The sequence below is a fragment of the Bufo gargarizans genome, chromosome 1 (assembly GCF_014858855.1).
Source record: "Bufo gargarizans isolate SCDJY-AF-19 chromosome 1, ASM1485885v1, whole genome shotgun sequence".
Lineage (NCBI taxonomy): Eukaryota > Metazoa > Chordata > Amphibia > Anura > Bufonidae > Bufo > Bufo gargarizans.
In genome coordinates, this window is record NC_058080.1 from 611,678,762 (window position 1) to 611,822,940 (window position 144,179).

The following is a 144,179-nucleotide window of genomic DNA, read 5'->3' on the forward strand; positions in this document are numbered from 1 at the left end:
CACCTTGTAGTTTTAATTTGTATCATTTTAGGGTACATAAAACTGTTTGGTCGCTTTTTTTGTTTTTTGGTAGCTAATAAGCAAAAAGCAGCATTTCTGCCATTTTTTTACTGTGTTCATTGTAATGGATAAATTAATTAATAACTGCATAATGTGGGTCTTTACAGCAATACCAAACATGTAGAGATTTTGTTTTTGCAACTGTTGCATACCGTATTTTTCGCCCTATAAGACACACTTCCCCCCCCCAAAAAAGTGGGGGGGAAATAGCACTGCGTCTTATGGGGTGAATGCTGCAATTTTACAGTGATGAAGCAGGCGGCGCAGACGCGTGATGTAGTGAGTTACGCTCCCGGCTCCCGCCCACTCGCCCGGCCTCCTGCCTGCTATGCAAGTTAGTAGTAAGTACCGTACTAAAGCCTGGATAGTATTTGAATTAACATTGCCTATGTGATTACTACAGTGAGTGGGGCTCAGTGTAGTAGAATATAGTGACTGCACCGGGCCCCGCTGCCATTACAAAACAAGATGCCGACCCACAGGGACACTATTATGGGGGGATCTGTGGATGACACATAGCATAAGCATCCCCAGATGCCCCCATAATAGTGCCATCCCCAGATGCCCCCATGATAGTGCCATCCTCAGATGCCCCCATAACAGTGCCATCCCCAGATGCTCCCATAACAGTGCATCATCCACAGATCCCCCATAATAGTGTCATCCACAGACCACCATTAGTTAAAAACCCACCAAAAGCACACCTTTTGGTTAAAAATATATATTTTTTTATTTTCCTCCTCAAAAACCTAGGTGCATCTTATTGGCCGGTGCGTCTTATAGGGCGAAAAATACGGGTATTTTCTTATTGGGCTCTAATTTTTAATACATTTTTGAACTATTTAAGCCTTCTAGCCCTGTCACCAAATATCATCCAGCCTCAGCTGGTGTTGGACTAGTCTTATTGTCATCCCTGGTTAGTTCAAGTACCTCAGTTTTTCCTTTGTTCTTATGTATTCTACTTCTCAAGTGATGGATTTTAAAATGTTATGTGCAATTAGTTAGAAAATGATTTCAGTTTAGAAAATAGAAAAAAATTATAATATGACAGTAATTGTAAGTGTAAGCAGAAGCATATGATTATGGAGGCACAGTTGTTCCAAGGATTTGTTTTACAACTGTCATTGCCCTACATGGGAGAATGTTGTTAGGTTGTGGTTGTGCAACTTGTCCTCACAGAGTGGACAGACCCACAGTGGTGATCATACAGTACTTTTCTGATCTGATGGAGTCAGAACCCAGTGGCGTGTACTCCACTAGATTGCTGAAACGTGTTGTATTAATTTATTGGGTGAGTATCCAGTTGATAACTGAACATTTTTGGCCAAATGCCTTCTTCAGAGTACTGGATGAGCTGAGTAGACAGCATAGATAGGGGCACACATAGGCCCAAAGCAAGGTACAGTGCTGAATGGTATAGGGCAACAGCCCTGTAGGTATGTGCACACATACAGTCTTTTTTTATTTATTATGACCGACCTGGGAACCATCTCCTGCGATCAACGACACTAGAAAGGAGTACTACTAACCTTTTACAGTTAACGCCAGATTACAACACACATTCTATTTTACTAATCTGTTTTCATGTTCTGATGTTTTATTCTGTTTCCTGAGCATGATTATAGGGGCTGCCATATTACTTGAGTTGTTTTCAACAACATTTAGAGATATGCTTTACGGCAGCCACCATGGACCATAGACACAATGGATAGGAGGAGACTTGTTAAATTCTATGGGAAAGTTTTCTAGGCATGCTTTGTTATGTGTGCAGAGATCAGGAGGCAGCAAAAAAGCATCATGTGTTATCTAAATATAGAGGTGACATGTGTCATTCTAATCCTGCCTGTAAATATAAGCTGATAACTACAGTAAAGTGATCTTTACCGACCATGATATAACACCTATTAAGGTTTAGTGGTCAATAGGAAAACTGCAGGATTGTATGCTGTTTTTAATGTATATATTGGCATGAAAAATTGAAAACATCACTAAAAAATCTTTAAAAATATATTTAACATAAAAACATAATTTAAACAATATCACATTTTCTGATGATTCATTCCTCTTAAAGGGGTTGTCCGGGTTCAGAGCAGACATACCATTCTTTTCACCCAACAGCCCCCCAGATGTTGGCATTGGAGCATCTGCGCTCCCTTGCTCTAAATTGCGCAGGGCAAGGTCTCTTTTGTTTTCAATAACACACTGCCGGACGGAAACTTCCACCCGGCAGTGTGTTCGGTTACGTCACCGGATCTGATGGGCGGGCTTAAGCACCGTTTTACTGGCTAGAGCAGCGCTAAATCCCGCCCATCAGTGCCGATGACATCACCAGGGTTCCTTGCAGCCCCATGGAGAGCCCCGGTACGTCACTGGATCTCCAAAAAATGCCTTTGCCCTGCGCGAACTGCATGAACTGCTCCAATGCTCCTGTCAGGGGGGCTGCAGGGGGGAAAATGGAGAAATGTCCGTGTTCAGGTCTGAACCCAGACAACCCCTTTAAGTTGTCTTGTGGCAAACTGTAAAAATAGTCAGGGCTGAGAGATGCTGTCTTTGCTACTTGGGCCACACGAAAAAGACTGCTTTGTCACTTGTGATTCATTTAATATAGGTATATAAATTATATAGGTCTTTTATATAGGTATACTATGGGTATAATTTTGTTTCAGCAAGGCTGAACTTTATTTGAGCAACCTTTATTCGAGTACTTTTTCATAGCATTACTTATATAATTAATATAGGCTCTACATGGTGACATTATTTATGCATTGGATTGCAACATCATTTACTATTATTTATGGCATTTTTATTTATAAACTTATTATATGGACATTATTGGGGGCAAATTTATGCCTCTATTTGGCCAACAGATTTGCAACGGCACGTGGCGGTACTCAGCCGAATACCATGTGTGCTTGTCGCATTGCTTGCGTCTCCGCCCCGCACGTTTGGCGCCTCCTGAAGGATCCAATCAGCGTTCAGGTAAGTAATTCCCTCCAGTGTAATGCCATAGCCATGTTAGCTATAAGACTTACACTGGTTGGCTGGCCGGAACATGTGATACCAGTTTATATAGGAGTCGACGTCCCGCGCTCTGATCATTCAGCGTCAGGGAGAGCCGACAGTAGACAGGGACATATAGCGGTTTGCTGAAATTACAACGATTGAACTCCCAAAAAGCTCTTGAAAGAGAAAAACATTTCTCTTCAGGACTAAAGTGTGTGTCTGACAGCAGTGCAGCATTTATTATTTTTTTTTTAACAAGGGTTAAATTCAACAGTATTAGGGACTGGCGTCTGCAGGAATGGACAGATAGTGCAGGGCTGGAAAATCGCTGTGTTCAGTACCAAAAAGCTTTCAAAAGAAAGAAATATTACATATCAGTGAGATCTACAGTACACCATCAGAAATCAGTGTGTTTAGTAGAAATTCTAAAAAGGAGCTTATTCACTAGAGTGTGCCTGCTAGTGAGATATACAATGCGCCATCATAGAAATTTATTTTTCTGGGGAAATTAACCCACATCTGTGTGCGCGCTCAATACACAAACGTTATATATACAGTATTTTAGCCTAGAATAATTTCTATTTGGGACAAATTTCACTAGTTTGGGTCACATCTGTGTCTGCATTTAGGCCGCAACCATATATACAGTAATTCAGCAGAGAATTATTTCTATTTAAGACAAATATCCCTAGTTTGGGTCACAACTGTGCGTGAATTTAGACTGCAACCATATATATAGTAATTCAGCAGAGAATTCTTTCTATTTGGGACAAAAATCCATAGTGTGGGTTTCATCTGTGTGTAAATTTAGGTTTTTTGTGCAACGCAGAACCAGATTACACAGAGCCATTGAAATGAATGGGTCAGGATTCAGTGCGGGTGCTATGCTTGTGTAAAAGGGGCCTAAGTCATGTACTCCACAAATCTGACCTTCATGGAAGAGTGACAAGAAGAAAGCCATTTTTGAAGTCATGTAGGGGATACAGAAAACATGTAGAAGAAAGTGCTCTGGTCAGATGAGACCAAGTTAAACATTTATGTCTAAATGCAAAACATTATGTGTGAAAGAAAACTAACACTGCACATCACCCAGAACACACCTTCCCCATCGTGAAACATGGTGGTGGCATCATCATGTTGTGGGAATGCTTTTCTTCAGCAGGGACAGGGAATCTGGTCAGAGTTGATGGGAAGATGGATAGAGCTAAATACAGGGCGGTCCTGGAGGAAAATCTGGTAGAGGCTACAAAAGACTTGAGACTGGGGCAGAGGTTTTCCTTCCAGCAGGACAACAACCCTAAACATACAGCCAGAGCTACAATGGTTTAACTCAAAGCATATTCATGTGTTAGAATGGCCCAGTCAAAGTCCAGACCTAAATCCCATTAAGAATCTGTGGCAAGACTTGAAAGTTCCTGTTAACAGACGCTTTCCATCAAATCGGACTTAGCTTGAGTTATTTTGCAAAAAAGAATGGGCAAAATTTTCAGCCTCTAGAAGTTTAAAGCTGTTAGAGACATAGCCCAAAAGACAGCTGTAATTGCAGTGAAAGGCAGTCCTATAAAGTATTGACTCAGGGTGGCTGAATACAAATGGATGCCACACTTTCCAGATTTTTATTTATTACAAATTTTGGAAAGATGTATAATTTTCTTTTAACTTCACACACACTTGCTACTTTGTGTTGGATTATCACTATAGATGAGCAAACTTATGTTTTCAAGTTCGGCGTACATGGTCTGTGGTTGCGGAATCCATAATGGAATTATTAGATAACCCGAACCTTGTACGCCGAACTTGAAAACACAAGTTCACTCATCCCTATTTATCACATAAAATCCCAGTATAGTTTTGTTTTGCATGTGGACCTATTCATATATACAGCTGTATGGCTAACATCAAGGCACATCTCAGGCCTTTGTGTTTATCACATACACAGAGAGATTTCTGTGGTATATACGTAAAACATGGCACTTATATCTGTAATATAAATTATTCGACTACATAGCATTTTATAGGAAACGTTCAACAACAAGGCATCAGAAAGCTAGAATGGAACCTATGGGGAGTTTTTTATCACTCAGATGGATTATAAATATATCTATGGAATACATCATTTTCTACAATTCCTAGCTTTGAGAGCTTCATATTATCTGGATTATATTTTCCCAACTTTTTCTCTTCAAGAGTTGTTTTATTGCCTGTAGGGCTAGATAAGTAGATGTTTAATATAAAAGCTTTTGTCAAGAAAATTAGGTGTAATCAGACACACTTCTCTGTGCCCCACAGAAATTATGGCTGGCTGCAAAATGACAGGGCTCTAAATATGCAGGTAACTTAAATATGAAATTATCACTGATGCAAGGAAAATGAGAAGTTGGAAATTGAAAATGTTGTGTTTTGCATTATAGCTAGCCTATATGTTACTTTTATTTTTAAACTACAACCAAAAATCCTTCAGTTTTTGCACTGTCCACTATGTCTAATAATTGTTGCCACTTCTTAGTTCGTACAGATCACTCTACTGCAGTGAACGCATTGTAATCCTGCCTGTAAAGATAAGGAGATATCACCTCTGTGTATAGATAAGACAGGATCCTCCATTCTCAATAGGAAATTGTCAAATCTATTTTTTCCTTGTATAATGACCTCTGCACAGCATGTCTAGAAAACTTTCCTATGTGAGCCAATGATGTCCCCTCCTATCCATTGTGTCTATGGCCAATGGGACTGCTGTAAAGCAAATTTTTAATTGCTTTGTAAATGCCGTGCAGATCAGCTCATACAAGATGGCATCCCCCATAATCAAGTTCAGGAAATAAAATAAATCAATCAGAAAATAAAAAGAGATAAAAAAAGGAGATCTGCTACTATCTGAATTTAACAAATAACCTTTCTGGTGACACATTTCCTTTAAAAATGAAAAATATAGGGGAGGATTTATCAAAACTGGTGTAAAGGAAAACTGGCCTAGTTGTCCACAGCAACCAATCAGATTCCACCTATTATTTTCCAAAGGAGCTCTGAAAAATGAAAAGTGGAATCTGATGAAAGCAAGTTTTACTTAACAATAGTTTTAATAAATCTCTCTCATAGTTTCTAATAGGAAAACAAATTTTATTGTCCACGCATTAGTACAGTGAAAGGATCTTTGTTACAGTCACATAGAGATGGCGGAAGAGATTACAGAAATCTCATAGACATGCTTCTTTGTGATGTCATCTAAGCTGACTGAATGCTGCACAAGTTTATTCTTAGCTAGTAGCAATTCACCAGAGGAATCAATTTGTCTCAGCCATGCTAGCAAGCTTAATGGATAACATAACAAACTCTTTAGTATGGCTGCATTAGTGTTGGAAGTACGCAGTAAATTCAATCGAGACTCAAAATTATTTAAAGTTTAAAGGTTGTTTTACTTAATTAACTTTATCAAGATTTATTTTGGTTTATACACTTTAGTTTGTCTTAAAAACTAAATAGTTTTCTTACAAGATTAATTAGTCTTATATACCTATATAAAGTTTTCCTGAGACTTTAATTTAAAAAATAAATAGATTTTTAGCTGCAGTAACCATAGAAAGAGGGGAACTTCACCTGAACCTTATTCTTTCCAGTTTTGGTAGCATGGGGTTATACTGTATATCCTTGACTACAACAAGTTATTCATTGGTGACAACAACTGTAAGTAACCATTAGGAATAATTTTACATGACAGGAAATCCACCTCAAATTGGCATGCCTTCTTGCAGAGTAGTCACAGTTTTTCTAGGGTTTTTGCCCTTTGCAATGCAAAGGTTGAAATCTGTAACAATTTTGCTGCAGCTCCGCAGAAAAATCGACATGTAAGACATATGCCACATGTGAACCCACCATTACAATCAGGGGCACGACAGACTGTCATGGTGCCCATAGTTTTAAGAATGAGCTAACTAACCCTCGATGTTGGACATGTGTTGGCAAACAGATGTTAGAGAGACAGTCACTGATTTAAATAAAAGGGTTGTCCGAGATAACAAAAAATTTGGAAACCCCTACAATAGGTTTAAAAAAACAAAACATAATTACTCCTGCACCGTTGTCAGCATTACAGTTACTTCTGATTGTTTTAAAGTAGTAGCACTGATGAGCCTGGATTCTTCACCTCACTTTTGCAGCCAATCACTGCTGGGAACTAGCTGCGGTGCACATACGGCATTCATCACATTAACACAACTTTTTGAAAACATACATCAGTGCGAGTACCAGATGAGCACCACTCAGAACGGAGATGGAGTAGGTGAATATCTTTATTCATTTTTTTAACTCATCGTAGGGGTTGTTCAAGATTATTAATTTTCTCAGACAACCCCTTAAGTTGTCCCCACTTCTTTACCAATTGCAAATCTTCTCAATAATTTTAATAAGCTCTACATTTACCATCCATTTCACGCATATGCAGTTCTCAATGAAGGGGTCCTAGCCACTAAGTGTCAGTAGTAGGGTCTGCCAATTCCTGAAGCTTCTCTCCTGGTGCTATTTACCACATATCTTTTATTTTTATAAATACATAAAATGTAGCCCCCAACGGTGCCCTAGTAAGTTGCCTTCTTCAACTGTCACTCACAACATCCTTGATTACAGCTGCCTATGGTTCTCAAGTATGAAAATAGTCCACTTTTTGTGTTTGCCAGGCAGTAGAAAACTTCCCTTTCAACATTCTCCTATATCAGAGGTCTCAAGCTTTTCTTGTATTCTAGCCACTTTTAAACATGACTGGTGGTACTGAGCCACATTGAGTATTAAAATGGAAAATAACAGTATATTAAAGATATGGCTTATTCACAGACATAACTAAGTGTTTACTGACAATGAGAAACTGTAGTTTGCCAAGTGCCAAGTACTACAAATACTGGGATTTCCTTGGTGCCACTAGTGTATCCTATTATTTAGAGCTGCTACCAGCTGAATACACACATGCAAGGGCACAATGGCCACTTGTGGCTTCTGAGACACTGGTTGGGGAATACAGTCATATGGAATGCTATTATATCAGAATGATGAGTAGACTTTGCATACCATGTCTCAGTTTTTTTTCTATAATTGAAAAAATTTATAGAAACGTATTTTAAAAAATCATGATTTAGCATATTGAGCTAAGCACAGTGCCTGGTATGGTCATGCCTAAAGTATTATAATCCATTGCTGCTTTTGCCAGAACAACCACTTGTTCAAATATGCAAACGAGCTGTTTGGTGCACCAGACATCTCTCATGCTCTCACTTGGCCATGTAAGTTTGCACTTATGCCATGCACCAAAAATTAAGTGCATGCACAGTAAAACAGCTCCCTCTATTTTCAATAGGAAATAACTTTACTGTGTGTGAGCTAAATTTATGGTACACAGACCAGGCACAAGCTTACAAAACCAGGTGAAAGGAGAATTTAGATGCAGGGCTTTGTCAAACAAGCAAGGGAAGGACCACCAAAGGACTAGTGCCCACCCTAGTGCATATTTAAACAAAGTGTTTCTCTGGTAAAATCAGGAGCATATTACATTAATAAAAGTTACATTAATAATCTGTGGAAGCCCTATCTGGCACTGTACTTGGTCCAATATGCTAAATCATGTTAAGTCCTTTAGAGGGAACTACAATAACTTGCAAGAACTTGTTATTTCGAGGCCAAATCAATTGCTACAATGAGGGGCTCTTGTTGCTCTTCATAGTGCATGCCCCTTTCTATTATGTACAAAACCTACAAATTTAAGTATAATGTAGGTTTTTATCTTCTACAGCATTCTGGAAAACCAAAAAAAGAAATCCCGTAGGGACTCACATACACAAAATATATAAAGCTTTATTAAATAATTAAATACAAATAATTATACAAACACATAATAAAGGACAGTAGTCTAAAAAGTAGAGCAGCAAGACAGGTAGTGTTGCAAGTGGTAGCTCACATGCTGGCCGGCATGGTATAAGATCCCAACATCATCATGATGTCAGCACTAAGGCGACAATGAAGTGCCTGAATGAATATGTCTATATACCCATAATGCCCTGGAAGCCTGTCTGATTTCCCTAAGTGCCCTGTATATGGACAATCCACACACGGTACCATAGGCAACCAGGAGTGGGTGTACAAACAACAGGTAAACAAGGACACAACAGAGCAGAAAATACCTGGACAGTGGTATAATGCAGGGATCCGACCTCCTCTCAGCAGTGAGCTCACCCTGACGTACGTTTCCCTCTGCTTTCTCAAGGGGCGTATCTGGTTAAACACTCAGCCACATTATATATATCCTGAAACTAATTCTAAATCTAGGGCACCTGTAGGTGGACCAATGGATAAGCTCCACTTATCTCCGGCGGAATCCCGCAGGGCGGAAAGTAGTGATGTCATGTCTCATCATAGCCGCGGATGGCCCGCCCCAATGTCGCGTCACTGGTCAAATCGCAGCCGCTCTCACGATATTATACATGGGACAGTCCAACAAAACCGCGGTCACGTGACCGCTACGTCAGCCAACAACACATCCCCCTCCAGGCCTCATTCAGATACCCAGATCACGCGAGACCACGCACAAAGGAATGTTACTCAGCCGCGGTCACATGACCAAAACATCAGCCGGCAGGCCACATGATCGTGCCCAAATCATATCTCCCGAAGGGGACGGGATCTCAACCCCATAGGTATGGCACATTAACATATCATAGAGAAACATTTAACACAATTGGCATGTAATATAGTGATGACGTGTCATAATAAATATAATAATAGATCAGACTGGATATACGGCATACTAGCAAGTACGTTTGCCTAAATACCCAATCAAAAAAGGACAGAAATATTTATATATATTAAATATCATTAAGTGCATAATTCATATAGAGTGCACAAGTGTAAGACATACTGATAAATAAACAGGTATTAGTTCATGAATAGTACATATCATAAAAATCTAAATCTAAAATCTTCATATTATAGCGTGACAATAAATACTGCTTAAAAAAGTGAGAAACTGGGGCGGAGCTAGCGCCGGACTGAGATGGCAGCTTAGTTCCCTGCTCTGTGACAGTGACCGTCTCTAGCACTAGCAATCATCGGCTCTCTTGAGCGAAAATGGTGAAAATCGGGAACCCCAGGTCTGCTGAGTACGCTGGGACCCCTAAAAGCCAAGTTTCTAGCGGTGACATGGACAAGTTCCTGAAAAAAGCGGCCGCCACGGTCGCGGCTCGAGACTCTAAGATGGCGCCGGCCTCGTCGCCCAAGCCTGTGAAGCGCACCTCCACACAACCGAAAGGGGACAGCGACTCGGAGGACTGCCAACCCCGCTCTGACCTACCGCTCATCAGAAGTTACCTGGATCAAGCGCTGAGCAGGGTCATGGAGCCCGTCCTCACCGAAATTGCGGCCTGCAGACAGGAGGTGAGACAGATCGGAGATCAAGTGGATCTACTCGAGACGCACCAGGCAGCTTCTATTAATCACCACACTGCGGTCGCCAGCTCCCTCCATCGCTGCACGAAATATCTAAATGAATTACACAATTCCCTGGAGGACCAGGAAAACAGGGGGCGCCGCAACAATTTAAGATTTCGGGGCTTGCCGGAATCGATCCTGCCGGGAGATATCTCCTCCGCTGTCATCGAGATCTGCAGCTCACTTTTGGGCCCTGACTTACCAGCAGGAGATTGCTATCGAACGTGCGCATAGGGCATTACGCCCTAAACCCAAGCCGACCGAACCTCCACGTGACGTAATATGCAGGTTCCTCAATTTTCCAGTCAAAGCAGCCATTTTAGAGGCAGCACGGAACAGGCCCGACTTGTCGTATGAAGCGGCCAAGCTGGAAGTTTACCAAGATCTTGCTCCTTCCACCCTCAAGAAACGGAGAGCCCTGAAGCCCTTGACGGATTGGATGAGGTCTAACAAAATCCTTTATCGCTGGTCCTTCCCATTTGGACTGTCGTTCTCAATGTCGGGCAAGCGCTTTAATATTTCATCATTTGCAGACGTGGCGCCTATCCTGGAGGAATTGGACGTTCCTAACATGCAAATCGAAAATTGGGAGCTTTATCAAGACCTTGGGGACCTGCCTGATCTCCCCAAAATCATACCGTTTGAAATTCAGCGTACGCCAAAATCTTCCAGGACCAAGAGAAGAGGACACCATCTTACGCCCAGGAGCCTATCCCGCGACACATGAAGGACTTAAAGTATTTTCTCCTGTCTATCTTTCATGTTTGTCGCCTTTACTTAACATGCTCTTATCTCCCCCTTTTTACCCGCACTGTTGTAATACACCATTGCTCATCGTTCCCTAGCTTCACTTATGGTGCTATGCGGTCATTATACAGGTCTTATGACCTACTACCCCCCTCGTGCACATAGTGTACCTATGTATGTTTGTTTTTCAATTTTTGTTGTTCCAAATGTTTATGGTTTTGTTACCCTTCCCCCCCTCTTTCAAGGTACTCGCCACACATGTCAAACTTACCACCGGTCCTTTGTCTTCCTATCTCGCTTCCGGAACCTGCTTGCGGTCTCTTGGGGCTGGGTTGTGCTCTCCTGGAGGAATCTTCATGGCTTTAGAGGTACTTTACAACAAATAGACCACCATGGTTGACCTTCACATTGCCTCGTATAATGTAAAAGGCTTTCAATCACCATCAAAACGCAGTCAAATTTTTTCTATACTCAGGAAAGCGGGGGCTAATGTAGTATTCCTCCAGGAGACGCACTTCCGCTTTAATTGCTACCCCAACATGCAATATTCCCACTACTCCCAATGGTACCACTGCGGAGGGGGCTCCTCTGCTTCCTGTGGTGTTAGCATTAGCTTCCAAGGGAAGACCCCCTTCTCATATTCATGCCACCTGCAGGACCCGGATGGGAGATATATCCTGGTTAAGGGCACCATTTGTCAGCACACTTACACTTTTATAAATCTATATGCTCCTAACACCAACCAACTTAGCTGGTTCTTAAGCATTCTCCCCATAATTGACTCCTTCAGAGAGGGAATTGTGGTCTTGGGAGGGGACCTGAACTTAGCTTTACAGCCAGCACTAGACACTTCTGCAGGGCAGTCCCACCACTCCTCTAGTTCTCTCAAGAAATTCCGAGATAGCCTCTGGAATCTCCACCTAATTGATGTTTGGAGATTACTCCATCCAGACACTCGTGATTACTCTTTTTTCTCCCCGTTACATGGTTCTTATCACCGCCTGGACTATCTCTTTATATCTAAGGAGCACATCCAGTCATGCAGTCAGGCGTCCATAGGCTCAATGCACCTCTCTGACAATGCCCCGATCTTCCTTTCCATCCTAGCCCCCAATAGTACACCCCCACGTTTTAATTGGAGATTGAATGAATCGTTATTGGGACATCATTCCACGATTGATCTGGTTTCCAATCACTTGAAGGAGTACTTCACAATTAACAAAAGCCCTGATATCTCTGCTAATTTGCTATGGGATGCGCATAAACCTTATATTAGGGGCCATTTCATCAGCATTAGCTCTCATCAGAAAAAGATAAAAGAAAAAGCCATAGAAGATGCCTTAAAAAACATTCATAAACTTGAATCTTGCCACAAAAGCAACCCCTCAGATGCCCTTCTCCAAGAACTCTCAAAAACTAGAGCCAAGCTTAAGATTCTTCTCCAGGCTAAGTCAGCCAAATATTATTTGAATTCCCAACACAAATTTTTTGCCCATGGCGACAAGGCCACTAAATTTTTAATGTCTAGGATCAAGAATAGGAGAGCAGCAAACTATATACACCAACTCACTTCCCGAGAGGGCAGGCCCACTTTCTCGACTACCCAGATTGCTGACCAATTTCGATCTTTTTATGAGAATCTCTATAATCTCCCCCCAAAGACCACCTCTGAAACTCAAACCACCCTTATATCCTCTTTCCTTGATTCCTCTAAGGTCCCCACTATAACATCGGAACAAAAAACACTCCTAGAGGCTCCTTTTACCCTAGTAGAACTTAATGCGGCCCTAAATCAAATGCCAAAAGGTAAGAGCCCTGGTCCGGACGGCCTGCCAGTCCAATACTATAAGACCTTCAGAGAGACTCTTTTACCTTACCTTCTTGAGGTATGTAACTCGGCCCTTAAAGGGATCCCTTTGTCTAGAGATATGACAACAGCGCATATTTCACTTATACCTAAAGAGGGGAAGGACTCCAAACAGTGCTCTAATTACAGGCCTATCTCCCTCCTAAACATAGACCTCAAACTCCTGGCCAAAATGCTGGCAAACAGATTAGCTGTTCTTCTCCCCTCTATTGTTCATAGGGATCAGGTGGGCTTTATCCGCAACAGGGAGGGAAAGGACAATACTTCCAGAGTAATCAATGTTCTTTGCCATGCTAACCGCTATTCCTCTCCCCTGCTTCTTCTCAGCACAGATGCCGAGAAGGCATTTGACAGGGTGAACTGGTTATACTTAAAACAGACCTTGTCCAGATTTGGCCTCCCTGATCCCTTTGTTCAAGCTACCTTCGCCATGTATGATCAAGCATCTGCTCGAGTTATGGTTAATGGGAACCTCTCCTCTTCCTTTGCTATAAAGAACGGGACAAGGCAAGGATGTCCACTGTCCCCACTCTTGTTTGTACTGGCCTTAGAACCGTTGTTGTCCACCATTAGGCTGGACAGGAGAATTGGGGGTCTGTGTTTGGGAGGCAGAGAACAAAAACTCGCAGCATTTGCGGATGACGTTTTAGTGATGACAGTGAATCCCTCAATTGCTCTCCCTTGTATCCAATCTCACCTCAACCTTTATAGCGAAGTCTCTGACTTCAAGATCAACGCTAGTAAGTCCCTGGTTCTATGTTCAGGTGTCAGTTCTGCTACCAAACGATGCCTTGAGGAAAACTCGCCCTTTAATTGGTCCTCTCCCACCATATCCTACCTAGGGGTTACACTCAGTCCCAATGTAAAAGACTTATTTTCCCTCAATTATGTCCCTCTTAAAGCTTCAATCTTTAAATCCATTGATAGTCTAGCCCAATCCAACCCTACTCTGTCTTGGTTTGGCCGAAAAAACTTGCTTTCCTCTTTGTTCCTTCCACGTCTAACTTATCTGCAGCAAGTACTTCCTATACCTGTACCCAAACAATATTATGCGGCCTTTCATAAAAAGTTTAGAGCCTTTGTATGGAATGGGAAGAGGGCCAGACTTTCTCTCTCCCTTCTCACTAGGCCTAAGGTAGAGGGGGGTATCGGTTTGCCTAACCCCGAGCTTTACGGCAAAGCTATTCTTTTAGCTCGTGCAGTAGCGTGGTTACACCCAAACACGCACTCTTCAGTTGTAGATATGGAATTAGAGATTTTGGGGAAACCACCTAGAGCCCTTCTGTTAGGACATCAAAACCTAATTATTGAACCGCTTTCCTACTATCCCATTGTCAGAGCCACCCTGGAGGCTTGGAAGTGGCTCTCTACTTCCCATTGTTCGATACCCTTCCCCTCACCACTTCTCACAACTGGCGATGTTCTCGGCACAGCTCCCCCAGCGTTGAGATCTTCTACCTCTGGAAGACTATCATCCTCAGCTGTTGCCATCTCATCATTACTAGACCCCACTGGCAAACCCCTTAACATCAAAGATATAAAAAGTCTCCTTGACCCTAGCCCATGTGATATGTTTTCAATACTCTACCTTAGAGCCTACCTAAACCAGCACGTCCACTTGGGTTCCCTCCAACGCCCCATTGTCTGGCTTGAGTCGGTGATCTCCCTTCCCTTTCCCCCCAAGAAACCAGTATCCCAAATTTACAGCAGACTACGCTCGGCGCCTATGTTGGCTAAACCTGCCTTTGTGAAACAATGGGAAACAGATCTTAACATGACTATACCTTTCACATCCCTTCCTGGACTCCTCAGATCTCCCCACAAAACTTCCCGTTGTGTCCGTATCCAAGAAAATGGGTACTAGATCCTCACAAGATGGTACCGTACTCCTGATAAGACGGCTCTTTACTCTCCTACTGCCACAAACGTTTGTTGGAGGTGCTCACAGGACAAGGGAGACTTCCTTCATATTTGGTGGTCGTGCCCATCCATATCCAAATGGTGGACCGACGTATTCTCTCTAGCAAACGACATTTGCGGCACTAATATCCAACCCTCACCCCAACTGGCTTTATTATCCATATATTTAGGAACGAACCCTCCACGCCTTCCTTTTATTTTTTCCCAATTGCTACTGGCCGCCCGTCTCATACTCCCCTGTTACTGGCTACAAACCCAGATTCCTTCCTCGGAGAAATTGGTACTTAAAGTAGATCAACTGCACAGGTTTGAAGAAATGTCCTCATGGGAAACTCGTGCACATGATACATTTCTCAAAAAATGGCTTCCATGGTCGGTCTATAGATCCCCCAGTAGAGCCATCCCCTTGAGCCCAACACCCCCGACCTCTGGGCAAAACCCTCCAGGCCATTGACTTATTCGTCCGGTCTCTTTTTACGGGGACTGTTACCGCAGTTTCTTGCTACCCCCTCTGATTCCAATAAGGACCTCACGCACATATCCTCTCACACCCAATGCCCAGTACATAGTGACTTGCTACTCCTAACCTATGTGGGACATATCCCTGTCACCTCCTCTTACTTAATTTGCTCTCAATCTATGGGCCATCTTTCCCAACTAGGAATACCGGTTTTTATAGCTAGCTCGAATTTCCATGCCTAATAATGTCTCATACATATTTGTATTTGAATTATTTGTATGTACTTGTGTGGCCTGCGTGCCAGTACCAGTAACCCTGTTACTCCTTGTTCTATAATGAAAACTAATAAAAAGTTTATAAAAAAAAAAAAAAAAGTGAGAAACTAAAAAAGTGCAGGGGAAGTGCAGAAGTGCTGGTGAAGTGCCATGCAGTGAAAGAAAATATCTTTGTGTAAAATGAACAGTACCAAAAGTAGCAATATTATATATCCCGAATGGCGAATGCCATACATCCCCAATAGTAAATGGCTCCACATTCAGGATTATATGAATCATATATAGGCATAGCATGGACACAAGAGGCAGGGCATCACAGTCCCATCATCCCGCGAAGGTCCCGCATCTCAGGTTGAAATAAGGATGCTCTTTCTTCCATATCAGACATCCCCATCCAACAATTATCCCCTAATCTGGAATATATATATAAAAAGGATCATGAGTAGATAGCAAATGTATATAAACTGTTGAAAATATATGATAACCAACAAAATAACTAAATAAAAATTACACAGTTAAAAGAAACACAGCTACGTATCAGTTTTGGGCAACCGAGCCGCAGGGCACCATGATGTAAATAAAATTAAATAGAGTAGAAGGCACAGAAAGAAATCCAATATCCCGACCCCGAGACCCCTATCTAAATAAATGGGGCATAACTGATACTCTCATTAAGGCCATAAGGTGAAACCGTATTGAGAAGAAAAATCAATTTGGTCTCACGCTGGGCCAACATCTTATTCCAATTCCCTCCTCTTTTTGGGATGAGTACTCGATCGATTCCTCTAATCCGTAATAGGGTTCCGTCTGAGTCATGTTTATCTTTGAAGTGCCTGGCCAAGGTCTTCAACTGTGTTATATCCTCCTCCTCACATGCCACATTGATAGACAAAACATGCTCCCTAACCCTTCTTTTGAGCGGGCGTGAGGTCAGCCCCACATAAATAAGGTTACACGGGCAAATTGCCCAGTACACCACTCCAAAGGTGGTATAATTAATGGTGTGTGTGATCCTGTAGGTCCTGTCATCACTTGAATTGTGGAAGTGGGTCACCCTCTCCATATTGGAGCAGGCGACACATCTCCCACATTCCTTGCATCCCCATGGGGACCCCTTTGTCCTAAATGGGTTCACCTCTCTACGGGCATAGTCGCTGCAGACCAAATGGTCACGTAGGTTTCTAGCCCTCTGAAATGTCATAGAAGGATGCGATGAAATAGCCCCACATAGTTGGGGGTCCTGCGATAATATTCCCCAATATTTGGTTAGAGCTGTATTTACCTCTTTCCATTTCTTGCTGTAGCCAGTGATGAATCTGATGGGTTGTATCTCTTGACCTTTGTACACATCTTTTTTCTTATAGAGCAGATCCTGTCTCTTAGATGTCCTCGCTCTTTTGTAGGATCGCTCAATGCATCGTCTGCCATAGCCCCTCTGTTCGAATCTCTCTCTGAGATCATCCGCCTGCAATTCAAAGGTCTCATCAGACGAGCAAATCCGACGGGCACTGCAGACAAGGGCGGAAACATTGTTTTGTGGCCATCTGCCATGTATGAGAGAGAAGCCTGTAGACAATTACAGGATGGCGAAAAAACTTACATTCAACCCACTTGAAAAATTCAAACAGAAGTTAGGGTTTATTCTGTAAACAGGGGTGGAGGATGGTGTAATCTCAGCAAAACAATGCGCTTATTTACTATCAGAATGTCCTGTTATACCTACTCTTTATCTTTTACCGAAGGTGCATAAAAATCCCTCAAATCCACCTGGAAGACCGATCATCGCAGGAATCGACAGCTTGAATGATGCAATCTGCCAATATTTTGATTACTTCTTACAGCCACTGGTGGAAGAACTTCCGTCCCATTTGAAAGAACGACAGATCTCCTAAAAAAATTGGAGAACATCCATCTGGAATCGGATATGCTTATTGCCACGTGTGATGTTGAATCACTGTATACTTCCATCCGCCATCAGGCTGGTCTGGAGGCAGTGGCAGTTCCAACATGGGTAAGAGAAAGGGTTGTTTTATTCTGACCCTTTTGGAGTATATCCTGACACATAATTTCTTCATGTTTGGGGGGTCCTTCTACATACAGCTCCGGGGCACGGCAATGAGGGCGTCATGTGCGCCCTCATATGCTAACTTGTTCCTGGGGCTGTGGGAGAGGAGGATCCTCCAGACTGACCCATTGCCAGAGGCCAGACGCGTCCAATATTGGGGACGCTATATTGACAACATTCTGGTCATCTGCAGGGTACTATGGAAGGATTTGGCCGATTCATAGGCCTGCTGAACAATAACACCAATAACATCAAACTTACGTTTAAAGTGGCCTGCACGAACGTGGAGTTCTTGGATGTGGTATTTCAGGTGGATTCGAGTGGACAGATAACAACTGGTCTATATAGAAAAAAAACCTCGGTGAATGCTGTGTTACATGCGAACTCCTCACACCCCGGTAACTTAATTAAAAACATACCAGTGGGTCAATTCCTGCGTGCCCGTCAGATTTGCTCATCTGATGAGACCTTTGAATTGCAGGCGGATGATCTCAGAGAGAGATTCGAACAGAGGGGCTATGGCAGACGATGTATTGAGCGAGCCTACAAAAGAGCGAGGACATCTAAGAGACAGGATCTGCTCTATAAGAAAAAAGATGTAAACAAAGGTCAAGAGATACAACCCATCAGATTCATCACTGGCTACAGCAAGAAATGGAAAGAGGTAAATATAGCTCTAACCAAATATTGGGGAATATTATCGCAGGACCCCCAACTATGTGGGGCTATTTCATTGCATCCTTCTATGACATTTCGGAGGGCTAGAAACCTACGTGACCATTTGGTCTGCAGCGACTATGCCCGTAGAGAGGTGAACCCATTTGGGACAAAGGGGTCCCCATGGGGGAGCAAGGAATGTGGGAGATGTGTCGCCTGCTCCAATATGGAGAGGGTGACCCACTTCCACAATTCAAGCGGTGACAGGACCTACAGGATTACACACATAATTAATTGTACCACCTTTGGAGTGGTGTACTGGGCGATTTGCCCGTGTAACCTTATTTATGTGGGGCTGACCTCACGCCCGCTCAAAAGAAGGGTTAGGGAGCATGTTTTGTCTATCAATGCGGCACGTGAGGAGGAGGATATAACACAGTTGAAGACCTTGACCAGGCACTTCAAAGATAAACATGACTCAGACGGAAGCATATTACGGATTAGAGGAATCGATCGAGTACTCATCCCAAAAAGAGGAGGGAATTGGAATAAGATGTTGGCCCAGCGTGAGACCAAATTGATTTTTCTTCTCAATACGGTTTCACCTTATGGCCTTAATGAGAGTATCAGTTATGCCCCATTTATTTAGATAGGGGCCTCAGGGTCGGGATATTGGATTTCTTTCTGTGCCTTCTACTCTATTTCATTTTATTTACATCTTGGTGCCCTGCGGCTCGGTTGCCCAAACTGATACGTAGCTGTGTTTCTTTTAACGGTGTAATTTTTATTTAGTTATTTTGTTGGTTATCATATATTGTTAACAGTTTATATACATTTGCTATCTATTCATAATCCTTTTTATATATATTCCAGATTAGGGAATAGTTGTTGGATGGGGATGTCTGATATGGAAGATAGAGCATCCTTATTTCTGCCTGAGATGCGGGACCTTCGCGGGATGATGGGACTGTGATTCCCTGCCTCTTGTGTCCATGCTATGCCTATATATGATTCATATAATCATGAATGTGGAGCCATTTACTATTGGGGATGTATGGCATTCGCCATTGGGGATATATAATATTGCTACTTTTGGTACTGTTTATTTTCCACAAAGATATTTTCTTTCACTGCATGGCACTTCACCAGCACTTCTGCACTTCCCCTGCACTTTTTTAGTTTCTCACTTTTTTAAGCTGTATTTATTATCACGTTATAATATGAAGTTTTTATATTTATATTTTTATGATATGTACTATTCATGAACTAATACCTGTTTATTTATCAGTATGTCTTACACTTGTGTACTCTATATGAATTATGCCGTTAATGGTATTTAATATATATAAATATTTCTGTCCTTTTTTGATTGGGTATTTAGGCAAACGTACTTGCTAGTATGCCATATATCCAGTCTGATCTATTATTATATTTATTATGACACGTCATCACTATATTACATGCCAATTGTGTTAAATGTTTCTCTATGATATGTTAATGTGCCATACCTATGGGGTTGAGATCCGGTCCCCTTCGGGAGATATGATTTGGGCACGATCATGTGGCCTGCCAGATGATGTTTTGGTCATGTGACCGCGGCTGAGTAACATTGCTCCGTGAGTGGTCTCGCATGATCTGGGTATCTGAATGAGGCCTGGAGTGAGATGTGTTCTTGGCTGACGTAGCGGTCACGTGACCGCGGTTTTGTTGGACTGTCCCATGTATAATATCGTGAGAGTGGCTGCGATTTGACTAGTGACCGACATTGGGGGCGGGCCATCCACGGCTATGATGAGACATGACATCACTACCTTCCGCCCTGCGGGATTCCGCCGGAGATAAGTGGAGCTTATCCATTGGTCCACCTACAGGTGCCCTAGATTTAGAATTAGGTTCGGGATATATATAATGTGTCTGAGTGTTTAACCAGATACGCCCCTTGAGAAAACGGAGCGAAACGTACGTCGGGGTGAGCTCACTGCTGACCGGAGGTCGGATCCCTGCATTATACTACTGCCCAGGTATTTTCTGCTCTGTTGTGTCCTTGTTTACCTGTTGTTTGTACACCCACTTCTGGTTGCCTATGGTAGAGTATGTGGATTGTCCATATACAGGGCACTTAGGGAAATCAGACAGGCCTCCAGGGCATTTTGGGTATATAGACATATTCATTCAGGCACTTCATTGTCGCCTTAGTGCTGACTTCATGATGATGTTGGGATCTTATACCATGCCGGCCAGCATGTGAGCTACCACTTGCAACACTACCTGTCTTGCTGCTTTACTTTTTAGACTACTGTCCTTTATTATGTGTTTGTATAATTATTTGTATTTAATTATTTAATAAAGCTTTATATATTTTGTGTATGTGAGTCCCTATGGGATTTCTTTTTTGGGGTTTCTATATGATGTCATGCATCTTGCCAGCATCTTGTTGGTTCAATTGGTTGTACTAGCATTCTGGAAAAGTAACATGGAGCCTGTTGGTGACAGTTTATGTAGGAAAGTTTTATCTCCCGTCTCACACATTTCCGAAGGTTATACTCACGGTTGACCCCATATTAGAGATATCTATCTGATGAGAGCTTCCTTATGTTTTTTTTTTCTTCTCATGAAGCATTCATAGGCAGCAGATTTGTTGCAGAAAATTGTATGAGCATTTAATTCATCAGAATGGAGCTAACCTATTCAGATGAATAGAACCGATTTACCGTTGCACAAATTTCTACAAAATATCCTTTCCCTGTGAAAATCCCCTTTACAAGGATCAGGTTGAGCCTCACATTGTACCTTCTTTTCACATATTTTCTTAATTTGTAGGGTCCATTACCTAGACAAATTCCAGCAAATGAAAGGGATTATCCAGTGTGTTACATTTGTTTTATATGGCAATTCCTGATCATAGCTTGACACGCAAGACAAGTCAGGAACGATGCACAGCCAGTGTGGCCAGTGACTGCTTGAGAAGGCAACTCCTGCAAGTTATGCCAGAACCCAGAAATGGAGACAAGCAAGGGCAGGTAAGTATCGGAATGTCAATGGTGGAGATTCTTAAAGTGTACCTGTCATTTCAGTTTACTTTTCAGAATAAGATGCCTTTATGTCTGTCCACAACAACAATAAGACTGCATTTGATCATATATGACTTGTATCTGGAATGTTTTCCACCAGTTACTCCTCTTCAGGCTCCATCTGTAATTGTCAGTGTTTGTAGCACTCCTCCTCTTCTCTAAGATGGATTTTTAGCAGTGAATTAAGAGTAAGAGATCAGTTCAGGAGGCTAGGGGTGTAGCAGAACAGTCTGATGTATGGGGAAAAAATGACTTTCTGTAATAAGATACATTATTAAAGAACGTTTCTTATCTTTGTTTGGACTACAGATTTATTTTAAACAAAAACAAAAAAACTAAGCAACAGTTAATTTATGCCATATTGTTTCCATCAAAATTATTTTGCATTTTCAGGTTTATAATGATCGCTTACTGTAGCCTGTCACCTAGAATTATGGAAAGACTTTAACAGTAATACTTACTAAGTAATAATTACTTTGCCCTCTACTTAGATTTGTTCATGATGAGAGTAATTAGCATAAAAGGAGAACATTCATACAAACATTTTTAAGCGCAATGGTTTTATTTAATCATTAACTTTAATTAACACTTGTGGTTTAGCACCTATTGAACATGTTCAGCATCAATAGACATAGCCAGACTATTCAAATATGTTCTGTACTTCCTGGAACCTGCCCTAGTAATTATATCAAATACAGTATAATTCCTCTAATCTAACACTCAATATTTCGAGTTTTCCAGTGATTATACTATATATATATATGTCACAAAAGCCGTGTTAATAAAGCATGTCATGGATGGGCATTTTACAGCAAACATGTGAATCGAAATGTACTTTCACAAGCACATTTTATTTTTTTAACCGCCTGTAAAATACTCTACACAGTTTTTTTGTGCTCAGTTGTTTGAAATTTCTAGTGTTTTTTTAGGCGTTTTTAGGATGTTTTTCAAGTTCTATAAAGAAGCCTATAGGAAAGGCACTGGAAAAATCCCATACCTTGAGCAGTCTGCCACCAAACACCATAAAAAAAGGCACAAATTTCAGAATAGGAAAAGGGGGTATGGTAAACCAAGATCTCGTGAATGAGGAGTCCTGAGCTTATTCAGTGCTTGGCTCACCCTGGAGTTGCTCAGTGCTGATTTCAGCTGGTCAAATCAAGTAAGTGATGGAGTGTTAGGCCTCTTTCAGACGGACGTTGCGGGAAAAGGTGCGGGTGCGTTGCAGGAACATGCATGATTTTTCCGCACGAGTGCAAAACATTGTAATGCGTTTTGCACACGCGTGAGAAAAATCTGCATGTTTGGCACCCAAACCCGAACTTCTTCACAGAAGTTCGGGCTTGGGATCGGTGTTCTATAGATTGTATTATTTTCCCTTATAACATGGTTATAAGGGAAAATAATAGCATTCTGAATACAGAATGCATAGTACAATAGCGCTGAAGGGGTTAAAAATAATAATAATAATTTAACTTACCTTAATCCACTTGCTCGCGCAGCCCGGCATCTCTTCTGTCTGTCTTTTGTGCTGTGTGCAGGAAAAGGACCTGTGGTGACTAGAGTTGAGCGAACACCTGGATGTTCGGGTTCGAGAAGTTCGGCCGAATATCCCGGAAATGTTCGGGTTCGGGATCCGAACCCGATCCGAACTTCGTCCCGAACCCGAACCCCATTGAAGTCAATGGGGACCCGAACTTTTCGGCACTAAAACGGCTGTAAAACAGCCCAGGAAAGGGCTAGAGGGCTGCAAAAGGCAGCAACATGTAGGTAAATCCCCTGCAAACAAATGTGGATAGGGAAATTAATTAAAATTAAAATTAAATAAATAAAAATTAACCAAAATCAATTGGAGAGAGGTTCCATAGCAGAGAATCTGGCTTCCCGTCACCCACCACTGGAACAGTCCATTCTCAGATATTTAGGCCCCGGCACCCAGGCAGAGGAGAGAGGTCCCGTAACAGACAATCTGGCTTCATGTCAGCAGAGAATCAGTCTTCATGTCATAGCAGAGAATCAGGCTTCACGTCAGCCACCACTGCAACAGTCCATTGTCATAAATTTAGGCCCAGCACCCAGGCAGAGGAGAGAGGTCCCGTAACAGAGGATCTGGCTTCATGTCAGCAGAGAATCAGTCTGCATGTCATAGCAGAGAATCAGGCTTCACGTCAGCCACCACTGCAACAGTCCATTGTCATAAATTTAGGCCCAGCACCCAGGCAGAGGAGAGAGGTCCCGTAACAGACAATCTGGCTTCATGTCAGCAGAGAATTAGTCTGCATGTCATAGCAGAGAATGAGGCTTCACGTCAGCCACCACTGCAACAGTCCATTGGCATATATTTAGGCCTAGCACACAGGCAGAGCAGAGAGGTCCCGTAACAGACAATCTGGCTTCATGTCAGCAGAGAATCAGTCTGCATGTCATAGCAGAGAATGAGGCTTCACGTCACCCACCACTGCAACAGTCCATTGGCATATATTTAGGCCTAGCACACAGGCAGAGCAGAGAGGTCCCGTAACAGACAATCTGGCTTCATGACAGCAGAGAATCAGTCTGCATGTCATAGCAGAGAATGAGGCTTCACGTCACCCACCACTGCAACAGTCCATTGGCATATATTTAGGCCTAGCACACAGGCAGATCAGAGAGGTCCCGTAACAGACAATCTGGCTTCATGTCAGCAGAGAATCAGTCTGCATGTCATAGCAGAGAATGAGGCTTCACGTCACCCACCACTGCAACAGTCCATTGGCATATATTTAGGCCAAGCACACAGGCAGAGCAGAGAGGTCCCGTAACAGACAATCTGGCTTCATGTCAGCAGAGAATCAGTCTGCATGTCATAGCAGAGAATGAGGCTTCACGTCACCCACCACTGCAACAGTCCATTGGCATATATTTAGGCCTAGCACACAGGCAGAGCAGAGAGGTCCCGTAACAGACAATCTGGCTTCATGTCAGCAGAGAATCAGTCTGCATGTCATAGCAGAGAATGAGGCTTCACGTCACCCACCACTGCAACAGTCCATTGGCATATATTTAGGCCTAGCACACAGGCAGAGCAGAGAGGTCCCGTAACAGACGATCTGGCTTCATGTCAGCAGAGAATCAGTCTGCATGTCATAGCAGAGAATGAGGCTTCACGTCACCCACCACTGCAACAGTCCATTGGCATATATTTAGGCCTAGCACACAGGCAGAGCAGAGAGGTCCCGTAACAGACAATCTGGCTTCATGTCAGCAGAGAATCAGTCTGCATGTCATAGCAGAGAATGAGGCTTCACGTCACCCACCACTGCAACAGTCCATTGGCATATATTTAGGCCTAGCACACAGGCAGAGCAGAGAGGTCCCGTAACAGACAATCTGGCTTCATGTCAGCAGAGAATCAGTCTGCATGTCATAGCAGAGAATGAGGCTTCACGTCACCCACCACTGCAACAGTCCATTGGCATATATTTAGGCCTAGCACACAGGCAGAGCAGAGAGGTCCCGTAACAGACGATCTGGCTTCATGTCAGCAGAGAATCAGTCTGCATGTCATAGCAGAGAATGAGGCTTCACGTCACCCACCACTGCAACAGTCCATTGGCATATATTTAGGCCTAGCACACAGGCAGAGCAGAGAGGTCCCGTAACAGACAATCTGGCTTCATGTCAGCAGAGAATCAGTCTGCATGTCATAGCAGAGAATGAGGCTTCACGTCACCCACCACTGCAACAGTCCATTGGCATATATTTAGGCCTAGCACACAGGCAGAGCAGAGAGGTCCCGTAACAGACGATCTGGCTTCATGTCAGCAGAGAATCAGTCTGCATGTCATAGCAGAGAATGAGGCTTCACGTCACCCACCACTGCAACAGTCCATTGGCATATATTTAGGCCTAGCACACAGGCAGAGCAGAGAGGTCCCGTAACAGACAATCTGGCTTCATGTCAGCAGAGAATCAGTCTGCATGTCATAGCAGAGAATGAGGCTTCACGTCACCCACCACTGCAACAGTCCATTGGCATATATTTAGGCCTAGCACACAGGCAGAGCAGAGAGGTCCCGTAACAGACAATCTGGCTTCATGTCAGCAGAGAATCAGTCTGCATGTCATAGCAGAGAATGAGGCTTCACGTCACCCACCACTGCAACAGTCCATTGGCATATATTTAGGCCTAGCACACAGGCAGAGCAGAGAGGTCCCGTAACAGACGATCTGGCTTCATGTCAGCAGAGAATCAGTCTGCATGTCATAGCAGAGAATGAGGCTTCACGTCACCCACCACTGCAACAGTCCATTGGCATATATTTAGGCCTAGCACACAGGCAGAGCAGAGAGGTCCCGTAACAGACAATCTGGCTTCATGTCAGCAGAGAATCAGTCTGCATGTCATAGCAGAGAATCAGGCTTCACGTCAGCCACCACTGCAACAGTCCATTGTCATAAATTTAGGCCCAGCACCCAGGCAGAGGAGAGAGGTCCCGTAACAGACAATCTGGCTTCATGTCAGCAGAGAATTAGTCTGCATGTCATAGCAGAGAATCAGGCTTCATGTCAGCCACCACTGCAACAGTCCATTGGCATATATTTAGGCCTAGCACACAGGCAGAGGAGAGGTTCATTCAACTTTGGGTAGCCTCGCAATATAATGGTAAAATGAAAATAAAAATAGGATTGAATGAGGAAGTGCCCTGGAGTCCAATAATATATGGTTATGGGGAGGTAGTTAATGTCTAATCTGGACAAGGGACGGACAGGTCCTGTGGGATCCATGCCTGGTTCATTTTTATGAACGTCAGCTTGTCCACATTGGCTGTAGACAGGCGGCTGCGTTTGTCTGTAATGACGCCCCCTGCCGTGCTGAATACACGTTCAGACAAAACGCTGGCTGCCGGGCAGGCCAGCACCTCCAAGGCATAAAAGGCTAGCTCTGGCCACGTGGACAATTTAGAGACCCAGAAGTTGAATGGGGCCGAACCATCAGTCAGTACGTGGAGGGGTGTGCACACGTACTGTTCCACCATGTTAGTGAAATGTTGCCTCCTGCTAACACGTTGCGTATCAGGTGGTGGTGCAGTTAGCTGTGGCGTGTTGACAAAAGTTTTCCACATCTCTGCCATGCTAACCCTGCCCTCAGAGGAGCTGGCCGTGACACAGCTGCCTTGGCGACCTCTTGCTCCTCCTCTGCCTTGGCCTTGGGCTTCCACTTGTTCCCCTGTGACATTTGGGAATGCTCTCAGTAGCGCGTCTACCAACGTGCGCTTGTACTCGCGCATCTTCCTATCACGCTCCAGTGCAGGAAGTAAGGTGGGCACATTGTCTTTGTAGCGTGGATCCAGCAGGGTGGCAACCCAGTAGTCCGCACAGGTTAAAATGTGGGCAACTCTGCTGTCGTTGCGCAGGCACTGCAGCATGTAGTCGCTCATGTGTGCCAGGCTGCCCAGGGGTAAGGACAAGCTGTCCTCTGTGGGAGGCGTATCGTCATCGTCCTGCCTTTCCCCCCAGCCACGCACCAGTGATGGACCCGAGCTGCGTTGGGTGCCACCCCGCTGTGACCATGCTTCATCCTCATCCTCCTCCACCTCCTCCTCATCCTCGTCCTCCTCGTCCTCCAGTAGTGGGCCCTGGCTGGCCACATTTGTACCTGGCCTCTGCTGTTGCCAAAAACCTCCCTCTGAGTCACTTCGAAGAGACTGGCCTGAAAGTGCTAAAAATGACCCCTCTTCCTCCTCCTCCTCCTCCTCCTCCTGGGCCACCTCCTCTTCCATCATCGCCCTAAGTGTTTTCTCAAGGAGACATAGAAGTGGTATTGTAACGCTGATAACGGTGTCATCGCCACTGGCCATGTTGGTGGAGTACTCGAAACAGCGCAACAGGGCACACAGGTCTCGCATGGAGGCCCAGTCATTGGTGGTGAAGTGGTGCTGTTCTGTAGTGCGACTGACCCGTGCGTGCTGCAGCTGAAACTCCACTATGGCCTGCTGCTGCTCGCACAGTCTGTCCAGCATGTGCAAGGTGGAGTTCCACCTGGTGGGCACGTCGCATATGAGGCGGTGAGCGGGAAGGCCGAAGTTACGCTGTAGCGCAGACAGGCGAGCAGCAGCAGGATGTGAACGCCGGAAGCGCGAACAGACGGCCCGCACTTTATGCAGCAGCTCTGACATGTCGGGGTAGTTGTGAATGAACTTCTGCACCACCAAATTCAGCACATGCGCCAAGCAAGGGATGTGCGTCAAATTGGCTAGTCCCAGAGCTGCAACGAGATTTCGCCCATTATCACACACCACCAGGTCGGGCTTGAGGCTCACCGGCAGCAACCACTCGTCGGTCTGTTGTTCAATACCCCGCCACAACTCCTGTGCGGTGTGGGGCCTGTCCCCCAAACATATGAGTTTCAGAATGGCCTGCTGACGTTTACCCCGGGCTGTGCTGAAGTTGGTGGTGAAGGTGTGTGGCTGACTGGATGAGCAGGTGGAAGAAGAGGAGGAGGAAGCCGAGAAGGAGGAGGTGGCAACAGGAGGCAAAGAATGTTGCCCTGCGATCCTTGGCGGCGGAAGGACGTGCCCCAAACAGCTCTCCGCCTGGGGCCCAGCTGCCACTACATTTACCCAGTGTGCAGTTAGGGAGATATAGCGTCCCTGGCCGTGCTTACTGGTCCACATATCTGTGGTTAGGTGGACCTTGCTACAGATGGCGTTGCGCAGTGCACACTTGATTTTATCGGATACTTGGTTGTGCAGGGAAGGCACGGCTCTCTTGGAGAAGTAGTGCCGGCTGGGAACAACATACTGTGGGACAGCAAGCGACATGAGCTGTTTGAAGCTGTCTGTGTCCACCAGCCTAAATGACAGCATTTCATAGGCCAGTAGTTTAGAAATGCTGGCATTCAGGGCCAGGGATCGAGGGTGGCTAGGTGGGAATTTACGCTTTCTATCAAATGTTTGTGAGATGGAGAGCTGAACGCTGGCGTGTGACATGGTTGAGACGCTTGGTGACGGAGGTGGTGGTGGTGGTGTTGGTGGTACATCCCCTGTTTGCTGGGCGGCAGGTGCCAACGTTCATCCAGAGGCGGAGGAAGAGGCCGAGGCGGCAGCAGCAGAATAGGCCGAGGCGGCAGCAGAAGAAGAGGTAGCAGGGGGAGCCTGAGTGACTTCCTTGGTTTTAAGGTGTTTACTCCACTGCAGTTCATGCTTTGCATGCAGGTGCCTGGTCATGCAGGTTGTGCTCAGGTTCAGAACGTTAATGCCTCGCTTCAGGCTCTGATGGCACAGCGTGCAAACCACTCGGGTCTTGTCGTCAGCACATTGTTTGAAGAAGTGCCATGCCAGGGAACTCCTTGAAGCTGCCTTTGGGGTGCTCGGTCCCAGATGGCGGCGGTCAGTAGCAGGCGGAGTCTCTTGGCGGCGGGTGTTCTGCTTTTGCCCACTGCTCCCTCTTTTGCTACGCTGTTGGCTCGGTCTCACCACTGCCTCTTCCTCCGAACTGTGAAAGTCAGTGGCACGACCTTCATTCCATGTGGGGTCTAGGACCTCATCGTCCCCTGCATCGTCTTCCACCCAGTCTTGATCCCTGACCTCCTGTTCAGTCTGCACGCTGCAGAAAGACGCAGCAGTTGGCACCTGTGTTTCGTCATCATCAGAGACATGCTGAGGTGGTATTCCCATGTCCTCATCATCAGGAAACATAAGTGGTTGTGCGTCAGTGCATTCTATGTCTTTCACCGCTGGGGAAGGGCTAGGTGGATGCCCTTGGGAAACCCTGCCAGCGGAGTCTTCAAACAGCATAAGAGACTGCTGCATAACTTGAGGCTGAGACAGTTTCCCTGGTATGCATGGGGGTGATGTGACAGACTGATGGGGTTGGTTTTCAGGCGCCATCTGTGCGCTTTCTGCAGAAGACTGGGTGGGAGATAATGTGAACGTGCTGGATCCACTGTCGGCCACCCAATTGACTAATGCCTGTACCTGCTCAGGCCTTACCATCCTTAGAACGGCATTGGGCCCCACCATATATCGCTGTAAATTCTGGCGGCTACTGGGACCTGAGGTAGTTGGTACACTAGGACGTGTGGATGTGGCAGAACGGCCACGTCCTCTCCCAGCACCAGAGGGTCCACTAACACCACCACGACCATGTCCACGTCCGCGTCCCTTACTAGATGTTTTTCTCATTGTTATGGTTCACCACAACAACAAATATATTATTTGGCCCAATGTATTGTATTCAAATTCAGCGGGATATAAATTTGAGGCCTAGTATTTAGGCGCTGGGTGACCGGTATGGATTTAGTGACAGAATTAGACTTGGAAATGCACAGAAGCGTGTGTGTGTGAAGTTATTCTGAATGACCCAATGTGCACCTTGAATATTATATACCCTTTTAGGGATAGATTTCAAATAGCTCTGATATAGCAGAAACCACTAAATTATGAAATTGCTAAATTGGGAATTGTATTTCAACCCAGAACAAAAAATGTGCTTTGACGGACACTAAATAACTTTCCCAGCCACAACAGGACAGCGTTAACGAGAGATTTAGCAGGATATAAATTTGAGGCCTAGTATTTAGGCGCTGGGTGACAGGTATGGGTTTAGTGACAGAATTAGACTTAGAAATACACAGTAGCGGGTGTGTGTGAAGTTATTCTGAATGACCCAATGTGCACCTTGAATATTATATACCCTTTTAGGGATAGATTTCAAATAGCTCTGATATAGCAGAAACCACTAAATTATGAAATTGCTAAATTGGGAATTGTATTTCAACCCAGAACAAAAAATGTGCTTTGACGGACACTAAATAACTTTCCCAGCCACAACAGGACAGCGGTAACGAGAGATTTAGCAGGATATAAATTTGAGGCCTAGTATTTAGGCGCTGGGTGACAGGTATGGGTTTAGTGACAGAATTAGACTTGGAAATACACAGTAGCGGGTGTGTGTGAAGTTATTCTGAATGACCCAATGTGCACCTTGAATATTATATACCCTTTTAGGGATAGATTTCAAATAGCTCTGATATAGCAGAAACCACTAAATTATGAAATTGTTAAATTGGGAATTGTATTTAAACCCAGAACAAAAAATGTGCTTTGACGGACACTAAATAACTTTCCCAGCCACAACAGGACAGCGTTAACGAGAGATTTAGCAGGATATAAATTTGAGGCCTAGTATTTAGGCGCTGGGTGACAGGTATGGGTTTAGTGACAGAATTAGACTTGGAAATACACAGTAGCGGGTGTGTGTGAAGTTATTCTGAATGACCCAATGTGCACCTTGAATATTATATACCCTTTTAGGGATAGATTTCAAATAGCTCTGATATAGCAGAAACCACTAAATTATGAAATTGCTAAATTGGGAATTGTATTTAAACCCAGAACAAAAAATGTGCTTTGACGGACACTAAATAACTTTCCCAGCCACAACAGGACAGCGGTAACGAGAGATTTAGCAGGATATAAATTTGAGGCCTAGTATTTAGGCGCTGGGTGACAGGTATGGGTTTAGTGACAGAATTAGACTTGGAAATACACAGTAGCGGGTGTGTGTGAAGTTATTCTGAATGACCCAATGTGCACCTTGAATATTATATACCCTTTTAGGGATAGATTTCAAATAGCTCTGATATAGCAGGAACCACTAAATTATGAAATTGCTAAATTGGGAATTGTATTTCAACCCAGAACAAAAAATGTGCTTTGACGGACACTAAATAACTTTCCCAGCCACAACAGGACAGCGGTAACGAGAGATTTAGCAGGATATAAATTTGAGGCCTAGTATTTAGGCGCTGGGTGACAGGTATGGGTTTAGTGACAGAATTAGACTTGGAAATACACAGTAGCGGGTGTGTGTGAAGTTATTCTGAATGACCCAATGTGCACCTTGAATATTATATACCCTTTTAGGGATAGATTTCAAATAGCTCTGATATAGCAGGAACCACTAAATTATGAAATTGCTAAATTGGGAATTGTACTTCAACCCAGAACAAAAAATGTGCTTTGACGGACACTAAATAACTTTCCCAGCCACAACAGGACAGCGGTAACGAGAGATTTAGCGGGATATAAATTTGAGGCCTAGTATTTAGGCGCTGGGTGACCGGTATGGATTTAGTGACAGAATTAGACTGGGATATGGCCAAAAAATAACCACACTATTGCTGGTTAAATGCACTTGGTGACGGGCGCAGCTTGCCCCTGATTTAGTATATGGCCAAAAAATGAACAGACTATTGCTGGTTAAATGCACTTGGTGTCACAGCTTGACGCACCACACTACTGAGGGTTAAATGCACTTGGTGACGGGCGCAGCTTGCCCCTGATGTAGTATATGGCCAAAAAATGAACAGACTATTGCTGGTTAAATGCACTTGGTGTGACAGCTTCACCCTGATGTAGGCTTTAGCCAAAAAACAACCACACCATTGAGGGTTAAATGCACTTGGTGACAGGCGCAGCTTGCCCCTGATTTAGTATATGGCCAAAAAAATGAACAGACTATTGCTGGTTAAATGCACTTGGTGTGACAGCTTCACCCTGATGTAGGCTTTAGCCAAAAAACAACCACACCATTGAGGGTTAAATGCACTTGGTCGCAGCTTGGATGCACTTGGTCGCAGCACCGCACAAGACACAAAATGGCCGCCGATCACCCCAGAAAAAAGTGACTGACAAACGGTCTGGGCAGCCTAAAAACAGTGAGTGAGCATTTGAATTTCAGCAGCTCAATGATGCACAGCTGCAGATCGATCGATTAATCAAGTGAAGTCCTTTGGAGGAGTTAATCTGCCTAATCTCGCCCTACTGTCGCAGCCGCAACCTCTCCCTACGCTAATCAGAGCAGAGTGACGGGCGGCGCTATGTGACTCCAGCTTAAATAGAGGCTGGGTCACATGGTGCTCTGGCCAATCACAGCCATGCCAATAGTAGGCATGGCTGTGACGGCCTCTTGGGGCAAGTAGTATGACGCTTGTTGATTGGCTGCTTTGCAGCCTTTCAAAAAGCGCCAAGAAAGCGTCACAAAAGCGCCAAGAAAGCGACGAACACCGAACCCGAACCCGGACTTTTACGAAAATGTCCGGGTTCGGGTCCGTGTCACGGACACCCCAAAATTCGGTACGAACCCGAACTATACAGTTCGAGTTCGCTCATCCCTAGTGGTGACGTCACTCCGGTCATTAATTTCTTTTTTTTTAACACAGTACACATCAGGTTATCTTCCCTCCCTTCTTTTAGCTTGTTGGCCAATAAGAAGGCTTTGTCACAGCTTAGCAACATCCCTGGCAACCAATAGAAAAGTTGCCTATCCCTTACTATTGCCGAAAATTTGCAAGCACAAATATATTAGAGCACTCTATCTGCATATAAAGCTATTCTAATGTTCTGCCGTGCCAACCATTTTCTCCAGTCTCAACTTATACCAGCTTGAAAAATGTAGCATAAGTGACCCACGCTTGTATTTTGCTCGCATTAAGTGAATATTACATTGCCGATTTTCGCAATCAAGAATATAATCTCGAATTCTTGAATTCGCAAATATATGATGAATATTCTACAAAATATTCGCGAAATATCGCAAATTCAAATATTGCCCCCGTCACTCATCATTAATTTTGGTCTGTGTTTGTTGATTGGTGACAATATTGGATGACGGTCTAGTGTTACATGTCATATCACAAAAGGAATATGATCACTCTACTTATACTCATTTTTTAATCATTGCCCAAGATCCATATGGGCCAACTCCTGCCACCTATAAGACTTATTTTTGGTGGGGACGAACGTTTAGGCGAATGGGTGGACAACCACATTCAACTATTAGTTGTCAGAAATGTGGGATATTTAAAATGGTTATCCCATGACTAATGTAAAAAATGAAAAATCATTCATCATCTAATACATGACAATCTATTTCTAACAAAGCTAAAACCACTGGACCTCACATGGATCCAGAGATCTCCACATTCATTGCTTTGCTTGATGTATATTAAGTTGACATCTCAAGGGGAGTTTCTTTTCTGCTGCAGCTAAGGGTGTATGTACATGCTCTCCCTATCACAACTTAGGAGGAAGTTGAAGGATGAAACTGAGCATGTGCAGCCATCTCAGTGAGCTGGACAAAGAAATAAGAAAAAGAACAAATAGCAGGTGGTGCTATACATATACATTGTATTGGATAACTCAGTAGCTATGCTAAATTTTTAATTACATGCAATTACCAAATAATTCTGATCCAGGTGCTGTTTGAAAACTGTAAAATATTTTTTGTGGCACAACCCCTTTAAAAGAAACCAAGCATGTCTTGAATTTATGCGTAGTGTCAAGAGGGGTATTGACTCTTGTTGGCTGATATTAAGGGGGTAATTTATTAATCTGAAATATTCCTATATAGTAGTAATCTGCGACTTCTTCCCGCTCACGCCAGGTCTAAAAAAGTAGGTGAGGTGTGGGAGGGGAAGGGGATGGGCCACCAGATGGGCCACCAGGCCCGTCTAATTTACTATTTTCTACGGCTGCTCCTTAACTAAATTGAACCCCCCAAAAAAACTTAAATTGCAACCATGTTAAAACTGAAAATATGTAAGCAAACGACTGAGGCTTGATACTCACTGGCAGATTGCTGCCACACAGTGGGTATTGCTGCAATAGTCATGTATCATGGTTAGGGATGAGCGAACTCGAACTGTATAGTTCGGGTTCGTACCGAATTTTGGGGTGTCCAGGACACGGACCCGAACCCGGACATTTTCGTGAAAGTCCGGGTTCGGGTTCGGTGTTCGTCGCTTTCTTGGCGCTTTTGTGACGCTTTCCTGGCGCTTTTTGAAAGGCTGCAAAGCAGCCAAACAACAAGCGTCATACTACTTGCCCCAAGAGGCCATCACAGCCAAGCCTACTATTGGCATGGCTGTGATTGGCCAGAGCACCATGTGACCCAGCCTCTATTTAAGCTGGAGTCACATAGCGCCGCCCGTCACTCTGCTCTGATTAGCGTAGGGAGAGGTTGCGGCTGCGACAGTAGGGCGAGATTAGGCAGATTAACTCCTCCAAAGGACTTGATTAACTGATCGATCTGCAGCTGTGGATCATTGAGCTGCTGATCCTCAATTGCTCACTGTTTTTAGGCTGCCCAGACCGTTTGTCAGTCACATTTTTCTGGGGTGATCGGCGGCCATTTTGTGTCTTGTGGTGCGCCAGCACAAGCTGCGACCAAGTGCATTTAACCCTCAATGGTGTGGTTGTTTTTTGGCTAAAGCCTACATCAGGGTGAAGCTGTCACACCAAGTGCATTTAACCAGCAATAGTCTGTTTATTTTTTGGCCATATACTACATCAGGGGCAAGCTGCGCCTGTCACCAAGTGCATTTAACCCTCAATGGTGTGGTTTTTTTTTTTTGCTAAAGCCTACATCAGGGTGAAGCTGTCACACCAAGTGCATTTAACCAGCAATAGTCTGTTTATTTTTTGGCCATATACTACATCAGGGGCAAGCTGCGCCTGTCACCAAGTGCATTTAACCCTCAATGGTGTGGTTGTTTTTTGGCTAAAGCCTACATCAGGGTGAAGCTGTCACACCAAGTGCATTTAACCAGCAATAGTCTGTTCATTTTTTGGCTATATACTACATCAGGGGCAAGCTGCGCCTGTCACCAAGTGCATTTAACCCTCAATGGTGTGGTTTTTTTTTTTGCTAAAGCCTACATCAGGGTGAAGCTGTCACACCAAGTGCATTTAACCAGCAATAGTCTGTTTATTTTTTGGCCATATACTACATCAGGGGCAAGCTGCGCCTGTCACCAAGTGCATTTAACCCTCAATGGTGTGGTTGTTTTTTGGCTAAAGCCTACATCAGGGTGAAGCTGTCACACCAAGTGCATTTAACCAGCAATAGTCTGTTCATTTTTTGGCTATATACTACATCAGGGGCAAGCTGCGCCCGTCACCAAGTGCATTTAACCCTCAGTAGTGTGGTTGGTCAAGCTATCACACCAAGTGCATTTAACCAGCAATAGTCTGTTAATTTTTTGGCCATATACTAAATCAGGGGCAAGCTGCGCCCGTCACCAAGTGCATTTAACCAGCAATAGTCTGTTCATTTTTTGGCCATATACTACATCAGGGGCAGGCTGCGCCCGTCACCAAGTGCATTTAACCCTCAGTAGTGTGGTTGGTCTAGCTGTGACACCAAGTGCATTTAACCAGCAATAGTCTGTTCATTTTTTGGCCATATACTACATCAGGGGCAAGCTGCGCCCGTCACCAAGTGCATTTAACCTTCAGTAGTGTGGTTGGTCAAGCTATCACACCAAGTGCATTTAACCAGCAATAGTCTGTTCATTTTTTGGCCATATACTAAATCAGGGGCAAGCTGCGCCCGTCACCAAGTGCATTTAACCAGCAATAGTCTGTTCATTTTTTGGCCATATACTACATCAGGGGCAAGCTGCGCCCGTCACCAAGTGCATTTAACCCTCAGTAGTGTGGTTGGTCAACCTGTGACACCAAGTGCATTTAACCAGCAATAGTCTGTTCATTTTTTGGCCATATACTACATCAGGGGCAAGCTGCGCCCGTCACCAAGTGCATTTAACCCTCAGTAGTGTGGTTGGTCAAGCTATCACACCAAGTGCATTTAACCAGCAATAGTCTGTTCATTTTTTGGCCATATACTAAATCAGGGGCAAGCTGCGCCCGTCACCAAGTGCATTTAACCAGCAATAGTCTGTTCATTTTTTGGCCATATACTACATCAGGGGCAAGCTGCGCCAGTCACCAAGTGCATTTAACCCTCAGTAGTGTGGTTGGTCAAGCTGTGACACCAAGTGCATTTAACCAGCAATAGTCTTTTCATTTTTTGGCCATATACTACATCAGGGGCAAGCTGCGCCCGTCACCAAGTGCATTTAACCCTCAGTAGTGTGGTTGGTCAAGCTATCACACCAAGTGCATTTAACCAGCAATAGTCTGTTCATTTTTTGGCCATATACTAAATCAGGGGCAAGCTGCGCCCGTCACCAAGTGCATTTAACCAGCAATAGTCTGTTCATTTTTTGGCCATATACTACATCAGGGGCAAGCTGCGCCCGTCACCAAGTGCATTTAACCCTCAGTAGTGTGGTTGGTCAAGCTGTCACACCAAGTGCATTTAACCAGCAATAGTGTGGTTATTTTTTGGCCATATCCCAGTCTAATTCTGTCACTAAATCCATACCGGTCACCCAGCACCTAAATACTAGGCCTCAAATTTATATCCTGCTAAATCTCTCGTTACCGCTGTCCTGTTGTGGCTGGGAAAGTTATTTAGTGTCCGTCAAAGCACATTTTTTGTTCTGGGTTGAAATACAATTCCCAATTTAGCAATTTCATAATTTAGTGGTTTCTGCTATATCAGAGCTATTTGAAATCTATCCCTAAAAGGGTATATAATATTCAAGGTGCACATAGGGTCATTCAGAATAACTTCACACACACGCTACTGTGCATTTCCAAGTCCAATTCTGTTAGTAAATCCATACCGGTCACCCAGCGCTTAAATACTAGGCCTCAAATTTATATCCCGATAAATCTCTCGTTACCGCTGTCCTGTTGTGGCTGGGAAAGTTATTTAGTGTCCGTCAAAGCACATTTTTTGTTCTGGGTTGAAATACAATTCCCAATTTAGCAATTTCATAATTTAGTGGTTTCTGCTATATCAGAGCTATTTGAAATCTATCCCTAAAAGGGTATATAATATTCAAGGTGCACATAGGGTCATTCAGAATAACTTCACACACACCCGCTACTGTGTATTTCCAAGTCTAATTCTGTCACTAAACCCATACCTGTCACCCAGCGCCTAAATACTAGGCCTCAAATTTATATCCCGCTAAATCTCTCGTTACCGCTGTCCTGTTGTGGCTGGGAAAGTTATTTAGTGTCCGTCAAAGCACATTTTTTGTTCTGGGTTGAAATACAATTCCCAATTTAGCAATTTCATAATTTAGTGGTTTCTGCTATATCAGAGCTATTTGAAATCTATCCCTAAAAGGGTATATAATATTCAAGGTGCACATAGGGTCATTCAGAATAACTTCACACACACGCTACTGTGCATTTCCAAGTCCAATTCTGTTAGTAAATACATACCGGTCACCCAGCGCCTAAATACTAGGCCTCAAATTTATATCCCGCTAAATCTCTCGTTACCGCTGTCCTGTTGTGGCTGGGAAAGTTATTTAGTGTCCGTCAAAGCACATTTTTTGTTCTGGGTTGAAATACAATTCCCAATTTAGCAATTTCATAATTTAGTGGTTTCTGCTATATCAGAGCTATTTGAAATCTATCCCTAAAAGGGTATATAATATTCAAGGTGCACATAGGGTCATTCAGAATAACTTCACACACACGCTACTGTGCATTTCCAAGTCTAATTCTGTCAGTAAATCCATACCGGTCACCCAGCGCCTAAATACTAGGCCTCAAATTTATATCCCGCTGAATTTGAATACAATACATTGGGCCAAATAATATTTTTGTTGTTGTGGTGAACCATAACAATGAGGAAAACATCTAGTAAGGGACGCGGACGTGGACATGGTCGTGGTGGTGTTAGTGGACCCTCTGGTGCTGGGAGAGGACGTGGCCGTTCTGCCACATCCACACGTCCTAGTGTACCAACTAACTCAGGTCCCAGTAGATGCCAGAATTTACAGCGATATATGGTGGGGCCCAATGCCGTTCTAAGGATGGTAAGGCCTGAGCAGGTACAGGCATTAGTCAATTGGGTGGCCGACAGTGGATCCAGCACGTTCACATTATCTCCCACCCAGTCTTCTGCAGAAAGCGCACAGATGGCGCCTGAAAACCAACCCCATCAGTCTGTCACATCACCCCCATGCATACCAGGGAAACTGTCTCAGCCTCAAGTTATGCAGCAGTCTCTTATGCTGTTTGAAGACTCCGCTGGCAGGGTTTCCCAAGGGCATCCACCTAGCCCTTCCCCAGCGGTGAAAGACATAGAATGCACTGACGCACAACCACTTATGTTTCCTGATGATGAGGACATGGGAATACCACCTCAGCATGTCTCTGATGATGACGAAACACAGGTGCCAACTGCTGCGTCTTTCTGCAGTGTGCAGACTGAACAGGAGGTCAGGGATCAAGACTGGGTGGAAGACGATGCAGGGGACGATGAGGTCCTAGACCCCACAAGGAATGAAGGTCATGCCACTGACTTTCACAGTTCGGAGGAAGAGGCAGTGGTGAGACCGAGCCAACAGCGTAGCAAAAGAGGGAGCAGTGGGCAAAAGCAGAACACACGCCGCCAAGAGACTCCGCCTGCTACTGACCGCCGCCATCTGGGACCGAGCACCCCAAAGGCAGCTTCAAGGAGTTCCCTGGCATGGCACTTCTTCAAACAATGTGCTGACGACAAGACCCGAGTGGTTTGCACGCTGTGCCATCAGAGCCTGAAGCGAGGCATTAACGTTCTGAACCTGAGCACAACCTGCATGACCAGGCACCTGCATGCAAAGCATGAACTGCAGTGGAGTAAACACCTTAAAACCAAGGAAGTCACTCAGGCTCCCCCTGCTACCTCTTCTGCTGCTGCCGCCTCGGCCTCTTCTGCTGCTGCCGCCTCGGCCTCTTCCTCCGCCTCTGGAGGAACGTTGGCACCTGCCGCCCAGCAAACAGGGGATGTACCACCAACACCACCACCACCACCTCCGTCACCAAGCGTCTCAACCATGTCACACGCCAGCGTTCAGCTCTCCATCTCACAAACATTTGAGAGAAACGTAAATTCCCACCTAGCCACCCTCGATCCCTGGCCCTGAATGCCAGCATTTCTAAACTACTGGCCTATGAAATGCTGTCTTTTAGGCTGGTGGACACAGACAGCTTCAAACAGCTCATGTCGCTTGCTGGCCCACAGTATGTTGTTCCCAGCCGCCACTACTTCTCCAAGAGAGCCGTGCCTTCCCTGCACAACCAAGTATCCGATAAAATCAAGTGTGCACTGCGCAACGCCATCTGTAGCAAGGTCCACCTAACCACAGATACGTGGACCAGTAAGCACGGCCAGGGACGCTATATCTCCCTAACTGCACACTGGGTAAATGTAGTGGCAGCTGGGCCCCAGGCGGAGAGCTGTTTGGCGCACGTCCTTCCGCCGCCAAGGATCGCAGGGCAACATTCTTTGCCTCCTGTTGCCACCTCCTCCTTCTCGGCTTCCTCCTCCTCTTCTTCCACCTGCTCATCCAGTCAGCCACACACCTTCACCACCAACTTCAGCACAGCCCGGGGTAAACGTCAGCAGGCCATTCTGAAACTCATATGTTTGGGGGACAGGCCCCACACCGCACAGGAGTTGTGGCGGGGTATAGAACAACAGACCGACGAGTGGTTGCTGCCGGTGAGCCTCAAGCTGGTGGTGTGTGATAATGGGCGAAATCTCGTTGCAGCTCTGGGACTAGCCAATTTGACGCACATCCCTTGCTTGGCGCATGTGCTGAATTTGGTGGTGCAGAAGTTCATACACAACTACCCCGACATGTCAGAGCTGCTGCATAAAGTGCGGGCCGTCTGTTCGCGCTTCCGGCGTTCACATCCTGCTGCTGCTCGCCTGTCTGCGCTACAGCGTAACTTCGGCCTTCCCGCTCACCGCCTCATATGCGACGTGCCCACCAGGTGGAACTCCACCTTGCACATGCTGGACAGACTGTGCGAGCAGCAGCAGGCCATAGTGGAGTTTCAGCTGCAGCACGCACGGGTCAGTCGCACTACAGAACAGCACCACTTCACCACCAATGACTGGGCCTCCATGCGAGACCTGTGTGCCCTGTTGCGCTGTTTCGAATACTCCACCAACATGGCCAGTGGCGATGACGCCGTTATCAGCGTTACAATACCACTTCTATGTCTCCTTGAGAAAACACTTAGGGCGATGATGGAAGAGGAGGTGGCCCAGGAGGAGGAGGAGGAGGAGGAAGAGGGGTAATTTTTAGCACTTTCAGGCCAGTCTCTTCGAAGTGACTCAGAGGGAGGTTTTTGGCAACAGCAGAGGCCAGGTACAAATGTGGCCAGCCAGGGCCCACTACTGGAGGACGAGGAGGACGAGGATGAGGAGGAGGTGGAGGAGGATGAGGATGAAGCATGGTCACAGCGGGGTGGCACCCAACGCAGCTCGGGTCCATCACTGGTGCGTGGCTGGGGGGAAAGGCAGGACGATACGCCTCCCACAGAGGACAGCTTGTCCTTACCCCTGGGCAGCCTGGCACACATGAACGACTACATGCTGCAGTGCCTGCGCAACGACAGCAGAGTTGCCCACATTTTAACCTGTGCGGACTACTGGGTTGCCACCCTGCTGGATCCACGCTACAAAGACAATGTGCCCACCTTACTTCCTGCACTGGAGCGTGATAGGAAGATGCGCGAGTACAAGCGCACGTTGGTAGACGCGCTACTGAGAGCATTCCCAAATGTCACAGGGGAACAAGTGGAAGCCCAAGGCCAAGGCAGAGGAGGAGCAAGAGGTCGCCAAGGCAGCTGTGTCAATGCCAGCTCCTTTGAGGGCAGGGTTAGCATGGCAGAGATGTGGAAAACTTTTGTCAACACGCCACAGCTAACTGCACCACCTCCTGATACGCAACGTGTTAGCAGGAGGCAACATTTCACTAACATGGTGGAACAGTACATGTGCACACCCCTCCACGTACTGACTGATGGTTCGGCCCCATTCAACTTCTGGGTCTCTAAATTGTCCACGTGGCCAGAGCTAGCCTTTTATGCCTTGGAGGTGCTGGCCTGCCCGGCGGCCAGCGTTTTGTCTGAACGTGTATTCAGCACGGCAGGGGGCGTCATTACAGACAAACGCAGCCGCCTGTCTACAGCCAATGTGGACAAGCTGACGTTCATAAAAATGAACCAGGCATGGATCCCACAGGATCTGTCCGTCCCTTGTCCAGATTAGACATTAACTACCTCCCCTTAACCATATATTATTGGACTCCAGGGCACTTCCTCATTCAATCCTATTTTTATTTTCATTTTACCATTATATTGCGAGGCTACCCAAAGTTGAATGAACCTCTCCTCTGTCTGGGTGCCGGGGCCTAAATATATGCCAATGGACTGTTCCAATGTTGGGTGACGTGAAGCCTGATTCTCTGCTATGACATGCAGAATGATTCTCTGCTGACATGAAGCCAGATCCTCTGTTACGGGACCTCTCTCCTCTGCCTGGGTGCTGGGCCTAAATTTATGAAAATGGACTCTTACAGTGGTGGGTGACGTGAAGCCTGATTCTCTGCTATGATATGAAGACTGATTCTCTGCTGACATGAAGCCAGATTGTCTGTTACGGGACCTCTCTCCTCTGCCTGGGTGCTGGGCCTAAACTTATGAAAATGGACTCTTACAGTGGTGGGTGACGTGAAGCCTCATTCTCTGCTATGACATGCAGACTAATTCTCTGCTGACATGAAGCCAGATTGTCTGTTACGGGACCTCTCTCCTCTGCCTGGGTGCTGGGCCGAAATTTATGACAATGGACTGTTGCAGTGGTGGGTGACGTGAAGCCTGATTCTCTGCTATGACATGCAGACTGATTCTCTGCTGACATGAAGCCAGATTGTCTGTTACGGGACCTCTCTCCTCTGCCTGGGTGCTGGGCCTAAATTTATGACAATGGACTGTTGAAGTGGTGGGTGACGTGAAGCCTGATTCTCTGCTATGACATGCAGACTGATTCTCTACTGACATGAAGCCAGATTGTCTGTTACGGGACCTCTCTCCTCTGCCTGTGTGCTGGGCTTAAATATATGCCAATGGACTGTTGCAGTGGTGGCTGACGTGAAGCCTCATTCTCTGCTATGACATGCAGACTAATTCTCTGCTGACATGAAGCCAGATTGTCTGTTACGGGACCTCTCTCCTCTGCCTGTGTGCTGGGCCTAAATATATGCCAATGGACTGTTGCAGTGGTGGCTGATGTGAAGCCTCATTCTCTGCTATGACATGCAGACTAATTCTCTGCTGACATGAAGCCAGATTGTCTGTTACGGGACCTCTCTCCTCTGCCTGTGTGCTGGGCCTAAATATATGCCAATGGACTGTTGCAGTGGTGGCTGACGTGAAGCCTGATTCTCTGCTATGACATGAAGACTGATTCTCTGCTGACATGAAGCCAGATCCTCTGTTACGGGACCTCTCTCCTCTGCCTGGGTGCTGGGCCTAAACTTATGAAAATGGACTCTTACAGTGGTGGGTGACGTGAAGCCTCATTCTCTGCTATGACATGCAGACTAATTCTCTGCTGACATGAAGCCAGATTGTCTGTTACGGGACCTCTCTCCTCTGCCTGGGTGCTGGGCCTAAATTTATGACAATGGACTGTTGCAGTGGTGGGTGACGTGAAGCCTGATTCTCTGCTATGACATGCAGACTGATTCTCTGCTGACATGAAGCCAGATTGTCTGTTACGGGACCTCTCTCCTCTGCCTGTGTGCTGGGCCTAAATTTATGACAATGGACTGTTGCAGTGGTGGGTGACGTGAAGCCTGATTCTCTGCTATGACATGAAGACTGATTCTCTGCTGACATGAAGCCAGATCCTCTGTTACGGGACCTCTCTCCTCTGCCTGGGTGCTGGGACTAAACTTATGAAAATGGACTCTTACAGTGGTGGGTGACGTGAAGCCTCATTCTCTTCTATGACATGCAGACTGATTCTCTACTGACATGAAGCCAGATTGTCTGTTACGGGACCTCTCTCCTCTGCCTGTGTGCTGGGACTAAATATATGCCAATGGACTGTTGCAGTGGTGGCTGACGTGAAGCCTCATTCTCTGCTATGACATGCAGACTAATTCTCTGCTGACATGAAGCCAGATTGTCTGTTACGGGACCTCTCTCCTCTGCCTGTGTGCTGGGCCTAAATATATGCCAATGGACTGTTGCAGTGGTGGCTGACGTGAAGCCTCATTCTCTGCTATGACATGCAGACTAATTCTCTGCTGACATGAAGCCAGATTGTCTGTTATGGGACCTCTCTCCTCTGCCTGGGTGCTGGGCCTAAATATATGCCAATGGACTGTTGCAGTGGTGGGTGACGTGAAGCCTGATTCTCTGCTATGACATGAAGACTGATTCTCTGCTGACATGAAGCCAGATTGTCTGTTACGGGACCTCTCTCCTCTGCCTGTGTGCTGGGCCTAAATATATGCCAATGGACTGTTGCAGTGGTGGCTGACGTGAAGACTCATTCTCTGCTATGACATGCAGACTAATTCTCTGCTGACATGAAGCCAGATTCTCTGTTACGGGACCTCTCTCCTCTGCCTGGGTTCCGGGGCCTAAATATCTGAGAATGGACTGTTCCAGTGGTGGGTGACGGGAAGCCAGATTCTCTGCTATGGGACCTCTCTCCAATTGATTTTGGTTAATTTTTATTTATTTAATTTTAATTCATTTCCCTATCCACATCTGTTTGCAGGGGATTTACCTACATGTTGCTGCCTTTTGCAGCCCTCTAGCCCTTTCCTGGGCTGTTTTACAGCCGTTTTAGTGCCAAAAAGTTCGGGTCCCCATTGACTTCAATGGGGTTCGGGTTCGGGACGAAGTTCGGATCGGGTTCGGATCCCGAACCCGAACATTTCCGGGAAGTTCGGCCGAACTTCTCGAACCCGAACATCCAGGTGTTCGCTCAACTCTAATCATGGTCTTTTTTTCTGGCGGAACGCTGTGGAACGGCGTTCCGCCACCTTTTGACATTGCAGCCTGCCATGCTCCAGCATCGCAGGCTGCGATGTATCAGCGGGAAGGGACTGGGAGGAGGAGCTGGGGGCCGTTGCGTTCACTGTGCTCCGGCCCCCAGCTCCAGTACAGTTATAAAATGTGTAAAATGAATAATGATTCTATTCATGCTGCCCCCTCTGTAGTACTGTATAACATTCAATATATCCATCCTACTCACAGGGCCAGGGCCGGCCTTAGGTGTTCAGGCGCCCTGTGCGAGATAACCTTGTGGCGCCCCCCCCCCCCCCCAAAAAAAAAAAAAAAAACACTGCTTGTTGCTGGCATCATGGCATAGGCTGGCTGACTATCCAACCAAGTAGTTACCAGCCCTCACACCCCAAAGGCCGGTGTAATGTTATACTTCCCTAGTTCGTGAGATTTCCCTACCCTCGTCACTTCCGGTCGCACCGGACATGACGTGAGGAGGTGTGCAGCGCCGCGCAGGCGCACAACGACAGGTTAGGGAAATTTCACAGCAGAGTGCGCATGCGCCAGGAGCCTCGCCGGCGGTTAGGGTAGGGAAAAACTATGGGCCAATGTGCAGGCGCAGGGATCGGATGGATGTTCTCAGCTGAACACCGGCCGACACTGCGCATGCATCGGGAGCCTCACCAGCGGTTAGGGAAGGGAAAAATTACGTACGGGCCAGTGCTTTTTCCCTACCCTAACCGCTGGTGAGGCTCCCAGCGCATGCGCAGTGTCGGCCGGTGTCCAGCTGAGAAAATTCGTTTCCAATGTAGTATTAATAACTAAACAATTAAATAATAAACATATTGCATTGTCTACTTACCGCCAGGACAATTAGATGATCTGGACTCTGGCTGCAGTCTGGCTCTGGGGACTCCATTGTCACTCTCTCCCCCCCCCTCCCTCTCTTGTCACTCTTCCCCCCCCCCCTTCCCTTGTCACTCTCATTATCCCCCCTCTCCCTTGTCACTCTCATTATTCCACCCGCCCTCCCTTGTCACGCTCATTATTTCCCCCCCATCACTCTCATTATTTCCCCCCCATCACTCTCATTATTTCCCCCCCATCACTCTCATTATTTCCCCCCCCCACTCTCATTATTTCCCCCCCCCACTCTCATTATTTCCCCCCCCCACTCTCATTATTTCCCCCCCCCCACTCTCATTATTTCCCCCCCCCCACTCTCATTATTTCCCCCCCCCCCACTCTCATTATTTCCCCCCCTCTCATTATTTCCCCCCTCTCATTATTTCCCCCCCCCCACTCTCATTATTTCCCCCCCCCACTCTCATTATTTCCCCCCCCCACTCTCATTATTTCCCCCCCACTCTCATTATTTCCCCCCCCACTCTCATTATTTCCCCCCCACTCTCATTATTTCCCCCCCCCACTCTCATTATTTCCCCCCCCCCACTCTCATTATTTCCCCCCCCACTCTCATTATTTCCCCCCCCCCACTCTCATTATTTCCCCCCCCCCACTCTCATTATTTCCCCCCCCCACTCTCATTATTTCCCCCCCTCTCATTATTTCCCCCCCCCCACTCTCATTATTTCCCCCCCCCACTCTCATTATTTCCCCCCCCCCACTCTCATTATTTCCCCCCCCCACTCTCATTATTTCCCCCCCCACTCTCATTATTTCCCCCCCCCCACTCTCATTATTTCCCCCCCACTCTCATTATTTCCCCCCCCCACTCTCATTATTTCCCCCCCCCCACTCTCATTATTTCCCCCCCCCCACTCTCATTATTTCCCCCCCCCCACTCTCATTATTCCCCCCCCCACTCTCATTATTCTCCCCCCCCCCACTCTCATTATTCCCCCCCCCCCCATGTCACTCTCTTTCGTTCCTCCCCCCTTCCCCCTTGTCACTCTCTTTCTACTCCCACGTCCCACCTCCACCTCTAGTGTAGCGTGGCCGAGCTCTGTTAGGTCCGCGGTACAGGAGCATTTGTTTCCTGTACCCGGCCGGACTGACAGGAAGTGCACACTAAGTGAGCACTTCCTGTCAGTCCGGCCGGGTACAGGAAACAAAAGCTCCTGTACCGCGGACCTAACAGAGCTCGGCCACGCTACATTAACAGGCGCAGGATTCTTTAGAGCGGCAAGCGCTCAGCCTCAGCCACTCAGGCGGCGCAGAGTGAGGGGCGACGCCAGCCGCCCCCAACTTATATAAGCAACTTTTTTTTTTTTAAACCGCAACGGGCGCTGGGCGCCCCCTGCTGAATATAGGAGGGGGGGGGGGGCCCGCCCCGTGGGAAAACATAAGTGTCGCCTCGCCTGCCCATATTACATTGCGGGCTGTCGGCCGCCCGGCGCCCCTGTTGCTATGGCGCCCTGTGCGGCCGCACAGCCCGCACACCCCAAAGGCCGGCCCTGCACAGGGCTACTGTTATCGTAATGCAGGCCGGCCGGGCAGACGAGCGGCAGCGTCACTGACTGACGTCACGTGCCTGCCTGGCCTACTTTATGAATGAAGCAGGCGGCGTAGGCACGTGACGTCAGTCAGTGACGCTGCCGCTCGTCTGCCCGGCCGGCCTGCATTACGATAACAGTAGCCCTGTGAGTAGGATGGATATATTGAATGTTATACTACAGAGGGGGCAGCATGAATCATTATTAATTGATACACATTTTATAACTGTACTGGAGCGGCAATGGGGGGTCTGTGGATGGCACTGTTATGGGGTGGGGGGGGTCTGTGGATGGCACTGTTATGGGGTGCGGGGGTTTTGGATGGCACTGTTATGGGGTGGGGGGTCTGTGGATGGCACTGTTAAGGGGGGGTCTGTGGATGGCACTGTTATGGGTGGGGGGTCTGTGGATGGCACTGTTATGGGGTGGGGGGGTCTGTGGATGGCACTGTTAAGGGGGAATCTGTGGGTGGCACTGTTATGGGGTGGGGGGTCTGTGGATGGCACTGTTAAGGGGGGGTCTTTGGATGGCACTGTTATGGGGTGGGGGGGGTCTGTGGATGGCACTGTTATGGGGTGGGGGGTCTGTGGATGGCACTGTTATGGGGTGGGGGGTCTGTGGATGGCACTGTTATAGGATGGGGGGGTCTGTGGATGGCACTGTTATAGGATGGGGGATCTGTGGATGCCATCCACAGATCCCCCATAACAGTGCCATCCCCAGATCCCCCATTAACAGTGCCATCCCCATCTGGGGGGTTTCTTTGCTGGGCTGGACTTTTATAGCCCCCCCAAATTTTACTTGCATCCCTGTTCTCTAAAGGCGCGGTTTTAGGGGGCGGTCCTAGGGGTGGGTAGGGGCGGGGCCAGGGGAGGGGGGGTGAGTTCCACCACCTTTTCTCTGAGATAAAAAGCCCTGCATGTATGTATATATTATATACTGTATATATAATATATATATATATATATATATATATATATATATAACAAAGAAAGTCCGCAGCACTCCTTGAAGTATAAAAAATGTGTAGTTTATTCACACATGTCGAAAATTTACAACGTTTCGGTTCTCTCACTGAACCGAAACGTCTCTTCAGAAGTATTTGAACACCCTGCGATTTTTCAAGTTCTCCCACTGAAATTTACATTGTAGGTGCATTCCCACAATAAATAAAAAATATCAGGAAATCACATTGTAAGATTTTTAAAGAATTTATTTTCTTGCACTGCTGAACATAAGTATTTGAACACCTGAGAAAATCAGTGTTAATATTTTGAACATAAGCCTTTGTTTGCAATTACAGAGGTCAAACGTTTCCTGTACTTCTTGACAAGGTTTGCACACACTGCAACAGGGATTTTGGCCCACTCCTTCACACAGATATCCTCTAGATCTGTCAGGTTTCGGGGCTGTCGCTGAGCCCCGAAAGATGAAAGTTGAAAGTTTCAACTCCCTCCAAAGATGTTCCATTGGATTTAGGTCTGGAGACTGGTTAGGCTACTCCAGAACCTTGATATGCTTCTTACCGAGCCACTCCTTGTTATCATAGCTGTGTGCTTTGGGTTGTGGTCATGTTGGAAGACCCATCCACGACCCATCTTCAATGCTCTGACTGAGGGAAGGAAGTTGTTGCTCAAAATCTCACAATAAATGGCCCCATTCATCCTCTCCTTAATACAGTGCAGTCGTCCTGTCCCCTTCGCAGAAAAGCACCCCAAAGCATGATGTTACCACCCCCATGCTTCACTAGCGATGGTGTTCTTGGGATGCAACTCATCCTTCTTTTTCCTCCAAACACAAATGAAGTTTAGACCAAAAAGTTCTACTTTGGTCTCATCTGACCACATGACTTTCTCCCATGCCTCCTCTGGATCATGCAGATGGTCATTGTCAAACTTCAGACGGGCCTAGACATGTGAGGAGAACCTTCCATGCAATGCATAATTTGAAACCATGACAGCGTAGTAATCTCCCAACAGTGACCTTCGAAACTGTGGTCCCAGCTCTCTTCATGACATTGACCATCTTCTCCATTGTAGTTCTGGGCTGATTTCTCACCTTTCATATCATCAGTGATACCCCATGAGGTGAGAACTTGCATGGAGCCCCAGTCCGAGGGAGACTGACAGTCATCTTTAACCTCTTCCCTTTTCTAACAATTGCTCCAACACTTTATCTATTTTCACCAAGCTGCTTGGCAATTGCCCCGTAGTCCTTTCCAGCCTTGTGGAGGTCCACAATTTTGTCTCTAGTGTCTTTTGACAGCTCTTTGGTCTTGCCCAGGGTAGTAGTTGGCATCTGACTGACTGTGGGGTAGACAGGGGTCTTTAAAGAGCTCAGACAGGTGCTACTAAGTTAGATTAATGAGTGGAGTAGAGGTGGACTTTTTAAAGGCACAGTAACAGGTCTTTGAGAGCCAGAATTCTTGCTGTTTCTCAGGTTTTCAAATACATATGTTCAGCAGTGCAAGACAAATACATTCTAATCATACAATGTGATTTCCTTATTTATTTTTATTTTTTTATTCTGTCTCTCAGAGTGAGAATGCACCTACAATGTGAATTTCATACCACTCTATGATTTCTATGTGTTCAAATACTTCTGTTCCTCACTGTATACTGCTTATTTATATTGAACCCTGCAAAAAAAAAGTATTTCTGTGAAAATGGGCGGGGGGGGGGGGGGGTGAAAGTATTTGCTTGTAGGTAGCTGCTTTTGAGGTGCACCTGCATTTCTGATAGCAGGCACAGTCAGCCAAAGGTCCTGTCTCCTCTCTCCTTGGGTATTAGCTGTCCAGCATATGTGTGCATAGCACACAATTCTTCTTTGGAATCCTAGCCTTTCCCTTCAATCTCCCTGGAATTAAGCTTGATTGATTTCTGGCTGTCCCTGATTGTGTTTTTTTGTTCACTGTCCCTGACTCCCTATTCCCTAAGATCGTTTTCCTGACAGACACATTCTTATTCACAGCTCAGCACAGAATGGTGTTCTGCTCATTTTACTAGGGCACCTCCCTGCCTGCTGCAGCATTGATTGGCTTATCCAGGCTGTCTGTCAGTCTGGGAACCAATCAGGGCAAGCCCCTCCCCCCACTTCCTCTCAGGGTAATGTGAGAACCCTTCTTCTTCTTCCCTAGTGCTTTTTTTCCCACCATGTGCCATAAAATGGTGCTACAAAACGTTTTTGTGGATTCGTCTAAAACTAACCCGAAAAGATATGGGATTCGTCTGTCATCCAAAAAATAGAAAAGTTTGCTTATCCTCAGTACATTCGTTTGGCCATGCATAAAAAACAGACAGACATAAATTTATTTTATAAATAAATATGTATAAATATATATATATAACAAAAAATGGCAGCACCCTCAAAAACAAATCTTTGTAAAGGACAGGTGCAAGCTCAAGGGGAAAAGGCTATTATCCAAAGTATAAAAAATAAAAAAGGGGGCAGCAAAGAAAAGATAAAGTCCTTTATTCACCCATGCGGTAACAGCTATTACCACATGGGTGAATATACTGTGTGTACCTATACTTTGTAGCATGGGAGAAGCATCAGATTGATTCAGATCAAAACTATGTATTTTATTCACTTATATAGCAATTGCTATCAAACATCAAACCACAAAGAGCTTGTTCGCTAACAAAATGCAACAAAGGGAAGGAAAAAGGTAAGACAGAACCCTCTACACCTAGGTATCTACTGTATGACTGTGATTTTCTGATTGTGATTCTTACTGCATAGGTTTACTGTAAAGTGTGACACATTTTTAAATAATGAACTTTTGTACAAATACTATAGTATAAAACAGATTTTTTGGAATCTAGATTGTGCATAGTGATGTAATATTTTTGCATTTTAAAAAGTGGAACTATTTAAGTGCAGAATAAAACACTGGCATAATTGCCTGTTTTACTGCTCTTATTATGCATTCTTGAATTTTATTTTATTCTTCACTGAAAAGCAGATGTTTTTCCCCAATTATGTAAGTACATATATTTTAATATTTATAGGAAAGTTCATAGCAAAGGACGCACGTGTAGATGGCGGTGTGACACATTTGATGTTTATACCACTGATACAAGCAGAAATATGTATTGAGTAATGGAGCCTGAAAAGCAAATTGTCTCAGAATAAAATTGCCACTGATCAAATTACCCACTACAATATGGTATTTATCTTCAGAATTGCTGATTGCATCTACATTTCTCAAAGCTGTCCAAATTGCATAGAGCAAACTAGTGGATAGATGTATTTGTCGTCATGCTTTATTACCATTTTATTATCACAACAACATTTTGAACAAAGAAGTGTATTTCATGAAGCAAGAATATGAATACATTTAGAAAATGGAAGCTTTTTAGTACCTATAGTTTCTATTGAAAAATAGGTTTCTTATTCCTTGAAGCCCAAGTGAAGATATCTTTAGCGCAGTGTTTCAGAATTCAGTGCTCAAGGAATCCTTGCAAGCCATGTATTTAAGATTCCCTTAGGCCTCATGCACACGACCGTTTTTTTTCACGGTCCGCAAAAACGGGGTCCGTGGGTCCGTGATCCGTGACCGTTTTTTCGTCCGTGGGTCTTCCTTGATTTTTGGAGGATCCACGGACATGAAAAAAAAGTCGTTTTGGTGTCCGCCTGGCCGTGCGGAGCCAAACGGATCCGTCCTGAATTACAATGCAAGTCAATGGGGATGGATCTGTTTGATGTTGACACAATATGGTGCCATTTCAAACGGATCCGTCCCCATTGACTTTCAATGTAAAGTCTGGAGTTCTTTTATACCATCGGATTGGAGTTTTCTCCAATCCGATGGTATATTTTAACTTGAAGCGTCCCCATCACCATGGGAACGCCTCTATGTTAGAATATACTGTCGGATATGAGCTACTTCGTGAACCTCAGATCCGACAGTATATTCTAATACAGAGGCGTTCCCATGGTGATGGGGACTCTTCAGGTTAGAATACACTACAAACTTTGTACAAGACTGCCCCCTGCTGCCTGGCAGCACCCGATCTCTTACAGGGGGATATGATAGCACAATTAACCCCTTCAGGTGCGGCACCTAAAGGGGTTAATTGTACTATCATATTCCCCTGTAAGAGATCAGGGCTGCCAGGCAGCAGGGGGCAGCCCCCCCCCTCCCCAGTTTGAATATCGTTGGTGGCACAGTGTGCGCCCCCCATCGGGCCCCCCCCTCCCTCCCTCTATTGTAATAAATCGTTGGTGGCACAGTGTGCCCCCACCATCGCCCCCCCTCCCTCCCTCTATTGTATTAAATCGTTGGTGGCACAGTGTGCCAACCACCATCGGCCCCCCTCCCTCCCTCTATAGCAGTAACATTGGTGGCAGTGTGCGGTCTCCCATTCCCCCCCCCCCCATCATTGGTGGCAGCAGAGTACAACAGTAGAAGACTCATAGTTACCTGCTGGCTGCTGCGATGTCTGTGTCCGGCCGGGAGCTCCTCCTACTGGTAAGTGAAAGGTCTGTGCGGCGCATTGCTAAAGAACTGTCACTTACCAGTAGGAGGAGCTCCCGGCCGTTCACAGACATCGCAGCAGCAAGCAGGTAAGTATGAATCTTCTACTGTTGTACTATTGCTAAGTAACCATGGCAACCAGGGCTGCAGTAGCTTCCTGGTTGCCATGGTTACCGATCGGAGCCCCCGCTATTAAACTGGGACTCAAATCGGAACCCCGCTGCCACCAATGATGGGGGGGGGGGGAATGGGAGACCGCACACTGCCACCAATGTTACTGCTATAGAGGGGGGGGGGGCGATGGTGGTTGGCACACTGTGCCACCAACGATTTAATACAATAGAGGGAGGGAGGGGGGCCGATGGTGGTTGGCACACTGTACCACCAACGATTTAATACAATAGAGGGAGGGAGGGGGGGCGATGGTGGGGGCACACTGTGCCACCAACGATATTCAAACTGGGGAGGGGGGGGTCTGCCCCCTGCTGCCTGGCAGCCCTGATCTCTTACAGGGGAATATGATAGTACAATTAACCCCTTTAGGTGCCGCACCTGAAGGGGTTAATTGTGCTATCATATCCCCCTGTAAGAGATCGGGTGCTGCCAGGCAGCAGGGGGCAGTCTTGTACAAAGTTTGCAGTGTATTCTAACTAGAAGCGTCCCCATCACCATGGGAACGCTTCTGTGTTAGAATATACTGTCGGAAATGAGTTTTCACGAAGTGAAAACTTAGATCAGAAAAAGCTTTTATGCAGACAGATCTTCGGATCCGTCTGTATGAAAGCAACCTACGGCCACGGATCACGGACACGGATGCCAATCTTGTGTGCATCCGTGTTCTTTCACGGACCCATTGACTTGAATGGGTCCGTGAACCGTTGTCCGTCAAAAAAATAGGACAGGTCATATTTTTTTGACGGACAGGATACACGGATCACGGCCTCGGCTGCAAAATGGTGCATTTTCCGATTTTTCCACGGACCCATTGAAAGTCAATGGGTCCGCGAAAAAAAACGGAAAACGGCACAACGGCCACGGATGCACACAACGGTCTTGTGCATGAGGCCTTAGGCTGAGTTCACACGGGCGAGATTTCCGCGCGGGTGCAATGCAGTAGGTGAACGTATTGCACCTGCACTGAATCCTGACTAGAGTTGAGCGAACACCTGGATGTTCGGGTTCGAGAAGTTCGGCCGAACATCCCGGAAATGTTCGGGTTCGGGATCCGAACCCGATCCGAACTTCGTCCCGAACCCGAACCCCATTGAAGTCAATGGGGACCCGAACTTTTCGGCACTAAAAAGGCTGTAAAACAGCCCAGGAAAGAGCTAGAGGGCTGCAAAAGGCAGCAACATGTAGGTAAATCCCCTGCAAACAAATGTGGATAGGGAAATGAATTAAAATAAAAATTAAATAAATAAAAATTAACCAAAATCAATTGGAGAGAGGTTCCATAGCAGAGAATCTGGCTTCCCGTCACCCACCACTGGAACAGTCCATTCTCAGATATTTAGGCCCCGGCACCCAGGCAGAGGAGAGAGGTCCCGTAACAGAGAATCTGTCTTCATGTCAGCAGAGAATTAGTCTGCATGTCATAGCAGAGAATGAGGCTTCACGTCAGCCACCACTGCAACAGTCCATTGGCATATATTTAGGCCCAGCACCCAGGCAGAGGAGGGAGGTCCCGTAACAGAGAATCTGTCTTCATGTCAGCAGAGAATTAGTCTGCATGTCATAGCAGAGAATGAGGCTTCACGTCAGCCACCACTGCAACAGTCCATTGGCATATATTTAGGCCCAGCACACACACAGGCAGAGGAGAGAGGTCCCGTAACAGACAATCTGGCTTCATGTCAGCAGAGAATTAGTCTGCATGTCATAGCAGAGAATCAGGCTTCACGTCAGCCACCACTGCAACAGTCCATTGGCATATATTTAGGCCCAGCACACACACAGGCAGAGGAGAGAGGTCCCGTAACAGAGAATCTGTCTTCATGTCAGCAGAGAATTAGTCTGCATGTCATAGCAGAGAATGAGGCTTCACGTCAGCCACCACTGCAACAGTCCATTGGCATATATTTAGGCCCAGCACACACACAGGCAGAGGAGAGAGGTCCCGTAACAGAGAATCTGTCTTCATGTCAGCAGAGAATCAGTCTTCATATCATAGCAGAGAATCAGGCTTCACGTCACCCACCACTGTAAGAGTCAATTTTCATAAATTTAGGCCCAGAACCCAGGCAGAGGAGAAAGGTCCCGTAACAGACAATCTGTCTTCATGTCAGCAGAGAATCAGTCTTCATATCATAGCAGAGAATCAGGCTTCACGTCACCCACCACTGTAAGAGTCAATTTTCATAAATTTAGGCCCAGAACCCAGGCAGAGGAGAAAGGTCCCGTAACAGACAATCTGGCTTCATGTCAGCAGAGAATCAGTCTTCATATCATAGCAGAGAATCAGGCTTCACGTCACCCACCACTGTAAGAGTCAATTTTCATAAATTTAGGCCCAGAACCCAGGCAGAGGAGAAAGGTCCCGTAACAGACAATCTGGCTTCATGTCAGCAGAGAATCAGTCTTCATATCATAGCAGAGAATCAGGCTTCACGTCACCCACCACTGTAAGAGTCAATTTTCATAAATTTAGGCCCAGAACCCAGGCAGAGGAGAAAGGTCCCGTAACAGACAATCTGGCTTCATGTCAGCAGAGAATCAGTCTTCATATCATAGCAGAGAATCAGGCTTCACGTCACCCACCACTGTAAGAGTCAATTTTCATAAATTTAGGCCCAGCACCCAGGCAGAGGAGAGAGGTCCCGTAACAGACAATCTGGCTTCATGTCAGCAGAGAATTAGTCTGCATGTCATAGCAGAGAATCAGGCTTCATGTCAGCCACCACTGCAACAGTCCATTGGCATATATTTAGGCCTAGCACACAGGCAGAGGAGAGGTTCATTCAACTTTGGGTAGCATCGCAATATAATGGTAAAATGAAAATAAAAATAGGATTGAATGAGGAAGTGCCCTGGAGTCCAATAATATATGGTTATGGGGAGGTAGTTAATGTCTAATCTGGACAAGGGACGGACAGGTCCTGTGGGATCCATGCCTGGTTCATTTTTATGAACGTCAGCTTGTCCACATTGGCTGTAGACAGGCGGCTGCGTTTGTCTGTAATGACGCCCCCTGCCGTGCTGAATACACGTTCAGACAAAACGCTGGCTGCCGGGCAGGCCAGCACCTCCAAGGCATAAAAGGCTAGCTCTGGCCACGTGGACAATTTAGAGACCCAGAAGTTGAATGGGGCCGAACCATCAGTCAGTACGTGGAGGGGTGTGCACACGTACTGTTCCACCATGTTAGTGAAATGTTGCCTCCTGCTAACACGTTGCGTATCAGGTGGTGGTGCAGTTAGCTGTGGCGTGTTGACAAAAGTTTTCCACATCTCTGCCATGCTAACCCTGCCCTCAGAGGAGCTGGCCGTGACACAGCTGCCTTGGCGACCTCTTGCTCCTCCTCTGCCTTGGCCTTGGGCTTCCACTTGTTCCCCTGTGACATTTGGGAATGCTCTCAGTAGCGCGTCTACCAACGTGCGCTTGTACTCGCGCATCTTCCTATCACGCTCCAGTGCAGGAAGTAAGGTGGGCACATTGTCTTTGTAGCGTGGATCCAGCAGGGTGGCAACCCAGTAGTCCGCACAGGTTAAAATGTGGGCAACTCTGCTGTCGTTGCGCAGGCACTGCAGCATGTAGTCGCTCATGTGTGCCAGGCTGCCCAGGGGTAAGGACAAGCTGTCCTCTGTGGGAGGCGTATCGTCATCGTCCTGCCTTTCCCCCCAGCCACGCACCAGTGATGGACCCGAGCTGCGTTGGGTGCCACCCCGCTGTGACCATGCTTCATCCTCATCCTCCTCCACCTCCTCCTCATCCTCGTCCTCCTCGTCCTCCAGTAGTGGGCCCTGGCTGGCCACATTTGTACCTGGCCTCTGCTGTTGCAAAAAACCTCCCTCTGAGTCACTTCGAAGAGACTGGCCTGAAAGTGCTAAAAATGACCCCTCTTCCTCATCCTCCTCCTCCTCCTCCTGGGCCACCTCCTGTTCCATCATCGCCCTAAGTGTTTTCTCAAGGAGACATAGAAGTGGTATTGTAACGCTGATAACGGTGTCATCGCCACTGGCCATGTTGGTGGAGTACTCGAAACAGCGCAACAGGGCACACAGGTCTCGCATGGAGGCCCAGTCATTGGTGGTGAAGTGGTGCTGTTCTGTAGTGCGACTGACCCGTGCGTGCTGCAGCTGAAACTCCACTATGGCCTGCTGCTGCTCGCACAGTCTGTCCAGCATGTGCAAGGTGGAGTTCCACCTGGTGGGCACGTCGCATATGAGGCGGTGAGCGGGAAGGCCGAAGTTACGCTGTAGCGCAGACAGGCGAGCAGCGGCAGGATGTGAACGCCGGAAGCGCGAACAGACGGCCCGCACTTTATGCAGCAGCTCTGACATGTCGGGGTAGTTGTGAATGAACTTCTGCACCACCAAATTCAGCACATGCGCCAAGCAAGGGATGTGCGTCAAATTGGCTAGTCCCAGAGCTGCAACGAGATTTCGCCCATTATCACACACCACCAGGCCGGGCTTGAGGCTCACCGGCAGCAACCACTCGTCGGTCTGTTGTTCTATACCCCGCCACAACTCCTGTGCGGTGTGGGGCCTGTCCCCCAAACATATGAGTTTCAGAATGGCCTGCTGACGTTTACCCCGGGCTGTGCTGAAGTTGGTGGTGAAGGTGTGTGGCTGACTGGATGAGCAGGTGGAAGAAGAGGAGGAGGAAGCCGAGAAGGAGGAGGTGGCAACAGGAGGCAAAGAATGTTGCCCTGCGATCCTTGGCGGCGGAAGGACGTGCGCCAAACAGCTCTCCGCCTGGGGCCCAGCTGCCACTACATTTACCCAGTGTGCAGTTAGGGAGATATAGCGTCCCTGGCCGTGCTTACTGGTCCACGTATCTGTGGTTAGGTGGACCTTGCCACAGATGGCGTTGCGCAGTGCACACTTGATTTTATCGGATACTTGGTTGTGCAGGGAAGGCACGGCTCTCTTGGAGAAGTAGTGCCGGCTGGGAACAACATACTGTGGGACAGCAAGCGACATGAGCTGTTTGAAGCTGTCTGTGTCCACCAGCCTAAATGACAGCATTTCATAGGCCAGTAGTTTAGAAATGCTGGCATTCAGGGCCAGGGATCGAGGGTGGCTAGGTGGGAATTTACGCTTTCTATCAAATGTTTGTGAGATGGAGAGCTGAACGCTGGCGTGTGACATGGTTGAGACGCTTGGTGACGGAGGTGGTGGTGGTGGTGTTGGTGGTACATCCCCTGTTTGCTGGGCGGCAGGTGCCAACGTTCCTCCAGAGGCGGAGGAAGAGGCCGAGGCGGCAGCAGCAGAATAGGCCGAGGCGGCAGCAGCAGAAGAGGTAGCAGGGGGAGCCTGAGTGACTTCCTTGGTTTTAAGGTGTTTACTCCACTGCAGTTCATGCTTTGCATGCAGGTGCCTGGTCATGCAGGTTGTGCTCAGGTTCAGAACGTTAATGCCTCGCTTCAGGCTCTGATGGCACAGCGTGCAAACCACTCGGGTCTTGTCGTCAGCACATTGTTTGAAGAAGTGCCATGCCAGGGAACTCCTTGAAGCTGCCTTTGGGGTGCTCGGTCCCAGATGGCGGCGGTCAGTAGCAGGCGGAGTCTCTTGGCGGCGGGTGTTCTGCTTTTGCCCACTGCTCCCTCTTTTGCTACGCTGTTGGCTCGGTCTCACCACTGCCTCTTCCTCCGAACTGTGAAAGTCAGTGGCACGACCTTCATTCCATGTGGGGTCTAGGACCTCATCGTCCCCTGCATCGTCTTCCACCCAGTCTTGATCCCTGACCTCCTGTTCAGTCTGCACACTGCAGAAAGACGCAGCAGTTGGCACCTGTGTTTCGTCATCATCAGAGACATGCTGAGGTGGTATTCCCATGTCCTCATCATCAGGAAACATAAGTGGTTGTGCGTCAGTGCATTCTATGTCTTTCACCGCTGGGGAAGGGCTAGGTGGATGCCCTTGGGAAACCCTGCCAGCGGAGTCTTCAAACAGCATAAGAGACTGCTGCATAACTTGAGGCTGAGACAGTTTCCCTGGTATGCATGGGGGTGATGTGACAGACTGATGGGGTTGGTTTTCAGGCGCCATCTGTGCGCTTTCTGCAGAAGACTGGGTGGGAGATAATGTGAACGTGCTGGATCCACTGTCGGCCACCCAATTGACTAATGCCTGTACCTGCTCAGGCCTTACCATCCTTAGAACGGCATTGGGCCCCACCATATATCGCTGTAAATTCTGGCGGCTACTGGGACCTGAGGTAGTTGGTACACTAGGACGTGTGGATGTGGCAGAACGGCCACGTCCTCTCCCAGCACCAGAGGGTCCACTAACACCACCACGACCATGTCCACGTCCGCGTCCCTTACTAGATGTTTTTCTCATTGTTATGGTTCACCACAACAACAAATATATTATTTGGCCCAATGTATTGTATTCAAATTCAGCGGGATATAAATTTGAGGCCTAGTATTTAGGCGCTGGGTGACCGGTATGGATTTAGTGACAGAATTAGACTTGGAAATGCACAGAAGCGTGTGTGTGAAGTTATTCTGAATGACCCAATGTGCACCTTGAATATTATATACCCTTTTTGGGATAGATTTCAAATAGCTCTGATATAGCAGGAACCACTAAATTATGAAATTGCTAAATTGGGAATTGTACTTCAACCCAGAACAAAAAATGTGCTTTGACGGGCACTAAATAACTTTCCCAGCTACAACAGGACAGCGGTAACGAGAGATTTAGAGGGATTTAAATTTGAGGCCTAGTATTTAGGCGCTGGGTGACAGGTATGGGTTTAGTGACAGAATTAGACTTGGAAATACACAGTAGCGGGTGTGTGTGAAGTTATTCTGAATGACCCAATGTGCACCTTCAATATTATATACCCTTTTTGGGATAGATTTCAAATAGCTCTGATATAGCAGGAACCACTAAATTATGAAATTGCTAAATTGGGAATTGTACTTCAACCCAGAACAAAAAATGTGCTTTGACGGACACTAAATATCTTGCCCAGCAACAACAGTACAGCGGTGGGTAACGAGAGATTTAGAGGGATTTAAATTTGAGGCCTAGTATTTAGGCGCTGGGTCACCGGTATGGATTTAGTGACAGAATTAGACTTGGAAATGCACAGAAGCGTGTGTGTGAAGTTATTCTGAATGACCCTATGTGCACCTTCAATATTATATACCCTTTTAGGGATAGATTTCAAATAGCTCTGATATAGCAGAAACCACTAAATTATGAAATTGCTAAATTGGGAATTGTACTTCAACCCAGAACAAAAAATGTGCTTTGACGGACACTAAATATCTTGCCCAGCAACAACAGTACAGCGGTGGGTAACGAGAGATTTAGAGGGATTTAAATTTGAGGCCTAGTATTTAGGCGCTGGGTCACCGGTATGGATTTAGTGACAGAATTAGACTTGGAAATGCACAGAAGCGTGTGTGTGAAGTTATTCTGAATGACCCTATGTGCACCTTCAATATTATATACCCTTTTAGGGATAGATTTCAAATAGCTCTGATATAGCAGAAACCACTAAATTATGAAATTGCTAAATTGGGAATTGTACTTCAACCCAGAACAAAAAATGTGCTTTGACGGACACTAAATATCTTGCCCAGCAACAACAGTACAGCGGTGGGTAACGAGAGATTTAGAGGGATTTAAATTTGAGGCCTAGTATTTAGGCGCTGGGTCACCGGTATGGATTTAGTGACAGAATTAGACTTGGAAATGCACAGAAGCGTGTGTGTGAAGTTATTCTGAATGACCCTATGTGCACCTTCAATATTATATACCCTTTTAGGGATAGATTTCAAATAGCTCTGATATAGCAGAAACCACTAAATTATGAAATTGCTAAATTGGGAATTGTACTTCAACCCAGAACAAAAAATGTGCTTTGACGGACACTAAATATCTTGCCCAGCAACAACAGTACAGCGGTGGGTAACGAGAGATTTAGAGGGATTTAAATTTGAGGCCTAGTATTTAGGCGCTGGGTCACCGGTATGGATTTAGTGACAGAATTAGACTTGGAAATGCACAGAAGCGTGTGTGTGAAGTTATTCTGAATGACCCTATGTGCACCTTCAATATTATATACCCTTTTAGGGATAGATTTCAAATAGCTCTGATATAGCAGAAACCACTAAATTATGAAATTGCTAAATTGGGAATTGTACTTCAACCCAGAACAAAAAATGTGCTTTGACGGACACTAAATATCTTGCCCAGCAACAACAGTACAGCGGTGGGTAACGAGAGATTTAGAGGGATTTAAATTTGAGGCCTAGTATTTAGGCGCTGGGTCACCGGTATGGATTTAGTGACAGAATTAGACTTGGAAATGCACAGAAGCGGTGTGTGTGAAGTTATTCTGAATGACCCTATGTGCACCTTCAATATTATATACCCTTTTAGGGATAGATTTCAAATAGCTCTGATATAGCAGAAACCACTAAATTATGAAATTGCTAAATTGGGAATTGTATTTCAACCCAGAACAAGAAATGTGCTTGAACGGACACTAAATAACTCGCCCAGCTACAGCACTAGGGACAGATTTAGCTGGATATAAATTTGAGGCCTAGTATTTAGGCGCTGGGTGACCGGTATGGATTTAGTGACAGAATTAGACTGGGATATGGCCAAAAATAAACAGACTATTGCTGGTTAAATGCACTTGGTGTGACAGCTTCACCCTGATGTAGGCTTTAGCCAAAAAACAACCACACCATTGAGGGTTAAATGCACTTGGTGACAGGCGCAGCTTGCCCCTGATTTTGTATATGGCCAAAAAATGAACAGACTATTGCTGGTTAAATGCACTTGGTGTGACAGCTTCACCCTGATGTAGGCTTTAGCCAAAAAACAACCACACCATTGAGGGTTAAATGCACTTGGTGACAGGCGCAGCTTGCCCCTGATTTTGTATATGGCCAAAAAATGAACAGACTATTGCTGGTTAAATGCACTTGGTGTGACAGCTTCACCCTGATGTAGGCTTTAGCCAAAAAACAACCACACCATTGAGGGTTAAATGCACTTGGTGACAGGCGCAGCTTGCCCCTGATTTTGTATATGGCCAAAAAATGAACAGACTATTGCTGGATAAATGCACTTGGTGTGACAGCTTCACCCTGATGTAGGCTTTAGCCAAAAAACAACCACACCATTGAGGGTTAAATGCACTTGGTCGCAGCTTGTGCTGGCGCACCACAAGACACAAAATGGCCGCCGATCACCCCAGAAAAATGAGACTGACAAACGGTCTGTGCAGCCTAAAAACAGTGAGCAATTGAGGATCAGCAGCTCAATGATCCACAGCTGCAGATCGATCAGTTAATCAAGTCCTTTGGAGGAGTTAATCTGCCTAATCTCGCCCTACTGTCGCAGCCGCAACCTCTCCCTACGCTAATCAGAGCAGAGTGACGGGCGGCGCTATGTGACTCCAGCTTAAATAGAGGCTGGGTCACATGGTGCTCTGGCCAATCACAGCCATGCCAATAGTAGGCATGGCTGTGATGGCCTCTTGGGGCAAGTAGTATGACGCTTGTTGATTGGCTGCTTTGCAGCCTTTCAAAAAGCGCCAAGAAAGCGTCACAAAAGCGCGAAGAAAGCGACGAACACCGAACCCGAACCCGGACTTTTACGAAAATGTCCGGGTTCGGGTCCGTGTCACGGACACCCCAAAATTCGGTACGAACCCGAACTATACAGTTCGAGTTCGCTCATCCCTAATCCTGACCCATTCATTTCAATGGGGCTGTGCACATGAGCATTTTTTTTCATGCATCACTTCTGCAATGCTTTAAAATCGCAGCATGTTCTATATTCTGCGTTTTTCACGCAGCCCTGGCTCCATAGAAGTGAATGGGGCTGCGTTAATAACGCATTGCATCTGCAAGCAAGTGCGGATGCAATGCGTTTTTCACTGATGGTTGCTAGGAGATGTTGTTTGTAAACCTTCAGTTTTTTATCACGCGCGTTAAAAACCCATCAAAACGCATTGCACCCGCGCGGAAAAAACTGAACAACTAAACGCAATTGCAGCCAAAACTGACTGAACTTGCTTGCAAAATGGTGCGAGTTTAACTGAACGCACCCTGAACGCATCCGGACCAAATCTGTCACGCTCGTGTGAACTCAGCCTTAAAGGGGTTGTATCATTAGGAAAACTCCTTTGCATGTTCTTTAAAAGGTCTGCACAGGAGCTGTAGACAAGTCTGATAGGGAACGTTTAATCAAGATGTTTTGCAAAGTTGCCTCATTTTGCATTTTTTTGTTGCATTGATGCTGCAAAAACGGAGAATGATTGGACTTATTGAACAACTGCATACATATTATGCTACAGAAATTTGAAGCTAAGAAGTCAGAGTATATATATATATATATATATATATATATATATATATATATATGTAGTTGCAATAAAAAGTATGTGAACCCTTTGGAATGATATGGATTTCTTGGATTTCTGCACAAATTGGTCATAACATGTGATCTGATCTTCATCTAAGTCACAACAATAGACAACCACAATCTGCTTAAACTAATAACACACAAAGAATTAAATGTTACCATGTTTTTATTGAACACACCATGTAAACATTCACAGTGCAGGTGGAAAAAGTATGTGAACCCTTGGATTTAATAACTGATTCAACCTCCTTTGGAAGCAATAACTTCAACCAAACGTTTCCTGTAGTTGCAGATCAGACGTGCACAACGGTCAGAAGTAATTCTTGACCATTACTCTTTACAGAACTGTTTCAGTTCAGCAATACTCTTGGGATGTCTGGTGTGAATCGTTTTCTTAAGGTCATGCCACAGCATCTCAATTGGGTTGACTTCAGGACTCTGACTGGGCCACTCCAGAAGGCGTATTTTCTTCTGTTTAAGCCATTCTGTTGTTTATTTACTTCTATGCTTTGGGTCGTTGTCCTGTTGCAACACCCATCTTCTGTTGAGCTTCAGCTGGTGGACAGATGGCAATTAGTTCTGCTGCAAAATGTCTTGATAAACTTGGGAATTTATTTTTCCTTCGATGATAGCAATCCGTCCAGGCCCTGACGCAGCAAAACAGCCCCAAACCATGATGCCCCCACCACCATACTTCACAGTTGGGATGAGGTTTTGATGTTGGTGTGCTGTGCCTCTTTTTCTCCACACATAGGGACAGATTTATCATTACTCTGACAGCTCACTCCACTTTCACATATGGCTAAAGTCAGTTTTAGCCAAGTCAGATTTATGATAGGCCCTTTAAGACTGTAATAAATGTGGTTTGACGGTAGCAGTTTATCCGTCAGTAAGCAGCTTTACAAAAGTCGCACGTCTTTCCAAAAAAGTTGCATGTTCTATTAAAAAGTCTCACAAGATACGCATGGTCCTCACTGGAGTGAAATTGCACATTTTTTTGCGACTTTTTAAATAGTAGCAATAGTAAATCTGTCTACAGATTCATTTACATAAGAAAACATGCCCACTTTCAGAAAACTGGCGAGCATAGTGCAGATCAAATGTTTGCGCAGTTTTAGCGATTGCGCAAAAATTCACAACTTTTTCACTCCATTATTCTGACGAGCTAATGATAAATCTGGCCCATCAGTATTGCTAATGCCAAAAAAAGTGGATCCAAAACAGAGATGACACGTAAATGGAATATTTGCATGTCTTCTGTGTTTTGTAGCCACTCCTGCTTTTGGCTACCAAATAACAAGCCAATTCTGGTGGTAACATACAGGCCATACAGCTGCTACACAGGATACGTTGTGCGTCTCATTTTTTCTTCCTACTGACAGATCAGAAGAAGAGTCAAATAAATAATGATGTCAGCCAGGCCAAAAGGCTAAATAGTGGCCCAGTCATGAAGTGAGGAGGGTGGGAACAGCATAAGAAGTAGCCCTATGACATAGTGGTGAGGTGAAAGCAGCATCAGGAGGCCACATAGTGACAATTTGACATAGTGTGGAGGTGGCAGCAGCATGAGGAGACCACAGAGTGGCAAGTTGACATAGTGTGGAGGTGGCAGCAGCATCAGGAGGTCGCAGAGTGGCAAGGTGACATAATGTGAAGGTGGCAGCAGCATGAGGAGACCGCAGAGTGACCCGATGACAGAGTGAGAAGGTTGGTGGTAATAAAAATACCCACTGATGGGAGGGACTTCAGCACTAGCAACTTGGACACAAGCACGTTCATCTTCTGCGCAGTTGGATGAGTGCATGCATACTGTTGTCTCTTGGCAATCGCTTTGGTGATTGATTGCTGACGGAGTGACTGACGAGAAGTAGGAGGGTGAGGAGCAGGAGCATCAGGACCAGCAGATGATGGGAAGGACAGACAGCTCCCTTTGGCTGAGATGGTGAAGCCTTGACTGACTGAAATCGGCTGCATGCCACTGGGTGATTCAGCGGTTGCTGCGGCAGGCTTGACCATCACATCAGAGCCACGGTTCTCCCAGGCGACTTTATGGTGACACTGCATATGTTGACACAGGGAAGCGGTGCCAACATTGACACCCAGGCCACGCTTCACCTTCTGCCCACAGATTCTACATATGGCCACGTTCGGAATAACAAAAAACTGCCACACCGCCGAGTAGGTAATTTTACCCCCAACACTATGCACTGACTAATTGCTACTGCCGCTGCCTCAGTGATCCCCTGCACCGCTACTTCCCGGGTAGGTAGGCTCCTGCAAAGCAGGTGGTCTACCCCTGGCATGTTTGTCTCCCAACCTCCCACTGCTGCCACCCTGCTGACTCCCGGCAACGCTAGCGATATGCTGGCTCTGCTGCTGCCTCACGGGCAAGCTGCCACACTCTTTTGCCGATGATGATGAAGCCCTTCGTCACCCGGCATCCAAGTACGATCAGCTACCTCATCGAGTACTGTCTGCATGTCACTGATGTCCTCCTAAACCATCTCTGGGTCAGGAGCTTGACTGCTCGCAACACCAGCAACCATGCCACTCTCCTTATCACAACTTGCCCACCTAGTGGAGGAAGCGGCGGATGTCTCCTCCACATCTTGGCTTGGCAGTAGCTGCTGACTGTCTTCTGGTAGCTCATCCTCACTGTATAGTGGAGCTGAGCCCACAGCATACAATACTTATATGGCTGCGGGAACAGAAGAGGACAGAAGCAGGTTGAGGACAGGTGAGGGCACAGGGCCTGCTCCTGGGCCATTCCAACTAAGGGTTGTGTCTGATGAACCCACTGACTCTTGACTGGGGGTGTCTGATGTCACTTGCGATGAAGTCGAAGATCGAGTCAACCATTCAAGAACCGCTGGGTTGCTGGTCAAGACACGACTGCTGATACTGGGAGCTCAGGCCTCTCAAAATGACCCCTGCTGCCACGGCCTCTTACTCTGCTGCAACCTCTGCCTACGCCAAAAACCTTTAGGCCTCTGCCACTCCCCTGTGCATGGCCTTGCACTTCTCTGTCTGACATACTGTTAGGTCAAATAAATAATTAAAAAGGAAATTAACCCCTTCAGGACCCTGCCATATTTCATCTTAAAGGGGTTGTCCAAGTTATAGTTATTGATGACCTATCCTCAGGATAGGTCATAAATATCAGATCGGCGGAGGTCCGACACCCGGCACCCCTGCCGATCAGCTGTTTGAAGCTGAGGCGCGCCGCCTCTCCTTCACTGTTTACCTTCTAGCCGTTGCATCTGCAGCGGTGAACAGGTGTAATTACACCCAAGCCGTCCCATTTATTTCAAAGGTACGGATCGCTCTCTTCAAACAGCTGATCGGCGGGGGTGCCGGGTGTCGGACCCCAGCCGATCTGATATTAATGACCTATCCTGAGCATAGGTCATCAATAAATATAACTTGGACAACCCCTTTAAAGGGTTTCTACCACTTTGATTTCACATAATTAGGTGTCAGACACTAGCGATCCGCTAGTGTCTGCTCTGCCAAACTATCCTGCTATAATAGCTTTTGGGGCAGCCGTTTACCTAAAAAAAGAACTTATATTGATATGTTAATGACCCTCTAGGTGCTATGGGGGCGTCATTAGCACCTAGAGGATCGGTCTACCTTCTCAAGATGCCGCCGCCCAGCGCCTCCCTCCAGCCCGCCCATCTGCTTCGGAATGCGATCAAACGGACGACTTCACGCGCATGCGCCGTGTGCGGCTGTATTCGGCGCATGCGCAGTGAATGTCCGACCGCTTCCCTGCTCAGACTTCTCCACTGCGCCTGCGCCGATGACGTCTATGCGCCGATGACGTCTATGACGTCATCGGCGCAGGCGCAGTGGAGATGTCTGAGAAGGGAAGCGGTCGGACATTTACTGCGCATGCGCCGAATACAGCCGCGCACGGCGCATGCGCGTGAAGTCGTCCGTTTGATCGCATTCCGAAGCAGATGGGCGGGCTGGAGGGAGGCGCTGGGCGGCGGCATCTTGAGAAGGTAGACCGATCCTCTAGGTGCTAATGACGCTCCCATAGCACCTAGAGGGTCATTAACATATCAATATAAGTTCTTTTTTTAGGTAAACGGCTGCCCCAAAAGCTATTATAGCAGGATAGTTTGGCAGAGCAGACACTAGCGGATCGCTAGTGTCTGACACCTAATTATGTGAAATCAAGGTGGTAGAAACCCTTTAAGGACCAGGCCATTTTTTTTTCAAATCTGACATTTGTCATTTTATGTGGTCATAACTTTAAAACGCTTTTACTTATCCAGGCCATTCTGAGAATGCTTTCTCGTCACATATCGTACTTCATGACAGTGGTAAAAAAAAATCACACACATTTGATTTTATTTTTATTTTTTTGGGGGGGGGGGGGGGTTAAATTTCCTTAAGTAGCATACATACATCAATAGTATCAATACTGAATCAATCCCGACATTTTCTCACAGCTCAGGCTGATTGCATATAATGCACATTGCCTTGCTGCCTGGGGCCCATCTTACCACTCTTGCTGTCTGCCTAACTAACATCACGTTCTGTACGGCTGAGGCTGTGGCCTGCATCATGCTACTTATGCCACTTTACAGCCATCACGTTCCCAAAAGCTTTTCATTTATTTATTTTTTAATGTCATAACACCGTGTGTGTTTAAACATTATCTGCTCCTGATAAGGGACAAGTTTTGAAGCTTTGGAATATGAAAAAGCATAAGACATGTGCTGGCGAAGTGTTTTTAAACACGCTGTATGATAACACCGTCAAATGTTTTAGTCACTCAGACATCATTTACTATTGCTGTCATCGCTTTCCAGATCTTGGGGAGGAGGAATGTTGGAGGGGAAAAAAAATCTGAAAAAATAAATGCAAATAGATAACAAGTTTTCCTGGGAGGATAGGGGGTGTTATATATTAACTTTCATGGCAATTAGAGCAAATTCGGTTCAGCCCAAACTGATTCAGGTCCGAACCAAACTTTTTAAAAAATTTGGCAAACCAGACCAAAAACGAATCTTCACTGGTTCACGCATTTCTAGAATGGACCAATCTGCACCATATTTGGCAGATAGGTAAATCAGGTGCTTAGGAAGGTTCTAGATCGGGTTTCAGCTCTCTAGGATTTGTCATACTTGAGAAATGCACACAAAAACAAGCAAATATGACATATCACATGCCCAATATTAGCCAATACAAGCTTGCAGGTCTTCAGTCTTTGATTGACATACACATAGTCTCATGATCCCTATTGGACAATAGTAGCTTGCAGGTCCTTCACGCTAAGCCTCACTAGGCTTCCCTAACAACCCAGTCATTTTTCTTCACTGTTAAAGGGACACTGTGGATGTCACTGTTTATTGATGTACTGTGGATGTCACTGTTATATGGCACTGTGGATGTCACTGTTATGGGGGCTCTGTGAATGTCATTGTTATGGACCCTCTGGGGATGTCACTGTTATGGTGCAGTGTGGATATCACTTCCATGGGTGCTCTATGGATGTCACTATTATGAACTCTCTGTGGATTACTGCCAGGCAGCAGGGGGCAGTCATGTACACAGTTCTTTTAGTATATTCTAACCTGAAGTTCCCATCACCATGGGAACGCCTCTGTGTTAGAATATACTGTTGGATCTGAGTTTTCACGAAGTGAAAACTCAGCTCTGGAAAAGCTTTTATGCAGACGGATCTGCGGATCCATCTGTGTAAAAGTAGCCTACGGCTACGGACCATGGACGCGGATGCCAATCTTGTGTGCATCCGTGTTTTTTCACGGACCCATTGACTTGAATGGGTCCGTGAACCGTTGTCCGTCCAAAAAATAGGACAGGTCATATTTTTTTGATGGACAGGAAACACGGATGCGGCTGCAAAACGGTGCATTTTCCGATTTTTCCACGGACCCATTGAAAGTCAATAGGTCCGCGAAAAAAAACCTGAAAATGGCACAACGGCCACGGATGCACACAACGGTCGTGTGCATGAGGCCTTACTGTTATATTTTGTAGGAGCTTTAGATATCACTGTTATGGGCAAACTGTGGATGTCACTGTTAGGGTACTTTCACATTAGCGGCAGAGGAGTCTGGCAGGCTGTTCCAGCGGGCGAACAGCCTATCGGATCCATCCTGCTGCTAGTTCACGTGTGCCCCCGGACTGCAGTTCCGTCCCCATTGACTATAATGGGGGCGGGAGCGAAGTTCGGGCAGTGGCACGGCAGAGCTCGGTGAGAGGCAGCCGGTCAAAAAGTACAACATGCAGTACTTTTAGTCCGGCTGCCTCTCGCCTTGTGCTGCCGTGCTGCTGCCGGAACTCCGCCTCTGCCCCATTATAGTCAATAGGCAGGACGGATCCGATAGGCTGTTCACCCGCTGGAAACAGCCTGCCGTCTCCCCTGCCGCTAGTGTGAAACTAGCCTTAGGCCTCTTCACACGAGCAAGTTTTCTGCATGGGTGCAATGTGTGACGTGAACGCATAGCACCCGCACTGAATCCTGACGCATTCATTTTTTTTACGTATCCGTTCTGCGTTGCGTGAAAAACGCAGCATGTTCTATATTCTGTTTTTCACGTAGCCCTGGACCCATAGAAGTAAATGGGGCTCCAGTGAAAAACACATTGCATCTGCAAGCAAGTGCGGATGTAATGCGTTTTTCACTGATGGTTGCTAAGAGATGTTGTTTGTAAACCTTCAGTTTTTTATCACACGCGTAAAAATCGCATCAAAACGCATTGCACCCGCATGGAAAAAAACTGAACAACTGTACGCAATCGCAGATAAAACTGACTGAACTGACTTGCAAAATGGTGCTCACCCTGAACTCACCCTGAACGCATCTGGACCTAATCCGCATCGTTCGTGTGAAAGAGGCCTTAGGCCTCTTTCACACGGGCGTGAGTTTTTTTGCCCGGATAAGAGCCGGGTGCGTTGCGGGAAAATGCGCGATTTTTTCTGCGCAGGTGCAAAACATTGTCATGCGTTGCACTCGCGTGAGAAAAATCGCGCATGTTTGGTACCCAAACCCGAACTTCTTCATAGAATTTCGGGCTTGGGATTGATGTTCTGAAGACTGTATTATTTTCCCTTATAACATGGTTATAAGGGAAAATAATAGCATTCTGAATACAGAATGCATAGTAAACCAGCGCTAGAGGGGTTAAAAAAAAAATAAAAATTTTTAACTCACCTTAGTCCACTTGCTTGCGAAGCCCGGTATCTCCTTGTGTCTCCGCTGCTGATGAACAGGACCTGGGGTGAGCTGCTCCATTAAATACAGGTTAAGGACCTTCGATGACGTCACTCCGGTCATCACATGGTACGTCACATGATCTTTTACCATGGTGATTCACCATGGTAAAAGACCATGTGATGACCGGAGTGACGTCATCGAAGGTCCTTAACCTGTATTTAATGGAGCAGCTCACCCCAGGTCCTGTTCATCAGCAGCGGAGACACAAGGAGATGCCAGCTTCGCGAGCAAGTGGACTAAGGTGAGTTAAATTATTTTATTTTATTTTTTTAACCCCTCTAGCGCTGGTTTACTATGCATTCTGTATTCAGAATGCTATTATTTTCCCTTATAACCATGTTATAAGGGAAAATAATAATGATCGGGTCTCCATCCCGATGGTCTCCTAGCAACCATGCGTGCAAATCGCACGGCATCCGTACTTGCTTGCGGATGCCATCCGATTTTCACACACCCCATTCACTTCTATGGGGCTTGCGTCACGTCAAAATCGGAAAATATAGAGCATGCTGCGATTTCAACTGAACGCACAAGTGATGCGTTAAAAACATCGCTCATGTGCACAGCCCCATAGAAATGAATGGGTCAGGATTTAGTGCGGGTGCCATACGTTCGCCGCACGGATCGCACCCGCACGGAAAACTCGCCCGTGTGAAAGGGGCCTTAGGGTCAGTTCACATTGAGTTTTTTTGGAGCTGATTTTGGAGCGTTTCTGCCTCAAAAACAGCTTCAAATCAGCTCCAAAAATGTCTCAAAACCACCTTCCATTCATTTCAATGGGAATCAGCACAGATGCAGAATGCTCTATCTTGGGGCAGAATCAGCGCTGAATCTCCCATTGAAATGAAAAGGAAGCAGAAAAAAAACAGCTCCATGCGATTTTTTCTGCGTTCTCTATGGACTGTTTTTGGCGCAGATCTTCTCCAAATCTACTTCAAATAACTCAAGCTGAAAGTTCAGCTTTGTATTGAAGTTAAGTTTTATTCGCACTGAAGAAGATGTGTATTCCACGCTGATTTTTTAAGTGTGTATTTCAAAATCAGTCGTGTGAACTGGCCCTTATGGGGGAACTGTGGATGTTACTGTTATAAGAGCTCTGTGGATGTTACTGTTATAGAAGCAGTGTGGATGACACTGTTATGGGGGCACTGTGGATGACACTGTTATGGGGGCACTGTGGATGACACTGTTATGGGGATCGCTGTGGATGTCACTGGTATGGGATGCATTGTGGATGTCACTGGTATGGGGACACTGTGAAGGTTATCATTTAACCATAGACAAACACAAACAAAAAATGAAATACACCCGTGCGAAACTGGGTTATTCTTCTATCTTTTATAAATACTTGTGTCTCACTTTAGCATAGTCGTCATGCAGGGAGTTACACTAAAATTCAAACTTTTAATAATCTGTTAATTCTGAGGGCCACGTATGCATTTCTCCTTTAATTCCAGTTTATTCAGGCCTGTATAAGCAATATACAGTTTTTAACACTTTATTAGTGCATAATCTTTGTCAAAGTCATTCAAAGTATTTAGTCACCACTTCCATTTGGCTAGGAATCAGTTTTTTTCACTACGAATCTTACAAATTGGCCAATTTAGCTTTGTTTGGCATTAAAGTCCAGTAAATTTAACATAATCATTGGATCTAGAATTTAAAGTCCTGGAGTGCTGAAATACTGCATTTACAATATGTAGATTTTTTGTTGACATTGTTTAATTTTTTGAAAAGGCCTACTATATTATATTAGTAGCAATAAAAAATCAAATTACAATTACTATAATAATAAAATTCCTAAAAATTATAGAAACAAGAGCATAATATAAACAATATGTTAGTCTGAAGAATAATGCCATTGGTAAGTTCATTCCAAAGTCAAACTTCATATCAGTGGTGACATTTTTGGGATTGTGCTTGAACTGATTATATGAGTATTAGTATCTCCATGTTGAGATGAAGTCTTGACATAAGAGATTTAGAATAGAAAACAGATGTTTAATGTTCTATAACAGCATTAAAAGAGTTATTATTACAGTAAAATTATAAAATTATCTCAGCAAGGACAGAATTACATCTCTTTTATTGGCAAATGACAATGTCCAATTGTATTCAATCTAAACTGCATAACTAAGAAAAAGACAAGAAAATAAATGAGTTGCATCTTTACAAGCTTCTCGAACAGTTTGGGAAAGACAGTATAAAAATGTGTTAGGTTTTATGTCTATTTGCCATTTATTCTGTTATATACATTTGGATTCTAGTAGTGTTGGTCGAGCACCGGGTGCTCGGTAGTGTTGATCACGAATATTCTAATCGCTAATTTTTATTGCGAATATTGGCACTATTTTATTCGCGAATATCTAGAATATAGTGCTATATCGTCATAATAGCGAATATTCTAGATTTTTTTCATCAGTACCCATGATCCCTCACTGCTTCTTGCTTGTGGGCCAATAAGAAGGCTGCAATATCTTTGACTTTAGGAGTAGTGTTGATCGAATATTGCCCCTGCCACTCATCACTAGTGCTCGGGTGCTCGAGTAGAACACAATGGAAGTCAATGGGAGAACCCGAGCATTAAATCAGGCACCCCCTGCTCTGAAGAGGGGAGGGTGTCTGGTTCACATGAAAATATCAGAAATGGATGGAAACACCACTGAAATGGTTCGGGAACAGCATGGGGAGGATGTCTGGATGCATCTTGGACTCCCAGGTCGCTGCTGGGAATGATGTTGTCCGAGTAGTGCGCCACTTTTACAAACTGACAAAAATACGCACAAAACCAAAGATAAAATTTATTTTAGAGGAAAAATTGGTAGGAAACATTTGTTCCTGTATATTTACTTGTATATAAAGTGCAAGTACTGCCAAAAATTACAAGGAAGAGGCAACCTGTACAACCTGTATATAACATAAATGAGGGCCTCATTTACATTGTGGTACAATTGTTCAGGTAGTGGGATTACAACACTCATAAAGTCTATGCAGTAAGTGAAAGGGCTGCCAAAAATTACAAGGAACCAGTACTTAAATACACCCTTTATTACACATAAAAGAGGGCATCATACACACCCTTGAAAAATTATGATTGATGGCCTGCTGGTGACCTTCAAAAATTATTGGAGCAAGGGCCTGCTGATCTGACCATCTAAAACATTAGGGGCGAGGGCCTGTGGCTGAGATGATCCTCTAAAACAATAGGGGCGAGTGCCTGCTGCTGATCTGACATCTAAAACATTAGGGACGAGGGACTGCTGGTGACCCTTTAATACATTAAGAACAAGGGCCTGCTGGTGACTCTCTAAAACATTATGGATCAGGGCCTGCTGGTGAACCTTAAAAACATTATGGGTGAGGGCCTGCTGCTGAGCTGACCCTCTAAAACATTAGGAGCGAGGGCAGCCTAATAAGCATGTTGATATGATGAAGGAGAAGGACAAGAAAAAAGAGATTGAACCATATACCCTTTTTATGGTGCAAGGGGTGCATGGAAATACAGTGTATTAAATACACCATAAAAGCCACATTTAGAGTGCCTTTATGTTCAGCCACTTTCCTCTGGTGGAGTAGAGAAGTCAGGGGCAATGCAGGCCTTGTTCATTTTTATAAAAGTCAACCTGTCAGCATTTTCAGTTGACAGTCAGATACACTTATTAGTTATTATGCCCCCAGCAGCACTGAATACACGCTCTGACAAAATGCTGGAGGAGGGGCAGGCCAGCAATGTCCCATGGAAACGTTCAGCTGTCTATCTCCGAAACACTGGAGCACAAGAGGAAGTATCTCACTACCCACCCGTGATCCCTTGCCCTGAATGCCAGCATTTCCAAATTACTGGCCTTTGAAATGCTGTCATTCCATCTGGTGGACACAGACAGTTTTGAGAATTTGATGGCGATTGGCTGTCCCACAGTACAATGTGCCCAGTCGCCACTACTTTTCCAGGCGAGCCATCCCTTCCCTGCACAACCAAGTGGGGGACAAAATCAAGTGTGCACTGCGCAACGCCATCTGTGGCAAGGTCCACCAAACTACGGATACGTGGACCAGTAAGCACGGTCAGGAATGTTATATCTCCCTAACAGCACACTGGGTAAATGCAGTGGAGGCTGGGCCTTATGGGGATAGGGGTTTGGTGCATGTCCTTCAACCACCTAGGATTACAGGGAGTTTCTCTTTGCCTCCTGTTGCTTCCTCCTCCTACTCCGCTTTCTCATCCTCTACCGGCTCCTCATCTAGTCAGCGTAACACCTTCACCACCAACTTCAGCACAGCCAAGGGTAAACGACAGCAGGCAGTTTTAAAACGTATCTGTTTGGGGGACAAACTCCACACCGCCCAGGAGCTGTGGACGGGCATGGAACAATAGACCGATGAGTGGTTGGTGCCAGTGAGCCTCAAGCCCGGCCTGGTGGTGTGCGATAACGGGCGAAATCTCATAGCAACTCGGCCTAGCCAGTTTGAAGCACATCCCTTGCTGGCACATGTGCTGAATTTGGTGGTGCAGAAATTCCTGATAAATTACCCCAATATGTCAGAGCTGCTGCAGAAAGTGCGGGTCGTCTGTGCGCGCTTTCTCACCCTGCTGCTGTTCGCCTGTCAGCGCTGCAGCGTAACTTCGGCCTTCCCGCTCACCGCCTCATATGCCATGTGCCCACAAGGTGGAACTCCATCTTGCACATGCTGGCCAGACTGTGTGAACAGCAGCAGGTGATAGTGGAGCTTCAGCTGCAGCACGCATGGGTGAGTTGCTCTGCGGAATAGTATCACTTAACCACCAATGAGTGGACCTCCATGCGAGACCTGTGTGCCTTGTTGCACTGTTTTGAGTACTCCACCAACATTGCCAGTGCCAATGACGCCATTCTCAGCGTTACTATCCCACTTCTATGCCTCCTTGAAAAAACACTTCGGGCGATGATGGAAGAGGATGTGGCACAGGAGGAAGAGGGATCATTTACAAGGGTTTCAGGCCAGTCATTCACAAGTGGCTCCGAGGGTGGGTTCCTGCAGCAACATATGTGAGATTGTGGAACAGCTCTGCCTGTATAATGTTTGTGCCTAAATTGTATTGAAATTTGGCATTTGGCATTCCGGTCATTAGAGGCCACTGTTTTGCAGCTACAACCAGCACACTCTGGGATTTGCATATGTAAAGCAGGTGACGACTCATGCAGGCTGCTTCTGAGTGAACCAGGAAGTCTGAGCTGATCTGACATGATGGAAGGATTGTTCTGTGAGAGACTGAATCCGATTCCATCCTGGCTTGCGGATGTCCGGGAGTGAAAAGACACGCAGAGGAAGGAGAGTAGCTGTTGTCCCCTTACTGGATCCAGCTCTTTGAAAGAGAGATTGTCCAAGGAAGACCATTTACAGTGTGTGGACAGAAGCCTTATTATCAAGCAAGGCCGCACGGTTGCTGAGAGGTTGGTGGCCATCCCGGATAAGTGGCATCCTCAGGCTCAGAACGGACGCAGGTCAGTACACCTGGTTACTGATTGTATTATACTGTGTGGCACCTAAAGTAACAGAGACTAGCCTAGGCCTTGTATTAGTTAGATAGTTAGGGTTATATATTTTGCTTTACTATTGCTTTACTATTTTGCTTTTGCCTTACTGTACTGGACTGCAGCACAGTAATTGACTTGCAGGCTCTGCGGTGTCTGCCACCGGCTAGGTGTGTCCTCTGTAGCGGCACAGCATGACTTGCAGGCTCTGCTGTGTGCACCATCAAGCTAGGCCTGTCCCTTGGACAGGGAGGGTGACTGTGGACCTGGGGGATAACTTAGTCTGTGTATACTTGTATTGTTGTGTTATTACTATTGTTAAAGTAAAGTTTGTTTTTGCCTATAAAGCTGGTGTCAGTGTCGCTTTTCTTGTCTGTGACTTTGCTGTATCCTGGGGAGCCCACCCTGGTACACGGCTTACACATACGCCAGGTACACAATTGTCCAGCCAGGGCACAGTTCTGGAGGATGACGAGGTGGAGGATGTGGAGGAGGAGGAACCATGTTCACCGCAGGGTGGCACTCAAACCAGCTCATGGATATCACTGGTGCGTTGCTGGGAATATACAGAGGACACAGACGATACACTTCCCACAGAGGACAGCTTGTCGTTGCCCCTGGGCAGCCTGGCACACATGAGCAATTACATGCTGCAGTGTCTCCGCAACGACCTGCCGAGTTGCCCACATTCAAACTTGTGCTGATTGCTGGGTGGCCACACTGCTGGGTCCCCGTTACAAGGACAACGTACCAGCTTTAATTTTGTCATTGGAGCGTGATAGGAAGATGCATGAGTACAAGCGCACGCTGGTAGACGCGCTGCTGATGGCATTCCCACCTGACAGCGGGGGCACAGTGGAAGCACAAGGCAAAGTCAGGGGAGGAGGAAGAGGTTGCCAATGCAGCTGGGGCACCGCTAGCACCTCAGGAGGCAGGGTTAGCATGGCCAAATGTGGAAAAGCTTTGTCAGCACGCCACAACAACCAGCACCACCAGCTGATATGGAACGTCTTAGCAGGAGGCAGCATTTCAGAAACATGGTGGAGCAGTATGTGTGCACATGCCTACACGTACTGACTGATGGGTCTGCCCCCTTCAACTTCTGGGTCTCCAAATTGGGTACATGGCCTGAGCTTGCCCATTTCTCCTTGGAGGTGCTTGCCTGTCCTGCAGCCAGTGTATTGTCTGAACGTGTGTTTAGCACGGCAGGGTGCGTTATCACAGGCAAGAGCAGCAGCCTATCCACAGCCAATGTGGACAAGCTCACGTTTATTAAAGTGAACCAGGCATGGATCCCACAGGACTTGTACGTACCTTGTGCAGAAGAGACATTTATACCGGCCTCACCCAGCCATTGTTATACTCCAGCACACTTTCTCATTGTTTTATTTTTTAGATTTACCAATGTTTTGGGGTGTACCCTAATTTAAACAACAATAAAAAATATAAAAAATACCAGGTTTGGATACCTCCTTCTCCTCCACCGTTGCTTCCACCTAGACCGCCATGTCCACCACCTCTTCAACCTCCTACTCCATATGGACCTCCACCTCCTAGATCAAGATTATTATTTTTTATTTTTACGTATTTTATGTTATTTTAAATCATTTCACTAATTCGTCTGTTACATTGTTGGGTGACATTCCCCAATTTTTGGGTGTGATATACCCCTGCTCTACATAGTGGACAGGGAAATACATTTTACTAATTCGTCTGTTACATTGTTGGGTGACATTCACCAATTTTTGGCTATGATATACCCCTGCTCTACATAGTGGACAGGGAAATACATTTCACAAATTTGTCTGTTACCCTGACATAATATTTGCAATAAATTAGCAAATTCTATAATTCGTGATCTCCAGTCATTATTTTCTTGATTGTGAAAATCGGCAATGCAATATGTGCGTGCAATACGCGCATATTACATTGCCGATTTCCGCAATCAAGAAAATGATAAGTGGATCACAAATTCTAGAATTTGTTAATTTATTGCGAATATTAGGCCCAAAATTTGTGAAATATCGTAAAAACTAATATTGCCTATACAATACAGGCGTGGGTCACTTTTGCTACATTTTTCAAGCTGCTAGAAGTTTCCTGAGACTGACTATCTCTCACTAACTATCTAATGTCATTTACCCCTCAATGTAAATGACTCACAAAAGCACAGAGCACAGCAATGACTCTATTGTCTCTCTCAGAACTGATAAAAACAGCAGAAAATGGCTGCTGGGGAGTTTCTCTGGGGAGTATAGTAAAGGGTAGTCAACTTTCCTATTGGTTGCTAGGGATGTTGCTAAGCTCAGACAAAGATATTGTAGCCTTTTCATTGGCCCACAAACAAGAAGGGAGGTTACTGTTGAAAAAAATCTAGGATATTCGCGATTACGAAGATATAGCACTATATTCTAAATCTTCGCTAATTCTCAAAGTGCCGATATTCGCAATAAAAATTTGCGATTAGAATATTTATGATCAACATTACTCTCGAGGGGGCCTATGTGGGTCTGGGCCCCAAAGCAGCTGCTTCCCTTTCTTCCCCTATAGCTACACTTTCCCTCAGTAAAACAGTGTATTGTCAAGTTCCCCACATCATCATATGTACTCCTAAGCAGCCAATGACCCAATAATCATTTTTTTGCATAATATCCCCAAGGGTATATCATGGGTTTCAAATAGTGGGAATCTTTATCACTTATATCATGAATCAGTCTGCAAAAAGACTTGAGGAATCAGGTGACAATCAGATTGCAGACCTGAGCCATTCAGGGCGCATGGGTCAGCCCTCACTGATACAGCACAGACAAATTGTTTTTCCCATTATCAGTAACCATGGTTCTCCAGTTGAAGAGGAGTATTTGATTTCTTTATTGAGGAAGCAGTGTGGCTCCATTCGCCCAGGCCAATGAGGTACAGAACTGTGTGACAATGCCTAGCTTTGCGTAGGTTATATGATGGAGGACCACTGTGAACTGTGACTAAATGAGGAGGCAGAGGAGGACATTGGAGCATAAATTCCACGATTACAATGCAGAGGTGGCATTGCCATCACCTGGCCAAGGTGCTGTGTACCTTAGCCAGAATGATAATTACCCAGTGGGCTGTGAATGACATACAGTCCAGATCAAAAGTTTAAGACCACTTGAAAAATGGCAAAAAATCATATTTAGTATGGCTGGATCTTAACAAGGTTCCAAGTAGAGCTTCAACATGCAACAAGAAGAAATGGGAGTGAGACCAAATATTTTTTGAGCATTCAATTTAATGAAAACAATGAATAAACTGAAACAGGCTGTTTTTCAGCTGATCAAAAGTTTAGGACCACAAGCCTTTAAAAGGCCAAAACTGTGCCAAGATGTGGATTCATTGTCATTTTCTGTCAGGTAGTCACACGTTGTGTTGGCAAAGGCAAAAAAACTCTCCCTCTTTGAACATGGTCAGGTTGTTGAACTACATTTTTGCCTGCTTGCTGCTGCTTTTATGAACTTGTGCACTGCTTGTGGGTTCCTCACAAGTAAGTTTAACCACTGTCAATTGACAAAACAGTCCTTTTAGGGGTCCTAGGTGTGTATTAAAACTTCTAAACGTTATTATTTATTATTAAAACCAGTATTCAAAGGAGATAATGCCTAAAGGTAGTTTAAAAATATCGCGCTGCAGATATGGACTGGCAGCGACAGCTAATTGTCTTGTTGCGGTCGCTGTCATTTATTCTGCAATCTGTCACGGAGGTGGTTTCTGTCCCCAATACTCTGTGACGATTGTTTGCCCCTTGTCAGATATCTAGTTCTCTGTGCCAAACCTCGCGTCAGCAGAGCAGCAGCACTGCTCCTATGGTGGGAGGTAGCACTTCAGCTCACCAGGCGCAGCACACAACTGTGTGCTCCAGATTGGTGAAATGGATGGACAAACTAATGACCCTACTAACTGCAAATTGTCGCCCTGGTCTGCAACCTGTCAAAAATGTGTGCCCTATCACTACCCCACCCGACATGTTTCGCCGCTTAGTGGCTTCATCAGGGGAGTTGGGGTAATAGCTTTGATCTAATCCCTGCTACTTTAGCAGAAAACACGACTAAATAGCGCATGTGTACCGCCTCCTATGCTACATGCTAAATGAGGCATTAGTGTACATTTTGATCCAAAGGCATAAGCCCACCCACCACGCCAAGGTTGCCTCTATGAGTGGGTCCTACTCTAAAATTGGCACGGTGCTGCACGGCGACCACCGAGGCTGTGGTGCCAATACGGCAGGCAGCGGGAACCAGCAGTCAAAAATACACTAATGTATCATTAAGCATTTAGCATAGGAGGCGGTACACATGCGCTATTTAGTGCTGTTTTCTGCTAAAGAAGCAGGGATTAGATCAAAGCATAGCAGCTGGATGTGCGATTCATTTCTTTTCTTTTTTTTATATATGTACAGATATTCTGTCCTTAGAACAGCACTCCTTCCATTCGGCTAGGTGATTTTAATTAGCAAGGTATTTTGCATGAGGGTTTCAATGAATCTACCATGCTCTCAGTTGGAGTTCCAACTGCCTGCCGAATTGGTGCCACAGCGTCGGTGGTCGCTGTGCAGCACCGTGCCAATTTTATAGTAGGACCCACTCATAGAGGCAACCTTGGTGTGGTGTGTGGGCTTATGCCTTTTTATCAAAATGTACACTAATGCCTCATTTAGCATAGGAGGCGGTACACATGCGCTATTTAGTGCTGTTTTCTGCAAAAGTATCAGGGATTAGATCAAAGCATAGCAGCTGGATGTGCAATTAATTTATTTTCTTTAAATTTTTTATATATGTAAAGAGATTCTGTCCCTGGATCAGCACTCCTTCCATTTGGCCAGGTGATTTGAATTGGCAAGGTATTTTGCATGAGGGTTTAAATGAACATACCATGCTCTCAGTTGGAGTTCCTGAGTGCTTCTGGTAAGGTAAGCTTTGACAACTGTTTACATGGTGCAGTACTGCACAGAGGCCACTGTGCTGTTTTTCTGGCGGGTTGGTGGGGCCCAGTGCTAGGTATGGCATAGTCAGGCAGCAGGGGTGCTGTTTGACTGCTGGGTCCCGCCGCCTGCCGGATTGGCGCCACAGCCTCGGTGGTCGCCGTTCAGCACCGTGCCAATTCTAGAGTAGGACCTACTCATAGAGGCAACCTTGGCATGGTGGGTGGGCTTATGCCTTTTGATAAAAATGTACACTAATGCCTCATTTAGCATGTAGCATAGGAGGCGGTACACATGCGCTATTTAGTGTTGTTTTCTGCTAAATTAGCTAGATGTGCGATTTATTTATTTTATATATATATAAAAAGACAGCAACAAGATAAAGACAGCAACAAGCTGTTGAAACGTCGCCTGACTTTGGGTCCAATAAACCACCATTTTTTTTAATGCTGGCTGCTTTCCTACTTCTATATACACAGTATATAAATAAATAGTTTATTCGTAAACACAAAACCCAAAAAGTTAAAGCCATTGTATACAATTACAACATTGTGTTTGGATCAATGATACAAACTCATATCAACAAACACCAAGTTCAATATAAGAACATAAATGAGACCGCCAAAAAGATGTACAATTCATAAATATGGCCTCAAAGACAGTGCAAAATACTCATCGAATAAAGGCACGGGCGACCATGGTGTGTGGATAATATGCCCCACGCGTATCGCCAGGTCAGACTGGCTTCCTCAGGGGTCCATCTGACATCTGACCTGGCGATATATGCGGGGCATATTATCCACACACTATGGTCGCCCATGCCTTTATTCGATGAGTATTTACCACTGTCTTTGATGCCATATTTATGAATTGTACATCTTTTTGGCGGTCTCATTAATGTTCTTATATTGAACTTGGTGTTTGTTGATATGAGTTTGTATCATTGATCCAAACACAATGTTGTAATTGTATACGTTGGTTTTAACTTTTTGGATTTTGTGTTTACTAATAAACTATTTATTTTTATAATTGGATGTGCAGCCTCAGTGTGCCACGTTTCTGTTTCCTAGCTGTACGTATCTGTTGTAATTTGAGATGATTGTGAACAGTGACCATTCCAGTACTGCTAGATTGTTGCTCAAAACACGACCGCTGGATTACAGTGGTAGCTCTCGCCTGTTGCTGCAGCTGCTACCACCACCCCTCCTTCTGCTGCTACTTGTGCGGACTACAGTATTATTTTTGCCACTGCTTGTTCCTTTGGAGGACCCAAAAAACTGTCTGTTGGCCATAGTGTATAACAACTGTATCACTTACAGAACGGATTAGCTATGCATTTTGGTGCACTGCATAGTTATGTACATGACGATAAATTAGGCCTGCCGGCAACAGTGTCCTGGAATTCTGAGGCACTGCACACTTATGAATATAGCAATAATTTAGACCTGCCTGTAATACTGATGGCACAGTAAGTCTACAGCTAACAGAATAGATTAGCTGTTACTGTGGGTGCACTTCACAGTTTTGTACACAGCAATAAATTGCAGCAAAGTCTGTAGTTCAGCAGTCTCTCCCTCAACTCTCCCTGCGCTCTCTCTGTCCAATATTGTCCTACACTTTCTGTTAACAGTTTGCAGAAACACTGTCCCTAGTGCATTAGCATCTTGTCGTATTTCTCTCTATATTCAGCTCACAGGAAAATTACGGCGACCGTGCGGGATCATGGTTTATTGGGCTTTGACTAGCTGTGGGGATGGCTACCTGCCGATTGGCTGGCTGCACGGCATTATGGATGACCTTGAGATCCTGGATTTGTCTCCTCTACATTTATTTTCACTTTCTAACGTGCAGCCACCATTTTAAGGATACAGAAGAGCAAAGAAATTTCGGATTCATTTAGAATCAACGTTTTCCTAATCTTCAGAACGAATTCAGTTGAGATGCTTCGCTTTGCTCAACACTAATTGTCAGCCAAAGAAATTTGCTAAAGATAAATTATAATTTTCTATGTCTGTTGTTTAGTAAAGAGCATTTTCTTGAATCCTATTTTGGGGGAAAACCCTTTTCTCTCTGAAATATTTATCTTTGTGTTCACCTGGTTTTGCCTATAGAGACTACTAAAACAGCTAATAAAAAGAGAAAGATATAGAGAGCTTAATATAAGTACAGTGAAACATGCAGCTTTCTTAAACTAACCAATGAAAACATTATATTTCCATCAGAGTGAAAACAGAGTAAAACCACTAGGCCAAAATATAATCTCTTTTTTATTATTCATCCATATCCCAGCTGCTTTTTAGGACAGTAGGCAGATTTTTCCATTTGGCGCATCTCATTTGCAAGCAGCACTTGCAATAAAACTTTTACATTAATTAAATGTATTCCCACTTTAGCAGTTTATCATTTTTAAATTAAAAGAGAATGATAGGCCAAAGAGGGACAAAGAATAAATACAAGAATGTGGTTTATCCTGTTCAGGACCAGGGTAATTTTGACACAGTTATGTCATTTTTCTCAAGCATCAGTTTTACAGCTATAACTTTTTGTTGGGCTAATGAAATATTTTATGTGGCATTTTTTGTAAGCAGTGCAGGTTTCTTTTAAGATAATTTTGTATACACATTGAGGGGCATTTATCAAGACCAAAGTATTTTATGCCAGTCTTGATTCTCCCTGTGCTGCTGGAGGATGGGCCAAATTGATGTCTCTTCTGGCTGTGTGACACACTTAAATCCACAGCAGCTTCCTAGCTCTTGTACATTTAAGTTTTTCTTCATGCCAGAAAAATAGCATAAAGAAAGATAAATGTGGCAGGCCTTCAGTGCCGCCCACTCCCTGCCCGTGGCCCACCCCTTTTCTCCGTGCTTGTGAAAAGTGTCATGAAGAGGGAAAAATTGCACATTTTGCAGAACAAAATGTGCACCCTATTTATACTACAAAAGTGGTGTAAATAGGTTAGTAAATATCCCTCATAATCTATGCATTGCAAGAAAATTTCGACTAAAACCTTCAGAATCACAGGTGCATATCCAGGAAGCAAACATAATTACAAAAAACAAAATGGCTGCACACCATTATACATACAAACAATAGAGCTAAGAAATGGAGGTCATTCTAGATAAAAGTGGTACAATACCGACTATAAATGAGTATACATGAATAATGGAAGCTCTTAGGCGTCAAGGTGGCTTCTGCAGATGGGTCTCTATCACTAAAGAAACTGCCTCACTTTGGACTGCCTCACTTTGTGAACATGCTTCATCCTCCTCCTCATCCTCCTCCTCCTTGTCTTCCAGTAGTGAGCCCTGGCTGGCCAAATTTGTACCTGGCCTCTGCTGTTGCAAAAAACTTCCCTCTGAGCCACTTCTAAAAGACTGGCCTGAAAGTGTTAGAAATAACCCCTCTTCCTCCTCCTCCTCCTCCTGGGCCACATCCTCTTCCATCATCGCCCTAAGTGCTTTCTCAAGGAGACACAGAAGTGGTATTGTAACGCTGATAACGGTGTCATCGCCACTGGCCATGTTGGTGGAGTACTCGAAACAGCGCAACAGGGCACACAGGTCTCGCATGGAGGCCCAGTCATTGGTGGTGAAGTGGTGCTGTTCCGCAGTGTGACTCACTCGTGCATGCTGCAGCTGAAACTCCACTATGGCCTGCTGCTGCTCGCACAGTCTCTCCAGCATGTGCAAGGTGGAGTTCCACCTGGTGGGCGCGTTGCATATGAGGCAGTGAGCGGGAAGGCCGAAGTTACGCTATAGAGCAGACAGCCGAGTGGCGGCAGGATGAGAACGCTGGAAGAGCGCACAGACAGCCCGCACTTTATGCAGCAGCTCTGACATGTAAGGGTAGTTGTGAATGAATTTCTGCATCACCAAATTCAGCACATGCGCCAGGCAAGGGATGTGCGTCAAACCGGCTAGTCCCAGAGCTGCAACGAGATTTTGCCCATTACCGCACCCCACCAGGCCGGCTTGAGGCTCACTGGCAGCAACCACTCATTGGTCTGTTGTTCTATACCCCGCCACAACTCCTGCGCAGTGTGGGGCCTGTCCCTCAAACACATCAGTTTCAGAATGGCCTGCTGACGTTTACCCCTGGCTGTGCTGAAGTTGGTGGTGAAGGTCTGTCGCTTACCGGATGAGGAGGTGGTAGAAGAGGAGGAGGTAGCCAAATAGGAAGAGGAGGCAACAGGAGGCAAAGAATGATGCCCTGCAATCCTTGGCGGCAGAAGGATGTGCGCCAAACAGCTCTCCGCCTGGGGCCCAGCCGCCACTACATTTACCCAGTGTGCAGTTAGGGAGATATAGCATCCCTGGCCGTGCTTACTGGTCCACATATCTGTGGTTAGGTGGACCTTGCCACAGATGGCGTTGCTCAGTGCACACTTGATTTTATCCGATACTTGGTTGTGCAGGGAGGGCATGGCTCTCCTGGAGAAGTAGTGGCGGCTGGGAACGACGTACTGTGGGACAGCAAGCGACATGAGCTGTTTGAAGCTGTCCGTCTCCACAAGCCTGAATGACAGCATTTCAAAGGCCAGTAGTTTAGAAATGCTGGCATTCAGGGCCAGGGATCAAGGGTGGCTAGGTGGGAATTTACGCTTTCTCTCAAAGGTTTGTTGATGGAGAGCTGAACGCTTCTGTGTGACATGGTGGAGATGCTTGGTGACGGAGGTGGTGGTGTTCGTGGCACATCCTCTGTTTGCTTGGCGGCAGGTGCCAATGTCCTCCAGAAGCGGAGAAAGAGGCTGAGGCAGCAACACAAGAAGAAGCAGTAGGAGCCAGAGACCTTTCTTAGTTTTGAAGGTGCTTACTCCACTGCAGCCCTTGTCTCGCATGTAGATGCCTGGTCATGCAGGTTGTGCTAAGGTTCAGAATAAGTTAATGCCTCGCTTCAGGCTCTGATGGCACAGCGTGCAAACCACTCGGGTCTTGTCGTCAGCACATTGTGTGAGGAAGTGCCATGCCAGGGAACTCCTTGAAGCTGCCTTTGGTGTGCTCGGTCCCTGGTGGCGGAGGCCAGTAGCAGGTGAACTGTTTTGGCGATGGCTGCTCTGCTTTTGCACCCTGCTCCCTCTTTTGCTACTCTGTTGGCTTGTCTCACCACTGCCTCTTCCTCCGAACTCTGAAAGTCAGTGGCACGACCTTTATTCCATGTGGGGTCTAGGACCTCATCATCTTCCACCAAGTCTTCTTCCCTGACCTCCTTTTCAGTCTGCACACTGCAGAAAGACGCAGCAGTTGGCACCTGTGTTTCGTCATCATCAGAGACGTGCTGAGGTGGTATTCCCATGTCCTTATCATCAGGAAACATAAGTGGTTGTGCGTCAGTGCATTCTATGTCTTCCACCGCTGGGGAAGGGCTAGGTGGATGCCCTTGGGAAACCCTGCCAGCAGAGTCTTCAAACAGCATAAAGGACTGCTGCATGACTTGAGGCTCAATATATAAAACAAATTTGTTCACACCGGGTGTCTGCTGTGTATAGGGTTCCCACCCCAGTCGTAATATAATAAAAATCACAGCAGTAAAAGAGATTCCTTAAATTGCGATTTATTTTGTGATAGTTTATTGTGGCAAAAACGTGTTAACGCATTTCGGCTATATTAGCCTTCATCAGACACTATGAAAAGCAATAGTATCATATACATATACAAGGTGTTGACATAAATATATAACATATAATACCATGGACGACAAGTGACATAAAAAAACATAAAACATAAAGAAAAGAAAAATGGCAGGCAGATAATCCAGTGAGACAATATAGTATAAAGAACTGTAATTTTGCAGCTACACCGTGTCACATTAGTAAACATAATCAGATATTGTCAGAAACGGCGGGACGTACTGGAAACAGGATGCCCAGGTTGATGAAATGGTCGTCCTTGAGATATATAGTCAAGGAAAGAGTCATAGGGTATCAGGTATAGAACATATACAAATTCCTATAGTTCCAATATAGTGGGGATTAAATCCATATTGTTTAGAAGACAGATAAACCAGGTGAATACTAGATAAGACATAGGTAACCAATTATAGAAATACTTATATTATATACATGAGAGAGCCTCATCCCCAATCAGGAGGACCTACCAGTGCCGCTTAATGGTGGAGTCTTAGGATGGAAAGACACACATACAGGTAAGGTGCTGTCAGCACCAGTGGTTCGGTGTGTGCCCATAGCAGTAATGAATACTGCTTAAAAAGATGCCGGGAAGCGTGCCTAGAGGGAGGGCGGGCCTGGAGGCTGGTGCACGTCTAACGTCGTGCGTTCCATTTGCCGGAAGTAGATCGGCAAATGGAACCATCGGGTCATGTGATTGCATTCCACACACCAGAAGTAGTTCGGTCGTGGAATGCAAATGCCGAAAACATCACTGGGGACCTGGAAAAGGAGTAGAGAAGATAAGGGAAGGAGGAGTGTAATATGTATTTAAGAGATAAGATGATATAATATTAAGAATATGCGATTTATAGTATATGAAACAGAAACATAGGGTAAAGATGGACTATGTGAATGGATCAGATGTATATGATCTAAAGTAGGATAGTATGTGTGGATTATATCATGGTATATGTAGGATGATGTCTGATAAGTAGTGTAGTCAGTAAATGTGGGATGAATATATGTATGTATGTTATGTGAAAGGGACGGTCATGTCATGTGTATCTGTGTTGTAATATTATCTTATAGAGTGTGAGTGTAAGCTGTATAGGGAAGAAAATACAGATAAAGGATATGAGGAACGGCACGTGGTCCAGGAGATGGGGATCAGGAGGCCTGTCAGAAGAGAAGGGAACAAGAATTAGTATGATGATTGGAACAATATAATTCAAAGTAACATAAAGACTTTATTGCATTACAATAAACTCTGGATCTCATATTCTTCATTCATTCCTTTTTGATAGCGTGTGCAATGTGTGGATCCAATAGGCCTCTCTGAGCATGAGGTTTCTTATTCTATTGCCTCCTCTCCGAGGTGGAGATACCTGTTCAATTATCTGATATTTAAGTTTTGATATGGAATGTTTATATTTGTCGAAGTGCGCCGGGGGAGGTAACAGCAGTTTTTTTCTCCGTATCTTCGATTTGTGCTGGCAAATCCTATCCCTTGCTTTTTGTGTGGTTTTTTCCACATACGCTATTCTGCAAGGACATTTTATGAGATATACCACAAAATCGGTGTCGCAAGTAAAAAAGTCATTGATGTTGTATGTTTTGCCAGTTTGGGGATGTGTAAATTGAGAGCCTTTTTGTATATTGGAACACTGGGAACACGTAAGGCATGGTACCTTTCCTCTGGGTTTGTAGAAAAACTTGTCTAGGTAAACATGTCTCAGAACCCAAATCTGCCCTCACCAAATTATCTCGCAAATTATGTGGATGGCGGTTGCAAGACAGCACTGGATTGCGGAATTCCTCAACTTTCGGATAAGCTTTTTTAAGGATTGGCCAGTGGTTATGAATGATGTGCAAGATCTTATTGGAGCTGGGATTAAAAGTATGGACAAATGGGATTCTTTTATTATTGTCCCTTGGTCTTCTGTTTTTAGTGTTAGTCTTAAAAGTATGTTCTGGATAGCCCCTGGCCCTAAATCTCTGTTTCATTTTGTTTTCTCTCTCTTTGAGTATAATGGGGTCCTCCACTATAGTCTGTATTCTTTTCATTTGCGAGTATGGTAGGGATTTCCTGGTCATAGTTGGATGGAAACTGGTAAAATTTAGCAGACTGTTGCGGTCAATAGGTTTACGATATAAATCAGTTGTAAGTTTGCCTTGGGAATTAATTGTCACGACTGTGTCAAGAAAGGCTATGGACATTTTACTGTGATGAATAGTGAACTGAAGCTCGGGCCAGATGGAGTTAAGGTGATTGTGGAATGTGAGGAGTGATTCCTCTGTTCCATTCCAGACGCAGAAGACATTGTTTGTGTGGGTATATGTGGGTTATCTCAAAATGTGCCATAAAGCAATTGGCATATGGGGGCACATTTGACCCCATTCTGGTACCCTGTACCTGTAGATAAAATGAATCTTGAAACATAAAGAAATTATGATATAGTACTAGTTTGAGAAGGTCCAGACAAAGTGTAATGATATCTTCATGTAAATCAGTGTTAGACAGCATGGTAGTTACTGCGGTAATGCCCTTTTCATGTTGTATTGAGGTGAACAGACTTGTGACATCTCAAGTGACAAGAAATGTATCGGATGGTAATGGGTCCAATTGTCTGATCAGTTCAAGGAAAGAGTTGGTGTCTAGGAGGAAGGATCTGGTACGTTTCACATGAGAGGTAAGAACCTTTTCAAGGAAAATGGACAGAGGAGATAAGATGGATTCTGTGGATGCCACTATGGGTCGGCCGGGAGGATTATGAAGGTTTTTGTGGATCTTGGGTAACACGTAAAAGACCTTTATGAAGGGGTAAGTTTTGGTTAAAAAATTTACAGTAGGAGTGTCAATGGTGCCCTTAGAATGATGGTATCTAAGGGTGTTACCAATGAGTGAAGCTATAGTTGCCTTGGGATTATGATCCAATTTTTTGTAGACCGCTGTATCGTTTAGTTGGCGATATATTTCTGTGACATATTGTGTTTTGTCCATTATTACTAGTGCTCCCCCCTTGTCCGCTGGTTTAAGGATTAGATTTTTGGCTCGTTTTAGCGCATCTAAGGCTATTCTTTTCGTATTGATCAAATTATTCTTGCATTTGTAATGGCCCTCTCTTATCCCTTTGATGAAAGTATCAGTGTCCCTCTGTACTAGATTAATGAATGTTTCTGCAGCTAGTTGATTTCTTGGGGGCATGTATGTGCTTTTAGTGCGCAAGCCTAGGTCCCTAGCTGATATACGGGCCCCTTCCTTGTCTGTGGTAGATTATACTTCTCTATTGTCCTCTGCAAAATGTGCCCGGAGGCGAATGTTTCTGAAAAACAGTAGTAAATCCAGTTCCAACTCAAAACTGTTTAAACAGTATGAGGGACAGTTTAGATGAGCTAAGAGGAGTCAAGGAGATATTAATCACCAAGTACTCTGATGTGGGTTGTATTTGTGTAGTTTCAGAATAAACTGGAGTATACAGTACCTGGGATCTTGTCATGACAGATGATGCTTGTTGTTGTGATGTCCCTGGTCTTGGTGCCCTTCGGGTGGTCTTAGGTCTGCGTTGTTCCTCTGGTCTGTCAGGATGGCGAGAATCCATGCTCGAGGCTGATCTCTGGGAATCCATGGAGGAAGACCTTCCACTTTTCCTTGGATGAAATCCGGTAGGGTCTGGCCAGTGGTAAATTCTATTATTCCTATAATTGAGGCTCAGACAGGTTCCCTGATATGCACGGGGGTGATGTGACAGACTGATGGGCATGGGTTTCAGGCGCCACCTGTGCGCTTTCTGCAGAAGACTGGGTGGGAGATAATGTAAAACTGCTGGATCCACTGTCGGCCACCCAATCGACTAGGACTTGTACTTGCTCAGGCCTTACCATCCTTAGAACGGCATTAGGCCCGACCAAATATCGCAGTAGTTTCTAGCTGCTACTGGGACCTGAGGTAGTAGGTTCAGTAGGACGTGTGGCAGAACGGCCACGTCCTCTCCCTGCACCAGAGGCTCCACCAACACCACCACCACAACCATGACCGCGTCCCTTATTAGATGTTTGTCTCATAGTTAGAGTTCACAAAGCAAAGTAAAAAGTGGTTGAGTCTGTTAAAAATAATTATCCGCCAATAAAACCCTAATGTAGGGTATTTAACTCTATATGACAGCGGTATTTGTGGCCTAAATTTCACAGTAACTTATGCACCTCTAATCCCAGATGTGCAGTATGTCAGCGTTTTTTTTTTTAACCCCAGTAAGCAAAAGCCGTATTTCTGGCCTAAATGTGACACTCACTTATGCACCTATAATCCTAGATGTGCACTATATGAAACAGTATGCCCCAGTATAAGAAATCTGTATTTGTGGCCTAAATTTTACAGTAATTTATGCACCTCTAATCCCAGATGTGCAGTATATCAGAATTTTTTTTAACCCCAGTAAGCAAAAGCCATATTTGTGGCCTAAATTTCACAGTAACTTATGCACCTCTAATCCCAGATGTGCAGTATATCAGAGTTTTTTTTTTTAACCCCAGTAAGCAAAAGCCGTATTTCTGGCCTAAAAAGAACAGTCCCTTATGCACCTATAATCCTAGATGTGCACTATATGAAACAGAGAGGTTTGTTTCACCCAGTATGCCCCAGTATGCCAAAGCCGTATTTCTGGCCTAAATGTGACACTCACTTATGCACCTATAATCTTAGATGTGCACTATATGAAACAGATGTTTTTTTGTTTTTTTCACCCCAGTATGCCCAAGCCGTATTTCTGGCCTAAATGTGACACCCACTTATGCACCTATAATCCTAGATCTGCACTATATGAAGCAGATGTTTTTTTTTTTCACCCTAGTATGCCCCAGTATGAGAAAGCAGTATTTCTGGCCTAAATTGAACAGTCACTTATGCAGCGATAATCCTAGATGTGCACTATATGAAACAGAGTTTTTTTTAACCCCAGTATCTCAAAGCAGTATTTCTGGACTTACAGACATGCAGATATCCTGTGCCTGTGCATAAAATGGCTTCCGATTATGTATTGACTTAATGAAGGAAAATAAGTTTGTTATTAATAGTAGTTGGCTCAGGGCAGGCTGAAAACAATTGTGCACTGCACCCACAAAACTCATTTGCTGTAGATCGCTGAGTAAAGAAGCAGTTATTCATAAGATTCCTCCCTGACCTCTCCCTCACAGCAGCTGCAGCCTATCCCTACACTAATCCGAGCAGAGTGACGGGCGGCGCTACGTGACTCCAGCTTAAATAGAGGCTGGGTCACATGCTGCAGTTGGCCAATCACATCCATGCCAATAGTAGGCATGGCTGTGACGGCCTCTTGGGGCAAGTAGTATGACGCTTGTTGATTGGCTGCTTTGCAGCCTTTTTAAAAAGCGCCATAAAAGTCGCCGAACACCGAACCTGAACTTTTACGTAAATGTTCGGGTCCAGGTGCCGAAAAACCTAAAGTTCGGTATGAACCCGAACTTTACAGTTCGGGTTCGCTCAACTCTAATCATGATGACTTCAGATGGAAAAAAATGACAAATATTCTAAAAAACAATATATAGCACTATATTGAATACAGTATAGTGCTTATATACAGTGGATATAAAAATTCTACACACCCCTGTTAAAATGTCAGGTTTCTGTGATGTAAAAAAATGAGATAAAGATAAATAATTTCAGAACTTTTTCCACCTTTAATGTGACCTATAAACTGTACAACTCAATTGAAAAACAAACTGAAATCTTTTAGGTAGAGGGAAGAAAAAAATAGAAAAATAAAATAAGGCTGCATAAGTATGCACACCCTTAAACTAATACTTTGTTGAAGCACCTTTCGATTTTATTACAGCACTCAGTCTTTTTGGGTATAAGTCAATCAGCATGTCACATTTTGACTTGGCAAGATTTGCCCACTCTTTTTTGCAAAAACACTCCAAATCTGTCAGATTGCGAGGGCAGCACCTGTGCACAGCCCTCTTCAGATCAACCCACAGATTTTCAATCGGATTCAGGTCTGGGCCATTCCAAAACTTTAATCTTCTTCTGGTGAAGCCATTCCTTTGTTGATTTGGATGTATGCTTTGGGTCATTGTCATGCTGAAAGATGAAGTTCCTCTTCATGTTCAGCTTTCTAGCAGAAGCCTGAAGGTTTTGTGCCAATATTGACTGGTATTTGGAACTGTTCATAATTCCCTCTAGCTTAACTGAGGCCCCAGTTCCAGCTGAAGAAAAACCACCCCAAAGCATGATGCTGCCACCACCATGATTCACTGTGGGTATGGTGTTCTTTTGGAGATGTGCAGTGTTGTTTTTGCGCCAAACATATCTTTTGGAATTATGGCCAAAAAGTTCAACCTTGGTTTCATCAGACCATAACACCTTTTCACACATGATTTTGGGATACTTCTCCTGACAGATACCTTTTAACAATGAGATCCCTCTGATGCTTTGGGAGCTCTCTGTGGACCGTGGCTTTTGCTGTGGGATGCAGAGAATTTCAGGAAATTCCAACTAGAGCAGCTGAACTTCATTTGGGGTTAATCAGAGGCACTTTAAATGATGGCAGGTGTATGCTGACTCTATTTAACATGATTTTGAATGTGATTGCACACAGACTCCTTTCACACAGGCAAGTATTCCGCGCTGGTGCAATGATTGAGGTGAACGCATTGCACCCGCACTGAATCCGGACCCATTGATTTCTATGGGGATGTGCACATGAGCTGTGATTTTCACGCATCACTTGTGTGTTGCGTGAAAATCGCAGCATGCTCTATATTCTGCATTTTTCACGCAACGCAGGCCCCATAGAAGTTAATGGGGCCGCATGAAAATCGCAAGCATCCGCAAGCAAGTGCGGATGCAGTGCGATTTTCACGCATGGTTGCTAGGTGACGATCAGGCTGGGGACCCGATAAGTATTATTTTCCCTTATAACAATAATAGCATTCTGAATAAAGAATGCAAAGTAAAATAGTGATGGAGGGGTTAAAAAATAAAAATCACCTAGTCCACTTCATTGCGTAGTTGCGGATCTCTGTCTTCTTCTGTAATGTTGAGCTGCCGGCTAAGGACCTGTGGTGACGTCACATCACTTGGTCCAATCACATGGTCCCTCACCATGGTGATGAACCATGTGATTGGACCATGTGATGAGCACAGTGACATCATCAAAGGTCCTATTCTTGTGCACAGCAAAGAAGAAGACAGAAGAGAAGCCGGGCTGCGCAATCAAGTGGATTAAGGTGAGTTATTTTTTTATTTTATTTTTAACCCCTCCAGCCTTATTGTACTATGCATTCTGTATTAAGAATGCTATTATTTTCTCTTATAACCATGTTATAAGGGAAAATAATACAATCTACAGAACACCTAACCCAGAAGTTCGGGTTTGGGTACCTGTTAAAGGGGAATATTATTCAACAATATTTATGCAAATATCGATAATTAATATTCATAAATAGTGATGACTCCGCCTATTTATGCCTAAATCATAATATATACCTACCTCTGTTACCTATACACTACACTGAACTACACTACGTGCGACTTACTATCACTATACTAGGGCGGCGACTAGTAAAAACACCATACACTGTATTATGAACAATAAGGAATATTTATTACACAATACAATTATACAAGATCAATGGATATGAATATATATACATATAGACGTACACACCGCAGTATAGAAACGGTACTACAATAAACAATACAAACCTAACTACACTACACAGCACAATCCCAAATTCCACCCCACACACTAGCTATACTAACAATAATACACTTACATACATACAATTATCGGTAACCCACCCGCCTGGCTACTCACTGTCCCTACGGGGGTACAAGAGGGTTAATCACACAATTGTGGCACTGCAGGGGTTAATACCTGCAGGCCAAGGAACACAGGGTAATGAGTTATCAGGGCAGCGGTAGCAGGGATCAGGCATTGAAGGGGTTAATGGTCAGGACTCTGCAGGGACAGGGCAATGCAGAGGTTAATGCTCTGCAGGGATTTATTCACACACTATATGTCACAGTCTAATATTTGCTTATAATTATATATCTATATCAATGGAATATATATATATATATTTATAGCAGCACACAACAATATAAGTACACACACTATAACAATACACTATTACGGTACTAACTACACTAACACAGTCCCAAGTCCTCCCCAACTTCTAACTACAATTGCAATAATATACATCCATACACTTTACCAGCAGCCCACCCAATCCTGGCAATATACTATCCCTACGGGGAATAACCAGGGGTTATTACGGACACTGTTGCTGCTGGGGGTAAGCAGGACAGTCGTGACGGGGGTAGAGACACAGGGGCAAAGTGTAACAGGGGATATGAGGGATCTACAATCCTGGGGGAACACAGGGGATATTAGAATTATAGGGGGGACTCAGGGCAGGAGAGGTTAAGGGTAACCAAGGGTTATACAGGGGGAAGGTGAGTGTTATAGAGGGATTTTCGGTAAGGTCACCAGGGTTATAAGGGGGTGACTGGGCTGCTTCCAGGGTACAGGCTCATCAGGGATTAATGCTGAGGCATGAGGTCAGCAGCCAGGGGTTAGGGGATGGTTGGTACTCAGCCATTTCCAGGAGCATGTGGCCGCATGTGGCCTCTCTTCCTTCAGGGGGCTGTTCTCTCCCATGTGTCTCTGATTCTAGTCTGGTTGCAAGAGCCCCCTGTTCCTGGTTTCAGGCTCCTATATCAGCCTCAGAAACAGCCCACCTCCCTCTCCTCAGGGATGTGACATCATAGTGTGACTGTGATGTATGCCTGCCAGTTGGCCCCCTGAGGCTAGCAGCACCACACGCCCAGCCATGTCACAAACATAAGGTGGGGCCGAGCATAGTAACTAGGCTGATAAACTCAACAAAGTGCCTCAAATCAATTGATCGCTCAGTCTTTAAAGTCACCAGCCACCTGGAGACATATCCACCCCCCCTGCAGGAACTGCTGAACGCCGTACCTATGGGGGGAATTTAAGTATATATATATAATATATATATATATATATATATATATATATATATCCAGAAAAAGGACGGCACTTCCAGTCTTGAAAAGGTAAAATGTTCTTTACTTGGGGCGCATCTATATACATATATATATAAAACACAAAGAAGATAGCAGCAGCACTACTTAACTGGTGGAGCCGAGTGCAAAAAATCCTCTGACCTTAGGCTGTCGGGTCAATTTGTTATAGATTTTTCAAAGAAGAGGCAGCACTCCAAGATACGGTGAAAAATGCTTGAGAAAGACTGCAAAGAGCAGTTGAAACGTCGCACAGGGGAAATAAAGAGGGTCGTTTTTCACCGTATCTTGGAGTGCTGCCTCTTCTTTGAAAAATCTACATATATATATATACATACTCATTATAAACCTGGGGCATACATGGGCAGTTATAGGCCCATATATATATATATATATATATATATATACCTGGGGGAGAGCCATGGCAGATACACATATATAGATGTTTGGGGCACATCTACCTGCATGTACATATACACAATATAAAAGGGCCAATATACATGCATATATGTAAGGGCATATATATTTAAATCCAAACTTCCCTCAACAGTACCAAACATGCCGATTTTTCTCACGCACGTGCAAAACGCATTACAATGTTTTGCACTCGCGCAGAAAAATTGTGCATTTTCCCACAACGCACCCGCACCTTTTCCCGCAACGCCCGTGTGAAACCAGCCTTATTGTCATGGTCTTACCTTCTTACTGTTCTCCTTCGTTTGACATGTGCTGGCGGCCATCTTGGTTTCTGGGTTTCTTGTAGCCTCCCACCCTGCGGCTTCTCCTTCCCACTGGGAGAAGCTGGATGCCTAGCTCATATATATAGAAGGTCTGTGGCTTCAGTTCCTTGCTTGGTCCTCCTGTGTTCACATGCTTCTAAGACTGCTGCTGCTTCTGGTTCCTGATCCTGGCCTCGTCTGACTACCCCGTTGGTTCCTGATCCTGGCTTCGTCTGACTACCCTGTTGGTTCCTGATCCTGGCTTCGTCTGACTACCCTGCTGGTTCCTGATCCAGGCTTCGTCTGACTACCCTCCCGGTTCCTGACCTCTGTCTACGCAAGACCCTGCTTCGGTTTAGTCATCCGTTTGGACTTTTGCTACAGCTTGATTTTCAATAAAGCCTTCTTATTTCCACTTATCTCTTGTTGTACGTCTGGTTCATGGTTCCATGACATTAGGACCAAGCCATGAATTCTGACGGTACAGGGCCATCCTCGCTACCTACGCTGGTTGCCAGACTTGATCAGCAGGATCACCTGTTGGGTCGGTTCGCTGTGGCGTTGCAAACCCTGCTTGAACGCACGGCTCATTTCGCTTCCGTTGCCGATGGGTCGGTTGTCGCTCCTGGGCCCGCTCCTACTGCCGCTCCGGTTGTTGCGCCAGAGTCTACCCCGACACCTGTTGCTGCGCCTGCGGTGTCTCGGGGTATGACCGGTTCTGCCCCCCTTCCACAGCGCTTTGGGGGAGAGCCAACTCAGTGCCGAGGTTTCCTTAACCAGGTGGGCATTTATTTTGAGTTGCTGCCACATGCCTTTCCTACTGAGAGATCAAAGGTGGGCTTCTTGATCTCGCTGCTCTCAGACAAGGCCTTGGCCTGGGCCAGCCCTTTATGGGAGAACAACAATCCGGTGGTTGCCGAGTTTTCCGGTTTTGTTGCTTCTCTTCGGAAGGTATTCGATGTGCCGGCTCGTGCTGCCTCTGCTGCGAAGCTCCTTATGTCCATCAGACAGGGTTCACGATCCGTAGCTGAATACGCCATTGAGTTTCGTACCCTGGCAGCAGAGGTGGGCTGGAATAATGAGGCTCTGGTCGCTGCTTTCTCTCATGGTCTCTCGGATGCCTTGAAGGATGAGGTTGCAGCTAAGGACCTACCAGTGGAGCTCGAGTCTCTTATTTCTTTCCTGATTTTGATTGACACCAGACTCAGGGAGAGACCTTCCTTTAAGGAGAGCCTGCGGAGGTCTTCTAACAGATTGGCGCCTACGTTTGCTGTCCCACCCGTGCCTCCCTCTCCTCCCACGCCTCCTGGGGATGACTTGTCTGGGGGTGAACCCATGCAGCTGGGGTTTGCTCGCCTGTCCGAGGGGGAGAGGGTACTCCGGAGACGCGAGGGCCGATGCATGTACTGTGGTCTCGGTGGGCATTTTCGGTTGGCATGTCCGAACCGTCCGGGAAACGCTCGCACCTGAGATCCTGTCGGGGGCAGATCTTGTGTGAAGTCTCCTCGTCCCCGGTTTCCCGTGTTGACAAACCACTGATCACTGTTGTCCTCTCCTGGGTCGGGGGCTCGGTGACGACCCAGGCGTTGGTGGACTCTGGTGCTGGTGGTTTGTTCATTGATAGTGTGTTCGCTGCCGCCAATTCCATTCCTCTGCAGCCTCGAGGTTCCCCAATGGCTCTTGAGGCGATAGACGGCAGACCCCTTCTGCCGCCACACGTGACTCATGAGACCCTTCCAGTGGGGATAGCCATTGGTGCCGTTCACAGAGAGTCGGTCTGTCTCCAGGTGATTTTGTCTCCACACTACTCGGTGGTCTTGGGGTACCCCTGGCTCCAGAAGCATAATCCGACTTTCGATTGGAGATCGGCCGAGATCCTCTCGTGGTCACCGCAGTGTGGGGCTAGTTGCATCCATGGGCCTGTCAAGTTGCTGTGTACTTCCTCGGACTCTCTGTTGCCTCCTGAATATGAAGAGTATCGGGATGTATTCGATAAAGTGCGCGCGGTTGCCCTACCTCCGCACCGCCCATACGATTGTGCCATAGAGTTACAATCTGGTGCCGTTCCTCCTCGTGGCAAAGTCTATCCACTGTCGGTAGCGGAGAATGAGGCCATGGAGGAGTACGTGAGGGAGGCGCTTTCATGCGGACACATTCGCAAATCCTCGTCCCCGGCAGGGGCTGGATTTTTCTTTGTGAAAAAGAAGGGCGGTGAGTTGAGGCCTTGCATCGATTACAGGGGTCTCAATCGCATCACGATCAAGAACGCTTACCCGATACCCTTGATTTCCGAGCTGTTCGATCGCCTCAAAGGGGCCACGGTCTTTACCAAACTCGACCTGAGGGCGGCATATAACCTGGTAAGGATCAAGGCGGGCGATGAGTGGAAGACCGCGTTTAACACCAGGACCGGTCATTATGAATCCTTGGTTATGCCCTTTGGGTTGTGCAATGCGCCCGCAGTCTTCCAGGAATTCATCAACGATGTTTTCCGTGACCTGTTGCAGCAGTGTGTGGTGGTCTATTTGGATGACATCTTGGTATATTCTGAATCCATGGAGGCCCACATTATGGATGTCAGACGAGTGTTGCAACGGTTACGAGAGAACAGGCTGTTCGGTAAGCTTGAGAAATGCGAATTTCACCGATCCCAGGTAACCTTCTTAGGTTACATCATTTCCGCTGAGGGGTTCTCCATGGATCCTGAGAAGGTTTCGGCTGTCCTACAGTGGCCCCAGCCCAGTGGTCTCCGTGCCCTGCAGCGCTTTTTGGGCTTCGCCAATTACTATCGGAAGTTCATCAGGGACTTTTCTATGCTGGCCAAGCCTCTCACGGATCTGACCAGGAAGGGCAGTAATTTCCAGGTCTGGCCGCTCGAGGCCATCCGAGCTTTTGAGGCTCTAAAGTCCGCCTTTGTGTCGGCTCCGATTCTGTCGCATCCCAACCCTGGGTTGCCCTTTGTCCTCGAGGTGGACGCGTCTGAGACAGGAGTAGGCGCCCTTCTGTCTCAGCGTAGAACACCAGAGGGTCCTCTGCTTCCTTGTGGGTTTTACTCCCGGAAACTGTCTTCCGCGGAGTGCAACTATCAGATTGGTGACAGGGAGTTATTGGCCATCGTGCAGGCCCTTAAAGAATGGAGGCACTTGCTCGAGGGATCGGTGGTTCCGGTTCTCATCCTGACGGACCACAAGAATCTGACCTACCTTTCTGAGGCCAAGAGATTGACACCACGTCAGGCCAGATGGGCTCTGTTCTTGTCACGTTTTAATTACGTGGTCTCCTACCTACCCGGTTCCAAGAACATCAGAGCGGATGCCTTATCACGGCAGTACTCCGAGCTGTCCGGGGAGGAGTCGATTCCGACTTCGGTCATACCTCCGAATCAGATCCTGGCCGCCATTCGCACCAGCCTGACCTCTCCCCTGGGTGAGCAGATTTTGGCGGCTCAATCTGGTGCTCCCTCTGGGAGACCCAACGGCAGGTGTTTTGTGCCTGAGGAGTTGCGCACTCGGTTGTTGCGAACCTACCATAACTCCAAGGCCGCGGGGCATCCTGGAAAGAATCAGCTGTCCTGGGCTGTTTCACGTCTGTTCTGGTGGCCTTCTCTACGTTCCGACATCGCCGCATATGTAGCGGCATGCTCCGTTTGTGCCCAGAGTAAGTCCCCTCGGCACCTTCCGTTGGGCCTTTTGCAACCCATAGCCACCGGGGAGCACCCATGGTCACACCTGGGGATGGATTTCATTGTGGACCTCCCTGCATCCCGAGGCCATACGGTCATTCTCATGATTGTGGATCGGTTTTCCAAAATGTGCCACTGTGTTCCTCTCAAGAGGTTACCCTCTGCACAAGAGTTGGCCACGATTTTCGCCAGGGAGGTCTTCCGGTTGCACGGTTTGCCCAAGGAGATTGTGTCGGATCGGGGGAGTCAGTTCGTGTCCAGGTTCTGGCGCGCCTTTTGCTCCCAGTTGGGGATTCATCTCTCTTTCTCCTCGGCCTACCACCCTCAGTCCAATGGGGCCGCAGAACGATCCAATCAGGCCTTGGAGCAATTCCTTCGTTGCTATGTCTCCGATCACCAAGACAATTGGGTTGACCTCCTGCCTTGGGCTGAGTTTGCCAGGAACACGGCGGTGAACTCTTCCTCTGGGACGTCTCCCTTCATGGCCAATTATGGGTTCCAACCTGCCGTGTTACCGGAGGTATTCTCTCCCCAGGATACTCCGGCTGTGGAGGATCACCTTTCCGTCCTACGTGCTTCTTGGGTACAGATCCAGAGGTCCCTTGAGGTCTCTGCGCAGCGCCAGAGACTCCAGGCTGATCGCAGACGAGCACCCGCTCCTTCCTACCAGGTCGGAGACCGTGTATGGTTGTCCACCCGCAACCTCAACCTTCGAGTGCCCACTCCCAAGCTGGCGCCTCGCTTTGTTGGGCCCTTCCGAGTGCTTCGCAGGGTAAACCCGGTAGCCTATGCCCTTGCGCTTCCTCCTGGCATGCGGATCTCCAACGTGTTTCATGTCTCCCTGTTGAAGCCATTGGTGTGTAATCGTTTCACTTCCTCGGTTCCTCGGCCCCGTCCGGTCCAAGTGGGCAATCGTGAGGAATATGAGGTGAGCAATATCCTGGACTCACGCCTGGTCCGCGGTCGGTTGCAGTTTTTGGTCCATTGGCGTGGTTATGGTCCAGAGGAGCGTTCCTGGGTTCCCTCCGCAGATGTCCATGCTCCTGCTTTGCTCCGAGCCTTCCACGCACGCTTCCCTCAGAAACCGTTCCTTACTCCGCGGAGGAGGGGCCCTTGAGGGGGAGGTACTGTCATGGTCTTACCTTCTTACTGTTCTCCTTCGTTTGACATGTGCTGGCGCCCATCTTGGTTTCTGGGTTTCTTGTAGCCTCCCACCCTGCGGCTTCTCCTTCCCACTGGGAGGAGCTGGATGCCTAGCTCATATATATAGAAGGTCTGTGGCTTCAGTTCCTTGCTTGGTCCTCCTGTGTTCACATGCTTCTAAGACTGCTGCTGCTTCTGGTTCCTGATCCTGGCCTCGTCTGACTACCCCGTTGGTTCCTGATCCTGGCTTCGTCTGACTACCCTGTTGGTTCCTGATCCTGGCTTCGTCTGACTACCCTGCTGGTTCCTGATCCAGACTTCGTCTGACTACCCTCCCGGTTCCTGACCTCTGTCTACGCAAGACCCTGCTTCGGTTTAGTCATCCGTTTGGACTTTTGCTACAGCTTGATTTTCAATAAAGCCTTCTTATTTCCACTTATCTCTTGTTGTACGTCTGGTTCATGGTTCCATGACATTTATACAACAACATTATTTTTTTTTGTTTTCTTCCCTCCACCTAAAAGATTTCCGTTTGTTTTTCAATTGGATGGTACAGTTTATAGGTCACATTAAAGGTGGAAAAAGTTCTGAAATGATTTATCTTTGTCTCATTTTTTTACAGTACAGAAACCTGACATTTTAATAAGGGTGTGTAGACTTTCTATATCCACTGTATTTGTTTTTTAGAATATTCATCATTTTTTTCCATCTGAAGTGAACAGTGTATATAGTGCTATATATTATTATTTTTTTAATTTTAGTCATTTTTTTCCATGTGAAGTCATGATTCCTCCCTGATTAAATTGCTTTTGGGCCAAAAACCCATTGGCCCACAAGCAAGAAGCATGGAGGAATCATGTGTTCAGATGGAAAAAATTATGAATATTCTAAAAACGAATATATAGCACTATTTTCTATAGTGCTATATATTCGTTTTTGACCAACACCTGTATTGATCGTGTAATATTCGCATATTACGCAATTATTACCTTGCCGATTTTCGATTAAAAAAAAGAATGTAGAATATAACGAATATTAGAATTCACAAATATTCAATGAATATTCTACAAATAAGATAGGAATCAGTGTCAAGGATGGGTTATTTTTTGGTGTGCATTATTTATTTTTTATTTGACTTGTTATTCTTTTTATACTCTTCCCCTCTCTATCTACTGTATCCATCTACTGATGTAGCAGTTCTAAACATGAGTGTGATATCACATCTCACCATGACATCACATCACAAAAGCCATTGAGAACTATTCACAAAGTCAATTTAAAAGTTTTTTTAGGTGTTGTTTATTTGATGAGGTTTGCTACATTTTTATCTGTCTGTCTGTTTTTCTAACTGCACAAGCAAATGTATTCATCCCATTACAACATTTTGGAACAGATATATGGGAGCTGCTACAAAATTCAATATAAAGCAAATATATGCAGTAATAATGCTGAATGAGTAACAATAAAACAGCCCTTTTTCTAACATATTTATAGCTTAGCACCAACGCATTTTCCCCATGATTCAGTATTGCTAAAAGCCCTTAGGCCAATCAAATAATTCTAGATATCCACAAATATATAGACCAATCTGATGAAACCAAAGGTAGAATTATATTTTAATGATTCAAACATTTGGCTGCAGGTGTCTTCTTGTTTCTTATATATAATTTACTTCAAAGTATCTGCAGTTCCACAATGAAAAGAAAAAAAAAATGATTTTATGAACAAAAAATATTTAAACTATAAAAAAAATAAACTGAGCTGCAATTGTAAGGCATTACAAAAGTATATGTGGACCCCACTGTGTCACAAAACATATTCGGCTTGGGGCTACTACTAAGGGTGTTTTCGAAGGGGGCCCTTCTCCTTCACCATTTAGGGATCTGGACTTTACTGCAGGGGAACCACCAGGTCGCTGCTTCTTAAAGTAGTCTCTGTTCAGTGCAGACCCACCAGGGTAAAGAGACAATGGTGCAAAGCACCAAGGAATCAGGCAAAACCATAGTCAGTGGATGAGCCAAGGTCAGGGCAGTACATTTAATATGGTAATCAGGCTACATGTCAAGGCAGCAGCACAGGGAGTCAAGCAGAGAATATGTCAAGCAGCAGAGGGTCAAATGAGACAGAAGTATAGTGCACCTTTGCAGGGAACCAGCAAGCTATAAAAACCTATAGCTCAGGTACCCTTCCACAGGTACCTTAAAGGGGTTCTCTGGGAATTAAGAAAATTAAAATACTTAAACATTACTTTATTATAAATATATTCTCAAATATCTTTATTTTTTTTTGCATTGATATAGTTAAAATAATGGTGTGCTTTACTCCAGATATTTTTTTAACCCAGTACACAATATAAAAATTCAGAAGCATCAGGCCTTATCATTTTAGCCCCTTAAGGACCAAGCCGGTTTTGGCAGCAATGTTTTTTTTTTTTTATCCCTGCCTTCCAAAGGCTATATCTTTATTTTTATTTTTTTCAGTCAACTACATCTAGATAATGTATTGAGAAACTTTAAAGTTATTTAACATTGCCATTATTTGTTTTGGGTTTTGTTTTTATAGTGTTCGCTGTGCATTAAAAACTATTGTTAACTTTATTCTGCAGGTCAGCAATACCAAAATTATATAGAGTTTATTTTAACTACGATATAAAAACCTTTGGATGCCGTAACCTTCTTTTTTTTTTTCATCGACGGACTTGCGTGAGCGCTCGCCATGTTTGTCCTAAGAGTACCGACAGGTAACGGAGTTGCTGCAGATTTTTAACAGGGAATTTCCTTGCAGAAAATATTCCGTATTTTACAGTAGCAGCCAACTGCATTACATAAAAAAAAAATCCACAGCATGTTAATGTATACTGCAGACTTTCTCTTTATCCTTGGCAATGCAGAGAACAATGCAGAGAATCCTAAACAAAATCCACATTTAACGAATTTTCCACTACAAAATACATCCTGTGTGGACATACCCTGTTATTTTTTAGGGTAAGCTTTGATTCAGTTTTTTTTCTGTTACAGAATTGTGATTTTATATGCTTCTAAAATTTCACAAGTTCTTTAGTATTTTGTCTTTCTCTCCTTGAATAATAAGTTATTTAATACGTTCCATGAATCATTTATTGAATATAAATCAACTGGACACAACATGGTAGTAACAAAATATGATCAAAGTTATGGCAGGCTCCTTGCTCTGTTCAGCTTAGCCACTGTACTCCCAGAAATGAAATGCTCTGTGCCGCTGACCTTGTGCTTTTGAAGCTTCCATACTTTTTATGTTTATGTCTTCATGTATTATTGAGATCATTTGCTCATTGAAATTGATGGTGTCAGTGATGTCTGTAAAATTGGACAGCTAGCTTTGAATGTCTTTCTCTACTCACTACAAAGGATGTAGTATACAACTGTGGAAGATATTAGACAGACCTAGTAAAGATTGATCTACTGGCAACACTGTAAATGGAGCTGGGGTGTCTAAAAAGTCACTTTCATAGATGCCAGCTTGAAAACCTAGCCATAAAATTAGATAGTTCTTTCAGACATTCATTTAACAGAAGGGTGATATATGTCTTGTTTATTCGGACACTTATCCACTCTAAATTTCCCTTTATTTCATTATCTACAGTACTTAAGTGTAGAAAATGTAATGTAAATCTTAGGAGACTCTTCAAATATTTTCTATACATTCTATGACAGTGACGTTTATGGGCAATTCATTAAATCTTGTTTATACATAAGCCTTGTTTTATTACACATATATTTCATGGTAAAAAGGAGTTTTACACTGCATATGCACAATCTGTAAATTGTAGTTTAATTTCATGCATTTATATTATATGTGTTGCAATTAATTATTACAATGGTTGTAATACATTATAAAATATGACACACTTGTCCATAGGTTGTGCTTATGCATTGCTGTTCATTCTTATTCAAGTGAATAGGGCTCAACACCAATATCTGACACGGCCCATGGTCAGGCATGGCATTGTTTATGCGTAAAAAAAGCTGAACCTTCTGTTTCTAACCCTGGAGACTCATGCTTACATTCATTAAGGGGAACCTATAGCTTAACCAACAGTGCCCTGTTGCATATGTTTACTATAAGGCCTTTTGGACTTTACAATTTGTGTTTGCTAGGCTTCAACTGGACATATTCTGGTGAGTTGTTTAGCCAAATTTTGGTGAAATCTTTCTCAATGGTCTTGTGAAAATCTGGCTATGACACTTGTTACAGTTCATAAGAGCTGGTGGCTTTATAGATATCTGAATTTTAACTCCATATTTTTCACCAGGAAAAATAGTTTGCGACACTGCAGCATAGAGGATGAAAAGACTATATACTGTACACCAATAGGTAGAAAAAGCTTAGGTCTCTTATGACTTGAGGTGTCCATACGCCTTTAGTAGCTGTTGGCTGACAGCTATCTCTCCTGACTCCCCCATACATATGCTTGATGTGGCCTAGAGTGCATTTTCAGTGGGGAAAGAGAAGAAAGTGACTGCCAGTGAAAAAAGGATCAGGCATTAAAATTCAAAGCACCCAATTATTGTCTCCCCCAACATTATCTGTCAGGAGAGAGATGGGAGCTCCCAATACGCTTTAGATGGTCAGCCTGTCCCGCCAAACATGATTGGTTCAGCCAGCAGTATCGTAATGTGTTTGGGGGCCTTTAGAACACTTTTACATCTTTAAACAAGGCCATCTTGGAACGTATGCCAACGTCAAAAAGTGGAAATGTAATTTTACTTACAGACATATGGAAACAAAGGTGTTTGGAAAAGACTCAGTATTACTTGAATCCGTGGTTTCTCCAACGATATATGTAAAAATGTCTTAAAAGATGTGTCACAATTTTCTTTTATAGTCACACTGGGCTTTGAAGATGCTCAGGACTCCATATGTATAAACCTGATAAAGAACAGAACTTATAAAACAAACACATAAACTGAGACAAAATATTGAGCTGGGTTGACTTACACTATTTTACATCTGACAGAAGATCATAAAAGGGTAGACACCTTCATCTAGATTTATTGAACAAAATCACTGCATGTCACAATCTGAGGTACCCAATTTTTATCTTGTTGATGGTTTTCACAGCTGTAATTTTTTTCTTCATGCCTTACTAAGGACAAAAGTTTTGATCTCTTTCATCTAAGGTGCTGATAGAAGTTAAATATTCAATCTCAAGATTTTTGATGTGTTAGATATTTGTAATACCTTATGGTATGACTGCAATAAAACTCAGTAGACATTTATGCTTGAAACTTTAATGCCTATGTGCTTGAAAAATGAAAATCATAAAACACCCTTTTGTTTTGTAAGCAGCAATACCCATCAGTGTGCATTACATGTTCTGTAACATTTCTATCACACATCTTTTTGTTAAAAGTAAAATATTCCCTCATTGTCATTTTTCTGGCGATGGTGAGATGACAAAAACTTCAATGTATGTATGTCTCATAGTATGGTAGTAGTCCTCCTATAAGTGAACTGATAGTAATCTAGGTCTGTATTTACAATAACAGCTACAATTAGGTTGCATATAATTCAGTTTATAATAAATAAACAATTAATTGTAAGATCAACAAATCATTTTGTAGTGCAAAACTGTCTAGTATTATAGTCAAAGACGATTGTGACTAGACATGAATGAAGTTTTAGAAAATTCGATTCAGCTGCTTTGCCAAATTTTACCCAAAAATTTGCTTCATGACAAATCACTTCGCCATGAAGTGGATTTTTTTGTAAGTAGCGGGTGCAATGACAGGGAACTCTGATAGCGCCGCCCCCCTCATTGTACCCCTCAGATGCCGCGTTTGTACATGATCGTCGCCTCAATCTTGCTTGCAGATCTGGCTTAAAAATCTCTCATGACTCGAGATGATGTCACCACGCACAGGATTTCAGCTAAGATCTTGAATCAAGATGGCAGCAGCCGGCCCATCGTGAGCAAATGGAGGAGGTAAATCTAATTCTTTTTTGTTTTTTACACTATTTCAGGATAAATTGATTCACTACCACGAAGCACGAGAAAATTCAGCTTCGCCCATCTCTAATTGTGACCATAATGTTCATTCCACTCCAATATCTGCTAAGTGAAGACATAATTGAATACTGAAAACTATGGTGTATTTGTATTCCCTAAAGAGTCTTGTTTAGAGATCAGCAAATTCGGTTGAAATGGCCATCAAATTTTGTTTGGTCCAAATAAAATCAACTCACATTGAATGTGCTTCAGCAACCCTGAAAAGTGCATGCAGCAGTCAGGGACATAGCTAGGACTGATTTGGCCCCATAGCAATTTTTTTTATGACCCCCCCCCCCCCCTTCCACAAACAAACACTTCTTAGCAACCCCCTCATCCTGTGAAAAACCCACTAATTTGGCTAATTTGTGACTTTTTAATAATTTATTTCACTGTCATTTTTAGTATCCATTTTGCCAAGGAGCACGTGACTGCCACAGCCAATGACTGGCTAAAGTGGTGATGTGTCACCTGTGTGGCTCGTGACCCAGTGACATGATGCACAAGTGACACATCACTGCTGCGGCCAGTCATAGGCTGCAGTGGTTACATGGCCTGCTACGTGGAGACTCAGGATTTGCATGGATGGCAGTGGAGCAACAGAGCTGGAACCTAGCAGCAGAGACCAAATAAGTTTGATCAACACTGCAGGTCTGGCCACACTGCTGGGAGTAGCCATCCTTTGTCAGCCTTCTCTACTGTAGCATGCAGTACATGGCAGCTTCTCCTCTCTGCTCCTGCTGCTCCGCCATGAACTAGTGCTTATTATGTCACACATACGCACGCGCCCGATGCCAGGATCAATCCTGCCCAGCAGTGTGGCACAGCTGTGCTATGACCTGCGCACAATGTGAAGACATAGATGTGCTCTTTGACCACATGCTGTACGACGTCCAGGAAGATTGCTGGAACTCAGGAGCCGTGGCAGCGTTCGGAACAGGACAGGTGAGTTGATTTTTTTTTTGCCTAATCTAAGGTCTAATTAACATTGGGGGTCTGATTAAAGATGAGCAAATTTTGCAAAAATTTGATTCGCCGGTTCACCAATTTTTTTTTTTCATCCTCTCGCTGCGACCCCTGCTGCCACGGCCCCTTACTCTGCTGCGACCTTTGTCTGCACCAGAATCATTTAGGCCTTTGCCACTCCCCTGTGAATATCCTGGTACTTCTCTGTCTGACATACTGTTAGATTAAATAAACAAATAAAAAGGAAATTAAAACACTGCAAAAAAACTCAGTAGTTTCTCACTTCAGCACACAACGGCTAATAAGCCCTTTTTTGTTAACACAAATACATGCCAAAAAGGGCTGTAATTTTCTCAGTTCACCACACAACAGCAAATACTTTTTTGTGCCACTAATACACAACAAAAAGGGCTTTAGAACATATAACTGCACCGCTGAACGGCAAATATTTTTTCTATTTCCACTAATACACGCCACAAAGGGCTTTAGAACAGATAGCTGCACCACTGAACGGCAAATATATATATTTTTCTTTTTTCACTAATACATGCCACAAAAATAATTAAAACATTTAACTGTACCACTGACCGGCAAATATATTTTTTCTTTGTTCACTAATACACACCACAAAAGACTTTAGAACAGCTAACTGCACCGCTGAATGGCAAATATATATTTTATTTTTCCACTAATACATGCCACAAAAGACATTAGAATAGATAACTGCACCGCTGATCGGCAAATATACTTTTTCTTTTTCCACTAAGACATGCCACAAAAGGCTTTAGAATAGATAACTGCACCACTGAACGGCAAATATATTTTTTCTTTTTCCACTAATACATGCCACAAAAGGCTTTAGAAGAGATAACTGCAACGCTGATGGGCAAATATATATATATATTTTTCCACTAATACACGCCACAAAAAGCTTTAGAACAGATAACTGCACCGCCGAATAGCAAATATATTTTTTATTTTTCCACTAATACCCGCCCCAAAAGGCTTTAAAACATATAACTGCACCGCTGTCCGGCAAATATATTTTTTCTTTTTCCGCTAATACACGCCACAAAAGGCTTTGGTACATATAACTGCACCGCTAACCTGCAAATATATTTTTTTTATTTTTCAACTAATACATGACAAAAAGGGCTTTAGAACATATAACTGCACCTCTGAATAGCAAATATATTTAACTTTTGCTACTAATACACGACAAAGTGCTGTGATTTTAGCACTTCACCACACAACGGCTAATAAGCCCCTTTTTCCCACTAATACAAGCCAAAAAATGCTTTAGAACATATAACTGCACCGCACATGGCAAATAAGATGTAGAAATATTTCCTTGTAATAAACCCTGTTATTGCCTGTTTCAAACAGCACTTGCACCTTAATAGGAACAGTTTGCTGGAATTACAAAGCTGTATAATGGCAATTTGGATCCCCAGTCAGTGCAGCAAGGTGTAATAGGATTATTCCCATTTCCCAGGCTGTAACCTCCCCTACTGAACGCTGTTCAACATATATGCTGTGGAATGATTCCTTTTTATGCTTTCCCTACATCTTGAATAATCTTTCTCTGCACTTGTAAATAGTTTTTTTTAGCACAAAGACAATTTTTCTAACATTGTCCCTAGCGCCTGCTGACGTCTCTCCCTGCACTAAGTACACTGGTAAATGGCAGAATCCAAGATGGCTGACACTATTTATAGGGCTGTGACATCACAGGGCTGGCTGGCTGATGATTGGCTGCAGGCATGGCATTATGGGTAATCCCGTCTTCCCAGAGTTCCTTTATCCATGTCCTCACACATGCAGCAGCCATTTTAGGAAAAAATTTGTTTCGTTACCAGGAATTGCGAGAAAATTCGGCTTTGGTGCGAATCAAATTTTTCCTGTAATTCGGATCAAATTCCATTTCGTCAGCTTCCATTTGCTCATCTCTAGTTCTGATCTGAGGTCTTTTTGGAGATCTGAGCTGCGGTCTAATTAACATTGTGGGTCTGATTGGAGGGTCTGAACTGGGGTCTAATTAACATTGGAGGTCTGATCTGAGGTCTTTTTGGTGGTCTGAGCTGTAGTCTAATTAACATTGGGGGTCTGATTTGAGGTCTAATTGGGGGTCTTAGCTGAGGTCTGATTAACATTCGGGGTCTGATCTGAGGTCTGATGAAATATATTTTTCTTCCTCTGAAACCTATAGGCAATTGCGTCTTATAGGTAGGGAGAAAAAAAAAAAAACAGTAAGTCATTCTTGCATTATCCTGTACAAACCAAACAAGGTAAACGGGGTTTGTTTTTGTTATGGCCAACCCTGTATAATGCAATTCATATACTAGTCAATATGAAATTCTGATTAAATTATTTTTGCATTTCATCCTTGTCAGTCTCTACATGCTTTCTGGAAATCAAACATATTATAAAAGCCATTGCTTTAATAGCAAAAGTATAAGTGCAAAGATTTAAGTCTTGGTAGAGTACATACCCAAGGTCAATGATTGCATCAGTGTGGATAATTAACTTTTACATGGGTATATTGTCATAGTAGACTAAAAGTAGCTCCTTGATCTCTTATCACCATCAGTCATAGTCACTGAATATTGTTCAAAATCAAAAGAAAAACAGCAACTGCATTTCAATAAAATCCATAAAGACAGCTTTGCTTGCTGATGAAAGGCAAATGATTTGCAATCAATGGATCTCAACATGCCCCAAGTAAATAGTTTTAGGTTTGTCATAGTAAAATAGAATCCAAATCATACTGGTGAAGGCCATTGAAAATAAAAAAATATTCTCAGTGTTGCAGAAATCCCCCTAGGGATGATGCAAGTGTGATTGGAAGCCAATTACAAGGAATGCAATCAAAAAAGCATACGTTTTACAGATGGCAGATCAAACAAAACAGAAATAGAAAACATCATAAAGTGCCAAACAGAAAATAGCTTTACATCTTTAATTAATGGTTTATATAAACAATAAATATATATGAAGTTGCAGTAAATAATGTCTGTACCGTTCTCTTATAGGCAAATAAAAAATCCTTTGAGCAGATAAGTCGAATGTCTGTAGTTGTCTTATGAAGCATACAATAAATAAACATTTCATAGCACAGTAAATTCCCTAATATTGAGTCTATTAGCGTAAAAATTATTTTTAGATATGGTTTCCAAGTTTTTAATATTGTGGGGATTCACTCTGGTAGGCAGGTTAGCAGATGCAGTACAGAGGCAAAAACAAAGTCTTTGAATTAAACAGTGCAGTGTTTATTCACACAAACAAAAATGACAGTTCGTCGTCTTAGTGTTCATTCACACCATGGCAAGTCCACAGAACAAAAAAGCATTCACCTTGTCAGCGGTTTTGGCAGAAGCAGTCCCCAACAAGCTTTAGGGCCTGCTTCCCAGCAATGCAGATCTCAAACCACAGAGACTACACAGATTCACTGTGAAATGGAGGATAATCCACACCCAGTTGAGACTGCTGGCTGGGTGACACATATCTTCCGTCAATGACGGCCCCTTGCGCTTTCCTACATACCTCCCCCCTTTGTTCAACCCTGAGGGGGTGAACACCCACCAGATAGTGTACACGGACAGGGCATCTGCATTTCCCTTTAACCTGCCTGCCCTATGTTCCACGGAAAACTTGAATTTTTGTACAGACAAAAACCACCTGGTAACCCGAGCATTCCTCTCTTTGGCTTGGCTCATCCACTTAAGAGTGGTTTGGTCGGTTACCAGACGGAACTTGCTCCCCAACAGATAATAGCCGAGAGACTCGAGTGCCCACTTGATGGCCAGGCACTCTCTCTCCACTATACTGTACCTAGTCTCGGCTGGGGTAAGTTTGCAGCTCAGGAAAACAACCGGATGTTCCTCCCCATTGATGTCCTGAGAGAGTACAGCTCTGAGGCCTACTTTAGAGGTATCGGTCCGTACCACAAACTCCCTCTTGAAGTCGGGTGTAACCAACAACGGGGACCCACACAGGGCCGACTTCAAAGCGGAGAAAGCCTTTTCCACCTGCTCATTCCACCGGACCATCACTGACTTGCGTCCCTTCAAAAGGCCTGTCAACGGTGCAGCGACTGTAGCAAAGTGGGGGACAAACCTCATATAGTATCCTACCATTCCCAGGAATGACTTTACTTGTCGAGTAGTTACCTTTCGTGGCCAACTCCAAATTGCCTCAATTTTGTTTACCTGAGGTTTAATATTTCTGTGCCTAATTACATACCCCAGGTAGTTGGTCTCTTCTAACCCTATTGCACACTTTTTCATGGCTAGTGGTTGAGCCGACCTTCCTAAGGGAGTCCACTACAGCCTGTACTTTAGGTAGTGACTTTTCCAGTCGGTCCTGTGGATAGCGATATCGTCGAGGTATGCCAAAGCGTACCGACGATGTGGACGGAATACAATGTCCATTAGCCTTTGAAACGTGTCGGGACCTCCATGTAGACCAAATGGTAATACCTTGTACTGATACAGCCCCTCTGGCGTGATGAAAGCCGTTTTTATCTTGGCAGCTTCCATCAAGGGTACCTGCCAGTACCCTTTGGTGAGGTCCAACACAGAAAAATACCGGGCTTGGCCTAACTTGTCAATAAACTCGTCTACTCGGGGCAAAGGATATGCGTCAAACTTGGACACCTCATTCAGTTAGCGGAAGTTGTTACAGAAGCGCAATGTCCCATCCAGATTGTGTATTAAGACTATCTGACTGGCCCATTCACTTTTTGACTCCTCAATGAAACCTAGCTATAGCATAATCTGCACTTCCTCCACAATGGCTTGTCGCTGAGCCTCAGGTACCCGGTATGGTTTTAACTGGACTTTGGCCTGAAGCTCAGTGATAATGTCTTGTCAGATTATGGAAGTGCGTCCAGGAAGGTCCGAGAACACATCTGAGTTCCGACTAACAAACTCCCTGGCTTCCTGAGCATGTCTAAAGGAGAGTCTGTCAGCAATTTTCACTGTGGCAGCCGCTTCCCTTGCTTCATAAAGAGGGACCGAATCCGCTTCCCCTAGAAACCCTGGTCGTGGGCTGTCTTCTGTACAAGTTTCCCTATCTTTCCAGGGTTTGAGCAGATTCACATGGTACACCTGCTCTGGCTTTCACCTCCCTGGCTGATGTACCTTGTAATCTACCTCTCCAATTTTTTCAAGTACTACCATCTAAAACATTTCAGTTACCGACTGGTGACTGACTGGTGCTGCATGCGGATAATTCGGAGGTGGAAGTGGAGAAGGAGGAGGAGAAGTGGAGGTTGGAGCACCTAACGTAGGTGGTGGCGGAAACCCTGATGGAATTGGGGCCGGCAATCCTTGGTGTCGGTAGCACATGTCCCATCCCAGGATATGAGTCGCTCCCGTCCTCCACAACATTCACCCAGTGTGCCGTCAGGGAAATGTAGAATCCCTGGCCGAAAGCACATGTCCATGTGTCTGTGGTTAAGTGGACCTTCCCAGTAACTGCGTTGGTCAGGGCACGTCTGATGTTAAGGGACACATGTTGGTGTAAGGCTGGCATGGCACACCTTGAAAAATAGTGGCGGCTGGGGACTGCGTAATGAGGGACGGGCGCCGAACTTAGGCTGTGGAAGGCCTCAGTGTCCACAAGCCTAAATGGCAACATTTCCATAGCCAGTAATTTGGAAAACTGCGCATTTAGTGCTATGGCCTGTGGGTGGGTGGCTGGGTATTTGCGCTTGCGTTCAAATGTCTGGGGTAATGACATTTGGACGCTGCGGCCGCACTTTCCTCAAAAAAGTGCCACACTGCCGAACACCTACCCAAGGGAGATTTACGCAAGGGGGTGCTCCGTGGAACAGTTGCGGGCCTGTTCAGTGGTGCCAGCCTTCTACCTTTTGCCACCCCACTGCCTCTTCCAGCCTGTTGCAGTGCTGCAGATCCCTCCCCCTCTGTACTGCTCTCCTCGTTCGGCTTGTTGCCACCTTCCCAGGTTGGGTCAGTAACCTCGTCGTTCAGCACCTCCTCTTCCACTTCCTCACTATGATAATCCTCCTGATTTGTTGACCTAACCACAACCTCAGTGATTGACAACTGTGTGTCATCCTCTTCCTTAACCTCTTGAGACAGTAATTGCTGTTGAGTCATTGGCAACTGTGTCGCATCATCGTCCACCTCATTAAACACTAATTGCCATTCCCCAGCGTTATGTTCTTGTGACTCTGGATGCTCAAGAGGTTGGGACTCAGGGCACAAGATCTCAGGTCCCTCTTCAAGCGTGCTTGGCGAGAGGGCCAAATCAATTAATGGCGATGAAAAGAGGTCCTTAGAATATCCGAGTGTGGGATCACTTGTTTGGCCAGAATGTAAATGTGGAAGGAAGGAGGATCAGGGTGAGGATTGTGTGGACCAGACTCCTGGCTACTGAGACTGGACTTGGTGGAAGACAGGGTGGTGTTTAACCGACTGGAAGCACTATCTGCTGCAATCCAACCGACCATCTGCTCGCACTGGGCTGCCTTCAAGAGTGGTTTCCTGCACCGCCCTGCAAACTGTGGCATGAAGCTAGGTATCTTGAATAATTGTTTTTCTTGTGCTCTGGCAGCATTCACAGTTTTAATGGGCCCAGGGCCACGGCCTCTGCGGGCACTTCCCCGTCCCTTAATGCTCGCCTTTTTCATATTAAATGTTATATGCACGTTTGACACACAAGATGTGGCACGGATGTCACAGTTCACAGCAAGCACAGTATATGAAAAAAGTACGTAAAAGTATGGAAAAAGGGAAATAGATTTCACTTATACTTTTACTATCTCTTGTCCTGACACACACACACACACACTATTGCAGCGCAGATGTGGCAATTCACTGCAGACACAGTTTATAGGCAAAGTGTGGATAAATTAAGGAAAAAATATATTTTTTTTGTCACTAATATTTTTCCCAATATCTGGGCCTTACACACAGATGCTATCGCAGCACAGTTGTTACAATTCACTGCAGGGACCGTTTATAGCAAAAATTTGGATAAATTATGGAAAAAATATAATTGTTTTCAATAATAGTCTTTCTATCTCTGCCCCTGACACACAAAAGGTATTGCTGATGTCACAAGTCACTGCAGACACCCTCTATAGAAAAAGAATCACAAAGTATGGAGAAAAAAAAAGAAAACTACTTTGCAAAGGACTTTTGGATCTTTGAAACGTTTTAAAATTAAATAAGTTGCGATCACAAACTCCCTAAACTATCTGTTCCTTCCTAAGCGCAGCTCTCCCTGACTCGCAATGAGCCGAACCCGCGTCAACGGGTGCTATATAGCACCCGATGTTGCGTTCTGGCCAGCCAATCACTTTAATGCCAGTAGCCAACATGGCTACTGGCATTACAGTGATGGCAGTACTGACCTGCACGTTTATTGGCTGCTTAGCAGGTGCGAAACGTGCGGGAAGGAGACTCGAGCATGGCGAACAGGTATTCGGCCAAGCATGCTCGCTCAACACTACCTTCTACTACCTAACTTAACAGTGACAAGACACAGAAGAGTCTTCAGCATACAAGCTTGCAATCTGAAATGCACAAAAAGACAGAAATTAGTAACCAAGCATTGTATTATTTGCAACAACTATATTTGTTAAAATTTTGTAATTTTAGGTATATTTGTCTATTAACTCCCAACTACACTACATGAGCTGTAGCAGTTTCTATACCGGGCCCATATAACTACATTAGAATTTATATGTATTTAAAGGATGAATGTGTTCATTGATTTCATAGAATAATCTGAAGAGGCTAATGACTACAGAAATAATCAATAGCAAATTGCTACAGAATCTTTTGTAATAAGTATATTATTCCATAAAAGACATATTTATGTAAAAGGACTTTAAATTGGGGGCATCAAAGTGGAGAGGGCACAGCAGTCGCAGAAAAAGTAGAGCCTCTGGGTATAATAGCTACACCTCCATTGCTCCTAGAGTCTCATTTGCATATATTCAAATATAATTTTTCTCAGCAATGCGAGCACATATGAACATGGAACCAAAACAGATGCCTTCAACTGCCAAGTACATATGCACCAGGTTTCATAGGTACAAATCTTCTGACAGATCCCCCTTAATGTGCTTTGCAGTATTAGATATAAGGAACCAACCATTGTGATCCACAAGAATGCAGGTTTGTTAGTTATGGCTTGAGATAATGGATTACAGCAGAAAAAATTTAGCACATTGTAGCTGTAAGGACATTCCAAAGACTGGATGTATTATCTACAAAATATGTTCCTTTGACACATGTTTGGTTCCCTTTCTGTATGTATGGATTGTGTTTCTCAAGTCAATTCTCAAACCTGTCTCATAAAACCATGAAACACATTTATTAATGTCAGTGTTAATAAGGCCCTGCTGGCGGTGGATCCACGGGAGTTATGTAAAGGAGCAGGAGTCTACATAACTTCTGTGGATCCACCGCCGCTTCTAAATGTAAGACAGCTCCCTTGCTGTCTTACATTTAGGCCATTTTGTACTCCTAAACCATAGAAAATGGTAAATGAGACAGGCCTCTGGACCGTCCCCTTCCCCGCAGACACCACGCCCACTTTTTTAGACCTTTGTGCCACAATCTGCACCAGAAAACACCTAATATAGGAGTATTTATGTTTAATAAATGAACCCTCATGTCTTTAGGATTTGAGAAAACATGAGCAAATTATTAACTTAGTGAAATCAGATGCATAACTTGCAGCTCATGGGTCCCAATGCAAAATTGCAAAAGACCCCTTCAGCTAACATGCATACTTTATAGTACTGTTCTGATACAAAACAAAGGGATATTTGCGCCCATTTCAGACTGTAGGAACTGGGAGTAAGGGCAGTCTTTGAGCAAAACAAATTATTGTCCAACTTTAAAGAAATACTCAAGACATGACCTTGAGGTTAGTTTTGGGAATTCTTCTCATATCAATCTCTCCAAACCCATCCTCTCTACAAGTCCTTAGATATTATTATATTACAATATAAAGAACTAGAAATGTCATATACAGGAAAGAACAAAATAATAACAATGACATGCTCAATGACAACAACAGAGATCAGAAACTGTTATCTTGGGTTTGTAATCCTGTCACAACATTGCACTTGCATAATCATGACTGTAATGGGTATTGCTATTAAGTAATAGCAATTTTCCTTTCTAATAATAAACTGGCCCTTCACAAATGAATTGTAAGCAATTATATTCTCCCTAAACATAGCTGTATTAAAATATTCAATTTGTGTTTCAATAAAGAGTGGAAAAAATTAAACAAATGTACAACTGTGAGATGGAAAACTTTACTGCATATGGAAATGTTGTAAACAATTATGACTATTACACTCAAATCAAGTTAACACATTAGATAGGAAAGCAGTGTAGCATAGACTCGGTTGTAGTCCGATGCTAGCAGGAGGTGAGCAAATCACAGCAACTGCATGTTCCAGGAAAATCAAATAATTGTGAAACATAAAAATCCTGGCTTAGCCTATTTGTGCGTTATTTTAAGTGCTATCAGTACAATTATTAGTGATAAACTGCCCCAAAGTCATAGATGTGTACACATTGCAATGACTTGTGCAGCTAAATTAGACTTAAAGAAGTATTTTGGTTATATTAAAGGGGTCATTCCATGATTAATGTAAAAAATGACAATCAGATATCATGTAGTACATAGTACATGACAATCTCCCTCTAACAAAGCTAGAATCATCATATGGATCTATGGATCACAATTCATTGCTGCATATGCTCTGCTAGATTTACAGTGCTGCCCATAATTATTCATACCCCATTGACAAATTTTGACTTTACCCCTTAAGGACTCGGCCCTATTTCACCTTCTGGATTTGGCCATTTTTTGCAAATCTGACCAGTGTCACTTAAAGTGCTGATAACTTTAAAACGCTTTGGCCTATCCAGGCCATTCTGAGATAGTTTTTTCGTCACATATTGTACTTCATGACACTGGTAAAATGAAGTAAAAAAAAAATTGTTTTTATTTATAAAAAAATACCAAATTTAACCCAAATTTTTTTAAAAAAAAGAAAATTTCCAAGTTTCAATTTCTCTACTTCTATAATACATAGTAATACCTCCGAAAATAGTTATTACTTTACATTCCCCATATGTCTACTTCATGTTTGGATCATTTTGGGAATGATATTTTATTTTTTGGGGATGTTACGAGGCTTAGAAGTTTAGAATCAAAACCCAATTTTTAGAGACCAGTTCAGGTCTGAAGTCACTTTGCGAGGCTTACATAATAGAAATCACCCAAAAATGACCCCATTCCGTAAACTAAAACCCTCAAGGTATTCAAAACTGATTTTACAAACTTTGTTAACCCTTTAGGTGTTCCACAAGAATTAATGGAAAATAGAGATACAATTTCAAAATTTCCCTTTTTTGGCAGATTTTCCATTTTAATATTTTTTTTTCAGTTAAAAAGCAAGGGTTAACAGCCAAACAAAACTCAATATTTATGGCCCTGATTCTGTAGTTAACAGAAACACCCCATATGTGGTCGTAAACTACTGTACGGGCACACGGCAGGGCGCAGAAGGAAAGGAATGCCATACGGTTTTTGAAAGGCAAGTTTTGCTGGACTGTTTTTTTTTGACACCATGTCCCATTTGAAGCCCCCCTGATGCAACCCTAGAGTAGAAACTCCATAAAAGTGACCACATCTAAGAAACTACACCCCTCAAGGTATTAAAAACTGATTTTACAAGCATTGTTAACCCTTTAGGTGTTCCACAAGAATTAATGGAAAATAGAGATACAATTTCCAAATTTTTTTTGCCAGATTTTCCATTTATTTTATTTTTTTACTTTTGCAAAGCAAGGGTTAACAGCCAAACAAAACTCAATATTTATGGCCCTGATTCTGTAGTTTACAGAAACACCCCATATGTGGTCGTAAACAGCTGTACGGTCACACAGCAGGGCGCAGAAGGAAAGGAAAGCCATGCAATTTTTGGAAGGCAGATTTTGCTGGACTGTTTTTTTTTTTACACCATGTCCCATTTGCAGCCCCCCTGATGCACCCCTAGAGTAGAAACTCCAAAAAAAGTGGCCCCATTTTAGAAACTACAGGATAGGGTGGCAGTATTGTTGGTACTAGTTTAGGGTACATATGATTTTTGGTTGCTCTATATTACACTTTTTGTGAGGCAAGATATCGAGAAATAGCTGTTTTGGCAACGTTTTTATTTTTTGTTATTTACAACAGTCATCTGACAGGTTAGATCATGTGATATTTTTATAGACCAGGTTGTCACGGATGCGGCGATACCTAATATGTATACTTTTTTATTTATTTATGTAAGTTTTACACAATGATTTCATTTTTGAAGCAAAAAAAATCATGTTTTAGTGTTTCCATAGTCTGAGAGCCATAATTTTTTCAGTTTTTGGGTGATTACCTTGGGTAGGGTATGATTTTTGCGGGATGAAATGACAGTTTTTTTGGCACTATTTTGGGGTGCGTGTGACTTTTTGATCGCTTGCTATTACACTTTTTGTGATGTAAGGTGACAAAAAATTGTTTATTTAGCACAGTTTTTATTTAAATTTTTTTAAGGTGTTCATATGAGGGGTTAGGTCTTGTGATATTTTTATAGAGCCGAGTTATACGAACGCGGCGATACCAAATATGTGTACTTTTTTTTATTTATGTAAGTTTCACACAATAACGCCATTTTTTTTAAACAAAAAAGAAATCATGTTTTAGTGTCTCCATTTTCTGAGCCATATTTTTTTATTATTTGGGCGATTGTCTCAGGTAGGGGCTCATTTTTTGCAGGATGAGGTGAAGGTTAGATTGGTACTATTTTGGTGGGCAAACACCTTTTTGATCGCTTGCTGTTGTATTTTTTGTGATGTAAGGTGACAAAAAATGGTTAATTTAGCACAGTTTTTAATTTTTATTTTTTATGGTGCTCATCTGAGGGGTAAGGTCATGTGATATGTTTATAGAGCCGGTCGATAGGGACGCGGCGATACCTAATATGTATACTCCCCCCCCCCCCTATTTTTTACAAATTATTTTTTACTTTATTTGGGGAAAATTTAGTTTTTGTTTATTTTTACTTGAAATTAGTTATTTTTTTAGTGGAAAACTTTTTTCAACTTTATTTTCACTTTGGGACTTGAACTTTTGGGGGTATATTCCTTTACAATGCATTCCAGGGGCTGGATCTCACAGGCTCTTCACCGGAAGGCAGCACAGATGTCTCAGAAAGGCATCACGCTGCCTTCCATGCCATCGGGTCCCCCCCCACAGCCCCATGGGGACCCGATGGCACGCCGCCCGCAGAATAAAAAGCCGCAAACCGCAGGTCTGAATTGACCTGCGGTTTGCGGCGATCGCTGACACGACCCCCCCCCCCCCTTCCCGGGCGTTTAGCCGAGGTGCCTGCTTAATGATTTGAGCAGGCACCTCGTTCCGATCACAGCCCGTCGGGCGGCAGGTGATTGGAACTATAGATGATGTACCAGTACATCATGCGTCCCTAAGGGCTTAAAGTTATTTTTATTCAACCAGCCACAAATTTTTTTACGGGAAATGACATAGGTGTCTCCCAAAAGATAATAAGACGATGTACAAGAGGCATTATTGTGGGGAAAAAAACTGCTTTTATTTACATTTGAGCAAAAAGTGTCCACTCCAAAATTATTCATATCCTTCTCAATAATCAATAGAAAAGCCTTTATTGGCTATTACAGCAATCAATTGCTTCCTATAATTGCAGACCAGCTTTTTGCATGTCTCCACAGGTATGTTTGCCCGTTCATCTTTAGCAATGAGCTCCAAATCTTTCAGGTTGGAGGGCCTTCTTGCCATCACCCTGATCTTTAGCTACCTCCACAGATTCTCAATTGGATTCAAGTCCGGACTCTTTCTGGGCCACTCCAAAACGTTAATGTTGTCTGCTAACCATTTCTTCACCACTTTTGCTGTGTGTTTTGGGTCATTGTCATGCTGAAATGTCCACTGGTGCCCAAGGCCAAGTTTCTCTGCAGACTGCCTGATGTTGTCGTTGAGAATCCTCATGTATTGCTCTTTTTTCATGGTGCTGTTTACTGTGATTAGGTTCTCTGGTCCATTGGCTGAAAAAACACCCCCAAAGCATTAGGTTCCCACCACCATGTTTGACAGTGGGGATGGTGTTCTTTGGGTTGAAGGTTTCTCCTTTTTTTACGCCAAATTAAGGAAACATCATTGTGACCAAACAATTCAATTTTTGTTTCATCTGACCATAACACAGAAGACCAGAAGTCTTCTTCTTTGTCCAGATGAGCTTTTGCAAAGGCCAAGCAAGCTTTTGTGTGCCTGATCTGGAGAAGTGGCATCCTCCTTGGTCTGCATCTGTGGAACCCAGCAGTGTGCAGTGTCCGTTGGATTGTCTGCCTTGAGACATTGCCACCAGCAGAGCCCAGATTCACCAGGATGGCCTTGGTGGTGATCCTTGGATTCTTTTTCACCTCTCTAACTATCCTCCTGGCCAGCACAGGTGTCAGTTTTGGCTTCCGACCACGTCCTCTGAGATGTTCCACAGTGCGGAACATCTTGCATTTTTTGCTCAAATGTAAATAAAAGCTGAGAAATGTGTTTTTTTCGCACAATAATGCCTCTTGTACATTGTTTTATTATCATTTGGGAGACACCTATGTAATTTCCCTTCAAAAAATTACTTGCTGGTTGAATAAAAGTAACTTTAAGTCAAAATTTGCCAGGGGTATGAATAATTATCGGCAGCACTGTATATCAAGCTAACAGATCTCTCTCCCTATTACCGTTCAGGAGGATAAAACTAAGCATATGCGGCCATCTCAGTGAACCAGACAATGAAATAAGGGGGGGGGGGGGGGGAACAGATGCATGGATACATTTTCTTGAATAAATCCGTGGCCATGCTAAATATTTAATTACATGCAGATTATTTTTAGTGGGACAACCCTTTTACGCTTTCCTCTATCCACAGAATAGGGGATAACTATAATAATATTTTGCCTAATTTGCCAACTATTTTTATAACTCCCAATCTCAGTCAAATATTACCGATAGACCATTTAAACTGTAGTTGTGGAATCTTATAAAACACTGTTATTTGTTGGTAAATGCCATTGTTTGAACCTCATAAAAAGTTTAGTTAGTGCAGAACTTTTCAAGTTAGAGTAAAGTACACAGTTACATTATCTTTTTTCCATCTTTTATTTTATTTTAAAAGACAAGGCCAATATGTCTGCCTAACATTTTAATAACTGTGCTTAAGTGAGCAGTACATTTATTCAACCATGACCCTTCTTTTCTACCTGTTAAGTCGTGTCCTTGCTACTCTTAATGGTAGTACCTTTGGTTTAATAGCCCATAACGTATTCATTAACCTTGTACTTTTTACTTTTACTTAGCTTTTTAAACTTTTTTTTACAGTATGTACTTTCTAAAGGCTAAAGTGCTTTATATTCTTTGGAAAGTGAAAGTAATGCAACCATTATTATAAATTATCTGTAATAGGCCAATCAAATGTGGTAAAAATCATGTTTGTATATTTCCATGTACAGTATATAATGAAAACTGTATTTCAGTACTAGTCATTGCCGTTTCTTGTTATGTATGGTGCATATTCTCTAGTTTTTCACTATTTTTGGTACGTTTCTGGCCACACACTTCGTGATATGTTGAGCCAAGACATGACGTACCATATGTCAGCCTATAAATTAGAAACCCATAGGGCAGGGATCAGCAGCTTTTGGCATTACCGCTGCTGTAAAACTACAACTCCCAGCCTGCTAACATGCTTGGCTGTTTTTATAACACCTATAAAAGTGTATGGAGCATTCTGGGAGTTGTAATTTCAGAACACCTGGAGTGCCGGAGGTTGCTGATCCCTGCCATAGGGTATCCAACGGGTGCATGAACCCTAACAGTCCTTTTGAAAAATATACTTAAAGAGGACCTTTGATGGGATTATATGTTTCAAACTGGGATGCTTACAGATGCAAGCACAGCCAGGGGGAAGGTGAAATGTTTTTCTGCCCGGCTATAACGCTTTCCACTTCGATTGAGCAGCTCACAGCTAGAAAGAAACACGGTCGCCTCTTCCTCCCTGTACCGATGGGCTAAATGAACATATCAGGTGCCAAAAACAGCGGAGGACAGAGCGGCGGAACGGAGGTATTTTAGAAAAAAAGTGCTTGCATCTGTAGGGGCCGTCCTATCTGGTAAGCATGCCAGTTTGTAACCCATAATCCATTAAAAGGTTGTCTTTAAATGAGTTGACTCAAATGTTATTATCAAGAAAACCTGAAAGAAAAACTACATCTGAGCAGACATTTTTCCTGCATAGGCAACTACAGGGTCCATATAGAATGACAGGTAGACTGCCACGCTATAAGACATATCTATTCCCTACTATGATGGATTGACATGGATTGTAATGCTTACTATTAGGGATGAGCGAACCCGAACTGTATAGTTAGGGTTCGTACCGAATTTTGGGGTGTTCGTGACACGGACCCGAACATTTTCGGAAAAGTCCGGGTTTGATGTTCGGCGCTTTCTTGGCGCTTTTTGAAAGGCTGCAAAGCAGCCAATCAACAAGCGTCATACTACTTGCCCCAAGAGGCCATCACAGCCATGCCTACTATTGGCATGGCTGTGATTAGCCAGTGCGGCATGTGACCCAGCCTCTATTTAAGCTGGAGTCACGTAGCGCTGCGCGTCACTCTGCTCTGATCAGTGTAGGGATAGGATGCAGCTGCTGCTGTTAGGGCCAGATTAGGCAGTGATTTAGTCTTCAAAAACACTTAATGAAGTGATCGATCAACAGCTGTGAATCATTCAACCTCTGCTATTTAATTGCTCACAGTTTTTAGGCTGCCCAGGGCGTTTTTCTGTCACTTTTTTCTGGGGTGATCGGCGGCCATTTTGTGTCTTGTGGTGCGTCAGCACAAGCTGCCACCAAGTACATTTAACCATCAATAGTGTGTTTGTTTTTTTGCTATATCCTACATCAGGGGCTTGGCTGTGCTTGCTATTTTATTGAGGGGTGAAATACAATTGCCAAAATAGCAGTACCCTAAATCTAGTGTTTCAACTGTGGCTAGCCAATTGTAATACTGTCTGCTGTCTGGCAAAGGATATATTTTTTTCTGGGTTGAAATACAATTCCCAAATTAGCAATTCCCTAAATCAGTGGTTTCTGCTGTAGCAGGCCAAGTTTAAATCTATCCATAAAAGGGTACATTACATTGAAGGTGCTGATCAGGTCATTCTCAATAACTTCACACGCTACCGTGCATCTCCAAGTCTAATTCTGTCCGTAAACGTATACCTGTCATCCAGCGCCTAAATAATAGGCCTACAATTTATATTCAGCTAAATCTGTGTTTACTGCTGTGGCTGGTAAAGTTATTTAGTGTCAGTCAAAGCACAGTTTTTGTTCTGGGTTGAATTACAATTCCCAACTTAGCAATTCCCTAAATCAGTGGTTTCTGCTGTATCAGGCCAAGTTTAAATCTATCCATAAAAGGGTATATTACATTAAAGGTGCTGATAGGGTCATCCTCAATAGCTTCACACGCTACCGTGCATCTCCAAGTCTAATTCTGTCCGTAAAAGGGATACCTGTCATCCAGAGCCTAAATACTAGGCCTACAATTTATATTCAGCTAAATCTGTGGTTACTGCTGTGCCTGTATTAGTGTAATACGGTACCTAAATAGATAGCCAGATAGTGTTAGGTGCCTGTAAAAAAAAGGCCTGAATTTGAATTCAATACATTGGGCCCAATTTTTTTTTCTTATTGTGGTGAACGGTAACAATGAGGAAAGCATCTAGTAAGGAACGCGGACATGGTCATGGTGGTGTTAGTGAACCCTTTGGCTCTGGTGAAGGGAGAGGACGTTGCCGTTCGGCCACAGCCACACATCCTAGTGTACCAACTACCTCAGGTCACAGTAGACGCCAGAATTGACAGCGATATTTGGTGGGGCACAATGCCGTTCTAAGGATGGTAAGGCCTGAGCAGGTACAGGCATTAGTCAATTGGGTGGCCGACAGTGGATCCAGCACGTTCACATTATCTCCCACCCAGTCTTCTGCAGAAAGCGCACAGATGGCACCTGAAAACCAACCCCATCAGTCTGTCACATCACCCCATGCATACCAGGGAAACTGTCTCAGCCTCAACTTATGCAGCAGTCTCTTATGCTGTTTGAAGACTCTGCTGGCAGGGTTTCCCAAGGGCATCCACCTAGCCCTTCCCCAGTGATGGAAGACATAGAATGCACTGACGCACAACCACTTATGTTTCCTGATGATGAGGACATGGAAATACCACCTCAGCACGTCTCTGATGATGAAACACAGGTGCCAACTGCTGCGTCTTTCTGCAGTGTGCAGACTGAACAGGAGGTCAGGGAGGAAGACTGGGTGGAAGACGATGCAGGGGACAATGAGGTCCTAGACACCACATTGAATGAAGGTCGTGCCACTGACTTTCAGAGTTCGGAGGAAAAGGCAGTGGTGAGACCGAGCCAACAGCATAGCAAAAGAGGGAGCAGTGGGCAAAAGCAGAACACCCGCCGCCAAGAGACTCCGCCTGCTACTGGCCACCGCCATCTGGGACCGAGCACCCCAAAGGCAGCTTCAAGGAGTTCCCTGGCGTGGCAGTTCTTCAAACAATGTGCTGAAGACAAGACCCGAGTGGTTTGCACGCTGTGCCATCAGAGCCTGACACCGCGCAGGAGTTGTGGCGGGGTATTGAACAACAGACCGACGAGTGGTTGCTGCCGGTGAGCCTCAAGCCCGGCCTGGTGGTGTGCGATAATGGGCGAAATCTCGTTGCAGCTCTGGGACTAGCCGGTTTGACGCACATCACTTGCCTGGCGCATGTGCTGAATTTGGTGGTGCAGAAGTTTATTCACAACTACCCCGACATGTCAGAGCTGCTGCATAAAGTGCGGGCCGTCTGTGCGCGCTTCCGGCGTTCATATCCTGCCGCTGCTCGCCTGTCTGCGCTATAGCGTAACTTCAGCCTTCCCGCTCACCGCCTCATATGCGACATGCCCACCAGGTGGAACTCCACCTTACACATGCTGGACAGACTGTGCGAGCAGCAGCAGGCCATAGTGGAGTTTTAGCTGCAGCACGCACGGGTCAGTCGCACTGCGGAACAGCACCACTTCACCACCAATGACTGGGCCTCCATGCGAGACCTGTGTGCCCTGTTGCGCTGTTTCGAGTACTCCACCAACATGGCCAGTGGCGATAACGCCGTTATCAGCGTTACAATACCACTTCTATGTATCCTTGAGAACACTTAGGGCGATGATGGAAGAGGAGGTGGCCCAGGAGGAGGAGGAAGAGGGGTCATTTTTAGCACTTTCAGGCTAGTCTCTTAGAAGTGACTCAGAGGGAGTTTTTTTGCAACAGCAGAGGCCAGGTACAAATGTGGCCAGACAGGGCCCACTACTGGAGGACGAGGATAAGGATGAGGATGAGGATGAAGCATGTTCACAGCGGGGTGGCACCCAATGCAGCTCGGGCCCATCACTGGTGCGTGGCTCGGGGAAACGGAGGACAATACGCCTCCCACAGAGGACAGCTTGTCCTTACCTCTGGGCAGCCTGGCACACTTGAGCGACTACATGCTGCAGTGCCAACGCAACAACAGCAGAGTTGCCCACATTTTAACGTGTTCGGCTCCATTCAACTTCTGGGTCTCCAAATTGTCCACGTGGCCAGAGCTAGCCTTTTATGCCTTGGAGGTGCTGGCCTGCCCGGCGGCCAGCGTTTTGTCTGAACGTGTATTCAGCACGGCAGGGGGCGTCATTACAGACAAACGCAGCCGCCTGTCTACAGCCAATGTGGACAAGCTGACGTTAATAAAAATGAACCAGGCATGGATCCCACAGGACCTGTCCATCCCTTGTGCAGATTAGACATTTATAGCTACCTCCCCTTAACAATATATTCTTGTACTCCAGGGCACTTCATTCAATCCTCTTTTTTTAATTTTACCATTATATTGCGGGGCAACCCAAATTTGAATGAACCTCTCCTCTGTCTGGGTCCCGGGGCCTAAATATCTGACAATGGCCTGTTCCAGTGGTGGGTGAAATGAAGCCTGATTCTCTGCTATGACATGAAGCCTGAATCTCTGCTATGGGACCTCTCTCCTCTGTCTGGGTGCCGGGGCCTAAATATCTGACAGTGGCCTGTTCCAGTGGTGGGTGACATGAAGCCTGATTCTCTGCAATGGTACCTCTCTCCTCTGTCTGGGTGCTGAGGCCTAAATATCTGACAATGGCCTGTTCCAGTGGTGGGTGACGTGAAGCCTGATTTTCTGCTATGACATGAAGCCTGATTCTCTGCTATGGGACCTCTCTCCTCTGTCTGGGTGCCGGGGCCTAAATATCTGGCAGTGGCCTGTTCCAGTCGTGGGTGAAGTGAAGCCTGATTCTCTGCTATGACATGAAGCCTGATTCTCTGCAATGGGACTTCTCTCCTCTGTCTTGGTGCCGGGGCCTAAATATCTGACAGTTGCCTGTTCCAGTGGTGGGTGACATTAAGCCTGATTCTCTGCTATGGGACCTCTCTCCAATTGATATTGGTTAATTTTTATTTATTTTATTTTTATTCATTTCCCTATCCACATTTGTTTGCAGGGGATTTACCTACATTTTGCTGCCTTTTGCAGCCCCCTAGTCCTTTCCTGGGCTGTTTTACAGCCTTTTTAGTGGCGAAAAGTTTGTGTCTTCATTGACTTCAATGGGGTTCGGGTTCGGGGCACAGTTCGGGTCGAGTTCGGATCCCGAACATTTCCGGGAAGTTCGGCCGAACTTCTCGAACCCGAACATCCAGGTGTTCGCTCAACTCTACTTACTATGGTCATCCATTATTTTCAATGTTATTGCAAATTTTAAAGAAATTAAACGGTTGCTGTGCTACTCCTACCTTGTTTCTCAAGGTAGAGCATTTTTATACATTCTTCTTCTGGAGAACAGTATCAGTGGCACCTCGGATCTTACTATGTAATATTTTCATTTAGGTTTTGAAAGTTTTGAAAAAATGCTAAGTTCTACTCTTTTTATTTGTGTACTTTAACCTGTAGTTATTACTATTCTTTATAGGATATTGGCTTTGGCTTTTTTTTTTTTTTTCAGTTACATGAAAGATTTCATGAATGGTTATCAAAATAATGCAGCTGCTGCTGTGCATTATTAATAACACTGATCATGCTGATTAATGAATGGATGACTTTTATCACTTTTCTTCAATTCCTTCATCATTTTCTCATTGCCTCTGTTTCTGTCAAATTTCCTGCTGTGATTCCTATAGAGTTCTACACGTTAGATCTAAAAATGAAAGTTATTACAAAAATAATTATTTTTTCCAATCAACCCTATGGGAATATATCTGCAGGCACACAGACGTATCATTTTTTTAGGCATCGGCTCCAAAGTTCTAGATTATCTTTTCATGTAAACACACCCTGTGTACTCATTGCATTTGATTTTTGGGGTCACATTTTCTTAGAAGCTATTCTATTTTCAAATCCATCCCAACATTAATTTTACCATAAAACAGCACTACTTAAAAAACTATATATGTTACAGCATACTGATAACTGATGCTGTTTTCTATCACATAAATCAATGATTACAAGTGTACTGCAACATGCTGATGAGACACAATACCCGTCCTATAGCATTATAACAAAGGAAGGGTCATCCGTCTAATTATTGATATTGTAAAGGGTGAAACACTAAGCAGCTTATCAGAGGTAAAATGACTAAGTAGCGTCTGCAAACTTCTTCTGATTTTATCTATTAATGTTTTACCTAAGTAACACAATTAATACAAATTGAAGGTTGCTGCCACAGATTGCTGCTGTGCTACATTTTGGATGCCACAAAAAAAAAAAAAATTAAAAAACTGCATGCGATTTCAAAAAATTCATACTGGGGTTTTTGCAGCAACATATCTGTGGCAATGCTGCGTTTACTTCCAGCAAGGGAAAACACCCAACAGACTTACTGGGGTTATCCAATCCTGTAAAACTCCCCCAAAATGCCTGGGTTACCCTTTTAGAACATAGTTACCTGGTCCCCGAAACCTGTGTCCCTCTGGATCCCTGCACGGCTGCTGCTGCATCTCCCCGTTGTGACATCACAGGTGATGCAAGGGGGCAGGTTACCATCGGGGCCTGCTATTGACTGCACCCCCTCATCGCAGTATGTTGTGATCCAGGCGACAGGGAGATGCAGCGATGATTGTGCAGCTGCGGCAATCCAGAAGGACACAGGTGTCGGGGACCAGGTGAGTATGTTTTGTATAAGTGACCTTGACATTTCGAGGGGTGTTTACAGGATTGGATATCCTCTTTAAAATTACATTAATGTAACTCAGTTTTGCTGTGTGTGATTTACTTTTTTCACTTTCCTGGAAGGAAAAGCAGCATATCTGCAGGTATTTTGTTCCAAATACTGCATGCATTTTTTGAAAACCTAATGCATTTTTTTAATGTGTTCTTTTGCTGCATCCAAATGCATTCCAAATTCCATTCTGTGTTTTGCCAGTGTAGGGAGAGGTTGCTTTGTGGAGCAGAGACAGACTGTTAGGGACACCAACCGCTAGGTATGATGGGCACAAAAGTCCTTTTAAGGACTGGTATATGTGTGCTATCGATAGGTGTGATATACTGAGGGGTGTGATATACTTATAATATACTTTCTAACATAGAAAGTATATTATAGTGCATTTGTATTGTGCAGCAGTTGTGTGCGGTTCCGCTGCGATACAGCAGCTATATAGAGGGACAAACGCTTTTGGAACAACTAATTGCAACGGGTGTGATATACCTGTTGCCGCCCAAAAAAATGATTGAGGGGTGTGATATACCTTCTTCCACAAATTACTGATTGAGGGGCGATATACCTGTTGCCCCAAAGAAACAAGGTGGTGTGATATAACTGTTTAAAAAAAAATAACTGAGGGGTGTGATATACCTGCTTCCACAAAATACTGATTAAGGGATTTGATATACCTGCTTCCACAAAATACTGATTAAGGGATTTGATATACCTGCTTCCACAAAATACTGATTGAGGGCTGCAATATGGCTTAGGACAATAGAAGATTGGCACACTGATACATACGGAGCAACACGGAAACAAGCTTCACAATTTATTACAACTGTATATACTAATTAAAATACAATACAATAAAAATGCACATGAGGATAAAAATAATATACGATACAGTATTCCCAATGGATTCAATTGGTGGCTCCCAATATCCTTGGTCACCTGTTGTTAATGTGGAATCAGCCACTGGTGAATGTCCACAAACAAGTTGCAGTTACCTTAGATATTTCTTTGATAAATGTTCTGCTCTGCTGGTATGCAGAAAATTGCTCTGGCAAGGAATTGCGCGTGGATTGTGGCTCCTATTTTAATAAATGGCACAATGTTTATAAAGCTGTGTGACATTAACAACAGGTGACCAAGGATATTGGGAGCCACCAATTGAATCCATTGGGAATACTGTATCGTATATTATTTTAATTTTATTTTTATCCTCATGTGCATTTTTATTGTATTGTATTTTAATTAGTATATACAGTTGTAATAAATTGTGAAGCTTGTTTCCGTGTTGCTCTGTATGTATCAGTGTGCCAATCTTCTATTATCCTAAGCTTAATTTGAAGGGTGAATCTACTTAGATTGTGCACCTGAGGTTGGTGAGCTATTTCCATCAACCTATCGAAAGCCTGAGGGCTGCAATTTCCCCTCTCCCACAAAATACTGATTAAGGGGTTCGATATACCTGTTTCCACCAAATATTGATTGAGGCCTGCGAGATACCTGCTTCCACACAATACTGATTAAGAGGTTTGATATACCTGTTTCCACCAAATATTGATTGAGGCCTGCAATATATATGCTTGCCCAAATATTGCTCTACTCTAGGGACTTAGGCACAGGGTCATTTTGAAAATGACAGGCAGAGGAAGAGGAAGGCCGTTCCGCAGGGGTGGTTGGGGTCGGGCAGATGCACCAGGCCGGAGCCTAAGTGGGAAGTTGGAGAAGGCGCGTGCGATTACTTCAAATGGCACTTCAGTGGCTTACTCAGCCCTCTGCTTCTGAACCCTCCTCATCCTCTTTATCTACACCCTCCTCACTCTCTGCTATGTGCACCCCTAAAGACACCACCACCATAGCCCTTCCGTTCGAGTCAAAATAATTATTTTCCCCCATCCATTTCCAGAACTTACTGATGCGCATCCATTCTTGACATAAGATTAGGAAGAGGAGGTAGCAAGATCAGCCCAAGGAGGGAGGTCCCCTGCTGTTGCTGCCTACTCTGAGATCTCAAATGTCAGTGGTGGTTAAGGTGACGATGATGACCTCACTTCTTGTATGTTAGGTGTGGGCTTATGTTCAGGGTGTGTGTGTTGTACGTCTTGATTGTTGTTACATGTCTGGGCTGTTGTTGATGTTTGTCCATGCATGTATGTAAGATGTTTTCCCTGTGCGTTTTCCTCCGTAAGGGGGTTGGTTTCCCGCAGGGTTAAACCACTAGCCTGTATGCAGCGCTGCCTGGGGCTGCCATGCACCATGCGGCATGGGGGTCCTGACGGAGTCTGGTGTGCTGTATACCTATGTGTGTTGCTTGTACGGCATCCTGTTTGGTGTTAGGGCTCCTGTACGTATGCACGGGTTCCAGTCATGGAGACTTCGGCAGGTAAGTGTGTTGTCTTGTGTTCTTACCTGCCGATCCTCTTGCTGTGTATGGTCTCTCCTTTTCCCTGCTATTAGGTCTTGAGAGACTCTTGTTCTTCCTTGTCTTGGATGAACAGCACATCTTCCCCCTGCTTCTATCTGAGGGATTATCAGGGCAACTCAGGGTCCCAGGTTTCCATCGGGGGCCGCTCATACATTAAGGATTTAGGGAGAGGATTAGGGACGATATAGCAGGTGACCTGCTTCCCTTTTCAAGGCTTCTTGGCCTAGCAGATATCTCTTATCCCTTTATATTGTACTGTGGGGGGGGAGGGGGTTCCCCCACTCCCCACTGTGACAAGAAGTAGGAGAAGCAGGCAGGGCTCGCAGGGCTCGCAGGGCACAGGAGGCAAAAAGCAAATGTATCTGGAGTGAGCCATCCACCATGCAAGGTCACTTCTGGTGCTCCTAGGACACAGGCACATGGCTCCGCAGTGTGGGCTTTTTTTAACGTTTCAGTTGCTGACAAAAGTGTTGCCATCTGCAGCCCTGTATTGTCAACGCATAAGTCGCGGTAAGCCCAACATTCACCCAGAGATCAACACCTTAAGAAGGCACATGGACTCCCATCACCAAGCCCAGTGGTAGCAACGCTGTCAGAACCCACAAAGCCACACTCCCGGCAATCCACGTCCTGCCTCTTCACCTTCTCCTCTCTCCTCCCATTTGTCCTCCAATCCACCTTGCACCATGCCGTCGTCACTTTCATCTGGAATAAGGCATGCTTCCGTGGCACAAATGTTAGAGCATAAAAATTTGATGACGCCGGATAACCCTCTTGCCCAACGGTAGACCGCTGGCTTGTGGGAACTGCTAGCCCGCCAACTACTGCCATATGAACTGGTGGACTCGGAGGCATTTAGAAAATTTGTGGCTATTGGCACACCACAATGGAAGATCCCGGAAGGAAATATTTCTCCCAGAAGGGCATCCCAGAGCTATATGGCCATGTTCAGCGACTAGTGAATATATCTCTGGCACACAGTGTTGGTTCCAAGATACATATGACCACAGACATGTGGTATAGCAAACACGGGCAGCGAAGGTACAGTACAGACCAAAAGTTTGGACACACCTTCTCATTCAAAGGGTTTTCTTTATTTTCATGACTATGAAAATTGTAGATTCACACGGAAGGCATCAAAACTATGAATTAACACATGTGGAATTATATACATAACAAAAAAGTGTGAAACAACTAAAAATATGTCATATTCTAGGTTCTATAAAGTAGCCACCTTTTGCTTTGATTACTGCTTTGCACACTCTTGGCATTCTCTTGATGAGCTTCAAGAGGTAGTCACCTGAAATGGTCTTCCAACAGTCTTGAAGGAGTTCCCAGAGATGCTTAGCACTTGTTGGCCCTTTTGCCTTCACTCTGTGGTCCAGCTCACCCCAAACTATCTTGATTGGGTTCAGGTCCGGTGACTGTGGAGGCCAGGTCATCTGGCGCAGCACCCCATCACTCTCCTTCATGGTCAAATAGCCCTTACACAGCCTGGAGGTATGTTTGGGGTCATTGTCCTGTTGAAAAATAAATGATGGTCCAACTAAACGTTAACCGGATGGAATAGCATGCCGCTGCAAGCTGCTGTGGTAGCCATGCTGGTTCAGTATGCCTTCAATTTTGAATAAATCCCCAACAGTGTCACCAGCAAAGCACCCCCACACCATCACACCTCCTCCTCCATGCTTCACGGTGGGAACCAGGCATGTAGAGTCCATCCGTTCACCTTTTCTGCGTCGAACAAAGACATGGTGTTTGGAACAAAAGATCTCAAATTTGGACTCATCAGACCAAAGCACAGATTTCCACTGGTCTAATGTCCATTCCTTGTGTTCTTTAGCCCAAACAAGTCTCTTCTGCTTGTTGCCTGTCCTTAGCAGTGGTTTCCTAGCAGATATTCTACCATGAAGACCTGATTCACACATTCTCCTCTTAACAGTTGTTCTAGAGATGTGTCTGCTGCTAGAACTCTGTGTGGCATTGACCTGGTCTCTAATCTGAGCTGCTGTTAACCTGCGGTTTCTGAGGCTAGTGACTCGGATGAACTTATCCTCCGTAGCAGAGGTGACTTTTGGTCTTCCTTTCCTGTGGCGGTCCGCATGTGAGCCAGTTTCTTTGTAGCGCTTGATGGTTTTTGTGACTGCACTTGGGGACACTTTCAAAGTTTTCCCAATTTTTCGGACTGACTGACCTTCATTTCTTAAAGTAATGATGGCCACTTGTTTTTCTTTACTTAGCTGCTTTTTTCTTGCCATAATACAAATACTAACAGTCTATTCAGTAGGACTATCAGCTGTGTATCCACCTGACCTCTCCACAACGCAACTGATGGTCCCAACCCCATTTATAAGGCAAGAAATCCCACTTATTAAACCTGACAGGGCACACCTGTGAAGTGAAAACCATTTCAGGTGACTACCTCTTGAAGCTCATCAAGAGAATGCCAAGAGTGTGCAAAGCAGTAATCAAAGCAAAAGGTGGCTACTTTGAAGAACCTAGAATATGACATATTTTCAGTTGTTTCACACTTTTTTGTTATGTATATAATTCCACATGTGTTAATTCATAGTTTTGATGCCTTCAGTGTGAATCTACAATTTTCATAGTCATGAAAATAAAGAAAACTCTTTGAATGAGAAGGTGTGTCCAAAATTTTGGTCTGTACTGTACATAACTTTTACTGCCCACTGGGCGAACCTTCTGACGGCCGTCAAGCATGTAGCCAGTGGCTCCCATGTGGATTTAGTGTTACCGCCAAGGATTCCATGCAGGCCTGCCTCTTGTTCTCCTCCTCCTACTCCATCCTCTGCCTCCTCCTCGGCTGACTCCTCCTTTTCCACTGATACCGCTTCTTCCGCTGCGCCCCTCAAGCTCCCCAGAACCTATTCGACTGTGCCAGGTGAGATGTTGCCATGCTGTGCACCGATCCTGCACTGCTTTCAGCTCTGAGGTCACAGGCCGATCAGTGGCTAACCCAGCTCAATTTGACAGTTGGTAAAGTGGTGTGTGACAATGGTGCCAAGTTGCTAAGCGCACTGAAACAGTGCAAAATGACACATGTGCCATGCATGGCACACGTCCTGAACTTAGTCGGGCGGAGATTCGATGCAAAATACCCCGGGGTCCAGGACGTCTTGCGGCAGGCCAGGAAAATCTCAGGCCATTTTAGAAGATCTTACATGGCCATGGCCCACCTTGCTGACGTTCACCGGCAACACTACTTGCCCGTCATACGTCTGATTTTTGACAGCCCAACGCGCTGGATCTCCACCTTGTATGTGCTTGATAGGCTGCTCCAGCAGCAACGTGCCTTTAACGACTACCTTTACAAATTCTGCAGCAGGACAGGTTCTGGGGAGCTTGGTTTCTTTCCACCGCCCCAGTGGCTGCTCATGCGCGACGCATGCAGACTTCTGCGGCCATTTGATGAGATCACCAAACTTGTCAGTCGCAGCTAGGACACCATCAGTGTCATCGTACCTTATGCTTTCTTTCTGGAGCGTGCATTGCATTGTGTCATTGATCAAGCCGTCGAGAAGCAGGAGAAGATGAGAAAGTCGCAATGCTGAATGAATTTCCAGGGGGGGCTACTCCATCTGAGACAAATCAGCAGGAGTCTGAAGAGGCGTCAGAGGAAGATGGTGGCTTCGGGGAGGAGGAGCAAGAAGAGCAGGCTTTGAGGGGGACTTTAAACTTTTAAAGTTCATGGTGTTCATGGGGATCCATGGTGTTGTCCATAGGGAGCAGACCGAGGACCACATTCTCCTGGGCGATGAGCAGGAGCCAGGACGCTACAACGCTTCAAATTTAGTGCAAATGTCGGTCTTCATGCTCTAGTGTTTGAAGAGGGACCCCCGTATAAAAAGCATAAAGGGTTGACCAGTACTGGGTGGCAACGTACATAGACCCTTGTTACAAACACAAAATGGCCGAAATGTTACCAGCATAACAAAAGGGCCTGCAGAATGCAGCATTTCCTGGCCTTGCTGTGAGAGATGCTGCATTCTGCTGTTGCGGGTGCTGGCAGAGAAATTTCTACCCACAGGAAAACAGGTGCCAATCCTACCGCACCTGCAAGAAGAGGGCTGTTTTAAGATGTGTTGGTCACTTCATATATGAGATCATTCTTGCAGCCAACCCATTGACAGCCGACCCCTGTACTCAGCCTCAGGGAATGCCTAGACCGTGAGGTGTCCGACTACATGGGGTTAATGGCTGATGTGGACGCTGTGAGAAGTGATGAACTCCTGGACTACTGGGTGTGCAGGCTAGACCTGTGGCACAAATCTGTCACAATTTGCCATGGAACTGTTGGCTTGCCCCTCATCGAGTGTCATATCCAAAAGGACATTCAGCGCAGCAGGGGGATCATGACCGATAAACGCACTCGCCTAGCTCACAAAAGTGAGGACTACCTCACTTTTCTAAAAATGAATGAGGCATGGATCTCGGAAGAATTCAACATCTGTGACGACCACGTTTAATTGAATTTCCTCATGCCAGCCCACATATATCCACCACAAGACAGAACAAAGAATTGTCCTTGTCTTATGTATATACAGCAGCATAAAAGGCCTTTTCTGTCAGCTGAATGCCTAATTTTTGGGGCCTCTACTCCAGTGGCCTACAGTAATATTTTTTTCCAATGACCGCCTAATGTACCTCCAGCCACATCATCACAAGTTCTTTTCTGTCAGGTGAATGCCTAATTTTTGGTGCCTTTACTCCAGTAGCCTACAGTAAAAATTGTATCCCCCCCTTTTACGCGGGGCCACCGGACCCAAGGACTCAGGTGACGGCTTCTCGGGATGATCCTCATGAAATTTCTTAACCAGTCTAGGGGCATGAACCTCCCTAGCTGGTACCCAAGACCTCTTCTCAGGTCCATAGCCCTTCCAGTGCACCAGATACTGCAAGGAATTACGCACTCTCCTGACATCCACAATTTTAGATACCACATACTCCACAGAATCTTTAACCAGAACAGGCAGAGGCGCGGCTTGTGACGGTACAACAGGTTCGATGTATTTTTTTAGTAGGGACTTGTGAAATACATCATGAATGTGAATTCTAACCTAAATGATACAGGATTAATCACCTCTATGATTTTGTACGGCCCTATAAAGCGAGGAGCAACTTTGAGTGAAAGATTTTTAGAGGACAACCACACCTTATCACCCACCTTAAAGTTTATTCCCGTGGAACGTCTCCTATTGGCCTTGACTCTTTGAGTATCTTGAGCCTTTTCCAGGTTCGATTGAACCCGAGCCCATACTGTGCACAGTTTTGAGGAGATTTCATCCGCCTCGGGATTACACGAGGAGACGGATTACCCAGAAAGAAAATGAGGATGAAAGCCATAGTTACAAAAAAAAGGAGAGACCCCAGCAGAGGAATTAACACGGTTATTCAGAGCAAACTCGGCTAACGGAAGGTATTTCATCCACAACTGTTGATAATCTGAAACATATGCCCTGAGAAATTGTTCCACCGACTGATTAAGGGCGCTCAGTCTGTCTATTACTTTCAGGGTGATAAGCAGATGAGAAGGACAGAGAAATCCGGCATCTCAGACAGAAGGCCCTCCAAAACTTGGACACAAACTGCACACCCCTGTCAGATACAATATTTTCTGGAATGCAATGTAAACGTACAATTTGTTCCACAAACAAAGAGTTTAGGCAGGGGAATAAAGTGAGCCATCTTGCTGAATCTATCGACCACTACCTGTTCACAACCAGACAGCTGAGAAGCTCTCACAGAAGCCTTTCAGAACCTCCTCCTTGAGTTTTCTTTGTTTTGAATTTCAGTTCCTCATCTCGTTAGCCTCTCTCAGCTGTCATGTAGTTGGACTGATTGCATCCCTTTAAATTCCTCCCCATAATGCATTAGTGTGCGGCTTATACAACTTCCTGGAGTGTGTGTGCATGCTGATCCTATTTTCCAGCCTTCTACAAGATAAGTGCTGTACATTTATTTGTGATTTTTTGTTTGCTGGATCCCAGGTGACCCTGACTCCCTCTGTGTCTAGTGTAGGGAGCCAGTGGTCGTGTCCCCTCACTATTGTAGGGTGTTCAGGTGGTATATAGTCGAGGTACGTGGATATGCGATCATCCACCATTGGGATTTTCGCATAGGCTGAGCAGACAGGGAGAGAGCCAGGTCTGATGCAGGGGTCTCCCTTTTGTTCCTTAGTTTTGGATCCAGTGAGTCATATATTCATTTTGCATTGTCTTGTTTCCTGTACACCTTCCGTGACATTATAAGCCGCCAAAACCGTCTCAAGCATGGATCCGGTTTCACTTTTGACTGAACGTTTCCAGGGTCTTTTATTGGAGGTAGCTGATCTCCGTAAGACTCTTTCTCAGTTTCTAGTGACCGATTCAGCTTGCGTTCATGGAGTTTGTTCTGAGCCTAAGATATCGCTCCCGGATACGCTCTCCGGGGGTAGTGAGAATTTTGTGCGTTTCAGAGAGGCTTGCAAACTCCATTTTCACCTTCTTCCCCATTCCTCTGGTGATGAGGAACGGAGGGTGGGGATCATTATATCGCTGCTCAGGGGTAACGCTCAGTCGTGGGCCTTTTCACTGCCGGTGGGGGCACGGCCCCTCAGTTCAGTGGATGATTTCTTTTTAGCCCTGGGTCAGATATATGATGATCCGGATCGTGTTGCTTTGGCTGAGTCTAGAGTACGTCTATTATGCCAGGGTAAACAATCCGCAGAGATATACTGCTCAGAATTTCGGAGATGGGCAGCTGATACTGGTTTGAATGATGCTGCACTCCGAAGTCAATTTTGCCATGGTCTTTCAGAGGGATTGAAAGATGCATTTGCCATTCATGAGAGGCCTATCTCCTTGGACTGTGCTATGTCTCAGGCCGTTCGTATTGACAGGCATCTTAGAGAGAGAGGAGAGATCTCTCCTTCCTGTCATACTCAGTCCCAGGACAGTGCAGCGGTCTCATTCTATGCGCAGGGGTCTCAGTTGCTGTCAGCCCCTTCTGAGCAGGAGCCCATGCAGCTGGGGTTGATTGCCTCTGACAATAGAAGATTCAGCCCGCATGGGAAGGTTTGTTTTTGTTGTGGAGGTATAAATCATTTGGCAAATGTTTGTCCCTCTAGGAGATTCAGGCAGTTTTCTGGGAGTAATAAAGAAACAAAAAGGAAAAAATCTTTTAAAAATGTTCCATCTGTTACTATTGGCAGGGTTGAGGCGGAAATTGAAGGTTTTCCATTTGCTTGTAGTACCCGTTTTGTCCTGCGTGCCAGGGTGGCGCTAGAGAGCAAGAACATTTTTTGTGAGATTTTTGTAGATAGTGGAGCAGCTGTCAATCTCATTGATAATCATTTTGCAATAACTCATGGTTTCCAGGTGTGCACTTTGGGAAAGGATATTCCTGTTTTTGCTATTGATTCCGCTCCACTTTCTCAGAAATCATTAAAGGGCATAGTTCACAATATTCATTTAATTGTGAGTGATGCTCATGTTGAGGATGTGTCATGTTTCGTCCTTAGCGGATTACCTACTCCTCTTGTGTTGGGGCTACCCTGGCTCACTAAACATAACCCCACCATTGATTGGCAAGCGAGGCAAATAAATGGTTGGAGTGACTTTTGCAGAGAGAATTGCCTCACGACATCTGTTTCTGAGGTTTCTACTAAGAATGTACCATCTTTTCTCTCAGAATTTTCGGATGTCTTCTCTGAGAGTGGAGTTCAGGATTTGCCCCCGCACAGGGAGTACGATTGCCCTATTAATCTCATCCCAGGTGCCAAGCTGCCTAAATCTCGTTTATACAACCTCTCCCAACCTGAAAGGGTCGCTATGCGTGCTTATATCTCTGAGAGTCTGAGAAAAGGACACATACAACCCTCGAAGTCACCTGTTGCCGCTGTTTTTTTCTTTGTTAAGAAAAAAGATGGTTCTTTAAGACCTTGTCTGGATTTCAGGGAGCTGAACAGTATCACTATTCGTGACCCTTATCCGCTTCCTCTGATCCCGGACCTGTTAAACCAGATTGTTGGGGCTAAAGTCTTTTCCAAATTAGATCTAAGAGGGGCATACAACCTGGTCAGGGTCAGAGAAGGAGACGAATGGAAGACGGCCTTCAATACCCCTGAGGGCCATTTTGAGAATTTGGTTATGCCCTTTGGTTTGATGAATGCCCCAGCCGTTTTTCAGCATTTCGTGAACAGCATTTTTTATCATTTAATGGGAAAATTTGTATTAGTGTATTTGGATGACATTTTGATTTTTTCTCCTGATTTCAAAACTCATAAGGAAAACTTACGTCAGGTCTTGCTCATTCTGCGGGAGAATAAATTATATGCGAAACTGGAAAAATGTGTGTTTGCGGTTCCAGAAATTGAATTTTTGGGGTTTCTTCTCTCCGCTTCTGGTTTTCGCATGGACCCCGAGAAGGTCCGCGCTGTGCTTGAGTGGGAGCTTCCTGAGAATCAGAAGGCGCTAATGCGTTTTTTGGGCTTTGCCAATTATTACAGGAAGTTTATTTTGAATTATTCCTCTATTGTTAAACCACTCACTGATATGACCAGAAAGGGGGTAGATTTTTCTTCCTGGTCGGTAGAGGCGCGTAAGGCCTTTTCTAATATCAAGGAGAGTTTTGCTTCCGCTCCCATCTTGGTACAACCTGATATTTCTCTACCCTTCATAGTTGAGGTTGATGCTTCTGAGGTGGGTGTGGGTGCGGTCTTGTCTCAGGGTTCCTCTCCTGCCAAATGGCGACCGTGTGCCTTTTTCTCGAAGAAACTCTCCTTCGCAGAGAGAAATTACGATGTGGGAGATAGGGAATTGTTGGCCATCAAGTTGGCTTCTGAGGAATGGCGCCATTGGCTAGAGGGAGCCAGACACCCTATTACCGTGTTTACTGACCATAAAAATCTGGCCTACTTGGAGTCAGCCAAGCGTCTGAACCCGAGACAGGCCAGATGGTCTTTGTTCTTTTCAAGGTTTAATTTTGTTGTCACGTTCCGCCCTGGGGTTAAGAATGTGAAGGCAGATGCCCTGTCACGTTGTTTTCCGGGAGGTGGGAATTTTGAAGACCCGGGTCCCATTTTGGCTGAAGGTGTGGTAGTCTCTTCTCTTTTTCCTGAATTGGAGGCAGAGGTGCAGGCAGCCCAGTCAGAGGCTCCTGATCTTTGTCCTCCTGGGTGGTTGTTTGTGCCTCTCGCTTTAAGACACAAGATTTTTAAGGAACACCACGATACGGTCCTTGCTGGGCACCCGGGGGCAAGAGCCACACTGGATCTCATCGCTCGGAGATTCTGGTGGCCTGCGCTTCGTAAGTCGGTTGAGGGTTTTGTGGCAGCCTGCAAGACTTGCGCTCGTGCCAAAGTCCCTCATTCACGGCCATCAGGTCCTCTCCTTCCCTTACCCATTCCTTCCCGTCCTTGGACACATCTGTCCATGGACTTCATAACGGACCTGCCTCGTTCCTCGGGGAAGACTGTGATTCTGGTGGTGGTGGACCGTTTTAGCAAAATGGTGCATTTCATCCCTTTTCCTGGTTTGCCCAATGCTAAGACGCTGGCGCAGGCATTTATTGATCACATTGTCAAATTGCATGGTATTCCTTCAGACATAGTCTCTGATAGGGGCACGGAGTTTGTTTCCAGATTCTGGAAGGCTTTCTGTTCTCGCTTGGGGGTTCGGTTGTCATTCTCTTCTGCTTTCCACCCGCAGTCGAATGGCCAGACAGAGCGCGTCAATCAGAATCTGGAGACATATCTGCGCTGTTTTGTGGCGGAGAATCAGGAGGATTGGTGTTCTTTTTTGTCCCTTGCTGAGTTTGCTTTAAATAACCGTCGTCAGGAGTCCTCTGATAAGTCACCATTTTTTGGTGCATATGGGTTTCATCCGCAGTTTGGGACTTTCTCGGGAGAGGGGTCTTCTGGTTTACCTGATAAGGACAGATTCTCCTCGTCTTTGTCTTCTATTTGGCAAAAGATTCAGGATAATCTAAAGAGCATGAGTGAGAGATATAAGCGTGTGGCAGATAAGAGACGTGTGCCTGGTCCGGACCTGAATGTTGGCGATCTGGTGTGGTTGTCTACCAAGAATATAAAATTGAAGGTTCCCTCCTGGAAGTTGGGTCCTAGGTTTATTGGGCCTTACAAAATCCTGTCTGTCATCAATCCTGTTGCCTACCAGTCTTGATCTTCCTCAGACTTGGAAGATCCATAATGTTTTTCATAAGTCCTTATTGAAACCTTATGTTCAACCCATTGTACCCTCGCCTTTGCCTCCTCCTCCGATTATGGTTGATGGGAATCTTGAATTTCAGGTCTCTAGGATTGTGGATTCTCGTGTTGTCCGCGGTTCTCTCCAGTACCTCGTTCATTGGGAGGGTTATGGTCCTGAGGAGAGGATGTGGGTCCCAGTGACGGACATTAAGGCCACTCGTCTCATCAGGGCTTTCCATAGGTCCTATCCTGAGAAGGTGGGCTCTGAGTGTCCGGAGTCCACTCGTAGAGGGAGGGGTACTGTCACAACCAGACAGCTGAGAAGCTCTGACAGAAGCCTTTCAGAACCTCCTCCTTGAGTTTTCTTTGTTTTGAATTTCAGTTCCTCATCTCGTTAGCCTCTCTCAGCTGTCATGTAGTAGGACTGATTGCATCCCTTTAAATTCCTCCCCATAATGCATTAGTGTGCGGTTTATACAACTTCCTGGAGTGTGCGTGCATGCTGATCCTATTTCCCAGTCGTCTACTAGTTAAGTGTTGTACATTCATTTGTGATTTTCTGTTTGCTGGATCCCAGGTGACCCTGACTCCCTCCGTGTCTAGTGTAGGGAGCCGGTGGTCGTGTCCCTTCACTATTGTAGGGTGTTCAGGTGTTATATAGTCGAGGTACGAGGATATGCGATCATCCACCATTGGGATTATCGCATAGGCTGAGCAGTAAGGGAGAGAGCCAGGTCTGATGCAGGGGTCTCCCTTTTCGTTCCTTAGTTTTGGATCCAGTGAGTCATATATTCATTTTGCATTGTCTTGTTTCCTGTACACTTTCCGTGACACTACCCAAACCACAGTCCTACCCTCTGCAGGTGGCATATCAGTGATAAAATCCATCGAGATATGAGACCAGGGTCTACTGGGAATAGGTAAGGGTCGTAGGTCCCCAGCCGGGCGAGTCCTAGGGGCCTTAGACCTCGAAACAAACCTTGCAGGCCAACACATAAGACTTGACGTCTCTAGTTAAAGTAGGCCACCAGAATGATCTGGAAACCAGCTCTTTAGTGCCCTCAATGCCCGGATGTCCACAAAAAACAGTCATGACACTCACCCAGCAGTTGGAGATGAAACTGTACGGGAACAAACAACTTATCTGTAGGAGTGGATGGCGGAGCTAGGTGTTGTTCAGCCTTGATGAGAGTAGTGATGTCCTGAGACAAGGCTGCTACAAAGACCTTAGCTGGTAAAATGGTTTCAGGTGGAGTCTCTGTAGGCTGGTACGCACAGAAACTCAGAGAGAGTGCGTCAGCCTTCATGTTTCTACTACCAGGTCTGAAGGTTATGGAAAAATTAAAGCGAGTAAAAAACAATGCCCATCTGTTGGCTTTCCGACCCGGAAGACAAGGGGCGTAAACAAAAATACTATTTACAGCTCTCCTTAAAGGAGTGAAACTTCCTCTGAAATCTAGAGAAGGGCTCTGGAAGCTTGATCGGTGGCTCCATATGAGGGCTCAAGTTCGGACCAGAGGCCTGAGGAGCAGCGACGTCTTGTACTATTTCTAGGGAAAGAATCTTCTGCCCTAGCTCCTGCACCCTCTGAGTCAGGTTTGACACATGCTCAGTCAGGGTCACTAGAGGATTCATGGTACAGTGGTTTCAGTAGGCCTGTTATTCTGTAATGGTCACGTACACACACACACAGGGGGAGGGAAGTGACCACTGACCTCCACCCTTACCGCTGGCCCTGCCTACTTGCCTTGCGAGTCCTAATGACAGGGGACAACTGGACGGAAATCCCTAGCTTTGAATAAGTGCAGGGATGACAGACAGACAAACGTGAACGGACCGAGTCAATATCAGGAAAGCTACAAAGTACAAATGGAGCAAGCAGAGAATAGTCAGGAGAAGCAAGGGTCATAAATACCAGGAGAGTCGTGAAGTACCAAAGGAGTCAGCAGAGGATCGTCAGGAGGAGGCCGGGGTCAGAATACCAGAAGAGCAGCAAAGTACACAAGGAGCAGGTAGAGGATCGTCAGGAATTCAGCAGGAGGTAAGTACGCCAGTAAAGACAAAATCGCAGGTGGAACCTAAATAACAGGAAATCTGTGGCCAGCAGATTGCCTGTTTAAATAGGGAGCTAGAGGGGTCATGTGATGTGGCCAGCGTCACATGACTCCACACAGACTACACAGCCGAGCACCGAGTGATCAGCTCGGTGCTCAGCCCTAAAACCATTAGCATGAATGCAGATAGATGCACGCATAGTATTATCAGGAGTGCGGGTGACGCTGGACGCACTGATGATGCGCTCGCGCTCCAGATGTGCCCGCCTCCTAGATGGCGCCGTGACAGTTTGAGAATTCCAAGATCTGCTTTTGGGAACCAAATTACAGGACATGTATATCGGGAAAAGTTGTAAATTTGTTTTACAGTAATCCTTTTTTTCTTT